The sequence below is a fragment of the Somniosus microcephalus genome, chromosome 23, assembly GCF_052327205.1.
Source record: "Somniosus microcephalus isolate GS21.2 chromosome 23, FLI_Smic_1.0, whole genome shotgun sequence".
Lineage (NCBI taxonomy): Eukaryota > Metazoa > Chordata > Chondrichthyes > Squaliformes > Somniosidae > Somniosus > Somniosus microcephalus.
Genome location: NC_141009.1, coordinates 3,670,454 through 3,791,156, shown reverse-complemented (window position 1 = coordinate 3,791,156; position 120,703 = coordinate 3,670,454). Strand labels below are relative to the sequence as shown.

At 52.5% G+C, this 120,703-nt stretch overlaps 2 protein-coding genes across 4 annotated transcripts; one reads left to right on the top strand and one right to left on the bottom strand.

Moving 5' to 3' along the window:
- Positions 1-19,251: 19,251 nt before the first annotated feature.
- Positions 19,252-61,382, top strand: LOC147101563 (serine/threonine kinase-like domain-containing protein STKLD1). The gene is made up of 15 exons (XM_085965224.1): positions 19,252-19,352; positions 25,922-25,992; positions 28,295-28,410; positions 34,649-34,761; positions 39,073-39,233; positions 41,380-41,507; positions 45,302-45,385; positions 47,294-47,410; positions 48,098-48,238; positions 52,139-52,267; positions 56,101-56,229; positions 56,760-56,888; positions 57,826-57,966; positions 59,752-59,831; positions 61,249-61,382. Exons 1-15 carry the CDS (start codon positions 19,257-19,259, stop codon positions 61,345-61,347), a joined length of 1,734 nt encoding a protein of 577 aa, XP_085821350.1. The 5' UTR covers positions 19,252-19,256; the 3' UTR covers positions 61,348-61,382.
- A 3,082-nt stretch (positions 61,383-64,464) lies between these two features.
- rexo4 (RNA exonuclease 4) lies at positions 64,465-88,798 on the bottom strand. 3 transcript variants are annotated; one of them, XM_085965221.1, is made up of 9 exons: positions 88,610-88,798; positions 87,048-87,284; positions 84,176-84,885; positions 83,485-83,652; positions 82,005-82,198; positions 78,447-78,535; positions 75,961-76,035; positions 71,370-71,444; positions 64,465-64,961 (listed from the first exon to the last, which is right to left on the bottom strand). In XM_085965221.1, exons 1-9 carry the CDS (start codon positions 88,715-88,717, stop codon positions 64,830-64,832), a joined length of 1,788 nt encoding a protein of 595 aa, XP_085821347.1. In that variant the 5' UTR covers positions 88,718-88,798; the 3' UTR covers positions 64,465-64,829. The 3 variants fall into 3 exon arrangements, with proteins under 3 accessions (XP_085821347.1, XP_085821348.1, XP_085821349.1); XM_085965222.1 differs by having other exon boundaries at positions 83,485-83,649; positions 88,610-88,794; XM_085965223.1 differs by having other exon boundaries at positions 87,048-87,302; positions 88,610-88,676.
- Positions 88,799-120,703: the final 31,905 nt, after the last annotated feature.

Genomic DNA, 120,703 nt, shown 5'->3' with positions numbered 1-120,703 from the left:
ATGGAACCAAGGCAGGTAAATGGAGTTAAGATACAGATCAGCCCTGATCAAATTGAATGGCAGAATAGGCTCGAGGGGCTGAATGGCCTCCTCTTGCTCCTATATACACAAACACAGACACACACAGCACCCTGATATACACAGCACTATATATCTACATATCTATATACACAACCACAGATATACATATAGGTATATGCATTAACAAACATTTTCAGACTCAGACACATGCTGTAAGTTCCATCCATATCTGTTACTGGTTCCATAATGGGTTTTTTTAATTGACCTGTCAATCAAACACAGCTAGAGTTCCGATCTGGGCTAATAATCTAAAGAACGTGAATTCAAATCCCACGATGGCAGTTTGAGAATTTGAATTCAGTTTTAAAAATGTGGAAATAAAAGCTGGTGTTAGTAAATTCAGTAAGTGAAATCAGGAAGCACTTCTTCACACGAAGGGTAGTTTTAATCTGGAACTCTGTTTCCCAAAAGGCTGTGAATGCTGGGGGTCGATTGAAATTTTCAAGACTGAGATTTTTGTTGGGTAAGAGCATTAAGGGATATGGAACCAAGGCAGGTAAATGGAGTCGAGGTACAGATCAGCCATGAGCTAATTGAATGGCGGAACAGGCTGGAGGGGCTGAATGGATTACTCCTGTTCCTATGTTGTTATAAGACTTTGTATTCTTAAAGGGGCAGGTCATGTTACACACGGCTCCCAATAGCAGCAGTGCATACTGTGCATCATCATGTGGTATAATGCCCCTGTCCTTACAAAGCAGCAGGTCCTCTACCTTAACTTGAACAATGCCTTGAGAGATCTGCCAGTTTTCAAATGACTTTTAAAAGCAATATGGATGATGCAACTCTCCTTAGTTACAGGAAGACATTAATAAACTTACAGAATGGGCATATAATTGGCAAATAAGGTTCAACACAGATAAATGTGATGTATTACATTTTGGTAGGAAGAATAGGGAGGTCACTTATTACTTGGAGGGTGTGAGTCTAGGTGGGGTAGAGGAACAAAGGGATCTCGGAGTACAAATACACAAATCACTAAAAGTTGTGACGCAGGTTAGCAAGGCCATAAAAAAAGCAAACCAAGCACTAGGGTTTATTTCTAGAGGGATAGAATTGAAGAGTAGGGAAGTTATGCTAAACCTGTATCGAACCTTGGTTAGGCCACACTTGGAGCACTGCGTACAGCTCAGGTCGCCATGTTATAAAAAGGATATAGAGGCACTGGAGAGGGTGCAGAGAAGATTTACAAGGATGATACCAGAAATGCGAGGGTGTACATATCAGGAAAGGATGAACAGGCTGGGTCTCTTTTCCCTTGAAAAAAGACTGAGGGGTGACCTAATAGAGGTCTTTAAAATTATGAAAAATTTTGATAGAGTGGATAGAGAGAGAGTGTTTCCACTTGTGGGGAAGAGCATAACTAGAGACCATCAATATAAGATAGTCGCCAAGAAATCAAATAGGGAATTCAGAAGAAACTTCTTTACCCAGAGAGTGGTGAGAATGTGGAACTCGCTGCCACAGGGAGTGGTTGAGGCGAATAGTATAGATGTATTTAAGTGGGGGCTAGACAAGCATATGAGGGAGAAGGGAATAGAGGGTTATGCTGATAGATTTAGATGAGGAAAGACAGGAGGAGGCTCGAGTGGAACATAAACACCGGCATGGACTGGTTGGGCCGAATGGCCTGTTTCTGTGCCGTATATCCTGTGTAATCCTATTGAATCCTATGTAGATAATATGCAAAATAAAACACTGCATTAAATTGCGAAATCTGCAGAGAACAACAACACTTGAGAAGCTCGACACCATCCAGGACAAAGCAGCCCGCTTGATTGGAACACCATCCACCACCTTAAGGCGCCAAACACCTCGAGTCTCTTCGCCGGGAGCAAGCAGAAGCCAAGCGCAAACAGCGGAATGAGCGCACGTCAACCCAAGCACCCCACCCACCCGTCCCTTCAACCACTGTCTGCCCCACCTGTGACAGAGACTGCAGGTCCCGCATTGGACTCATCAGTCACCTGAGAACTCATTTTTTTAATGTGGAAGGAAGTCATCCTCAGTTCCGAGGGACTGCCTAAGAAGCATTCACTCCCTCCACCACCGGTGCACCGTGGCTGCAGTGTGTACCATCTACAAGATGCGCTGCAGCAACTCACCAAGGCTTCTTTGACAGCACCTCCCAAACCCGCGACCTCTTCCGCCTCCTCCAAGTTCCCCTCCAAGTCACACACCATCCTGACTTGGAAATATATCGCCATTCCTTCATTGTTTCTTGAGTAAAATCGCAGAATTCCCTCCCTAACAGCACTGTGGGCCCCTGTGCTCGCTGACCTACATTGGCTCCCGGTCCAGCAACACCTCGATTTTAAAATTCTCATCCTTGTTTTCAAATCCCTCCATGGCCTCGCCCCTCCCTATCTCTGTAACCTCCTCCAGCCTCACAACCCTCCGAGATCTCTGCACTCCTCTGATTCTGGCCTCTTGCGCATCCCCCTGATTTCCATCGCTCCACCATTGGCGGCCGTGCCTTCAGCTGCCTGGGCCCCGAGCTCTGGAATTCCCTCCCTAAACCTCTCCACCTCGCCACCTCTCTCCCATCCTTTAAGACACTCCTTAAAACCTACTTCTTTGACCAAGCTTTTGATCACCTGCCCTAATATCTCCTTATGTGGCTCGGTGTCAAATTTTGTCTGATTTACTCTTCTGTGAAGCGCCTTGGAACGTTTTACTACATTTAATGCAGAAAAGTGCGAAGTGATACATTTTGGTAGAAAGAATGAGGAGAGACAATATAAACTAAAGGGTACAATTCTAAAGGAGGTGCATGAACAGAGAGACCTGGGGGTATATGTGCACAAATTGTTGAAGGTGGCAGGGCAGGTTGAGAAAGCGGCTAAAAAAGCATACGGGATCCTGGGCTTCATAAATAGAGGTATAGAGTACAAAAGCAAGGAAGTTATGATGAACCTTTATAAAACACTGGTTCAGCCTCAACTGGAGTATTGTGTCCAATTCTGGGCACCGCACTTTAGGAAGGATGTGAAGGCCTTAGAGAGGGTGCAGAGGAGATTTACAAGAATGAGTCCAGGGATGAGGGACTTCAGTTACGCAGATAGACTGGAGAAGCTGGGGTTGTTCTCCTTGGAGCAGAGAAGGTTGAGAGGAGATTTGATAGAGGTGTTCAAAATCATGAGGGGTCTGGACAGAGTAGATAGAGAGAAACTGTTCCCATTGGTGGAAGGGTCGAGAACCAGAGGACACAGATTTAAGGTGATTGGCAGAAGAACCAAAGGTGACATATGGAAAAAAAAAAGTACACAGCGAGTGGTTAGGATCTGGAGTGCACTGCCTGAAAGGGTGGTGGAGGCAGACTCAATCGTGGCTTTCAAAAGGGAGTTGGATAAGTACCTGAAAGAAAAAAAATTGCAGGGCTACGGGGAAAGGGCAGGGGAGTGGGACGAGCTGAAGTGCTCTTGCAGAGAGCCGGCACGGGCTCGACAGGCCAAATGGCCTCCTTCTGTGCTGTAACCATTCTATGATTCTATGTAAATGCAAGTAGTTGCTGTTGTGGTTGTGGGAGCACCTTGAGCCCGCAGAGTACAGCACTCGCTGTGGGGACGACCAACAGGATCCGGGCCTTGGCCCCCCAGCAGCCTCGGTGGGGAGGGCCAGCAGCAGCCAGGCCTGGGCCCACAAGCAGCCTCTGTGGGGACGGCCAGCAGGAGCCGGGCCTGTGCCTACCAGCAGCCTCTGTGGGGACGGCCAGCAGCCTCTGTGGGGAGGGTCAGCAGGAGCCGGGCCTGGGCCCACCAGCAGCCTCTGTGGGGATGGCCAGCAGCCCTGTGGGGAGGACCAGCAGGAGCCGGGCCTGGGTCCACCAGCAGCCTCTGTGGGGATGGCCAGCAGGAGCCGGGCCTGGGCCCACCAGCAGCCTCTGTGGGAATGGCCAGCAGCCCTGTGGGGAGGACCAGCAGGAGCCGGGCCTGGGTCCACCAGCAGCCTCTGTGGGGATGGCCAGCAGGAGCTGGGCCTGGGCCCACCAGCAGCCTCTGTGGGGATGGCCAGCAGCCCTGTGGGGAGGACCAGCAGGAGCTGGGCCTGGGCCCACCAGCAGCCTCTGTGGAGATGGCCAGCAGCCCTGTGGGGAGGACCAGCAGGAGCCGGGCCTGGGCCCACCAGCAGCCTCTGTGGGGATGGCCAGCAGGAGCCAGGCCTGGGCCTACCAGCAGCCTCTGTGGGGATGGCCAGCAGGAGCCAGGCCTGGGCCCACCAGCAGCCTCTGTGGGGATGGCCAGCAGGAGCTGGGCCTACTAGCAGCCTCTGTGGGGATGGCCAGCAGGAGCCAGGCCTGGGCCCACCAGCAGCCTCTGTGGGGATGGCCAGCAGGAGCCAGGCCTGGGCCTACCAGTAGCCTCTGTGGGGTTGGCCAGCAGGAGCCAGGCCTGGGCCCACCAGCAGCCTCTGTGGGGAGGGCCAGCAGGAGCCGGGCCTGGGCCCACCAGTAGCCTCTGTTGGGATGGCCAGCAGGAGCCAGGCCTGGGCCTACCAGCAGCCTCTGTGGGGATGGCCAGCAGGAGCCAGGCCTGGGCCCACCAGCAGCCTCTGTGGGGATGGCCAGCAGGAGCTGGGCCTACTAGCAGCCTCTGTGGGGATGGCCAGCAGGAGCCAGGCCTGGGCCCACCAGCAGCCTCTGTGGGGAGGGCCAGCAGGAGCCGGGCCTGGGCCCACCAGCAGCCTCTGTGGGGATGGCCAGCAGGAGCCGGGCCTGGGCCCACCAGCAGCCTCTGTGGGGAGGGCCAGCAGGAGCCGGGCCTGGGCCCACCAGCAGCCTCTGTGGGGAGGACCAGCAGGAGCCGGGCCTGGGCCCACCAGCAGCCTCTGTGGGGAGGGCCAGCAGGAGCCGGGCCTGGGCCCACCAGCAGCCTCTGTGGGGAGGGCCAGCAGGAGCTGGGATTGGGCCCACCAGCAGCCTCTGTGGGGAGGGCCAGCAGGAGCTGGGATTGGGCCAGCAGGAGCCGGGCCTGGGCCCACCAGCAGCCTCTGTGGGGAGGGCCAGCAGGAGCCGGGCCTGGGTCCACCAGCAGCCTCGGTGGGGACAGCCAGCAGGAGCTGGGATTGGACCACGTGCCCACCAGAGACACGTGACAGCCTCCCTCCCTGCGCGTGCGCACCACCTTCCTGGCGCCCAATGACGTTAGAGCCCTTAAAAAATATTAATTTTTTTTTAAAAAGCAATGGCAGCGGCGGGACTGATTTAATTGACAATAATCTGCAATGCCGGGCGGGGCGGGGCGGGGATGCGGTGTGACTGGGGCCGGGCTCGGGGGGTGACCGGTTGCTATGGCGACGGGCAGATTGTCGGCCCGGCCCCGCCATGGAGAAGTACCAGGTAAAAGCTGCTGTCAATGTGCGATCAAATGTCAGCTTTCAATAAATGGAGTTCATTCACCAATAAATCTCTCAGAGCTCTTGGCCGTGGCTCAGTGAGTCGCCGCACTCAGAGTCAGAGGGTCGTGGGTTTAAATCCCCACTGGGGCCTTGAGCTCAAAAATCCAGGCCCTGCTGAGGGAGCGCCGCACTGTCGGAGGGGCAGTACTGAGGGAGCGCCGCACTGTCGGAGGGGCAGTACTGAGGGAGCGCCGCACTGTCGGAGGGGCAGTACTGAGGGAGCGCCGCACTGTCGGAGGGGCAGTACTGAGGGAGCGCCGCACTGTCGGAGGGGCAGTACTGAGGGAGCGCCGCACTGTCGGAGGGGCAGTACTGAGGGAGCGCCGCACTGTCAGAGGGGCGGCACCGAGGGAGCGCCGCACTGTCGGAGGGGGCAGTACTGAGGGAGCGCAGCACTGTCGGAGGGGCAGTACTGAGGGAGCGCAGCACTGTCGGAGGGGCAGTACTGTCGGAGGGGCCGTATTTCGGAGGAGACGTCAAACCGAGGCCCCGTCTGCTTTCTCAGGTGGACGTTAAAGATCCCACGACACTATTTTGAAGAAGAGCAGGGGAGTTCTCCCCGGTGTCCTGGGGCCAATATTTATCTCTCAATCAACATCACTAAAACAGGTGATCTGGTCATTATCACAGTGCTGTTTGTGGGAGCTTGCTGTGTGCAAAATTGTTGCCACGTTTCCCACATTACAACAGTAACTACATTTCAAAAGTACTTAATTGGCTGTGAAGCGCTTTGGGACGTGATTGTGAAAGGGGCTATAGAAATGCAAGTCTTTTAATTGCGCCCATCCATTCTGTCCCCGCCAGGTCCTGTCAACAGCGCCCAGAGGCTTCTTTGGGATTCTCCACACCGTCAGCTACTTGAGAGACAGCAAGACTTACGCCATGAAGATGGTAGGCCTGGTGTCCATGGGGATGGGGGGAGGCCCGGTTCCCGTGGGGATGGGGGGAGGCCCGGTGTCTGTGGCGATGTGGGGATGGGGGGAGGCCCGGTGTCTGTGGCGATGTGGGAGACCCGGTGTCCGTGGCGATTGGGGGGGGAGGCCCGGTGTCCATGGGGATGGGGGCGGAGGCCCGGTGTCCATGGGGATGGGGGGGGAGGCCCGGTGTCCATGGGGATGGGGGGGGAGGCCCGGTGTCCATGGGGATGGGGGGGGAGGCCCGGTGTCCATGGGGATGGGGGGGGAGGCCCGGTGTCCATGGGGATGGGGGGGGAGGCCCGGTGTCCATGGGGATGGGGGGGGAGGCCCGGTGTCCATGGGGATGGGGGGGGAGGCCCGGTGTCCATGGGGATGGGGGGGGAGGCCCGGTGTCCATGGGGATGGGGGGGGAGGCCCGGTGTCCATGGGGATGGGGGGAGGCCCGGTTCCCGGGGGGATGGGGGGAGGCCCGGTTCCCGGGGGGATGGGGGGGCGGCCCGGTGTCCGTGGCGATGGGGGAGGCCCGGTTCCCGTGGCGATTGGGGGAGGCCCGGTTTCTACTTACTGCTTAAAGCGAAAGTGATGACGCACCAATCTGGAGATTGCATGCACCCCCTTAAAGGGGCACGATCAATAAAATTGTCACTGAAATAAAATTATCAAATTTAATCAAAATTTGGTTCCCGGCGGTGATGAAACACTCCAGTCCCTCCGGTGCCCATGGGCTGCGGAAAGCCTAGACTGTGCCGGCAGACACCGTGTGCTCCATCTCCAGGGACACCCGGGCGTGGAAGAGAGGCAGGGAGCCGGAGCAAACAACCCCCACCGGCCGCACCCAGCCTGGACCGGAGGATGGCCACCTTGGCCGGGCCCAGGAGTACTTGTTTCCGTGCTAATAGTACGCCCAGTTACAATGGGAGTGGCTGGGTTGCTATGGTAAATGACACCGGAAGTAACGCGGTGGTGGAACTTGTCCTGTTTTCCCCCTCCCCGCGACAGGAGATGTGACTGGGAGCAGCCTCACCCTCCGCCTTCCGACCTGTAGCCGGGAGCCTGGCCTGCATCCTTGCCTTCGCACAGCAGCCCCTCCGTTTGACTGGACTCGGCCCACCCTCCACATCCTTCTCATTTGCTGACTGGCGACTCGACAAGGTGCTCAGTGCCGGTGGCATTGCACAGCGTGGGGTGGCCCCCTCAGTAATGACAGTGGGCACTGGGCAGGGGTGGGGGTGGGATCTCCTGCTTATCAGCTGGAGCTGCCCCTCAAGCCAGAAAGGCTGCTTAAAGACTGGCATGGGACCCATTTAACAAACAGTGAGCTACACGAGGGAGCAAGGAATAGAAGGATATGCTGATAGGCATAGGCAAATGGTATGTTGGCCTTCGTAGCGAGAGGGTTCGAGTACAGGAGCAAGGATGTCTTGCTGCAGTTGTACAGGGCCTTGGTGAGACCACACCTTGAGTGTTGTGTGCAGTTTTGGTCACCTTATCTGAGGAAGGATGTTCTTGCCATGGAGAGAGTGCAGCGAAGATTCACCAGACTGATACCTGGGATGACAGGAATGACGTATGAGGAGAGATTGGGCTTATACTCGCTGGAGTTTAGAAGAATGAGAGGGGATCTCATTAAAACTTATAAAATTCTAACAGGACTAGACAGACTAGATGCAGGAAGGATGTTCCTGATGGTCGGGGAGTCCAGAACCAGGGGTCACAGTCGAAGGATAAGGGGTAAGCCAATTAGGACAGAGATGAGGAATTTCTTCACCCAGAGAGTGGTGAACCTGTGGAATTCTCTACCACAGAAGGCAGTTGAGGCCAATTCATTAAATATATTCAAGAAGGAGTTAGATATATTTCTTAAGGCTAAAGGGATATGGGGAGAAGGCAGGGACAGGGTACTGAATTTGGATGATCAGCCATGATCTCATTGAATGGCGGAGCAGGCTTGAGGGGCTGAATGGCCTACTCCTGCTCCTATCTTCTATGTTTCTGTAGGGTGAGATGAAGAGGGGCGGGAGGAGGCTGGTGTGGAGCAGAAACACCGGCACAGACCAGTTGGGCCGAAGAGCTTGTTTCTGTGCTGGACATTGTGTGTAATATTTTGCTGTGATGGGGAGTTGGTGTTCTGAACAGATGAGATCAAAGGGGCTGAAGGACTTTCTACATCCAGCCTAATGATGTCCCCTCCTCTGCGAACGGTACCAATTGTTGTCGGTAGGGTTGCCGACTCTGGTTGGATGTATTCCTGGAGCTTTTATCGCCCGATCGTCCCGCCCACCCAGTCAAGCTGCCTTTTTTTCTGTCCCCAATAGTTCCCTAATTAATAAAACAAAAATGTTCAAAGAAAATGAATAATTTTTTAATACCCTTATGATTTTTCTCCCGGGTGTTGCTCGCAACAGTGTCCTAGAGATTGATCGTCAATCCCTGGAGGGTTGGCGACTTTACCTGCACTATGACCCTTGACCCTTCACCTGGTGCCCTGCAGTGTGACCTTTGGCCTTTCCCCTGGTGCCTTCTGGGATTGGGCCCTTCCCCTCACTTTCTCAACACCAATGTTGACTTCTCTGCATGAGTTTGACCATTCCAACCCACTCCTGGCCCGCCTCCCACGTTCCACCCTCTGTAAACTTCAGCTCATCCAAACCTCACTGCCCCGTGTCCTAACTCGCACCCAGTCCCGTTCACCCATCACCCCGTGCTCACTGCCCCGTGTCCTAACTCACACCCAGTCCCGTTCACCCATCACCCCCTGTGCTCACTGCCCCGTGTCCTAACTCACACCCAGTCCCGTTCACCCATCACCCCCTGTGCTCACTGCCCCGTGTCCTAACTCACACCCAGTCCCGTTCACCCATCACCCCGTGCTCACTGCCCCGTGTCCTAACTCACACCAAGTCCCGTTCACCCATCACCCCCTGTGCTCACTGCCCCGTGTCCTAACTCACACCCAGTCCCGTTCACCCATCACCCCCTGTGCTCACTGCCCCGTGTCCTAACTCGCACCCAGTCCCGTTCACCCATCACCCCCTGTGCTCACTGCCCCGTGTCCTAACTCGCACCCAGTCCCGTTCACCCATCACCCCCTGTGCTCACTGCCCCGTGTCCTAACTCACACCCAGTCCCGTTCACCCATCACCCCTTGTGCTCACTGCCCCGTGTCCTAACTCACACCCAGTCCCGTTCACCCATCACCCCCTGTGCTCACTGCCCCGTGTCCTAACTCACACCCAGTCCCGTTCACCCATCACCCCGTGCTCACTGCCCCGTGTCCTAACTCACACCCAGTCCCGTTCACCCATCACCCCCTGTGCTCACTGCCCCATGTCCTAACTCACACCCAGTCCCGTTCACCCATCACCCCCTGTGCTCACTGCCCTGTGTCCTAACTCACACCCAGTCCCGTTCACCCATCACCCCGTGCTCACTGCCCCGTGTCCTAACTCACACCCAGTCCCGTTCACCCATCACCCCCTGTGCTCACTGCCCCGTGTCCTAACTCGCACCCAGTCCCGTTCACCCATCACCCCCTGTGCTCACTGCCCCGTGTCCTAACTCGCACCCAGTCCCGTTCACCCATCACCCCCTGTGCTCACTGCCTCGTGTCCTAACTCACACCCAGTCCCGTTCACCCATCACCCCCTGTGCTCACTGCCTCGTGTCCTAACTCGCACCCTGTCCCGTTCACCCATCACCCCCTGTGCTCACTGCCCCGTGTCCTAACTCGCACCCAGTCCCGTTCACCCATCACCCCCTGTGCTCACTGCCCCGTGTCCTAACTCACACCCAGTCCCGTTCACCCATCACCCCCTGTGCTCACTGCCCCGTGTCCTAACTCGCACCCAGTCCCGTTCACCCATCACCCACCGTGCTCACTGCCCCGTGTCCAAACTCACACCCAGTCCCGTTCACCCATCACCCCCTGTGCTCACTGCCCCGTGTCCTAACTCACACCCAGTCCCGTTCACCCATCACCCCCTGTGCTCACTGCCCCGTGTCCTAACTCACACCGAGTCCCGTTCACCCATCACCCCCTGTGCTCACTGCCCCGTGTCCTAACTCACACTCAGTCCCGTTCACCCATCACCCCCTGTGCTCACTGCCCCGCGTCCGAACTCACACCCAGTCCCGTTCACCCATCACCCCCTGTGCTCACTGCCCCGTGTCCTAACTCACACCCAGTCCCGTTCACCCATCACCCCCTGTGCTCACTGCCCCGTGTCCCAACTCACACGCAGTCCCGTTCACCCATCACCCCCTGTGCTCACTGCCCCGTGTCCTAACTCACACCCAGTCCCGTTCACCCATCACCCCCTGTGCTCACTGCCCCGTGTCCTAACTCACACCCAGTCCCGTTCACCCATCACCCCCTGTGCTCACTGCCCCGTCTCCTAACTCGCACCGAGTCCCATTCACCCATTACCCCCTGTGCTCACTGCCCCGTGTCCGAACTCGCACCCAGTCCCGTTCACCCATCACCCCCTGTGCTCACTGCCCCGTGTCCTAACTCACACCCAGTCCCGTTCACCCATCACCCCCTGTGCTCGCTGCCCCGTGTCCTAACTCACACCCAGTCCCGTTCACCCATCACCCCCTGTGCTCGCTGCCCCGTGTCCTCACACCCAGTCCCGTTCACCCATCACCCCCTGTGCTCGCTGCCCTGTGTCCTAACTCGCACCCAGTCCCGTTCACCCATCACCCCCTGTGCTCACCGCCCCGTGTCCTAACTCACACCCAGTCCCGTTGACCCATCACCCCCTGTGCTCACCGCCCCGTGTCCTAACTCCCACCCAGTCCCGTTCACCCATCACCCCCTGTGCTCACTGCCCCGTGTCCTAACTCACACCCAGTCCCGTTCACCCATCACCCCCTGTGCTCACTGCCCCGTGTCCTAACTCGCACCCAGTCCCGTTCACCCATCACCCCCTGTGCTCACTGCCCCGTGTCCTAACTCGCACCCAGTCCCGTTCACCCATCACCCCCTGTGCTCACTGCCCCGTGTCCTAACTCGCACCCAGTCCCGTTCACCCATCACCCCCTGTGCTCACTGCCCCATGTCCTAAATCACACCCAGTCCTGTTCACCCATCACCCCCTGTGCTCACTGCGCCGTGTCCTAAATCACACCCAGTCCCGTTCACCCATCACCCCCTGTGCTCACTGCACCGTGTCCTAACTCGCACCAAGTCCCGTTCACCCATCACCCCCTGTGCTCACTGCCCCGTGTCCTAACTCGCACCAAGTCCCGTTCTCCCATCACCCCCTGTGCTCACTGCCCCGTGTCCTAACTCGCACCGAGCCCCGTTCACCCATCACCCCCTGTGCTCACTGCCCCGTGTCCTAACTCACACCCAGTCCCGTTCACCCATCACCCCCTGTGCTCACTGACCTACACTGGCTCCTGCTCCGGCAACGCCTCGATTTTAAAGTTCTCATCCTTGTTTTCAAATCCCTCCATGGCCTCGCCCCTCCCTATCTCTCTAATCTCCTCCAGCCCCACAACCCCCCGAGATCCCGGGGATGAGGGGATGGACATATGAGGAGAGGTTGAGTAGATTGGAACTCTACTCATTGGCGTTCAGAAGAATGAGAGGCGATCTTATTGAAACATATAAGATTGTGAAGGGGTTGGATCGGGTGGATGTGGAGAAGATGTTCCCGATGATGGGTGAAACTAGAACTAGGGGGCATAGTCTTAGAATAAGGGGCTGCTCTTTCAAAACTGAGATGAGGAGGAACTACTTCACTCAGAGGGTGGTAGGTCCATGGAATATGCTGCCCCAGAAAGCTGTAGAAGCTACATCATTACATAAATTTAAAACAGAAATAGACAGTTTCCTAGAAGTAAAGGGAATTAAGGGTTACGGGGAGTGGGCAGGAATTTGGACATGAGTGTAGGTTCGGATCGGACATGGCCCTGTGGGTAGCGGAGCGGGCCCAGGGGCCGTGTAGCCTGATCCTGCTCTTATTTCGTGTGTCTAATTCTGTTAGATTCAGGAGATGGTTCTGTGATAGTGGATTGGCAGTTAGGATCAGATCAGCCATGATCTTATTGAATGGCGGAGCAGGCTTGAGGGGCCGATTGGCCTACTCCTGCTCCTATTTCTTATGTTAGATCTCTGCGCTCCTCCAATTCTGGCCTCTTGAGCATCCCTGATTTTAATCGCTCCACCATTGGCGGCCGTGCCTTCAGCTGCCTGGGCCCCGAGCTCTGGAATTCCCTCCCTAAACCTCTCCGCCTCTCTCTCCTCCTTTAAGACGCTCCTTAAAACTGACCTCTTTGACCAAGCTTTTGATCACCTGTCCTAATATCTCCTTATATGGTTCGGTGTTAAATTTTGTTTGATAATCGCTCCTGTGAAGCTCCTTGGGACGTTTTACTATGTTAAAGGTGCTGTTGTTGTTGTTGTTGACTCCGGTCTTGACTGATTTTGAAGTTGGGCATCCCACCAGCGTGAGAGTACTGCGGGTTACTGATAGACGCCCCATTATCTTAAGTGCTTTTACTGCTGACTGCAGTCCCTCACGTTCTCCGCTCTGACCATCTACCGTTCCTCCCCCACCACCTGAAAACAGATTGAATGCATGGACGAGGCAACAGCCAACCAAGCTGTGAGAGAAGTGAGTATGGAGCAATCAGTTTACGGTGCACCGTGTAGAGGGAGCTTTACTCTGTATCTAACCCATGCTGTACCTGCCCTGGGAGTGTTTGATGGGATAGTGTAGAGGGAGCTTTACTCTGTATCTAACCCGTGCTGTACCTGCCCTGGGAGTGTTTGATGGGTCAGTGTAGAGGGAGCTTTACTCTGTATCTAACCCGTGCTGTACCTGCCCTGGGAGTGTTTGATGGGACAGTGTAGAGGGAGCTTTACTCTGTATCTAACCCGTGCTGTACCTGCCCTGGGAGTGTTTGATGGGACGGTATAGAGGGAGCTTTACTCTGTATCTAACCCGTACTGTACCTGCCCTGGGAGTGTTTGATGGGACAGTGTAGAGGGGGCTTTACTCTCTATCTAACCCGTGCTGTACCTGCCCTGGGAGTGTTTGATGGGACAGTGTAGAGGGAGCTTTACTCTGTATCTAACCCATGCTGTACCTGCCCTGGGAGTGTTTGATGGGACAGTGTAGAGGGAGTATTCTGCCCTCTCAACGCGATCCTATGCAGAGCTAGACAGATAGCGAACAACTTGATATCTTCCCGTAAAATCACAAGGCTTGACTTTTCTTGTAACGCTTTATTGAAAGTTTCTTATTATTGTAAAACTGAAACACAACACAGAAATGGAAGCACACATTAGTATACAAGCACATAACTGATACGTATACACAGATTTAGGTACGCCTGAGCAACACAGTACATTTAGCATGTAAATTACCAAACGTGTGGAAACACAGCTTACTGTAAATATACATTTAGCAAACTAGGAGGCATTCTCTTTAAATTAGCCCTGTACATAGTGTATCAAAATACAGCTACTAGTTAACCAGCTAGACAGAGAAAAGTTACAACTAAACATTTTCTACAACATGCAGTGCACACTAATCATCTATAGCATTCTAAAATACTTACAGACAAATAATTTCCAAGACTCAAGCATGGGGACAATACAACTGAGGAGCCTGTGCTGCTGTAGGAGCACCGTGGTGTAGGTCCTGTTCCAGCGGGGACTCCACGAGGACTGGGTACGCAGTCCTGTGGGGAGCGTGATGACCTCATCATGCTCGGTCGCGTTTGCCCGCGCTTGGGGCGTCCCGTGACTGCGTAGTTGCGTCGCTGGCTGTGTTTCTGGCCGTTGAGGCCGAAGTCGGGAGCGGGAACTGGAGGCCAGGCTGAGCCGGTGCTTGCCGCGGGAGCGGAAGATCGCGTCGCTCCCGGAGGCTGGTCGATGCGGCCGAAGACGCTAGGCCGGGCGGTGCCGGCGGCCTTCCTGGAAGGCCGAGTCGGGCCGGCAGCCGCCTCACGCACGTCACGTCGTACGTGACGTGACGTCAGCATGCTAAGGCGCGTCTTAAAGGGGCAATGGCCTCAACAGGTAGGTTATACATATATAAGTAAGTTAAATACATACAGTGAGGTTAAGTTGGAGGGAGAGGCAGCACAGGGAGCTTTACTCTGGGCTGGGTTGGGTGTGATGTCTCTCCTATATTTGAGGGGAGAAGAACGCTCCTGTGGTCACTTGTTCAGCCGTGACGGGGTCCGTGTGTGTGTCAAAGACAAGTCCTCGGTGCGAAGCTGCTCTGTGCTGTAACCTTGGTGCAGCTTCCTGGCTTCACGTTGATGATGTGGTTGTCTGATGGTTTGTCGCCTTCTCTCCCCACAGGCCATGGTCCTGTTAGATCTGCATCATTCGACTGTTTGTAAATACAAGGAGATCTTCGTTGCCTGGGATCAGGAGGTACAGCTGCCTGAAAATGCTCCGATTGTAACCGCTTCTTCTCCACCTCTCTGGTGGGTCAGCAGGGAAAGACGCTCCCCAGTGTGCTACTTGGCGTACAGACCGGGAGTCATCAGGTTCCCCGGTGTGTGCTGACCAGGCTGGTCTCAGCCCGAGCTTTGATTCATCTGCTGCTGAAACCCTCATCTGTGGCTTTGTTACCTGCAGACTCGACTATTCCAACGCTCCCCTGGCCAGCCTCCCACCTTCCACCATTCAGCTCATCCTAAACCCTGCTGCCCCGTGTCCTAAATCGCACCGAGTCCCGTTCACCCATCACCCCCTGTGCTCACTGCCCCGTGTCCTAACTCACACCCAGTCCCGTTCACCCATCACCCCCTGTGCTCACTGCCCCGTGTCCTAACTCACACCCAGTCCCGTTCACCCATCACCCCCTGTGCTCACTGCCCCAGTCCTAACTCACACCCAGTCCCGTTCACCCATCACCCCCTGTGCTCACTGCCCCATGTCCTAACTCGCACCAAGTCCCGTTCACCCATCACCCCCTGTGCTCACTGCCCCGTGTCCTAACTCACACCCAGTCCCGTTCACCCATCACCCCCTGTGCTCACTGCCCCGTGTCCTAACTCACACCGAGTCCCGTTCACCCATCACCCCCTGTGCTCACTGCCCCGTGTCCTAACTCGCACCGAGTCCCGTTCACCCATCACCCCCTGTGCTCGCTGCCCCGTGTCCTAACTCGCACCCAGTCCCGTTCACCCATCACCCTGTGCTCACTGCCCCGTGTCCTAACTCACACCCAGTCCCGTTCACCCATCACCCCCTGTGCTCACTGCCCCGTGTCCTAACTCGCACCCAGTCCCGTTCACCCATCACCCCCTGTGCTCACTGCCCCGTGTCCTAACTCGCACCGAGTCCCGTTCACCCATCACCCCGTGCGCTCACTGCCCCGTGTCCTAACTCACACCAAGTCCCGTTCACCCCTCACCCCCTGTGCTCACTGCCCCGTGTCCTAACTCACACCCAGTCCCGTTCACCCATCACCCCCTGTGCTCACTGCCCCGTGTCCTAACTCACACCCAGTCCCGTTCACCTATCACCCTCTGTGCTCACTGCCCCGTGTCCTAACTCACACCCAGTCCCGTTCACCCCTCACCCCGTGCTCACTGACCTACATTGGCTCCCGGTCCAGCAACAGGAGGTTGTGGGTTTGAGCCCCACTTCAGAGACTTGAGCCCATAATCCAAGCTGACACTTGGTGCAGCGCTCCCTCAGTACTGCACTCATCAGAGGTGCCGTCTTTTGGATGAGACGTTAAACCGAGGCCCCGTCTGCCCTCTTGGGTGGATGTAAAAGATCCCACGGCCACTACTTTGAAGAAGAGCAGTGGCGTTCTCCCCGGTGTTCAGGCCAACATTTAACCCTCGACCAACATCACCAAAAATGGATGATTTGGTCATTATCACCATTGCTGTTTGTGGGAGCTTGCTGTGCACACATTGGCTGCTGCCTTTCCCTACATTACACTGGTGACTGCCTTTCCCTACATTACACCAGTGACTCGCAGGGCGGTCATTGTCCTGCAGCCTAAGAAGGGCGATCTCCGCCTTCTTAAGAACTGGCGCCCGGTCTCCCTCCTCAGCACGGACTATAAAATCTTTGCCAGGGCCATGTCTGCTCGCCTTGGCACCGTGCTGGCCCACATGATCCACCCCGACCAGTCCTACACGGTCCCGGGCCGGACCATTCACGATAACATCCATCTGGTCCGGGACCTGGTCCACCATTCCCAGAGGGCTGGTCTGTCGGTCGCCTTCCTTTCGCTGGATCAGGAGAAGGCGTTCGACAGGGTGGATCACGAGTATCTCTTCGGGACTCTGCGCGCATTCGGGTTCGGGACGCATTTTGTCACCCGGATCCGACTTCTGTACGCCGCCGCGGAGTGTCTGATTAAAGTTAACGGGTCCTTGACGGCGCCCCTTTGCTTCGGGAGGGGGGTGCGTCAGGGATGCCCCATGTCTGGTCAGTTATACGCCGTTTGCGTGGAGCCTTTCCTGCGCCTCTTGCGGAAGAGGTTGACGGGACTGGCTCTGCAACGGCCGGGCGTGGAGGTGGTCCTCTCGGCTTACGCCGATGGCGTGCTCCTCACGGTCACTGATCCCGCTGACTTGCGGAGGATGCGGGAATGCCAGCAGATTTACTCGGACGCATCCTCCGCCAAGATCAACTGGGAGAAATGTTCCGGACTCCTGGTGGGTCAGTGGCGGGTGGACTCCCTGCCGGAGGAGTTCAGGCCTTTCGCCTGGAGCACCACACACACCTCCTCTATTTGGGAGTCCACCTTAGCCCTGCCGAGGACGCCTGGCCGGCGAACTGGCAAGAGCTGGAGGCCAAAGTCACCGCTCGCCTAGGACGCTGGACAGGACTGCTCTGAGTGTTGTCCTACAGGGGTCGAGCACTGGTCATAAACCAGCTGGTGGCCGCCATGTTGTGGTACCGGTTGGTCACTTTGATCCCTCCCCCTGCGTTTGTCGCCAAGATGCAGAAGAAGCTCATCGACTTCTTCTGGGACAAAAGGAAGCACTGGGTCTCTGCCGCGGTTCTGTGTCTCCCGCTTAGGGAGGGCGGTCAGGCGCTGGTGTGCCTTCGCACCCAGGCTGCGACTTTCCGTCTTCAGACGCTGCAGAGATACCTGTACGTCGAGAATCCTCCGAGATGGTGTGCACTGGCGACGTATTTCTTCCGCCAGCTGCACGGCCTCAATTACGACACGCAGCTCCTGTTCGCGAAAGTGGGCGGCACGCGTGCCAGCCTGCGGGAGCTGCCTGTCTTCTACCAGGAACTGCTATGGGTTTGGAACTATGTCGCTTCCAGGCGGAGCTCTCCCCCGTCAGGAGCGGCAGCTGTCCTTTGGGAGCCGCTGCTCAGGAATCCGCACCTCCACGTCCTCGGGTTCGGGCGGCTGGCGGAGGGCAGGGCTGTGCCTGGCAAGGTGACCAGAGTCGGGGACCTGCTCGATGGCGGAGGAGCGGGCTGGATGGCGCTGGAGGAGCTGGCGCGGCGCCTGTCCTGGGCCAACGTCCGGCTCGCGGTCAAAGCCATCGAGTCGGTGAAAGTGCCACTGGGCCCCGGCTCCACTAGGTGTATCGAGGCGGCTCAAGCACGTGGGGCGATCCCGTCCAAGCTTACCCCAGTTCGGACGGAATTCCTCATCGGCGCCCGGCCCCGAAACTCCCCTCGGGAACCGGCGCCTCACAACTTGAGCTGTCTCGAGGAAATACCCTCCGTGCCTTTTCATTCCGCGCGGAGGGGTTTCCTGTACGGGCTGCTCCTGCACACTCTCCACTTTGCCATCTTCGTCTGCCGTCCGGACACGCCTTGGCGTGGCGTCTTGCCGACCGGTGGTGGCGGAGGTCCCCAATGGAGGGCTCTCTATGCGGGAGTCCTCCCTTGTTCCATCAGGGACTTGGCCTGGAGGGTGTTGCACGGAGCGGTCCCGTGCAATATGGTTTTAAATAGGTTCACGGACTCCCAGGCCGCCTGTATTTTCTGCGGCCTGGAGGAGTCCGTGTTCCACGTATATATGGAGTGTGAGAGGTTGCAGCCCCTCTTTCATTACTTGAAGGGGCTGCTCCTCGATTTTTGGTTGCACTTCAGTCCCACGCTCTTGATCTACGGTCACCCAGTGCAGAGGGGAGCGAGCAGGTTGGAGGACCTCCTTGTAGGCCTGCTCCTGGGCCTGGCTAAAAAAGCCATCAATTGGTCCAGGCAGCGGGCGGTCGAGGGGGTCGTCCAGCCGGATTGCCTGCCTCTCTTCTGCGGCCACGTTCGCGCCCGGGTGGCCCTGGAGATGGAGCACGCAGTGTCCGCTGGCACGCTTGAGTTTTTCCGCGACCGGTGGGCGCTGCGGGGACTGGAGTGCATCATCAACCCGGAAAACCAAATTTTAATTTGATTTGTTTAAGTTTTAGTTGAACTTTTGTTAATTTACAGTCAAATTTGTTTTTGGTCCAAACTAAAAGAGTACACCAGTGACTGCCTTTCCCCACATTACACCAGTGACTGCCTTTCCCCACATTACACCAGTGACTGCCTTTCCCCACATTTCACCAGTGACTGCCTTTCCCCACATTACACCAGTGACTGCCTTTCCCCACATTACACCAGTGACTGCCTTTCCCCACATTTCACCAGTGACTGCCTTTCCCCACATTACACCAGTGACTGCCTTTCCCCACATTACACCAGTGACTGCCTTTCCCCACATTACACCAGTGACTGCCTTTCCCCACATTACACCAGTGACTGCCCTTCAATTGGCTGTGAAGCACCTTGGGGCAGCCTGAGTGTGTGAGAAGCGCTGTAGAAATGGAAGTTTTTTTTTTAATGTGAGGTAGCAGGGATGAATCCCAGTGCTTTGACCTTCACTTTGTCCCTTGCTGTTTGCTGTACAGGAGTCGGCGATGTCCGTTTGTATGGTGATGGACTTCTCTGCTGTGGGAGACATGGCCATGCTCCTCCGGGACAACAGACGGAGGAAGCAGAAAGTGCGGGAGATGGTAAGGAGAGATGAAGAAAGCCCAGTGTCTCCATGTAGCTCATTCCTCCCAGCACTAGGGGGCAGCCTCATAGCTGGCTGCTGATCTTTGAGCTGGCTGAGAACATCATGGGGGTGAAATTCGCCCCGGGTAGGCAGCGCGCAACGAGCGCCAGCGAATCAGCCGCCCGATTTGGGCGGGGTGTAAAGCGGCCTGCTCTTTTTTTCTGTTCTTCTTTTATTGTGAATATTACAGAGAATGTCCAGCACAGAAACAGGCCATTCGGCCCCACTGCTCCGTGACGGTGTTTCTGCTCCACACGAGTCTCCTCCCACCTCTACTCCGTCTCACCCTGTCAGCATATCCTTCTATTCCTTTCTCCCTCATGTGTTTATCCAGCTTCCCCTTAAATGCATCTATACTATTAGTTAGGGGGATAGATAGAGTTCTTTGCAGCCGAGAGCGAGAGTCCCGAAGGCTGTGTTGCCTGCCCGGTGCCAGGGTTAAGGACATCTCCTCTGGACTGGAGAGAAACTTGGAGTGCGAGGGGGAGGATCCAGTTGTCGTGGTCCATGTTGGTACCAACGACATAGATAGGACAAGGAAGGAGGTTCTGCTGAGGGAGTTTGAGCAGCTAGGGGCCAAATTAAAAAGCAGAGCCACAAGGGTAATAATCTATTACCTGAGCCACGAGTGAATTTGGCTAGGACAAATAAAATTAGAGAGTTAAATGCGTGGCTCAAAGACTGGTGTGGGAGAAATGGGTTTTGCTTCCTGGGACACTGGCACCAGTACTGGGGCAGGAGGGAGCTGTTCCATTGGGACGGGCTTCACTTGGCCAGTGCTGGGACTAGAGTCCTGGCGGATCATATAACTAGGGCTGTAGAGAGGGCTTTAAACTAACTAGTGGGGGGGAGGTTCCTAGAGAGCAAATAATAAAAATGACAACAGAGAAGGTCATAGACTTAGGTAGCAGTGGGGAAATTAAAAACCAGAGCGTGTCAGGAAGGGGCAGAAGGTATGGAGTAAAAGGTAAAGTAATAAAAAGGGCAAAAGCAGGAACTAAGTGTCACAAAACATCTTTGAAAGTTCTCTATCTGAATGCACGTAGCATTCGTAACAAAATAGACGAGTTAATGGCACAAATAACTACATATGGGTATGATCTTGTGGCCATTACAGAAACAAGGCTGCAGGGTGACAATGCCTGGGAATTAAACATACCAGGTTATTTAACGATCAGGAAGGACAGGCAGGAAGGAAGGGGAGGTGGGGTGGCTATGTTAATAAAGGAAGGAATCACTGTAATACAGAGAAATGATATTGGGTCAAAAGATCAGGATAATGAAACAGTTTGGGTGGAGGTAAGGAATAATAAGGGGAAAAAAACACTAGTGGGCGTAGTCTATAGGCCTCCGAACAGTGGCAACTCTGTTGGACGGAGTGTCAATCAGGAAATAGTTGAGGCTTGTAATAAGGGAACATCTATAATTATGGGGGATTTTAACTATCATATTAATTGGACAAATCAAATTGGGCAGGGCTGCCTTGAGGATGAGTTCATTGAGTGTATTAGGGATGGGTTTCTTGAGCAGTATGTAACTGAACCGACCAGGGGGCAAGCAACCTTAGATCTGGTCCTGTGTAACGAGACAGGATTAATTAAAAATGTCCTAGTAAAGGATCCCCTTGGAATGAATGACCATAACATGGTTGAATTCCATATTCAATTAGAGGGTGAGAAGGTTGGATCTCAAACAAGCGTGCTAAGCTTGAATAAAGGAGACTATGAAGGTATGAGAGCGGAATTGAGTAGAGTGGATTGGGAAAATAGATTAAAGGGTAAGATGATACATGATCAGTGGTGTACATTTAAGGAGTTATTTTACAACTTCCAAAAAAAATATATTCCACTGAGAAGAAAAGGGTGTAAAAGAAAAGACAGCCATCCGTGGCTAAGTAAAGAAATTAAGGATAGTATTCGACTAAAAACAAGGGCATATAAGGTAGCCAAATCTAGTGGGAGGATAGAGGATTGGGAAAACTTTAAAAGACAGCAAAAAATAACAAAAAGATTGATTAAGAAAGGGAAGATAGATTATGAAAGTAAATTAGCAAAAAATATAAAAACAGATAGTAAGAGTTTTTATAGTTATATAAAAAGAAAAAGGGTGGCTAAAGTAAATGTTGGTCCCTTAGAGGATGAGACCGGGAAATTAATGGTGGGAAATATGGAGATGGCAAAAACACTGAATGAATATTTTATATCAGTCTTTACAGTAGAAGACACTAAGAATATCCCAACACTGGACAAACAGGGGGCTAAAGGGGGGGAGGAGCTAAACACGATCAAAATCACTAAGGAAGTGGTACTCGGTAAAATAATGGGACTCAAGGCGGATAAATCACCTGGACCTGATGGCTTACATCCTAGGGTCTTGAGGGAAGTGGCGGTAGGGATTGTGGATGCATTGGTAATAATTTTCCAAAACTCCCTGGACTCGGCAAAGGTCCCGGCAGACTGGAAAACTGCTAATGTAACACCCTTATTTAAAAAGGGCAGTAGACAGAAGGCTGGAAACTATAGACCGGTTAGCCTAACATCTGTGGTAGGTAAAATATTGGAGTCCATTATTAAGGAGACAGTAACAGGACATTTGGATAATCATAATTTAATAGGACAAAGTCAGCATGGTTTTATGAAGGGGAAGTCATGTTTGACAAATTTGCTGGAGTTCTTTGAGGAAGTAACATATAGGGTGGATAAAGGGGAACCAGTGGACGTAGTGTATTTAGACTTCCAAAAGGCATTTGACAAGGTGCCACACAAAAGATTATTGCTTAAGATAAAAAATCATGGGATTGGGGGTAATATTCTGGTATGGATAGAGGATTGGCTATCTAACAGAAGGCAGAGAGTTGGGATAAATGGTTCATTCTCAGACTGGCAATCAGTAACTAGTGGTGTTCTGCAGGGGTCAGTGCTGGGTCCCCAACTCTTTACAATCTATATTAACGATTTGGAGGAGGGGACCGAGTGTAACATATCCAAGTTTGCAGATGATACTAAGATGGGAGGGAAAGTAGTGAGTGAGGAGGACATAAAAAACCTGCAAGGGGACATCGACAGGCTAAGTAAGTGGGCAGAGATTTGGCAGATGGAATACAATACTGGAAAGTGTGAGGTTATGCACTTTGGCAGGAAAAATCGTAGAGCAAGTTATTATCTTAATGGCAAGAAACTGGAAAGTACTGAAGTACAAAGGGATCTGGGGGTCCTGGTGCATGAAACTCAGAAGGTTAGTATGCAGGTGCAGCAAGTGATTAAGAAGGCCAATGGAATGTTGGCTTTCATTGCTAGGGGGATAGAATATAAAAATAGGGAGGTATTGCTTCAGTTGTACAAGGTATTGGTGAGACCGCACCTGGAATACTGCATACAGTTTTGGTGTCCATACTTAAGAAAAGACATACTTGCTCTCGAGTCAGTACAAAGAAGGTTCACTCGGTTAATCCCGGGGATGAGGGGATGGACATATGAGGAGAGGTTGAGTAGATTGGGACTCTACTCATTGGAGTTCAGAAGAATGAGAGGCGATCTTATTGAAACATATAAGATTGTGAAGGGGTTGGATCGGGTGGATGCGGGGAAGATGTTCCCGATGATGGGTGAAACTAGAACTAGGGGGCATAGTCTTAGAATAAGGGGCTGCTCTTTCAAAACTGAGATGAGGAGGAACTACTTCACTCAGAGGGTGGTAGGTCCATGGAATATGCTGCCCCAAAAAGCTGTAGAAGCTACATCATTACATAAATTTAAAACAGAAATAGACAGTTTCCTAGAAGTAAATGGAATTAAGGGTTACGGGGAGCGGGCAGGAATTTGGACATGAGTCTAGGTTCGGAATGGTCATGGCCCTGTGGGTAGCGGAGCGGGCCCAGGGGCCGTGTAGCCTGATCCTGCTCCTATTTCGTGTGTCTAATTCTGTTAGATTCAGGAGATGGTTCTGTGATAGTGGATTGGCGGTTAGGATCAGATCAGCCATGATCTTATTGAATGGCGGAGCAGGCTCGAGGGGCCGATTGGCCGACTCCTGCTCCTATTTCTTATGTTCTTATTCGCCTCAACCACTCCCTGTGGTAGCGAGTTCCACATTCTCACCACTCTCTGGGTAAAGAAGTTTCTCCTGAATTCCCTATTGGATTTATTAGTGACTGTCTTATATTGATGGCCCCTAGTCCTGGTCTTTCCCACAAGTGGAAACATCTTCTCTGCGTCTACCCTATCGAACCCTTTCATAATTATTCAGGTCACCCCTCAGCCTTCTCTTTTCTAGAGAAAAGAGCCCCCGCCTGTTCAATCTTTCCTGATGGGTGGAACCTCCCAGTTCTGGTATCATCCTTGTGAATCTTTTTTGCACCTTCTCCAGTGCCTCGATATCCTTTTTGTGATATGGAGACCAGAACTGTGCACAGCGCTCCAAGTGTGGTCTAACCAAGGTTCTACACAAGTTTAACATAAATTCTCTGATTTTGAATTCTATCCCTGTAGAAATGAACCCCAGGTCTTGGTTTGCTTTTTAAATGACCTTATTAACCTGTGTCGCTATTTTTAGTGATTTGTGAATCTGTTTCCCCCCGATCCCTCTGCTCCTCTACCCCATTTAGATTCTTATTTTCCAAGGAGTGTGTGACCTCCTTATTTTTCCTACCAAAATGCAACACCTCGCACTTTCCTATATTGAAGTTAATTTACAATTTACATGCCCATTTTGCGAGATTATTAACGTCTTCCTGTGTTTTGTTGCACTCTTCCTCTGTATTAACTACACCCCCCGATTTGGTGTCATCGGCAAATTTTGTTACTGTATGCGACTGCCGCAAAAGGGCTTGCTCGCACCCCTGAGTAAGTGCACCACACATTGGATCCTGCAGCAACAATTTGTATTTATCGCAGAATCTTGCAGCACAGGAGGAGGCCATTCGGCCCATCGTGTCTGTGCCGGCTCTTTGAACGAGCTGTCCAATTAGTCCCACTCCCCCTTGCTCTTTCCCCAAACCCCTGTGAATTTCACCCCTTCAACTATTTATCCAATTCCCTTTTGAAAGTTACTATTGAATCTGCTCCCACCGCCCTTTCGGGCAGAACATTCCAGATCACAACAACTCGCTGCGTAAACAAAATTTCTCCTCATCTCCCCTCTTTTTTGCCAATGATCTTCAATCTGTGTCCTCTGGTTACCGACCCTCCTGCCACTGGAAACAGTTTCTCCTTATTTACTCCATCGAAACCCTTCATAATTTTGAACACCTCGATTAAATCTCCCCATAACCTTCTCTGCTCGAAAGAGAACGACCCCAGCTTCTCCAGCCTCTCCACATCACTGAAGTTCCTCATCCCTGGGACCATTCCAGTAAATCTCCTCTGCACCCTCTCCAAGGCCTCGACATCCTTCCTGATGTGCGGTGCCCAGAATTGGACACAATACTCCAGCTGGAGCCGAACCAGTGAGCTTTAAACAACGTCTTTAACACGGCAAATCATGCCAAGGCATTTTCTTGTGTTGGGGGAGGGACCGACAGTAACCCATGGTGTGCGGTGCGGGGAAGGTGAGTGCAAGATGAATTGTAAAGATGTGTTTTGAGAAGGTTTCTAAAGGTGGAGAGACTGGGGGCGCGGGTGTGGCGGGTTTGGGGCGACAGCGTTCCAGAAAGTGGGGCTGAGGCAGCCTATAAGCTGTGCCACCAGTGGGGACGGGGTGGGTGGAGGGGGAGGAGAGCACACAAGGCCAGAGTGGGAGTAGCGATGGTACAGGGGCAACCGTAGGGCTGGAGGAGTGTCGCATAAAAAGGGTGGGATGAGGCCACAGAGTGATTTGAAGAGGAGGAATGAGGAGTTTGAATTGAATGTGCCAGAAAGCTGGGAGATGGTCAGCGTTCAATTGACGGTCTGTGCCAAGTTAGATGATCGCGGCTCGTGCGTTGGCACTAATGGAGTGGGCTATGGTTGGGAGGAGGGGGGAGGGCGGAGGTTACAATGGGCCTTGAAGTCCCTGGGCTGGGGGAATGCAAAGGTTGGCCAGGGATCCCTCACACACTCGCTACCCTCGCTAGAAAATGCATGTGTGTGGACATTGGCGAGGGCTTCCACGGGCAAATAGCCGGAACGCCCTCGTACATGAACATTTGCAGGCTTCGGCAATCTCCAGTTTCCCCACACAAGTGGCTACTCCTCAGGTGTGAGCCCAGGCAGTCAGTGTTAGCAGGACATTGAACCATGGAGGACATCACAACGAAACCTGATCCTGTCCTCACCCGACGCTGGAGGCCGCTGGATGGTGATCAGTACTGGGAGCACTGCTGACTCCCCAACCCAGAGGTGCTCAGGCCAATCATCGCGCTCCCAGTGCCCCCCAGCTCAAATCAGCTATTTCAGCACAGGCCGAAGACCAAACCGCGACCTTCCTGGACTAAACGACCACATGGAGCAAGACATTTACTCACTGAGCCATCAGGAGTGTCTGGGAATTTTTCTTTCTGCAAGCCGTTCTGTTCTGCTCCATTTATACCATGTGCATTTGTTCCCTAAGGTGATCAAGAATTTCCTGGGACAGATGGTGGATGCCCTCGTCTATATCCAATCCAAACATCTGATTCACGGGTTAGTACCTGACGGCATGTTCTCTGTTCAATAAGCAGACGGCAGCTAATGCTGGGAAATGAAGTGTTCTTTCACTTTGCAACCACAGGACAAAATCAAACTTTCACAGGGCAGGCACAGCACGGGTTAGATACAGAGTAAAGCTCCCTCTACACTGTCCCATCAAACACTCCCAGGTACAGCACAGGTTATCACGGGTCAGAGTAAAGCTCTGATGATCATTAATATGAACGAGCCGGATTTTGTTGTCCGCAGTGGACGAATGGCGCCTGTCATGAGTTAGACTTGTCCTGTCCCACAGACTTTCTATGGGTTTTGCACGGCAAGTTGATGTCAGCCAGTTATCCAAACAGCGCAGCGCCCTCTACAGGGCATCTGGGACCTGTGTGAACAGGCAATTATCTGGGTTTCTCCTTAACCAATCAGATTGAACAATCGTTAATGAGCAGCGCAGAGCCAGAACCAGGAAATGTCGGTTAGAATATTTAATTCAATGCCAGATCGGGTACAGAAAGCGAAACCAAGAGAAGGAAAGAAAGATGGGATTAAGAGAGAGATGAGACAGAAAAAGTAAACAAAAAAGTATTAACATTTATTAAAAAATCTCCGTCAATAATTAAAATCTGAAGGAATGAGACTGCACACTTGTAAAAGTCAATTTTCAGTGCCAGCGAGGTTGTTTGGCAATATTTAAGACTTATCACGCCGTTAAAAGGGTACTTGGATTGGAGTGGACGAACCCTAACTTTTTCTGGTGAGTTTAGTGTGTATCTATGAGTTAAGTACAGCGACTTCACGCCGTTCCATGTATTTGAACGGTGAGCCTCTCTGCAAGATGGCGTTATCGTGCAGCTTCTGGAGGAGCAGGGCATCTCTGACAGCAACTTCCGGATTTCCACGTTTAACTGCGTGTGCGCTTGCCGGAAGTTGCTGTCCGATTTGCGCATAAATAACGGCGAGTGCTGTTAGCCTCACCACTATATTCACAACAAAACCCGCCCCATTCTGTATCGCTCCACCTTTGAGATTTTCCTCATTGCTTCACTCGAAGCTAGTTTGGTACATTGTGCTGGATGAGTCTGTTCATAGAAAACATCGAAAAATAGGAGCAGGAGTCAGCCATTCGAGCCTACTCCGCCATTCAGTGTGATCATGGCTGATCCTCTGTCTCAATACCATATTCCCGCTCTCTCCCCATACCCCTTGATGCCTTTCGGATGAGACATTAAACCGAGGCCCCGTCTGCCCTCTCGGGTGGATGTAAACGATCCAATGACACTACAGGAAACTCTCATTTAAACGGCACCTAAATATCCGGAATTCTCTATTAACCGGCAAAATTCTCACTCCGAAAACAACAGCTCAATAACCGGCAATGTTGCCGAGTCCGAGTCTCCCGCGGTGGCCGAGTTAGTCAGTGGGGGTAGTTCTCCAAACTGCCACTACTCGGCTTCTTGGCGCTGTCGGGAGTCGGAACACCTCAATACCCCTGTAACAGGCTTTTGTTTATTTACAGTCCAATTGGGTTTTTTTGGGGGTTCAAATAAAAGAGTACCTCAATAACAGGAGTCTGACTCTCCCGCGCTGCCGGTAGTCTCTTCCGATCCGCCATTTTACAGGGGTACTGTGTGTCTCCCACGCTGCTGGTCGTCATTGCATTGCATTACCCTCAACTGGCAGTACTGTACTTAATCAAGCATCTTCCACCATCCATTTAACACAACATTCTGTAGGTGAGTCCCCAATTACTGTATACTGCACATTTCTTGATTTTTTTAATTTTTCTTTGTTAAAAATAGCCTCGGTAGATAACCCTCTCCGTCATCCGGAATTTTTGATCAACCGGCAACACGTCGGTGCCGGATACCAAAGAGTTTCCTTGTATTTCGAAGAAGAGCAGGGGAGTTCTCCCCGGTGTCCTGGCCAATATTTATCCCTCAACCAACGTCACTAAAAAACAGATGATCTGATCATTATCACATTGCTGTTTGTGGGAGCTTGCTGTGCGCAAATTGGCTGCTGCGTTTCTTATACTTCACTTCAAAAAGTACTTCATTGGCTGTAAAGCGCTTTGGGACGTCCTGAGGTGGTGAAAAGTGCTGTAGAAATACAAGTCTCTCTTTTGGACTATAGGGAGTATCATGGGGCAGACAGTGTTCTGCACTCCCCCATTTAATGCCTTACTGACACTGTTTAGACTCACGTGTGGAGGAAGCAGAAAAAAATAGTGTGTGCGTAGCTCGGAAGAATAATATGCAAATTAAAATGTTGGTACAATTTATTGCATCAATTCCCTCCCTAGAAACTTGAAACCGACGAACATCGTAATGACGGACGATCTCTCATTCTTGATTTGTGATTTCATCGTTCCTACGTTTCTCAATGATGAGGTTAAGTTAAAGATCAGGATGAAGGAGGGTAAGAAACGCTGTTTAATTCACCCATTTTCCCGGGCAGAACCGTGGCAGCTGAGCTGCTTGAAGAGAGTGCAGAGATCTCCCCCGGGTGACAGCTGGGACTACATTGGCCACAGTGCCTCTGAGCTCCAGAGGGGGTGGGGGGGTGAAAACAATCTACCCCAGCCAATGAGGTGACCTTCGCTGGAAGACAGGTTAGGTCACGATCGGCTCACCTGTGGTGCCCCCACAGTCGAATAGCCCAGCTCACAGCCAGCCCCACCCTGTACATGAAGAACGGCTGCTGGGACAAGGTCCTGAAGGGTGCCCAGTGCCCGTGTAACCCCAACCCCAGTGAGATTCATTGCGGTCAGGAGAAGGGGTCAGAAAACCGGCTGCATTAAAACGTCAGGCTGGATTCCAGCACGGTCCGAGTGCGCCACCTGGTGTCTGATTAAAAAGCAGCACTGGAACAGCAGTTTCTGGACTGATGGGTCCTGGGATGAGGAATTAGTGGGAGGGAATTGGATGATAGACAAGGATTGGTTTATCGCCTGTAATAACATAGTGCTTTCACCTTAGCCTGCATGAAGACCAGTCTCTGAGAATGAGTCTGGCAGTGGCAGCAGTTTGAAGCCCAAGTACAACAGAAAACTACCCTTAATTTGGCAAAGATTTGCATTGAATTGCCTTCCTGCTTCTTTAGCACCACATAGGTGGGATAAGGTTTCCTGACCGGCTGTGTGAAAGGAGGGACACTGATGGACATTACTCATTTCAAAATCTCTACCATTCTTAATACTTACAGCAAGAATCTAACCAGTATTGTACCTGCTCTAGTGTATGCGCTTTAAGTCAGAACTACTTTTTACAGCTCCTGTATACTGTAATACCGGCAGTAACCACACCGGTATATAAGCTGTGCGCATGCCTCTGTACCCCAGTCTAGAGATACCCTCCTCCAGTAAAGACCTGTTATTTGTTTATGTACAGCATCCGTGTAATTATTTATCCACTGAATCACGGATCTAACAGTGGCGACGAGTGTTGATGCGAATCTACCTGCAACATTAAACAAACAAAAAAAAACAAAAATAGTCGAGTCCAGGAACACAGGCGTCGACCGCGAGCAACCGCCCAGCAGTCAGGCAGAGATCCAACTTCGCTGGGGAGGCTGTGGAGAGCCGGGCTTGGTTCCCCAGCCACAACGAACAGTAAGAGACCGACGACAGGTCCAGAGCAGACCCTTCCCGAGCAGCGGCGGCTGGAGCCGACCGACGGCAGAGAGAGAGAGAGCCGGGCAGCGTCGACGGGGTAAGAAAAAGGGTGAAGAGAGCAGGGCGCAGCCGGGGGTTGATCACCGAGCGGCGTCGAGGAAAAATACTGCAAACCGGAGAGAGAGAGGGTAAGAAACAGCCGGGTTCTAGACTGAGCGGCGTCGACAAATATCAAGAGAAGAACGCGCAGAGCACAGCCAGGGATCACGGGCTGATCAGGGTCCGCGGGGCGAAGCAAGGGGAGGCGCCATTGAGCCACGGAGAAGCAGGGAGAGCGCAGGAGATGCCATTGAGCCGCGGAGAAGCAGGGAGAGCGCGGGAGGCGCCATTGGTGATAGTTAACGCACAACCAAGGATGCCGAAGAGTGGCAGTATCTACGTTCGACAATGAAGTCGAAGATTGGGCGACATATGTGGAACGTATTGAGGTGTACTGCAGGGCGAATGAAGTGCCAGATGCTAATAAAGCACTGGTTCTGTTAAATTCCATGGGTGCAAAAACTTATGGGTTACTGCGAAATCTAATAACCCCAGAGAAGCCGGTAAACAAGAATTTTGAAAGCATAGTAGAAATCCTACAGGACCACTTAAACCCCACACCGCTGCTGATAGCAGAACGATTTAAGTTCCATAAAAGGAACCAACACAAAGACGAAAGCAATGCTGAGTACCTAACGGAACTGCGCAAGCTATCGAAATACTGCCAGTTTGGAGCGGGACTAGCAGACACGTTAAGGGACAAGTTTGTGTGTGGGCTACAAAGTGAAGGAACCCAGAAACGGCTTCTATCAGAAAAGGACCTTACGCTGGACAAAGCTTTCAATATGGCAGTATCACACGAAGCAGCCGCAAAGGGCGCTGCAGCGATACAACGGAGACCGCAAGAATACGGCACCAACGAAATGACCTATGGAACAGGGAAGTGCTATCGCTGCGGCAGAACAACACATGACCAGAAAGATTGTTGGTTCAAGGTCCAAGTGTGCAGACAGTGTGGGAAAGCAGGACACATAGCAAGAGTCTGCAGGTCTGGGAAGAAAACCAACAGTAAGAAATCTCCACAGGAGAAGTACAAAAAGGTACACCAGGTGATGGGCAGTGGTTCAGACGAACAGAAAAGTGACACAGACTCCGGAAGCAAGGAGCTGGGTTGTCTGAAACTACATAATGTAACCGAAATGGAGGATCACCAGACTATCTGGGTTACACTCAAGATAGACGGAGTCCAAGTGGAAATGGAATTCGACACAGGGTCAGCTCTAACAGTCATAAATCAAAGAGACTACAAGCAGCTATTTTCACACATACCCTTGAAAGCTACAGAGATTGTCTTGAAGACGTATACGGGGCAAAAAGTCTACCCCAAAGGAAAAATAAGGGTGAAAGTGACATATAAAGGTCAGGAAATACCTAAAATGGATATATATGTATTGCCAAATGGAGGACCACCACTGCTAGGACGTGAATGGATCCGGAAGATACATTTAGATTGGCATTCCATACAGGCACTGAAGGTGGAGGCCAAAAAGGATGACGACGTCACACCTGGACGACTGTCAAAAATGCTAACTGACGCAAAAGAAGTGTTCCAGGAGGGACTAGGAACACTAAAAGGAATAACAGCAACAATTAAAATAGAGGATAATGCAAGCCCAAAGTTTCTGAAGGCCAGACCAGTGCCTTATGTGATCAGACCAGCGGTTGAAGCAGAGCTGGAAGGGTTGGAACGTTCAGGAGTACTGTCCAAAGTGGACTGGAGCGAGTGGGCTACACCCATCGTTCCTGTAATGAAGAGGTCGTTGAGTAATACGCCTGGGGAACCAAAGAAGGTCTGCATCTGTGGGGATTTTAAGGTGACAGTGAACCCAGTCCTTCACACGGTGCAATATCCGCTTCCACGAATTGAGGATATTTTCGCCTCGCTATCTGGTGGTAAACGCTTCACCAAAATTGATCTAGCCCAGGCGTACTTGCAAATGGAGGTAGAAGAAGCTTCGAAACATTACCTTACGATCAACACCCATAAAGGTCTCTATCAATACAACCGGCTGGTGTTTGGAGTAGCCTCGGCTCCGGCTATCTGGCAAAGGGCGATGGATCAGGTCCTGCAAGGGATTTCAGGAACCCAGTGTTATTTGGACGACATCTTGGTCACGGGCGAAAATGACGGTGATCACCTCGCTAACTTGGAGAAGGTGCTCGCCAGATTAAAGGAATATGGGCTACGAGCTAATCGCCACAAGTGCGAGTTTTTCCAGAAACAGATCTCGTATTGCGGCCACGTCATCGATGAAGAGGGGTTACATAAGCCCCCTGAAAAGATTGAGGCAGTAGTCAAGGCTCCAGCACCGGAAAATGTGTCACAACTGAGGTCGTTCCTCGGGCTGGTAAACTATTACCACAAGTTCTTACCAAATTTGTCGACAGTATTACACCCGCTGAACACCCTACTGCAAACAGGGGTACCATGGAAGTGGGATGATGAACGTAGACGAGCTTTCCAGAAGTGTAAAGAATTGATTGCATCAAAAGAGGTGTTGGCCCATTTCAACCCAGCACTACCAATTCCTTTGGCATGTGATGCATCACCCTACGGCATTGGAGCGGTGCTGTCGCACAAATTCCCAGACGGGTTGGAGAGGCCAGTAGCCTTTGCGTCTCGGTCACTAACCTCAGCCGAGCGCAACTACGCCCAGATTGACAGGGAGGCCCTCAGCCTAGTATGGGGAGTAAAAAAATTCAACCACTATCTGCATGGGCAGAAGTTCACCTTGCTGCCTGACCACCAACCACTTGTCTCCATCTTTAATCCTAAGAAGGGCGTGCTAGTAATGACTGCACAGCGGTTACAAAGATGGTCCCTGTTTCTAGGGGCGAATCAATATGAAATAGAATATAAAGGCACGAAACAGCATGGGAACGCTGATGGGCTATCGCAGCTGCCACTGCCTACGTTGGAGGAAGCACCAGCAGTGGACCCTATCGAGATATTTTATTCGTCGATAATTGAACGATTGCCAGTAACAAACGCGGATATAGAGAAGGAGACCCGCAATGATCCGACGCTGTCACGGGTATATGAATTGACGGTGAGGGGATGGCCAACACATGGCGACTCACTGTTGCCAGCATTCTCATCCAGAAGAGAACAGCTGTCAGTATGCCAGGGGACAGTGATGTGTGGATCCAGAGTGGTGATTCCACCCAAGTTAAGGGAGAGAGTGCTAAATGAGCTACATGAAGGTCATCTGGGGGGAGTGAAAATGAAAAGCCTTGCTAGGGCTTCCGTGTGGTGGCCAGGAATCGATCAACAAATCGAAGACCTAACTAAGAGCTGCTCAGGATGCCAGAAGGTCCAAAATGCACCACCACATGCCCCTCTACACCCATGGGAGTGGTCCTCCTCTCCATGGCAACGGGTGCACATTGATTTCGCTGGTCCATTCATGGACTCAATGTTCTTAATAGCAGTGGATGCTCATTCAAAGTGGCCTGAGGTGATAAAGATGTCTTCAACCACTACAGAGAAAACGATTGCAGTCCTACGGACCATATTTGCCAGAAACGGTTTGCCAGAGCAGATCTGCTCTGATAGTGGACCACAGTTTGTGTCCGATGAGTTCCAAAAATTCATGAAAAGGAATGGGGTAACGCATTACACATCCGCCCCGTATCATCCAGCCACCAATGGATTGGCTGAGAGGTTCGTACAAACCTTTAAGAAGGCGATAAAGGCCATGTGCGACGAGGAAATTCCCCTACAGCATAAGATGGACAATTTCTTATTAGCCTACCGAAACGCGACACATGCAGTTACCAACCAGACCCCGGCCATGATGTTCTTTAACCGAAGGTTGAGGTCTCGTCTGGACTTGCTCAGACCAAATGTGCGAAGAAATGTTGAGGACAAACAATTCCAGCACATCAATGAGAAGCCGACAAGGAGCTTCAATGTAGGGCAACCAGTCTTGGCCCGTGACTATCGAACAGAGAAGTGGCAACCCGGAACGATATATACAAGGCAGGGGCCATTAATGTACACAGTGGATGTCGGGGAGAACATTGTGAGACGCCACGTCGATCAGATCTTAGCGTCACAGGAAGGCGTCAACCCCATGTCTCCAGTACCTGGGGATGAACCCGACATAACGGTAGCATCTACTTCAGACCCAGTAGCAGTGGAACCCGATGAACTACCTGATGAAAAGGGGTCAGAATCGCCTCTGCACCAAGAACAAGAACCTCCGGAAAGTCGCTATCCCGAAAGGGTCAGGAAGCCGCCCCAAAGACTGAATCTATAAATGGACTTTTGTTATTGAATGTACATGTAAAAATGTAATTGTTATTTGAATATTAAGGGGGTATTATTAATCTAAAAAGGGAGGAATTGTAGTGTATGTGCTTTAAGTCACAACTACTTTTTACAGCTCCTGTATACTGTAGTACCGGCAGTAACCACACCGGTATATAAGCTGTGCGCATGCCTCTGTACCCCAGTCTAGAGATACCCTCCTCCAGTAAAGACCTGTTATTTGCTTATGTACAGCATCCGTGTAATTATTTATCCACTGAACCACGGATCTAACACCTGCCCTGGGAGTGTTTGATGGGACAGTGTAGAGGGAGCTTTACTCTGTATCTAACCCGTGCTGTACCTGCCCTGGGAGTGTTTGATGGGCCAGTGTAGAGGGAGCTTTACTCTGTATCTAACCCGTGCTGTACCTGCCCTGGGAGTGTTTGATGGGACAGTGTAGAGGGAGCTTTACTCTGTATCTAACCCGTGCTGTACCTGCCCTGGGAGTACCCCATTTGGACACTGCATATGAAACCTGGGACCGTATTTCATTTGAAGGTGTTGACTGTGCAACACTCCCCTGAATCAGTAACAAATAATTGTCTCTGACATTGATCCTCGAGTTTCTGTCGTTGTGAAATATTATATACAAGTAATAACCAAGTGCTTTTTCTTTTCCTCTTTGGTAGTTTTAAAGACTTGGATGTCACCAGAGGTGCTGGAAGGCAAGGTCGGCATGAGAAGCGACATCTGGTCCACAGGCTGTGTAATCTTCGAGATGATGACATGCAACAAGCTGGATGTACAAAGGCCTTTTCTGCTTCTTTCCTCTCTGACCTCCTTGGGGTAGCATTTTTGAAAAAATTGTTGCACCTCCTCTGCTGCAGACACTGACTCTCACTGGGGTACAGGTTCCACAGACATTGACTCTCACTGGGGTACAGGTTCCACAGACACTGACTCTCACTGGGGTACGGGTTCCACAGACACTGACTCTCACTGGGGTACGGGTTCCACAGACACTGACTCTCACTGGGGTACGGGTTCCACAGACACTGACTCTCACTGGGGTACGGGTTCCACAGACACTGACTCTCACTGGGGTACGGGTTCCACAGACACTGACTCTCACTGGGGTACGGGTTCCACAGACACTGACTCTCACTGGGGTACGGGTTCCACAGACACTGACTCTCACTGGGGTACGGGTTCCACAGACACTGACTCTCACTGGGGTACGGGTTCCACAGACACTGACTCTCACTGGGGTACGGGTTCCACAGACACTGACTCTCACTGGGGTACGGGTTCCACAGACACTGACTCTCACTGGGGTACGGGTTCCACAGACACTGACTCTCACTGGGGTACGGGTTCCACAGACACTGACTCTCACTGGGGTACGGGTTCCACAGACACTGACTCTCACTGGGGTACGGGTTCCACAGACACTGACTCTCACTGGGGTACGGGTTCCACAGACACTGACTCTCACTGGGGTACGGGTTCCACAGACACTGACTCTCACTGGGGTACGGGTTCCACAGACACTGACTCTCACTGGGGTACGGGTTCCACAGACACTGACTCTCACTGGGGTACGGGTTCCACAGACACTGACTCTCACTGGGGTACGGGTTCCACAGACACTGACTCTCACTGGGGTACGGGTTCCACAGACACTGACTCTCACTGGGGTACGGGTTCCACAGACACTGACTCTCACTGGGGTACGGGTTCCACAGACACTGACTCTCACTGGGGTACGGGTTCCACAGACACTGACTCTCACTGGGGTACGGGTTCCACAGACACTGACTCTCACTGGGGTACGGGTTCCACAGACACTGACTCTCACTGGGGTACGGGTTCCACAGACACTGACTCTCACTGGAGTACGGGTTCCACAGACACTGACTCTCACTGTGGTACGGGTTCCACAGGCATTGAGTCCCCGGGGGTGTGTCAGTATTTACAGGGGGACCCCGGGAGTGTGTCAGTATTTATAGGGGGTCCCCGGGAGTGTGTCAGTATTTACAGGGGGTCCCCGGGAGTAGAAACATAGAAACATAGAAGATAGGAGCAGGAGTAGGCCATTCGGCCCCTCGAGCCTGCTCCGCCATTCAATCAGATCATGGCTGATCATCCAAATTCAGGACCCTGTCCCTGCCTTCTCCCCACATCCCTTGATCCCTTTAGCCTTATGAAATATATCTAACTCCTTCTTGTATATAAATTTAATGAATTGACCTCCACTGCCTTCTGTGGTAGAGAATTCCACAGGTTCACCACTCTCTGGATGAAGAAATTCCTCCTCATCTCTGTCCTAAATGGCTTACCTCTTATCCTTAGACTGTGACCCCTGGTTCTGGACTCCCCGGCCATCGGGAACATCCTTCCTGCATCTAGTCTGTCTAGTCCTGTTAGAATTTTATAAGTTTCAAGGAGATCCCCTCTCATTCTTCTAAACTGCAGCGAGTATAAGCCCATTCGACCCAATCTCTCCTCATAAGTCATTCCTGCCATCCCAGGTATCAGTCTGGTGAATCTTCGCTGCACTCCCTCCATGACAAGAACATCCTTCCTCAGATAAGGCAACCAAAACTGCACACAATACTCAAGATGTGGTTTCACCAAGGCCCTGTACAACTGCAGCAAGACATCCTTGTTCCTGTACTCGAACCCTCTCGCTACGAAGGCCAACATACCATTTGCCTTCTTAACCGCCTGCTGCACCTGCATGCTTACCTTCAGCGACTGGTGCACAAGGACACCCAGGTCTCATTGCACTTACCCTTCTCCCAATCTATTGTCGTTCAGATAGTCTGCCTTCCTGTTTTTGCCACCAAAGTGGATAACCTCGCATTTATCCACATTATACTGCATCTGCCATGCTTCTGCCCAATCACCCAACCTGTCCAAATCATACTGGAGTTTCTCGGCATCCTCCTCACAGCACACACGCCCACCCAGCTTTGTGTCGTCTGCAAACTTGGAGATATTACATCTAGTTCCCTCGTCTAGATCATTAATATATATATTGTGAATAGCTGGGGTCCCAGGACCGATCCCTGCGGTACCCCGCTAGTCACTGCCTGCCACTCGGAAAAAGAGCCGTTTATTCCAACTCTTTGCTTCCTGTCTGCCAACCAATTCTCTATCCAAGTCAGTACCTTGCCCCCAATCCCATGTGCCTTAACTTTACACGCTAATCGCTTATGCGGGACCTTATCGAAAGCCTTCTGAAAGTCCAAATACATCACATCCACTGGTTCTCCCTTATCTATTTTACCAGTTGCATCCTCAAAAAATTCCAGTAGATTAGTCAAGAACGATTTACCTTTTGTAAATCCATGTTGACTTTGTCCGATCCTGTCACTGTTTTCCAAGTGCTCTGCTATTACATCTTTTATAATGGACTCTAGCATTTTCCCCACTACCGATGTCAGGATTACCAGTCTGTAATTCCCTGTTTTCTCTCTACCACCTTTTTGGAACAGTGGGGTAACATTAGCTACCCTCCAATCCATGGGTACTGTTCCAGATTCCATCGAATGTTGGAAGATGATCAGCAATGCATCTACTATTTCTAGGGCCACTTCCTTAAGTACCCTAGGATGTAGATTATCAGGCCCTGGGGATTTATTGGCCTTCAATCCCATCAATTTCCCAAACACCATTTCCCTACAAATACTGATTTCTTTCAGTTCCTCCCTTTCATCAGACCCTATGTTCCCGACATCTCTGGGAGGTTATTTGTGTCCTCCTTTTGTGAAGACAGAACCAAAATATGTATTTAATTGGTCTGCCATTTCTTTGTTCCCCATTATAAATTCCCCTGATTCTGACTGCAAGGGACCTACGCTTGACTTCACCAATCTTTATCTCTTCACATATTTATAAAAGCTTTTACAGTTCGTTTTTATGTTCCGTGCAAGCTTACTCTCATATTCTATTTTCCCCTTCTTAATTAATCCCTTTGTCCTCACTACCGATGTCAGGGGGACCCCGGGAGCGTGTCAGTATTTACAGGGGGTCCCCGGGAGTGTGTCAGTATTTACAGGGGGTCCCCGGGAGTGTGTCAGTATTTACAGGGGGTCACCGGGAGTGTGTCAGTATTTACAGGGGGTCCCCAGGAGTGTGTCACTATTTACAGGGGGTCTCCGGGAGTGTGTCAGTATTTACAGGGTTCCCCGGGAGTGTGTCAGTATTTACAGGGGGGTACCCGGGAGTGTGTCAGTATTTACAGGGGGTCCCTGGGAGTGTGTCAGTATTTACAGGGGGTCCCCGGGAGTGTGTCAGTATTTACAGGGGGTCCCCGGGAGTGTGTCAATATTTACAGGGGATCCCCGGGGTGTGTCAGTATTTACAGGGGGGTCCCCGGGAGTGTGTCAGTATTTACAGGGGATCCCCGGGAGTGTGTCAGTATTTACAGGGGGTACCCGGCATTATGTCACTATTTACAGGGGGTCCCCGGGAGTGTGTCAGTATTTACAGGGGGTCCCCGGGAGTGTGTCAGTATTTACAGGGGTCCCCGGGAGTGTGTCAGTATTTACAGGGGGTCCCCGGGAGTGGTTCAGTATTTACAGGGGGTCCCCGGGAGTGGTTCAGTATTTCCAGGGGTTCCCCGGGAGTGTGTCAGTATTTACAGGGGCTCCCCGGGAGTGTGTCAGTATTTACAGGGGTCCCCGGGAGTGTGTCAGTATTTACAGGGGGTCCCCGGGAGTGTGTCAGTATTTACAGGGGGTCCCCGGGAGTGTGTCAGTAATTGTAAAGGGCGGACTGCCCAGCTAATGTTGGTGTTGCTAGAGTTATTGGCAATTGTCCCGCCTACAAGGGAACAAAAGCCCGCTGGCGGAGGCTGCGCCCCCCATCCCTGGCGGGTGGGGGGAAGTGGGGTGCAGCAGAGTTGTGCGGTGCGCAGGGTCCCGGTGTAACCACGGGATAGTGTCCCTGTGCACTTTCAGGTTCTGGTGGTCTGGGCGGAAGCCTGAAGCCGCTCCCCGCAGGAAGGGAGAGGGGAGGAGTAATCGTCGCTATTTACCTGTGCTGTTTCTTCTCCGAATTGCCTGCCAACTGGTGCAAATGTATTTTCCAACTGCTCTATCACAAGGGAAATGAGTTCGATCAGCTGGTAAAGAGCATCCGGAACAACTGGAAGAATATGGAGACAATCATGGAGAATCTCCACGCAGAGGAGAAGTACACCACCAGTCTGTGCAACGTGGTGCAGATCATGATGGAACCAAATCCACTGCAAAGAAAAACTGCAGAGTAAGCCACAGGGTAGGGGGGCGGGGGGCAGGGGTCACGGTATTACAGCAGCATGCCAGAAGGGTAACAGATACCCGGGAGTGAGTTACAGGCTGGAGTCCAATCGAGGGGTTCGGGGGGTTTATATATAGAATAACAGATACCCGGGAGTGAGTTACAGGCTGGAATCTAATCGAGGGGTTCGCGGGGTTTATATATAGAATAACAGGTACCCGGGAGTGAGTTACAGGCTGGAATCTAATCGAGGGGTTCGCGGGGTTTATATATAGAATAACAGATACCCGGGAGTGAGTTACAGGCTGGAATCTAATCGAGGGGTTCGCGGGGTTTATATATAGAATAACAGATACCCGGGAGTGAGTTACAGGCTGGAATCTAATCGAGGGGTTCGGGGGGTTTATATATAGAATAACATACCCAGGAGTGAGTTACAGGCTGGAATCTAATCGAGGGGTTCGGGGGGTTTATATATAGAATAACATACCCGGGAGTGAGTTACAGGCTGGAATCTAATCGAGGGGTTCGGGGGGTTTATATATAGAATAACATACCCGGGAGTGAGTTACAGGCTGGAATCTAATCGAGGGGTTCGGGGGGTTTATATATAGAATAACAGATACCCGGGAGTGAGTTACAGGCTGGAATCTAATCGAGGGGTTCGGGGGGTTTATATATAGAATAACAGATACCCGGGAGTGAGTTACAGGCTGGAATCTAATCGAGGGGTTCGGGGGGTTTATATATAGAATAACAGATACCCGGGAGTGAGTTACAGGCTGGAATCTAATCGAGGGGTTCGCGGGGTTTATATATAGAATAACAGATACCCGGGAGTGAGTTACAGGCTGGAATCTAATCGAGGGGTTCATATATAGAATAACAGATACCCGGGAGTGAGTTACAGGCTGGAATCTAATCGAGGGGTTCGGGGGGTTTATATATAGAATAACAGATACCCGGGAGTGAGTTACAGGCTGGAATCTAATCGAGGGGTTCGGGGGGTTTATATATAGAATAACAGAATCCTGTTACATCTTTATTATAATTTCTTTCTTACCTGTGGTATAAATCCGATATAGCACCAAATCAGGCCAGATACAGAGTAAAGCTCCCTCTACACTGTCCCATCAAACACTCCCAGGGCAGGTACAGCATGGGTTAGATACAGAGTAAAGCTCCCTCTACACTGTCCCATCAAACACTCCCAGGGCAGGTACAGCACGGGTTAGATACAGAGTAAAGCTCCCTCTACACTGTCCCATCAAACACTCCCAGGGCAGGTACAGCACGGGTTAGATACAGAGTAAAGCTCCCTCTACAATGTCCCATCAAACACTCCCAGGGCAGGTACAGCACAGGTTAGATACAGAGTAAATCTCCCTCTACACTGTCCCCATCAAACACTCCCAGGGCAGGTACAGCACGGGTTAGATACAGAGTAAAGCTCCCTCTACACTGTCCCATCAAACACTCCCAGGGCAGGTACAGCACAGGTTAGATACAAAGTAAATCTCCCTCTACACTGTCCCCATCAAACACTCCCAGGGCAGGTACAGCACGGGTTAGATACAGAGTAAAGCTCCCTCTACACTGTCCCATCAAACACTCCCAGGGCAGGTACAGCATGGGTTAGATACAGAGTAAAGCTCCCTCTACACTGTCCCATCAAACACTCCCAGGGCAGGTACAGCACGGGTTAGATACAGAGTAAAGCTCCCTCTACACTGTCCCATCAAACACTCCCAGGGCAGGTACAGCACGGGTTGGATACAGAGTAAAGCTCCCTCTACACTGTCCCATCAAACACTCCCAGGGCAGGTACAGCACGGGTTGGATACAGTGCATTCCATGTGCCTCTCAGTACGCTGTCCCCTCTACCACACCAATAACATCTCCCAAGGTCTCCAGAATGGTGTCACCTGTTCGTGCTGAACTAGTTTGGTGCTGTTGCCCATGAGAAACCTGGCTGAGGCAGCCCAGAATACAGCATACTGACCACCCTTGCAATCTGCAGGGAGGACAATTCAGCCTGGGCTGGGTTTGGAGCTGTGAACGCAGAGCTGAAAAGGCAGCCGCAGTCTCTGTCCCATGCCCGAGCCGGTGAAAGGTTTGGTTCTATGAGTGTTTGCCTTGTGTTTCCCTGTAGGGCGCTGGTGGAGCTGCACTACGTGAAGGAGTCGCTGGTCATCTGCGGCTCCCCTCTGTCCGGAAAGAAGATTTCGCCAGTGGGCATGTATAAGATACCTTACGGAGAAGGCGTTGAGAAGCTTCTGGGTAAGCAGCACCCGCGCCCGGGTGCAAATGGAATCAACCCCTCCAGTTGTTGGTCCCGTCATTTCTATCCGCAGTAAAGCATTCCAGGGAATTGCTCTGCTTAGAAGGGGTCTACTTTCCAATCGTTGCCATTCACACGCAACCATTTATAACACACTCACACTCCGTTCCCCTGTGCGCCTCCTTAGCACTGGAATTAACCCATTATGCTACCCGTTTTGCACAGCTGCAGTGCTGGACAGGCAATATTCCCAGCATGAAGGCAAGTCTTAAAACGGCGTTCACCAATTCTTACCCGATTACTGGCAGCTTGATGTCAGCCCACTTGAGAATTTCGTCCGAGAACCTTAACCAACTTGTTACAAATAACGTATTGTTTGTATTTTACCCCAGCACTGGTAACTGAGCATGCAGTGTGTGCAAGGGAACACAGGAACAGGAGGAGGCCATTCGGCCCCTCGAGCCTGCTCCGCCATTCAGGCGGATCATGGTTGATCTATGTCTCGACTCCATTTACCCACCTTTGCTCCGTATCCCTGATCCCCTGACCCAACAACAATCTGTCGATCAGACTTGAAAGCTCCAATTGTTCCCCCAGCCTGGACAGCTTTTTGGGGGAGAGAGTTCCAGATTCCCACCCCCCTTTGTGTGAAGAAGTGCTTCCTGACATCACCCCTGAACGGCCTGGCTCTAATTTTAAGGTTCTGCCCCCTTGTTCTGGACTCCCCCCACCAGAGGAAATAGTTTCTCTCGATCGACCTCATCAACTCCTTTAATCATCTTAAACACCTCGATTAGATCACCCCTTAATCTTCTAAACTCGAGGGAATACAAGCCCAGTCTGTGCAACCTGTCCTCGGAATTTAACCCTTTTAGCCCCGGTATCATAGGAACAGGAGGAGGCCATTCAGCCCCTCGAGCCTGTTCTGCCATTTAATGAGATCCTGGCTGATCTGTGACCTAACTCTGCCTTTGGCCCATATCTCTTGATACCTTTGGTTAACAAAAATCTATCAATCTCAGATTTAAAATTAACAATTGATCTAGCATCAATTGCCATTTGCAGAAGAGAGTTCCAAACGTCTACCAGTTTTTGTGTAGAAGTGTTTCCTAACTTCACTCCTGAAAAGCCTGGCTCTAATTTTTAGGCTATGCCCCCTAGTCTATGAGCCACTCTAGACACCTAGCGGTGGGAAGAGGATTATAGGCAGGTGTCTGGTCCCTGCGCAAATCTGGGATCCGACACTTGGGAAGATTGTATGGAGACGGGTTGACAGTGGGTTCGGGACCCGCTGTCAATCTTTGCTATTTTCCCAGCAGTCCCACCTCCAAACCCGCCCCTGAGCACCAGCAAAATTCCCCCCATGTGTCTGTCTTCACGGAAGAAGATGCGACAAACTTCCTGGAAATAGTGGACAACCAAGGATCTAGCGAGAATGAGGAACTGAAAGATATTAGTATTAGTAAAAAAGTAGTACTGGAGAAATTAATGGGACTGAAAGCCGATAAATCCCCTGGACCTGATGGCCTACATCCTAGGGTTTTGAAAGAGGTGGCTATAGAGATAGTGGATGCATCGGTTGTCATTTTCCAAAATTCCATAGATTCTGGAATGGTTCCCGCAGATTGAAAGGTAGCAAATGTAACCCCACTATTTAAGAAAGGAGGGAGAGAGAAAACGGGGAACTACAGACCAGTTAGCCTGACATCAGTAGTGGGGAAAATGCTAGAATCTATTATTAAGGACGTGGTAACAGGGCACTTAGAAAATAATAACAGGATTGGGCCGAGTCAACACGGATTTATGAAAGGGAAATCGTGTTTGGCAAATCTGTTAGAGTTTTTTGAGGTTGTAACTAGCAGAATAGATAAGGGGAACCAGTGGATGTGGTGTATTTGGATTTTCAGAAAGCATTCGATAAGGTGCCACACAAGATGTTATTAAACAAATTTAGGGCTCATGGGATTGGGGGTAATATACTAGCATGGATTGAGGATTGGTTAACGGACAGAAAACAGAGAGCAGGAATAAATGGGTCATTTTCGGGTTGGCAGGCTGTAACTAGTGGGGTACCGCAAGGACCAGTGCTTGGGCCTCAGCTATTCACAATCTACATCAATGATTTGGATGAGGGGACCAAATGTAATATATCCAAGTTTGCTGATGATACAAAGCTGGGTGGGAATGTAAGTTGTGAGGAGGATGCAAGGAGGCTTCAAGGGGATATAGACAGGCTAAGTGAGTGGGCAAGAACATGGCAAATGGAATATAATGTGGAGAAATGTGAAGTTATCCACTTTGGTAGGAAAAATAGAAAAGCAGAGTATTTTTTAAATGGTGAGAGATTGGGAAATATTGGTGTTCAGAGGGACCTGGGTGTCCTTGTACACGAATCACTGAAAGTTAACATGCAGGTACAGCAAGCAATTAGGAAAGCAAATGGTATGTTGGCCTTTATTACAAGAGGATTTGAGTATAAGAGTAAAGACGTCTTACTGCAATTATATAGGGCCCTGGTGAGACCACACCTGGAGTATTGTGTACAGTTTTGGTCTCCTTACCTAAGGAAGGATATACTTACCATAGAGGGAGTGCAACAAAGGTTCACCAGACTGGTTCCTGGGATGGGGGGATTGTCCTATGAGGAGAGATTGAGTAGACTAGGCCTATATTCTCTAGAGTTTAGAAGAATGAGAGGTGATCTCATTGAAACATACAAAATTCTTACAGGGCTTGACAGGGTAGATGCTGGGAGGATGTTTCCCCTGGCTGGAGAGTCTAGAACCAGGGGTCACAGTCTCAGAATAAGGGGTCGGCCATTTAGGACTGAGATGAGGAGGAATTTCTTCACTCAGAGGGTGGTGAATCTTTGGAATTCTTTTCCCCAGAGGCTGTGGAGGCTCAGTCGTTGAGTATATTCAAGACAGAGAGCGATAGATTTTTGAATATTAAGGGATATGGGGATAGTGCAGGAAAGTGGAGATGAGGTAGACGATCAGCCGTGATCTTATTGAGTGGCGGAGCAGGCTCGAGGGGCCGTGTGGCGGAGCAGGCTCGAGGGGCCGTGTGGCGGAGCAGGCTCGAGGGGCCGTGTGGCGGAGCAGGCTCGAGGGGCCGTGTGGCGGAGCAGGCTCGAGGGGCCGTGTGGCGGAGCATGCTCGAGTGGCCGTGTGGCGGAGCAGGCTCGAGTGGCCGTGTGGCGGAGCAGGCTCGAGGGGCCGTGTGGCGGAGCAGGCTCGAGTGGCCGTGTGGCGGAGCAGGCTCGAGTGGCCGTGTGGCGGAGCAGGCTCGAGGGGCCGTGTGGCGGAGCAGGCTCGAGTGGCGGAGCAGGCTCGAGGGGCCGTGTGGCCGACTCCTGCTCCTATTTCTTCTGTTCTCAGTCCGAGATTCCCCAACCAGTGGAAGTAGTTTCTCTCTCTCTGGCCCATCAGTTCTCCTGAATATCTTCAAAACTTCGATCAAACCACCCCTTAACCATCTAAATTCCAGGGAATACAACCCTAGTGTGTCATTCTGGTAAACCCACACTGCACTCCCTTCAAGGCTGATCTATCCTTGCTAAGGTACGGTGCCACTTACTCCAGATGTGTGTGCAGGAGGGGGCGTGCATGCTCGGACTGAAAGGGTGTGTGTGCGGAGCGGGAGTGTGTGTGTGTGTGTACAGAGTGGGAAGGCACGTATACAAGGGCGGAGTCGGTCATTGCTGTATGTCGGAGGTTTGTGGATGGGTGTCTAATTTCCCCGCAGCCCTCCCCAGTATAAAATCTAAGTGCTGCTGTCCGTGTTGTTGCAGAGTACATACAGATTCAGCTCGAGTCAGAAGAAGCTCAGAGGTCGGCCCTGAAATACATGATGTACTTGTTATATGAAACCGAGGGTAAGTGAATGTCATCTCCTTGAGTACAGCTCTCTGGGCAAAGTCCCGGAAAAGCGGATCTCTCAGCCTGCGGGTTGTGCCCACCGTGCTTGATAGTCTCCCTACTATCACTATTTGGGCACTCAAACAGAAAGAATGGCCACTTGGTTGTGGAACCCGTATCCCAGTGAGAGTCAGTGTGTGTGGAACCCGTACCCCAGTGAGAGTGAGAGTCTGTGGAACCCGTACCCCAGTGAGAGTCGGTGTCTGTGGAACCCGTACCCCAGTGAGAGTCGGTGTCTGTGGAACCCGTACCCCAGTGAGAGTCGGTGTCTGTGGAACCCGTACCCCAGTGAGAGTCGGTGTCTGTGGAACCCGTACCCCAGTGAGAGTCAGTGTCTGTGGAACCCGTACCCCAGTGAGAGTCAGTGTCTGTGGAACCCGTACCCCAGTGAGAGTCAGTGTCTGTGGAACCCGTACCCCAGTGAGAGTCAGTGTCTGTGGAACCCGTACCCCAGTGAGAGTTGGTGCCTGTGGAACCCGTACCCCAGTGAGAGTCGGTGTCTGTGGAACCCGTACCCCAGTGAGAGTCGGTGTCTGTGGAACCCGTACCCCAGTGAGAGTCGGTGTCTGTGGAACCCGTACCCCAGTGAGAGTCGGTGTCTGTGGAACCCGTACCCCAGTGAGAGTCGGTGTCTGTGGAACCCGTACCCCAGTGAGAGTCGGTGTCTGTGGAACCCGTACCCCAGTGAGAGTCGGTGTCTGTGGAACCCGTACCCCAGTGAGAGTCAGTGTGTGTGGAACCCGTACCCCAGTGAGGGTCGGTGTCTGTGGAACCCGTACCCCAGTGAGGGTCGGTGTCTGTGGAACCCGTACCCCAGTGAGGGGACTGAGAGATACCAATTAATGTACAGATATCTCCCTTACAGAGAGAGACTGAGAGACACCAGTGTACAGATAGCAGTTTTGTAACCTGTCTAATGTTCCTTGTGATTAAACATGCTGATGGCCATTCCGCATTACAGACGCTCATAGGAACAGGAGGCCATTCATCCCTTCGAGCCTTTTCTGTCATTCATTGAGATACCAGCTGATCTGTAACTCCATATACCTGCCTTTGCTCCGTATCCCTTCATAACTTTAGTAACAAGAATCTCTCAATCTCAGATTTAAAAAGAACAATTGATCTCGCATCAATTGCCGTTTGCGGAAGAGAATTCCAAACATCTACCAGCCTTTGTGTGTAGAAGTGTTTCCTAACTTCACTCCTGAAAGGTCTGGCTCTAATTGTTATCTGAGGAAGGATGTTCTTGCCATGGAGGGAGTGCAGCGAAGATTCACTAGGCTGATACCTGGGATGGCAGGCACGACGTACGAGGAGAGATTGGGTCGATTGGGCTTATACTCCCTGGAGTTTAGAAGAATGAGAGGGGATCTCATTGAAACTTATAAAATTCTAACAGGACTAGATGCAGGAAGGATGTTCCCGATGGCCGGGGAGTCCAGAACCAGGGGTCACAGTCTAAGGATAAGGGGTAAGCCATTTAGGACAGAGATGAGGAGGAATTTCTTCACCCAGAGAGTGGTGAACCTGTGGAATTCTCTACCACAGAAGGCAGTTGAGGCCAATTCATTAAATATATTCAAGAAGGAGTTAGATATATTTCTTAAGGCTAAAGGGATCAAGGGGTATGGGGAGAAGGCAGGGACAGGGTACTGAATTTGGATGATCAACCATGATCTCATTGAATGGCGGAGCAGGCTCGAGGGGCCGAATGGCCTACTCCTGCTCCTAGCGTCTATGTTTCTGTGTTAGGCTATGCCCCCCAGTCCTAGAATTCCAACCAGCGGCAATTGATCACTGAAGCGGCCCTGAATTGAGATGTTAATTCTGTTGGTTTAAATTGCTGCTCATTCCCCCCTCCGCAGTACTCTCGGCCAGTGCACGGATCATTCCGGTCCTGATCTCCGTTATGAAATGCCACCCCAGCTGCTTGGAGGTGCAGGCTCAAGTGTGCCGGGGACTTCTGAGGTTTGCCACTAAAGGTAGGACAACAAATTCAGCCCCTTGTACTTGGTTGCGTGCTCTCTGATCAGCACCTTCACCTTCTGGTGTCGTATTCGTGCCGGGGGCCAGATGCTTATATGAGCACGTAATCCAAACTGACTCTCCAATGCAGTACTGAGGGAGCGCCGCACTGTCGAAGGGGCAGTACTGAGGGAGTGCTGCACTGTCGGAGGGGCAGTATTGAGGGAGCGCCGCACTGTCGGAGGGGCAGTACTGAGGGAGCGCCGCACTGTCGGAGGGGCAGTACTGAGGGAGCGCCGCACTGTCGAAGGGGCAGTACTGAGGGAGTGCTGCACTGTCGGAGGGGCAGTATTGAGGGAGCACCGCACTGTCGGAGGGGCAGTACTGAGGGAGCGCCGCACTGTCGGAGGGGCAGTACTGAGGGAGCGCCGCACTGTCGGAGGGGCAGTGCTGAGGCTACACCGCACTGTTGGATTTTTAAATGAGACGTTAAACTGAGACCCCGGCTGCGCGCTCTCGGGTGGACGTTAAAAGATCCTACGGCACTATTGGAAGAGCAAGGGAGTTCATCCCGGTATCCTGACCCGTATTTATCCCTCAACCAACATTACTGAAACAGTGTGTGCATGTGTGGTGTAACAGCGAGTGCGCGTGAGCAACACAGGAGCACAGAGCGACCCTGACTGTCCTTTGATCCCCTGCAGCCACCGAGGACAGTGTGGAAGAAGGTATTCTCTTCAGTGACAGTGTGATCAACGTCATTCTTTCGGTAATGGAGTCACGGCGCAAGTGTCTGGAGCTCCAGATAATCATCTGCAACCTCCTCATGATGCTGTCGGGAAGCGGTAGGTTTGGGCACGGACAGTCGAGCGTTTCATGTTGTTAGGAGAACTGGACTTGGGAGTTCAGTTAATAATTCACTGTCTGCATCAATAACACTATTATCACAGCTACATTGCGCACTAATGGTCTAGGTAACAAGGGACAAACTCTGCAAATATTACCCTCTGACCCTACAAACACCTGCACAGGGGACAGTGTAGAGGGAGCTTTACTCTGTATCTAACCCGTGCTGTACCTGTCCTGGGAGTGTTTGATGGGACAGTGTAGAGGGAGCTTTACTCTGTATCTAACCCGTGCTGTACCTGCCCTGGGAGTGTTTGATGGGACAGTGTACATAAGAACATAAGAAGTAGGAGCAGGAGTAGGCCATACAGCCCCTCTGGCCTGCTCCGCCATTCAATAGGATCATGGCTGATCCGAACCTAGACTAACGTCTACTTCCCTGCCCTCTCCCCGTAACCCCTAATTCCCTTATCTGCTAGGAAACTGTCTATCTCCGTTTTAAATTTATTTAATGTTGCAGCTTCCACAGCTCTCTGGGGTAGCAAATTCCATAGATTTACTACCCTCTGAGTGAAGAAGTTTCTCCTCATCTCAGTTTTGAAAGGGCAGCCCCTTATTCTAAGATTATGCCCCCTAGTTCTAGTCTCACCCATCAGTGGAAACATCCTCACCGCATCCACCCGATCAATCCCCCTCACAATCTTATATGTTTCGATAAGATCGCCCCTCATTCTTCTGAACTCCAATGAGTAGAGGCCCAACCTACTCAACCTTTCCTCATAAGTCAACCCCCTCATCTCCGGAATCAACCGAGTGAACCTTCTCTGAACCGCCTCGAGAGCAAGTATATCTTTTCTTAAATATGGAAACCAAAACTGCACGCAGTATTCCAGGTGTGGCCTCACCAATACCCTGTATAACTGCAGCAAGACTTCCCTGTTTTTATACTCCATCCCCCTTGCATTAAAAGCCAAGATTCCATTGGCCTTCCTGATCACCTGCATACTAACTTTTTGCGTTTCATGCACCAGGACCCCCAGATCCCTTTGTACTGTAGCACTTTGCAGTTTCTCTCCATTTAGATAATAACTTGCTCTTTGATTTTTTCTGCCAAAGTGCATAACCTCACACTTTCCAATATTATATTCCATCCACCAAATCTCTGCCCACTCACTTAGCCTGTCTATGTCCTTTTGCAGGTTTTTTATGTCCTCCTCACTCACTGCTTTCCCTCCCATCTTTGTATCGTCGGCAAACTTGGATATGTTGCACTCGGTCCCTTCCTCCAAATCATTAATATAGATTGTAAAGAGTTGGGGTCCCAGCACTGACCCCTGCGGAACACCACTAGTTACTGATTGCCAGCCCGAGAACGAACCATTTATCCCAACTCTTTGTTTTCTGTTAGATAGCCAATCTTCCACTCATGCCAGTATATTACCCCCAATCCTGTGATTTTTTATCTTGATCAGTAATCTTTTGTGTGGCACCTTGTCAAATGCCTTTTGGAAGTCCAAATACACTACATCCACTGGTTCCCCCTTTATCCACCCTGTATGTTACATCTTCAAAGAATTTGAGCAAATTTGTCAAACATGACTTCCCCTTCGTAAAACCATGCTGACTCTGTCCTATTAAATTATGTTTATCCAAATGCTCTGTTACTGTTTCCTTAAGAATGGACTCCAACATTTTACCAACCACAGATGTTAGGCTAACTGGTCTATAGTTTCCAGCTTTTTGTCTACTTCCCTTCTTAAATAAGGGTGTTACATTAGCAGTTTTCCAATCTGCCGGGACCTTTCCTGAGTCCAGGGAGTTTTGGAAAATAATCACCAATGCATCCACAATCCCTACCGCTAGCTCTCTCAAGACCCTAGGATGTAGGCCATCAGGTTCGGGGGATTTATCCGCCTTAAGTCCCATTATTTTACCAAGTACCACCTCCTTAGTGATTTTAATCATGTTTAGCTCCTCCCCCCCCCCCATTGCCCCCTGTTGGGATATATTTAGTGTCCTCTACTGTAAAGACTGATATGAGATATTTGGTCAGCGTCTTTGCCATCTCCATGTTCCCCACCACTAGTTTCCCGGTCTCATCCTCTAAGGGACCAACGTTCACTTTAGCCACCCTTTTTCTTTTTATATAGCTGTAGAAACTCTTGCTATCTGTTTTTATATTTTTTGCTAGTTTACTTTCATAATCTATCTTCCCTTTCTTAATTAATCTTTTAGTTATTCTTTGCTGGCTTTTAAATGCTTCCCAATCTTCTATCCTCCCACTCAATTTGGCTACTTTATATGCCCTTGTTTTCAGTCGGATACTATCCTTTATTACTTTACTAAGCCACGGATGGCTGTCTTTTCTTTTACTCCCCTTTTTCCTCAGTGGAATATATTTATCTTGAAAGATGTGAAATATCTCCTTGAATGTAGACCACTGCTCTTGTACCATCTTACACTTTAATCTGTTTTCCCAGTCCACTTTAGTCAATTCTACTCTTGTACCTTCATAGTCTCCTTTATTTAAGCTCAGTATGCTGGTTTGAGATCCAACTCTCTCACCCTCAAACTGAATTTGGAATTCAACCATATTATGGTCACTCATTCCAAGGGGATCCTTTACTAGGACATTTTTTATTAATCCTGTCTCATTACACAGGACCAGATCTAAGATTGCCTGCCCCCTGGTTGGTTCAGTTACATAACGCTCAAGGAACCCGTCCCTAATACACTCTATGAACTCTTCCTCAAGGCTGCCATGCCCAATTTGATTAGTCCAGTCAATATGAAAGTTAAAATCCCCCATGATTATAGCTGTTCCCTTATTACAAGCCCCAACTATTTCTTGATTTATACTCCGACCAACAGAGTTGCAACTGTTAGGAGGCCTAGAGACTACGCCCACTAGTGACTTTTTCCCCTTATTATTCCTTATCTCCACCCAAACTGTTTCACTATCCTGATCCTTTGACCCAATATCATTTCTGACTATTGCAGTGATTCCATCCTTGATTAACATAGCAACCCCACCTCCCATTCCTTCCTGTCTGTCCTTCCTAATTGTCAAATACCCTTGTATGTTTAATTCCCAGTCATGATCATCTTGCAGCCATGTTTCCGTAATGGCCACCAGATCATACCCATGTGTAGTTATTTGTACCGTCAACTCGTCTATTTTGTCACGAATGCTGCGTGCATTCAGATAAAGAACTTTCAAATGTTTTCTGACAATTTATTCCTGCTTTTACCCCTTTTACTACTTTACCTTTATCATTATACATTCTGTCCCTTAAGGGAGCTTTACTCTGTATCTAACCTGTGCTGTACCTGCCCTGGGAGTGTTTGATGGGACAGTGTAGAGGGAGCTTTACTCTGTACCTAACCCGTGCTGTACCTGCCCTGGGAGTGTTTGATGGGACAGTGTAGAGGGAGCTTTACTCTGTACCTAACCCGTGCTGTACCTGCCCTGGGAGTGTTTGATGGGACAGTGTAGAGGGAGCTTTACTCTGTATCTAACCCGTGCTGTACCTGCCCTGGGAGTGTTTGATGGGACAGTGTAGAGGGAGCTTTACTCTGTACCTAACCCGTGCTGTACCTGCCCCGGGAGTGTTTGATGGGACAGTGTAGAGGGAGCTTTACTCTGTATCTAACCCGTGCTGTACCTGCCCTGGGAGTGTTTGATGGGACAGTGTAGAGGGAGCTTTACTCTGTATCTAACCCGTGTTGTACCTGCCCCTGTCTGTAAGGCTCAGTACCGCTTGTATACCCGGGATGCCACATTGCCGGTGATTGGATTGTTTTGACAGTGTGTTGGAGCAGCGACTGGGTGTCTGACCCGGAGCCCAGTTCAGTTGTTAATGTCTGAACCCAAGTGTTTATGTTTCCTTTTCCCACAGAAGCAGCAGCAAAGCTAATTGGAGAGGCCAAAGGGATTCAGGCAATCCTGATAACCCTGAGAATGTACATTGACAACAGCCACATCTGCATCTCCTGCTGTGGTGCTCTGTGGAGCCTCGTCGTCAACAGTGAGTCCCAATCTGTCCTCCCCACTGCTACCTGATGTTTGAAATAAGAAGGGGAAGCTGGATAAACACGAGGGAGAAATGCCACAGAGGGCAGTGTACGCCAGCTCATTAAATATATTTAAGAGGGAATTAGATATATTTCTACGGGCAAAAGGGGTTAAGGGTTACGGAGAGAAGGCGGGGACGGGATACTGAATTAAAGGATCAGCCATGATCTCATCGAATGGCGGAGCAGGCACGAAGGGCCGAATGGCCTACTCCTGCTCCTATCTTCTATGTATCTATGTATCTATGATATGCTGATAGGGTGAGAGGAAGAGGGTGGGAGGAGGCTCGAGTGGAGCAGAAACACCGTCACGGCGCAGTTGGGCGAATGGCCTGTTTCTGTGCTGTACATTCGATGTGATGTGTGGTGAGTGTTGCGTGCTTGGGAGGAACAGGAAACTTTGGACCTATGGTTCCCTGAGTTCTCCTTCGGAACAGGAGTAGGCCATTCAGCCCCTTGGGCGTCTTCCATCATTCAGTTAGATCATGGCTGATCTGTATCTTCACTCCCATCGACCCCCCTTGGTTCCGTAACCCTTAATACCTTCGCCCAACAAAAATCTATCGATCTCCGTTTTGAAATTTTCAATTGACCCCCGGCCTCAACAGCTTTCTGGGGGAGAGAGTTCCAGATTCCCAGCACCCTTTGTGTGAAGAAGTGCTTCCTGACGTCACCCCTGAACGGCCTGGCTCTAATTTTAAGGTTCTGCCCCCTTGTTCTGGACTCCCCCCACCAGAGGAAATAGTTTCTCTCTCTCGACCCGATCAACTCCTTTAATCATCTTCAACACCTCGAATAGATCACCCCTTAATCTTCTAAACTCGAGGGAATACAAGCCCAGTCTGTGCAACCTGTCCTCGGAATTTAACCCTTTTAGCCCCGGGTATCATTCTCGTGAATCTGCGCTGAACCCCCTCTGAGGCCAATATATCCTTCCTGAGGGGCGGGGCCCAGAACTGAACCCAGTTACTCCCGATGGGGTCTGACCAGAGCTCTGAACAACTGAAGCATCCCTTCCTCTGCTTTGTATTCCAGCCCCCCTCGCGATAACAGCCAACATTCCATTAGTCTTTTAATTTATTTCTTGTTCCTGGCCACTAGCTTTGTGATTTTGGTACTTGGACCCATAAATCTCTCTGCTCCTCCACAGTTCCTAGCTTCTTGCCTTTTAGAAAAGGATGACTTCACACTTCCCCACATTGAACTCCATCTGCCACAGATTTGCCCACTTTCTGTTCCCATCGACACGACTTACTGTACCACCTAACGTAGTGTTGTCAGCAAACTGACCACCCTGACTTGGAAATATATCGACCGTCCTTTTTCATCGCTGGGTCAAAATTCTGGAACTCCCTCCCTAATAGCACTGGGAAAGCACCTTCACCACACGGAGAAGGCGGCGGCGGCTCACCACCACCTTCTCGAGGGCGAATAGAAACATAGAAACATAGGAGCAGGAGTCGGCCCTTGGAGCCTGCTCCGCCATTCAACATGATCCATGGCTGATCCTCTATCTCAATACCATCTTCCCGCTCACTCCCCATACCCCTTGATGCCTTTTGTATCTAGATATCAATCTATCTCCTTCTTCTTAAATATATTCAGTGACTTGGCCACCACAGCCTTCTGTGGTAGAGAATTCCACAGGTTCACCACCCTCTGAGTGAAGAAATTTCTCCTCATCTCAGTCCTAAATGTCTTACCCCGTATCCTGAGACTGTGACCCCTCGTTCTAGACCCCCCAGCCAGGGGAAACATCCTCCCTGCATCCAGTCTGTCTAGCCCTGTCAGAATTTTATACGTTTCAATGAGATCCCCTCTCATTCTTCTAAACTCTAGAGAATACAGGCCTAGTTGACCCAATCTCTCCTCGTATGACAGTCCTGCCATCCCAGGAATCTGTTTGGTGAACCTTTGCTGCACTCCCTCTATGGCAAGTATATTCTTCCTTGGGTAAGGAGACCAAAAACTGCACACAGTTCTCACTGTAGTAAGACATCCTTGCTCCTGCACTCAAATCCTCTTGCAATGAAGGCCAACACACCATTAGGGATGGGCAATAAATGCCGGCCTTTGCAGTGACACCCACATGCCACGAAGGATAATTTTGTTTAAAAACTGGGATATCCAGCTCTCTATTCCCTGTTAAATGATTCCAGGGTTTTGCCTCCAATACCTTAGCAGTCCGTGCAGTTCCATGTGTGAAGAACTGATGTCAGTCCTGAATTTGATCCTTTGACTTTCTGTTACAGTTTAATTTGAAGTATCTTTCATATTTTAGGAATCCCCCCCCCCCCCCCACCGGCCCCTGTCTTTAGGACTGGAAACGTGGTGCAGGGTTTCCACTGCCGCTGCCCACCCGGTGCAGGGTTTCCACTGCCGCTGCCCACCCGGTGCAGGGTTTCCACTGCCGCTGCCCACCCGGTGCAGGGTTTCCACTGCCGCTGCCCACCCGGTGCAGGGTTTCCACTGCCGCTGCCCACCAGGTGCAGGGTTTCCACTGCCGCTGCCCACCCGGTGCAGGGTTTCCACTGCCGCTGCCCACCCGGTGCAGGGTTTCCACTGCCGCTGCCCACCCGGTGCAGGGTTTCCACTGCCGCTGCCCACCCGGTGAGGATTCTGGCTGGATGTCAGGTGAGGGCAAGACTGGGCTCGGCAGTGACGGCCACCATGATCAAACAGCCGGCCAGCACTCACTGTACAGCTTGACAGCCCCGGACCAGCTGCTTGGGTGGGGTACTAGACGGGGGAGGCCCCGGGGGAACCTCAGCGAGAGCGGGGCCTTCAAAAAAGAAAGACTTTCATTCCTATAGCGCCTTTCACCACCAAAGCGCTTTACAGCCAATGAAGTACTTTTTGAAATGCAGTCACTGCTGTAATGTAGGAAACGCGGCAGCCGATTTGCGCACAGCAAGCTCCCAGAAACAGCAATGTGATAATGACCAGATAATCTGTTTTAGTGATGTTGGTTGAGGGATAAATAGTGGCCGGGACACCGGGGAGAACTCCCCTGCTCTTCTTCGAAATAGTGGGGGTGGGGCCTCGTTTTAACATCTCATCGAAAGACGGCACTTCCGACAGTGCAGCTCTCCCTCAGTACTGCCCCTCCGACAGTGCCGCGCTCCCTCAGCACTGCCCCTCCGACAGTGCCGCGCTCCCTCAGCACTGCCCCTCCGACAGTGCCGCGCTCCCTCAGCACTGCCCCTCCGACAGTGCCGCGCTCCCTCAGCACTGCCCCTCCGACAGTGCCGCGCTCCCTCAGCACTGCCCCTCCGACAGTGCCGCGCTCCCTCAGCACTGCCCCTCCGACAGTGCCGCGCTCCCTCAGCACTGCCCCTCCGACAGTGCCGCGCTCCCTCAGCACTGCCCCTCCGACAGTGCCGCGCTCCCTCAGTACTGCCCCTCCGACAGTGCCACGCTCCCTCAGCACTGCCCCTCCGACAGTGCCGCGCTCCCTCAGCACTGCCCCTCCGACAGTGCCGCGCTCCCTCAGCACTGCCCCTCCGACAGTGCCGTGCTCCCTCAGCACTGCCCCTCCGACAGTGCGGCGCTCCCTCAGTACTGCTCTGGCGTGTCAGCCTGGAATTTTGTTCTCCAGTCTCTGGAGTGGGATGTGAACCCACGACCTTCTGACTCCGAGGTGAGAGTGCGACCCACTGAGCCACAGCCGACACCATGTCAGGAGAGGAGTGGGGCTCAGCTGTAGAACTCTCTCACCGCAGTCCAGGGACTGGTTGGAGAGGAGAACATCCGTGTAACCGTGTCCCTCTCACTACTCCTCCTGTAGAGCACAACGCGCAAATCGCAGCGGAGGAAGGTTCGCTGGGGACCGTTCGGCAGATCCTGAAAAAGCACCTTCAGAATGGTGACGTGGTGGAGTCGTCCTGCTCAGCACTGTGGGCCCTGTCCTTGGAGGGTGAGTCCGGGAACCCAGTTTCAACACAGCATGCGCACGTACGTAACTGACCTACACACGTACACAAGACACGGTACAGAGTCTCCCACACACAGGTCACGTGACTCAAATCTCTGCACACATACACGTTCAAAACACACGGTATACCGTCCTGTACAAACATGCACACACGCTGAACCATTACTGTTCGTGTGGGACAGTGTGTGCCGCAATCTGTGTGCAGTCCGTACATATGCAGACCATGCATGTGACGTACACTGTGCTGTCTCTGCGGCTCTTGGCCCCGTGCGCGCGCGCGGTCTGCGCGGCTCTCGGCCCCGTGCGCGCGCGCGGTCTGCGCGGCTCTCGGCCCCGTGCGCGCGCGCGGTCTGCGCGGCTCTCGGCCCCGTGCGCGGCCCTCGGCCCCGTGCGCGCGCGCGGCCTGCGCGGCCCTCGGCCCCGTGCGCGCGCGCAGTCTCTGCGTCCCGCCAGTCTGCATGACTCGATCCCGGTGTTCTCTGAGCACTGACACATTTCCTTTATGTCCGCAGAGACACTGGCTGATGACCAGTTTGAGGAGATCACTCTACTCCTAGTCGAGGCATTCAAGCTCCACCTGCGGAAAGAAATTATCGTAAAAAACCTCTGCTTGGCTCTGTCCAGCTTGATTCGAATGTCTGGTAAGGGCCAGAGGTCAGATCTTTACCCAGGGGAAAGGGTCAGAGGTCAGCTCCTTACCCAGAGGGTGTGGAGTGTAGTAATTTTATTAATTGAGAAACGCAGGTGAAAAGGTCAAGGCCCTCATTCCAGGACACCAAGCTTGGACAGAATAATCATCGATCAGGTACAGCCGACACCAAGCTCGGGATCTGAAAGTCTGAAGGTTGAGAGGAAGGAAGACTGAGGGTGGGGAGTGCTGGGGAGGAATGTGAGTCGGAGACAGTGCGCCGAGCCTTGATTCGGACCGTGAGATGAGGCTGGGGGGGTCAGAGGGAGATCCGGAGGGGGCGGCGGTTGAAGGGAGATCCGGAGGGGGGGGTGGTTGGAGGGAGAGCCGGGGGTCGGATGGAGAGCCGGAGGTGGGGGGGGGGTGTTGGAGAGAGATCCGGAGGGGGGGAGTGTCGGACAGAGAGCCGGAGGGGGTCGGAGGGAGAGCCGGGTGCGGGGGGGTCGGGGGGAGAGCCGGGTGCGGGGGGGTCGGGGGGAGGTCGGAGGAGAGCCGGGGGGGTCGGAGCGAGAGCCGGGTTGGGGGGGGGGGGGGGGGCGGGTCGGAGGAGAGCCGGGGAGGAGGGGGGTCGGAGCGAGAGCTGGGGTGGGGGGTGGGTCGGAGGAGGGGGGGAGGTTGGGGGGAGAGCCGGGGAGGGGGGCGGCGGTCGGAGGAGAGCCGGGGGTCGGAGCGAGAGCCGGGGAGGGGAGGGGGGAGGGGTCAGAGCGAGAGCCGGGGGGGGTCGGGGGGAGAGCCGGGAGGGGGTAGCGGAGGGTGGGATCGGAAGAGGTTTCAGGAGGAAGGGCGTGGCGCTGGGGATGGGTCGTTGGGGGGGGGGGGGGGTGTGCAGTGGTCTGAGGCTCCCAGCCCCTCTCCTCCAATCTGAATGGTTTACACTCTCTCCCTTCCAGAGCTGGTGGCGTTCAGGATCCTGGTGCCGGAATTCGATCAGAGCGGGCTAGTCCTGATCCTGGAGAGTTACAACCACCATCGCACTGACCCCGAGGTGGTGCAGAATATCTGCATGCTGTTTCTGGAGCTGGTGCAGTACGGTGCGTTCCAGTCTGCGGATCGTGGGGGAGGGGAGGTATTGGCCCACACCACTTCACTAAGGGCAGACTGGGATGAGCTGCACTGACAGCCCCCTCACAGGTATAATAACCTCCCCCCCCCGGCCCCTGCAGTTTGAGACTAGGCTATGGCCGACTGCCAGGGTTTGGCTACTCCGCCCCCCTGCAGCCAGAGCAAGCCTCCGGCAGTCACAGGGCCGAGGAGCTGAATTACTGACAAGAATTTAGTCTGGGTGTTGTGGAATGTTTCCTTTCCTCTGCGTCGCTAGGCGGGGCAGAGGGCGCGTCGCTGGGTTTTTGATCAAAGGACTGGAGAGTGACTGGCATTTGACCCCTTATTCAGGCCGAAATCCCCAGTGCAGCACTGAGGGAGCGCCGCACGGTCGGAGGGGCGGTACTGAGGGAGCGCCGCACTGTCGGAGGGGCGGTACTGAGGGAGCGCCGCACTGTCGGAGGGGCGGTGCTGAGGGAGCGCCGCACTGTCGGAGGGGCGGTGCGGAGGGAGCGCCGCACTGTCGGAGGGGCGGTGCGGAGGGAGCACCGCACTGTCGGAGGGGCGGTACTGAGGGAGCGCCGCACTGTCGGAGGAGCAGTACTGAGGGAGCGCCGCACTGTCGGAGGGGCAATACGGAGGGAGCGCCGCACTGTCGGAGGGGCAGTACCGAGGGAGAGCCGCACTGTGGGAGGGGCGGTACTGAGGGAGGGCCGCACTGTCGGAGGGGCAATACTGAGGGAGCGCCGCACGGTGGGAGGGGCAATACTGAGGGAGCGCCGCACTGTCGGAGGAGCAATACTGAGGGAGCGCCGCACTGTCGGAGGGGCAGTACTGAGGGAGCGCCGCACTGTCGGAGGGTCAGTACTGAGGGAGCGCTGCACTGTCGGAGGGGCAGTACTGAGGGAGCGCCGCACTGTCGGAGGGTCAGTACTGAGGGAGCGCTGCACTGTCGGAGGGGCAGTACTGAGGGAGTGCCGCACTGTCGGAGGGGCAATACTGAGGGAGCGCCGCACGGTGGGAGGGGCAATACTGAGGGAGCGCCGCACTGTCGGAGGAGCAATACTGAGGGAGCGCCGCACTGTCGGAGGGGCAGTACTGAGGGAGCGCCGCACTGTCGGAGGGTCAGTACTGAGGGAGCGCTGCACTGTCGGAGGGGCTGTACCGAGGGAGCGCCGCACTGTCGGAGGGTCAGTACTGAGGGAGCGCTGCACTGTCGGAGGGTCAGTACTGAGGGAGCGCTGCACTGTCGGAGGGGCAGTACTGAGGGAGCGCCGCACGGTGGGAGGGGCAGTACTGAGGGAGCGCCGCACTGTCGGAGGGGCAGTACTGAGGGAGCGCCGCACTGTCGGAGGGGCTGTACCGAGGGAGCGCCGCACTGTGGGAGGGGCAGTACTGAGGGAGTGCTGTACTGCCTGAGGTTCCATCTTTCGGATGAGACATTAAACTGAGGCCCCATCTGCCCTCTCAGGTGGACGTAAAAGATCCCATGGCACTATTTCGATGAAGTGCAGGGGACTTCGTCCTGGCTCAATATTTTTCCCTCAATCAACATCGCTAAAACCGATGATCTGGTCATTATCACATTGCTGTTTGTGGGAGCTTGCTGTGCGCAAATTGGCTGCCGCGTTTCCTCCATTACAACAGTGACGCTTCAAAAAGTACTTCATTGGCTGTGAACCAATTAAGGACGTCCTGAGGTCCTGAAAGGTGCTGGAGAAATACAAGTTCTTCTCTGTAATTAATAAAGCTGCCCCCTGTTGGTGATGTTTCAGAGGATGTGCTGCCTGAACTGATCTCCCAGAAAGTAGACGTGATACTGAATGAAATCAAAATCAAATTTGCTTCAAACGAGGTGAGTGGAATGCAGAGATTTGCCTTGTGCTCCCTCCTTCGATCCCGTAGTCGACCAGCCCTGTGTGACGCACAGACGAGAATCCGTCATGAGCTAACATGCAGGGAATGCAGTTAAATCTACCCGGAGCCTCCTTAGAGCGGGGAAGGTTATGGGGAGATTTAATCGAGGTGTTCAAAATGATAAAAGGTTTTGATCGAGTAAATAAGGAGAAACTGTTTCCAGTGGCAGGAGGGTCGGTAACCAGAGGACACAGATTTAAAATGATTGCCAAAAGATCCGGAGGGGGGATGAGGAGAGTTATTTTACGCAGTGAGTTGTTGTGATCTGGAATGCATAGAAGTGGTTACAGCACAGAAGGCGGCCATTCGGCCCGTTGAGCCTATGCCAGCTCTCTGCAAGAACACCTCAGCTAGTCCCACTCCTCCGCCCTCCGCTGCCTGAAAGGGCAGTGGAAGCAGATTCAATAGTAACTTTCAAAAAGAGAATTGGATACATTTACAGGGCTATGGGGAAAGATCAGGGGAGTGGGGTGGAATTAATTGGATCGCTCTTTCAAAGAGCCAGCTCGCTGGGCCGAATGGGCTCCTTTTGTGCCATGTGATTCTACCCTAGGGACTCATTCATGATTGGTGAGGTGGCTTACTAAACGGGGTAGAGGTTATGCTACAGTTGTATAAATCTCTGGTCAGACCCCACCTGGAGTAACTGTTCAGTTCTGGGCCCCGCCCCTCAGGAAGGATATATTGGCCTTGGAGGGGGGGCAGCGCAGATTCACCAGACGATACCGGGGCTGAAAGGGTTAAATTCCGAGGCCAGGTTGCACAGACTGGGCTTGTACTCCCTCGAGTTTAGAAGATTAAGGGGTGATCTAATCGAGGTGTTTAAGATGATTAAAGGAGTTGATGGGGTCGAGAGAGAGAAACTATTTCCTCTGGTGGGGGGAGTCCAGAACAAGGGGGCAGAACCTTAAAATTAGAGCCAGGCCGTTCAGGGGTGATGTCAGGAAGCACTTCTTCACACAAAGGGTGGTGGGAATCTGGAACTCTCTCCCCCAAAAAAGCTGTTGAGGCTGGGGGTCAATTGGAAATCTCCAAACTGAGATCGACAGATTTTTGTTGGGCGAGGGTATTAAGGATTACGGAACCAAGGGGGGGAGATGGGAGTTCAGATACAGATCAGCCATGATGTACTAGAATGACAAGCAGGCCCGAGGGGCTGAATGTCCTCCTCCGGTTCCTGATTATCCTGTCGACACTCACTCTAGGGAGGATGGGATCAGGGTTGATTATAGCGACCTCACCACTTTCAGGACCGGGGAGAAAGTTGAAGGAAAATCCGTGAGAGAAACAACACGGGAGTGGAGACACAGAAACAACAAAATGGTACTTTACTGACACTCTTGCTCTCACTTCAGGACATTTTCACTGTGGTGGATTCTACGCTTTCAAAGCTGCAGGCGACAGACGCAATACCTCAGAAACAAGCAGCCAGAGGCTCCATGGCCTCTCTTTAATTTAAAATCATGTTTTTATTAAACTGATGAATGGGTCCCTGGTATTGTTGGTGCTGATTACAAGACCCCCACCCAACACCCGACCTGCCCCCTGCCTGTGCTGTTCCGAGTCTGATCATCACCAAGCACGCACTGTAACTGACTCCTGCCTGTCCCAACCCAACCCAAGCCCTACACTAACTCTACCCTCTCCTGAAAGCTCGCAATGTTTGGGTGAAGGCCCCTTTTGGACTGGCCCCCGTATTCGTTTTGTAAACAAGCCACTTTTCAGCTTCAAACACAAGCAGTAAAACCCGAGTCAGAAGATCGTGAGTCAGAAACTTGAACCGACAAGCCAGGCCGACATTCCCAGTCTGAGGGAGCGCCGCACTGGCGGAGGGGCGGTACTGAGGGAGCACAGCACCGTCGGGAGGGGCAGTACTGAGGGAGTGCTGCACTGTCGGAGGGGCAATACTGAGGGAGCGCTGCACTGTCGGAGGGGCAGTACTGAGGGAGCGCAGCACCGTCGGGAGGGGCAGTACCGAGGGAGTGCCGCACTGTCGGAGGGGCAATACTGAGGGAGAGCCGCACCGTCGGAGGGGCGGTACTGAGGGAGCGCCGCACCGTCGGAGGGGCGGTACTGAGGGAGCGCCGCACCGTCGGAGGGGCGGTACTGAGGGAGTGCCGCACCGTCAGAGGGGCGGTGCTGAGGGAGCGCCGCACCGTCGGAGGGGCGGTGCTGAGGGAGCGCCGCACCGTCGGAGGGGCGGTATTGAGCGCCGCACTGTCGGAGGGGCGGTACTGAGGGAGCGCAGCACCGTCGGAAGGGCAGTACTGAGGGAGCGCCGCACTGGCAGAGGTGCCATCTTTCAGATGAGATGTTAAACCAAGGCCCCACTTGCTCTCTCAGGCGGATGTAAAAGATCCCACGGCATTATTCGAAGAAGAGCAGGTAAGCTCACACCCATGTCCTGGGGCCAATATTTATCCCTCAACCAACATCACTAATAAACATTATCTGGTCATTATCACATTGCTGTTTATGGGAGCTTGCTGTGCACAAATTGGCTGCCACGTTTCCTACATTACACCAGTGACTACACTTCAAAAAGTACTTCATTGGCTGCAAAGCGCTCAGGGACGTCCTGCGGGTGTGAAAGGCGCTGGAGAAATGCAAGTTCATTCTTTCTGTGTGAATGCTGCAGAGGAGTAGCTGATCGGCAGCAGAGGAAATGGTTCATTCTTTGACCGGCACGATCTGCTTCCAGGTGTCACAATTTTAGCTCTGTTTGCGAACTTCATTTCTAACTTCCTAAAACGAATGTGTCCGTCTGTGTCTTTGCGCGCTCCCTCTATCCCACGTTGACTGTGTGGCTGATAAGCCCAGTTACATTCTTTTTAAAGTAGGATGCAGTTGAGGGAGAATCGCCCTGAGCATCTCCAACTGTGCCGTCGCCTCCATACCTGCCCCCTCTAACCGCTCACCAACTCAGCCAGTCAGGGCCCAGGCTAAACACAACTGCCAGGGGCTTCCTCCGGTTACAAAACTGACCTTTCTCCTCCACGACACGCCTCGACTCCGGCCCCGACTGACTGACCAAAGGAAAGTCTCCTCACCCGGTTTGGGATCCCGAGTGAAGTGTGTTTGAGCCACTTTCAGTCCATTCCGGAGGAGTTGCAGTATTACAACGCCAATTCTCCCTTTGCTGCCTCACCAGGACGGCTGGTGTGGCAAATGGAAAGGTCACGATGCTACACAAAGGAGCACGCTGCTTAGGTTGGGTATGAAACCGTGAAGAGCAGGGGGAGGAGTTTGCGCGGTGTAGACTCAATCTGCGGCCACCTCCAGAGCTTGGGTAATTTGGCACTATTTGCCCTTCCATTTCTCATTGTCCAGTTTGAATTCTTTGGCTGTGGAGGTTTGGAAGGGGCTGTTTATAGCACTGCCACCACATTGGTGGATGAATCCTGAACCAGAACACCAGGATCTGTTCATATCAGCAACTGGAGACAGGAATTAATGGGAACAGAGTTAAACTTTGTATGTGGCTCCTAAATAGAGGGGGCGTGACGCTGTATCTAACCCGTGCTGTACCTGCCCTGGGAGTGTTTGATGGGACAGTGTAGAGGGAGCTTTACTCTGTATCTAACCCCGTGCTGTACCTGCCCTGGGAGTGTTTGATGGGACAGTGTAGAGGGAGCTTTACTCTGTATCTAACCCGTGCTGTACCTGCCCTGGGAGTGTTTGATGGGACAGTGTAGAGGGAGCTTTACTCTGTATCTAACCCGTGCTGTACCTGCCCTGGGAGTGTTTGATGGGACAGTGTAGAGGGAGCTTTACTCTGTATCTAACCCGTGCTGTACCTGCCCTGGGAGTGTTTGATGGGACATTGTAGAGAGAGCTTTACTCTGTATCTAACCCGTGCTGTACCTGCCCTGGGAGTGTTTGATGGGACAGTGTAGAGGGAGCTTTACTCTGTATCTAACCCGTGCTGTACCTGCCCTGGGAGTGTTTGATGGGACAGTGTAGAGGGAGCTTTACTCTGTATCTAACCCCGTGCTGTACCTGCCCTGGGAGTGTTTGATGGGACAGTGTAGAGGGAGCTTTACTCTGTATCTAACCCATGCTGTACCTGCCCTGGGAGTGTTTGATGGGACAGTGTAGAGGGAGCTTTACTCTGTATCTAACCCCGTGCTGTACCTGCCCTGGGAGTGTTTGATGGGACAGTGTAGAGGGAGCTTTACTCTGTATCTAACCCGTGCTGTACCTGCCCTGGGAGTGTTTGATGGGACAGTGTAGAGGGAGCTTTACTCTGTATCTAACCCGTGCTGTACCTGCCCTGGGAGTGTTTGATGGGACATTGTAGAGAGAGCTTTACTCTGTATCTAACCCGTGCTGTACCTGCCCTGGGAGTGTTTGATGGGACAGTGTAGAGGGAGCTTTACTCTGTATCTAACCCGTGCTGTACCTGCCCTGGGAGTGTTTGATGGGGACAGTGTAGAGGGAGCTTTACTCTGTATCTAACTCGTGCTGTACCTGGGAGTGAGTGATGCTGACACTGGTTATACAAACTGTTCTGTTCTCCCGGTCACTGACTTCCTTCACACTGAATGAAAAATCCAGACAGATGTTCAGAGTTGGATTATCAACAAAAATACAGATTTTATCAGTCTAAACCAGGCGTGAGGAGAAGTGACTCCAAGCTGATCCAGTCCGGGATCTGGTAGACGCTCCAGGAGAAGCACCGACTGTAAGGAGTTACTAGTGAACGGCCAGCCTGCTGAATGTCACCCAGCTACAGCGCGCTGTGCTCTTCACTGAAGTGACAGTAGCCATTTCAAAAATACAACTGCTCCCTCATACCAGCAGTATTCATCTGTCAGCCTATAAACTGCAGGGGAGAGGAGGCACAGACTGAGCTCTCTCACCACGCCAGGCTTTGGGGCGGTCACTGACTGCACCCCTCGCTTACAGTCTTGTCCCACTCACAGTCTTGTCCCACTCAGCTCGACGGTTTCGATTTCTTCTCTTTCGCGACTTCCTTCTTCTTAGTTTTGTGCTTTGCCTTTAGCTCGGCCTCCCACCGCTGCCTCGCCAGCGTGTAAAGTCTCATCGTCGCCTGCGCGTCCTGCACCTAAAGGGCAAGTAGGAGCAAAAAGGCAGGTTATGCACAGAGAGCACTGTTTCTTCAAGCCGAGACACGGGGCTTCTGCAAGTGTTATCTTCACACATCCCTCTGCCTCTCGCTGGGGTACAGGTTCCATGGGTGCTGACTCTCCACTGCCTCACCCAAGCAGCCATTCTTCACACGTCAACTCTCTGACAGTGTAGAGGGAGCTTTACTCTGTATCTAACCTGTGCTGTACCTGCCCTGAGAGTGTTTGATGGGACAGTGTAGAGGGGGCTTTACTCTGTATCTAACCTGTGCTGTACCTGCCCTGAGAGTGTTTGATGGGACAGTGTAGAGGGAGCTTTACTCTGTATCTAACCTGTGCTGTACCTGCCCTGAGAGTGTTTGATGGGACAGTGTAGAGGGGGCTTTACTCTGTATCTAACCTGTGCTGTACCTGCCCTGAGAGTGTTTGATGGGACAGTGTAGAGGGGGCTTTACTCTGTATCTAATCCGTGCTATACCTGCTCTGGGAGTGTTTGATGGGTCAGTGTAGAAGGAGCTTTGCTCTGTATCTAACCCGTGCTGTACCTGCCCTGGGAGTGTTTGATGGGACAGTGTAGAGGGAGCTTTACTCTGTATCTAACCCGTGCTGTACCTGCCCTGGGAGTGTTTGATGGGACAGTGTAGAGGGAGCTTTACTCTGTATCTAACCCGTGCTGTACCTGCCCTGGGAGTGTTTGATGGGACAGTGTAGAGGGAGCTTTACTCTGTATCTAACCCGTGCTGTACCTGCCCTGGGAGTGTTTCATGGGACAGTGTAGAGGGAGCTTTACTCTGTATCTAACCCGTGCTGTACCTGCCCTGGGAGTGTTTGATGGGACAGTGTAGAGGGAGCTTTACTCTGTATCTAACCCGTGCTGTACCTGCCCTGGGAGTGTTTGATGGGACAGTGTAGAGGGAGCTTTACTCTGTATCTAACCCGTGCTGTCCCTGCCCTGGGAGTGTTTCATGGGACAGTGTAGAGGGAGCTTTACTCTGTATCTAACCCGTGCTGTACCTGCCCTGGGAGTGTTTGATGGGACAGTGTAGAGGGAGCTTTACTCTGTATCTAACCCGTGCTGTACCTGCCCTGGGAGTGTTTCATGGGACAGTGTCGAGGGAGCTTTACTCTGTCTCTAACCCGTGCTGTACCTGCCCTGGGAGTGTTTGATGCGACAGTCAACCACTGAGGGCATCACAGACTGGCGTGATCGTGTCTTCACCCAAGTGATCCTGACAGGTTGTCCCCCGACCCAAGGCACCAGCCAGCGAGTCACCAAGACTTGCAGAGCGAGTGCTGTTTGATGCGCCCAGCAAGGGGTGCAATCGATCAGCCTCCTGACAAACGCTCCTCTTGCCTCTGCTGGTGGGAGTTTCAGCACGCTCTGTACAGCAGGAAACCCGAGATACCAACGCCCGAAGCGAGCGCCATACCCCAACAAGCACGAAGCAACGAGGAATCATTCCATCTTCACTCTTACTCCGAGCCACAGTGCATGTAAATGTCCCACTTGGTGCAGAGCCGAGACACATGGAGCAGAGGGACCCAGGCTCCAGCGCTGGCCTGTGCCGTTATTAACGCCTCGATTTAAAAATTCTCATCTTTGTTTTCAATTCCCTCCATGGCCTCATCCCTCCCTATCTCTGTAACCTCCAGCCCAAAAACACTCAGATATCTGCACTCCTCCAATTCTGGCCTCTTTCCAGCAATTCCTTTGTCCCACCATTGGCGGCCGTGCCTTCAGCTGCCTGGGCCCGAAGTTCTGGAATTCCCTCCCTAAACCTCTCCGCCTCTCTCTACTCCTTTAAGACGCTCTTTAAAACCGACCTCTTTGACCGAGCTTTTGGTCACCTGCCCTAATTTCTCCTTATGTGACTCGGTGTCAATTTTTTTGTCATCTAACACTCCTGTGAAGAGCCTTGGGATGTTTTACCACGTTAACAGCGCTATATAAATAAATGCAAGTACTTGTTGTTGAGTTAGCTGGTCTGGGTTGGGGTGGCTCTTTGCTCAGAGTGGCCCTCAGTACCCTGACCACGTTGCGTGGGCCGACGCAACACGCACGCAGCACCATCCAGCTTGGAGCCAGGGTTTTCTTCTGCGAGCCGGGGATTGCTGAGAGTCACAGCCCCTTTCCCCTCTAAACGCTCCGATTGTACACGAGCCACCTGGACTGAGGCACCGGGCCAGAGAAGAGAAACATCGGGGATAGTTTGGGTTCAATTCCCTGAGCAGATTGAATTTTACCAGATAACGTACCAGCCTCGGAGACTTGGTGCTAAACCTTCTGGTGTCCCGTCCATGGCTACAGCGACTAGAATCCGAAGCAGTTACCATCAGGAGCTGAGTCTGCTGGAAGACTTCCAGACATTTCCACAACGATTTTTGTTCTCAATACTTTCCAAAGGAGCCATAGACAGTTAATGGCGGGTTTGATCAACTTCGGTTGTGAGGGGCTCCCAAGATTGATTGCTGGGAGGAGAAAGTTTTCCTATGAGGAGAGATTGCGTAGATTGGGCCTAAATTTAGAAGAATGAGAGGCGATCTCATTGAAACACATAAGGTTCTGAGGGGGATTGACAGGGTAGATGCTGAGAGGTTGTTTCCCCCTGGCTGGAGAGTCTAGAACCAGGGGTCACAGTCCCAGGATAAGGGGTCGGCCATTTAGGACTGAGATGAGGAGGAATTTCTTCATTCACAGGGTTGTGAATCTATGAAATTCTCTACCCCAGAGGGCTGTGGATGCTGAGTCCATGAGTACACTTAAGACAGAGAGCGATAGATTTTTGGACTCATGGGGAATCTAGGGATTTGGGGATAGTGCAGGAAGGTGGAGCAGATGTCGAAGATCAGCCATCATCTTATTGAATGGCGGAGCAGACTCAAGAACATAAGAAATAGGAGCAGGAGTAGGCCAATCGGCCCCTCAAGCCTGCTCCGCCATTCAATAAGATCATGGCTGATCTGATCCTAACCGCCAATCCACTATCACATAACCATCTCCTGAATCTAACAGAATTAGACACACGAAATAGGAGCAGGATCAGGCTACCCGGCCCCTGGGCCCGCTCTGCTACCCACAGGGCCAGGACTGATCCGAACCTAGACTCATGTCCAAATTCCTGCCCGCTCCCCGTAACCCTTAATTCCCTTTACTTCTAGGAAACTGTCTATTTCTGTTTTAAATTTATGTAATGATGTAGCCTCTACAGCTTTTTGGGGCAGCATATTCCATGGACCTACCACCCTCTGAGTGAAGTAGTTCCTCCTCATCTCAGTTTTGAAAGAGCAGCCCCTTATTCTAAGACTATGCCCCCTAGTTCTAGTTTCACCCATCATCGGGAACATCCTCCCCGCATCCACCCGATCCAACCCCTTCACAATCTTATATGTTTCAATAAGATCGCCTCTCATTCTTCTGAACTCCAATGAGTAGAGTCCCAATCTACTCAACCTCTCCTCATATGTCCATCCCCTCATCCCCGGGATTACTGACTCGAGAGCAAGTATGTCTTTTCTTAAGTATGGACACCAAAACTGTATGCAGTATTCCAGGTGCGGTCTCACCAATACCTTGTACAACTGAAGCAATACCTCCCTATTTTTATATTCTATCCCCCTAGCAATGAAAGCCAACATTCCATTGGCCTTCTTAATCACTTGCTGCACCTGCATACTAACCTTCTGAGTTTCGTGCACCAGGACCCCCAGATCCCTTTGTACTTCAGTACTTTCCAGTTTCTTGCCATTAAGATAATAACTTGCTCTACGATTTTTCCTGCCAAAGTGCATAACCTCACACTTTCCAGTATTGTATTCCATCTGCCAAATCTCTGCCCACTTACTTAGCCTGTCTATGTCCCCTTGCAGGTTTTTTATGTCCTCCTCGCTCACTACTTTCCCTCCCATCTTAGTACCATCTGCAAACTTTGATATGTTACACTCGGTCCCCTCCTCCAAATCGTTAATATAGATTGTAAAGAGTTGGGGACCCAGCACTGACCCCTGCGGAACACCACTGGTTACTGATTGCCAGTCTGAGAATGAACCATTTATCCCAACTCTCTGCCTTCTGTTAGATAGCCAATCCTCTATCCATGCCAGAATATTACCCCCAATCCCGTGATTTTTTATCTTAAGCAATAATCTTTTGTGTGGCACCTTGTCAAATGCCTTTTGGAAGTCTAAATACACTACGTCCACTGGTTCCCCTTTATCCACCCTATATGTTACTTCCTCAAAGAACTCCAGCAAATTTGTCAAACATGACTTCCCCTTCATAAAACCATGCTGACTTTGTCGTATTAAATTATGATTATCCAAATGTCCTGTTACTGTCTCCTTAATAATGGACTCCAATATTTTACCTACCACAGATGTTAGGCTAACCGGTCTATAGTTTCCCGCCTTCTGTCTACTGCCCTTTTCAAATAAGGGCGTTACATTAGCAGTTTTCCAGTCTGCCGGGACCTTTGCTGAGTCCAGGGAGTTTTGGAAAATTATTACCAATGCATCCACAATCCCTACCGCCACTTCCCTCAAGACCCTAGGATGTAAGCCATCAGGTCCAGGTGATTTGTCCGCCTTGAGTCCCATTATTTTACCATATGGCCAACTCCTGCTCCTAATTTTTAGGTAAGATCATATGGCTAATCAGCATTCGCAGTCTAAGCTCACACTTGGTGTGATCACGGGAATAGGAGTCAGTGTCTATGGAACCCGTACCCCAGTGAGAGTCAGTGTCTGTGGAAACCGTACCCAAGTGAGAGTCAGTGTCAGTGGAACCCGTACCCAAGTGAGAGTCAGTGTCTGTGGAACCCGTACCCCAGTGAGAGTCAGTGTCTGTTGAACCCGTACCCCAGAGAGAGTCAGTGTCTGTGGAACCCGTACCCCAGTGAGAGTCAGTGCCTGTGGAACCCGTGCCCCAGTGAGAGTTTTATGTCAGTGGAACCCGTACCCCAGTGAGAGTCAGTGTCAGTGGAACCCGTACCCCAGTGAGAGTCAGTGTCTGTGGAACCCGTACCCCAGTGACAGTCAGTGTCTGTGGAACCCGTACCCCAGTGAGAGTTTGTCAGTGGAACCCATACCCCAGTGAGAGTCAGTGTCAGTGGAACCCGTACCCCAGTGACAGTCAGTGTCTGTGGAACCCGTACCCCAGTGAGAGTCAGTGTCTATGGAACCCGTACCCCAGTGAGAGTAAGTGTGTGTGGAACCCATACCCCAGTGAGTTTTATGTCAGTGGAACCCATACCCCAGTGAGAGTCAATGTCTGTGGAACCCGTACCCCAGTGAGAGTCAGTGTCTGTGGAACCCGTACCCCAGTGAGAGTCAGAGTCTGTGGAACCCATACCCCAGTGAGAGTCGGTGCCTGTGGAACCCGTACCCCAGTGAGAGTCAGTGCCTGTGGAACCCGTACCCCAGTGAGAGTCAGTGCCTGTGGCACCCGTACCCCAGTGAGAGTCAGTGACTGTGGAACCTTCACCCCAGCAAGAGTCAGTTTCTGTGGAACCCGTACCCCAGCAAGAGTCAGTTTCTGTGGAACCCGTACCCCAGTGAAAGTCAGTTTCTGTGGAACCCGTACCCCAGTGAGAGTCAGTGTCTGTGGAACCCGTACCTCAGTGAGAGTCAGTGTCTGTGGAACCCGTACCCTAGTGAGAGTCAGTGTCTGTGGAACCCGTACCCCAGTGAGAGTCAGTGTCTGTGGAACCCGTACCCCAGTGAGAGTCAGTGACTGTGGAACCCGTGCCCCAGTGAGAGGCAGTGTCTGTGGAACTCGTACCCCAGTGAGAGTCAGTGCCTGTGGAACCCGTACCCCAGTGAGAGGCAGTGTCTGTGGAACCCGTACCCCAGTGAGAGTCAGTGTCTGTGGAACCCGTACCCCAGTGAGAGTCAGTGTCTGTGGAACCCGTACCCCAGTGAGAGTCAGTGTCTGTGGAACCCGTGCCCCAGTGAGAGTCAGTGTCTGTGGAACCCGTACCCCAGTGAGAGTCAGTGTCTATGGAACCCGTACCCCAGTGAGAGTCAGTGTCTGTGGAACCCGTACCCCAGTGAGAGTCAGTGTCTGTGGAACCCGTACCCCAGTGAGAGTCAGTGTGTGTGGAACCCGTACCCCAGTGAGAGTCAGTGTCTGTGGAACCCGTACCCCAGTGAGAGTCAGTTTCTGTGGAACCCGTACCCCAGTGAGAGTCAATGCCTTCAGGAGGTGAGGGGGAGAAACTGGGCTGAGAGGGTAGAGAGACAATTGAGATGCTTTGGTGTTGCAGCTAGCACAGCCTGGCACGGGGTGCCCGATGCTCAGTGATTCTGATTACAGTCTGAACACGGGGAGTATAACTGCTCCACAGTATCGACGCACAGCGAATGACGAGGCCCTCAGTGAACACACTCACCGAAGAATGTTCAGACTCCTGAACTTTGACCTTTAGGATCTGCTGACACAAGTGTTTGAGGGAGGGTCTGCCACACTGCAGGGAAAAAATTAAGATAATTAATAGAAATAAAACATAAACGCTCAGCTTGTATACAAAAGAGAAAATCTTCAATCGGAAGCGTGCATGACGGCGGTGTTGGGACTGCGCACGCTCGAATTCCCAGGCTTGAGCCATGCTCTGCACCGAGCCTGCCTGTCTGTGCTAATGTGGGGTCACGGTCCCTACAACTGGCCTTCAGGCTTGGGAGAAACAGTCCTGGCTGATGGGGCTCAAGGCTCCCCATCACCCCGGTCAATCTCAGAATCCTCATCAGAGGCTGTAACTCACACGCCAGCTTTAGTAACACAAGCAGCATCAGGCAATACAGCACATTGCAAGAGTTCGCACAACTCACTCATTCTTCAAATAATAAACCTCCCCTCACAATCCTCGTAACACGGGAGCAGAGTTCAAGCCCTTTAACCACAGCTCTCCCCGAGCCTTTTTCCACCTATTTTTCCAGCCGGACATAAGAACATAAGAACATAAGAACATAAGAAATAGGAGCAGGAGTAGGCCAATCGGCCCCTCGAGCCTGCTCCGCCATTCAATAAGATCATGGCTGATCTGATCCTAACCTCAAATCTTCCATCACTCTGCATCCACCCGAACCCATGTGATCTCCCGGGAGAGGCGAAAAACCAGATAAAGACCCAATGGCCAATTTGGGAGAAAAAAATCTGGGAAATTCCTCTCCGACCCATCTAGGCGATCGAAATTCTTCCAGGAGATCACTCTGTCCCTATATTTTCTACAGTACTTACCTTCTGTAAAGGCGATCTCCACCCCAGCCAGGAACAGGAATAAAACCATCTCCTGAAATCTAACAGAATTAGAACACAGTAGGAGCAGAACAAGGCTACACGGCCCCTGGGCCCGCTCCACTACCCACAGGGCCATGACCATTCCGAACCCAGACTCATGTCCAATTTCCTGCCCGCTCCCCGTAACCCTTAATTCCCTTTACTTCTAGGAAACTATCTATTTCTGTTTTAAATTTATTTAATGATGTAGATTCCACAGCTTTCTGGGGCAGCAAATTCCACAAACCTACCACCCTCTGAGTGAAGAAGTTTCTCCTCATCTCAGTTTTGAATGAGCAGCCCCTTATTTTACGATTATGCCCCCTAGTTCTAGTTTCACCCATCATTGGGAACATCCTCACCGCATCCACCCGATCAAGCCCCTTCACAATCTTATATGTTTCAATAAGATCGCCTCTCATTCTTCTGAACTCCAATGAGTAGAGTCCCAATCTACTCAACCTCTCCTCATATGACCACCCCCTCATCCCCGGGATTAACCGAGTGAACCTTCTTTGTACTGACTCGAGAGCAAGTATGTCTTTTCTTAAGTATGGACACCAAAACTGTATGCAGTATTCCAGGTGCGGCCTCACCAATACCTTGTACAACTGCAGCAATACCTCCCTGTTTTTATATTCCATCCCCCTAGCAATAAAAGCCAACATTCCATTGGCCTTCTTAATCACTTGCTGCACCTGCATACTAACTTTTTGAGTTTCGTGCACCAGGACCCCCAGATCCCTTTGTACTACAGTACTTTCCAGTTTCTTGCCATTAAGATAATAACTTGCTCTATGGTTTTTCCTGCCAAAGTGCATAACCTCACACTTTCCAGTATTGTATTCCATCTGCCAAATCTCTGCCCACTTACTTAGCCTGTCTATGTCCCTTTGCAGGTTTTTTATGTCCTCCTCACTCACTACTTTCCGTCCCATCTTTGTATCATCTGCAAACTTTGATATGTTACACTCGGTCCCCTCCTCCAAATCGTTAATATAGATTGTAAAGAGTTGGGGACCCAGCACTGACCCCTGCGGAACACCACTAGTTACTGGTTGCCAATCTGAGAACGAACCATTTATCCCAACTCTCTGCTTTCTGTTAGAGAGCCAATCCTCCACCCACGCCAGAATATTACCCCCAATCCCGTGATTTTTTATCTTGAGCAATAATCTTTTGTGTGGCACCTTGTCAAATGCCTTTTGGAAGTCTAAATACACTACGTCCACTGGTTCCCCTTTATCCACCCTGTATGTTACTTCCTCAAAAAACTCAAGCAAATTTGTTAAACATGACTTCCCCTTCATGAAACCATGCTGAGTTTGCCCTATTAAATTATGTTTATCCAAATGTCCCGTTACTGTCTCCTTAATAATGGACTCTAACATTTTACCAACCACAGATGTTAGGCTAACAGGTCTATAGTTTCCAGCCTTCTGCCTACTACCCTTTTTAAATAAGGGTGTTACATTAGCAGTTTTCCAATCTGCCGGGACCTTTGCTGAGTCCAGTGAGTTTTGGAAAATTATTACCAATGCATCCACAATCCCTACCGCTACTTCCCTCAAGACCCTAGGATGCAAGCCATCAGGTCCAGGGGATTTATCCGCCTTGAGTCCCATTATTTTACCAAGTACCACTTCCTTAGTGATTTTAATTGTATTTAGTTCCTCCCCCACTAGAGCCCCCTGTTTGTCCAGTGTTGGGATATTCTTAGTGTCCTCTACTGTAAAGACTGATACAAAATAATTGTTCAGTGTTTTTGCCATCTCCATGTTTCCCACCATTAATTTCCCAGTCTCATCCTCTAAGGGACCAACATTTACTTTAGCCACCCTTTTTCTTTTTATATAACTATAGAAACTTTTACTGTCTATTTTTATATTTTTTGCTAATTTACTTTCATAATCTATCTTCCCTTTCTTAATCAATCTTTTTGTTATTTTTCGCTGTCTTTTAAAGACTTCCCAATCTTCCATCCTCCCACTAGATTTGGCTACCTTATATGCCCTTGTTTTTAGTCGGATACTATCCTTAATTACTTTACTTAGCCACGGATGGCTATCTTTTCTTTTACACCCTTTTTTCCTCAGTGGAATATATTTTTTTTGGAAGTTGTAAAATAACTCCTTAAATGTACACCACTGGTCCTGTACCGTCTTACCCTTTAATCTATTTTCCCAGTCCACTCTACTCAATTCCGCTCTCATACCTTCATAGTCTCCTTTATTCAAGCTCAGCACGCTTGTTTGAGATCCAACCTTCTCACCCTCTAATTGAATATGGAACTCAACCATGTTATGGTCACTCATTCCAAGGGGATCCTTTACTAGGACATTTTTAATTAATCCTGTCTCATTACACAGGACCAAATCTAAGGTTGCTTGCCCCCTGGTCGGTTCAGTTACATACTGCTCAAGAAACCCATCCCTAATACACTCAATGAACTCTTCCTCAAGGCTGCTCTGCCCAATTTGATTTGTCCAGTTAATATGATAATTAAAATCCCCCATAATTATAGCTGTTCCCTTATTACAAGCCTCAACTATTTCCTGATTAATACTCCGTCCAACAGAGTTGCAACTGTTCGGAGGCCTATAGACTACACCCACTCGTGTTTTTTTCCCCTTATTATTCCTTACCTCCACCCAAACTGTTTCACTATCCTGCTCCTTTGACCCAATATCATTTCTCTGTATTATAGTGATTCCTTCCTTTATTAACATAGCCACCCCACCTCCTCTCCCTTCCTGCCTGTCCTTCCTGATTGTTAAATAACCTGGTATGTTTAATTCCCAGTCATGGTCACCCTGCAGCCATGTTTCTGTAATGGCCACAAGATCATACCCATGTCATTATTTGTGCCGTTAACTCATTCATTTTGTTACGAATGCTACGTGCATTCAGATAAAGAACTCTCAAATATGTTTTGTAACACTTAGTTCCTGTTTTTTCCCTTTTTAGTACTTTACTTTTTACTCCATACCTTCTGTCCCTTCCTGACACATTCTGTTTTTTAATTCCCCCACTGCTACCTAAGTCTATGACCTTCTCCATTGTCATTTCTATTATTTGCTCTCTAGAAACCTCCCCCCCACTAATTAGTTTAAAGCCCTCTCTACAGCCCTAGTTATATGATTCGCCAGGACTCTAGTCCCAGCACTGGCCAAGTGGAGTCCGTCCCAACAGAACAGCTCCCTCCTGTCCCAGTACTGGTGCCAGTGTCCCAAGAAGCAAAACCCATTTCTCCCACACCAGTCTTTGAGCCACGCATTTAACTCTTTAATTTTATTTATCCTAGCCAAATTCGCTCGTGGCTCAGGTAATAACCCAGAGATTATTACCCTTGAGGTTCTGTTTTTTAATTTGACCCCTAGCTGCTCATACTCCTTTAACAGAACCGTCTTCCTTGTCCTATCTACGTCGTTTGTACCAACATGGACCACGACAACTGGATCCTCCCCCTCCCACTCCAAGTTTCTTTCCAGCCCAGAAGAGATGTCCTTAACCCTGGCACCGGGCAGGCAACACAGCCTTCGGGACTCCCGCTCTTGACTGCAGAGAACCCTATCTATCCCCCTAATGATACTATCCCCTACCACTACAACATTTCTTTTTACTCCCTCCACTTGAACGGACATTCTCTGCGCACGTTCGATGGGCAGCGGCGCTTGACGGACAAATCCGAACCTCGCTTTACTCACTCTGACCACTGTTCTGAAAGGTTTGTATTTCTGCGTGTCGCGAATTTTCTTCTTCGGATGGTCCAAGAACAGGATCTGTGGCAAATCAGACAGCGGGTATTAAAGTTACGGACTGGCGCACATGCCAACCATCGGCAGCTGTCTGTATGGATTACAAGTTTCACTGGTGTACACTCATCAATTTCTTAGTAAATTAAATATTTTTTGGTATTAAAAAAAACTTTTAAAAGCGTGCCTTTCTTCTCCCTGTGCGCCTCAGAAACCGAGCGTGATTTGAAGAGCTTTCCTGAACCAGCGCAATCTCAGTGTCGCCCTGGGGGTGTGGCCAGTTTTGTGGGCAGTCTGATCCGGCGAATCGAATCTTGGGCCAGCGGAAAACACAAGTGGATCCGGGCACAACTCACGTTTAAAGTTCCCCGATCTTTTGCACTGGTTCGGCCGATTCCGCCCGCGCTGATATAACTGGTGGAAACGCGACCCCATTGTGTTTAAGTTGGATACGTTCCTCCAGTGAGCTGGGAGTCAGCGAGTTACAGAACACTGACGAGAAACCTCCAGTTTTATTCAGAATCTAGTTCCACACACAATTTAATAGGGGTTCAAAATCATGAATGGTTTTGTGAAGAGTAAATAAGGAGAAGCTGTCTCTGGTGGCAGGAGGGACGGTAACCAGAGGTCACAGATTTAAGATAAAGAACCAGAGGCGAGAGGAGAATTTTTTTTAAACTCGCCACTGAATACGGAATACCAGCCAACATTGGCATGGGACTGGAGTCACCTGTAGGCCCAGAGCGGGTAAGGACGGCAGGTTTCCTTCCCTAGAGGGCATTAGTGAACCCGCTGGGTTTTTGCAATAATCCAGTCGTTTCATGGTCACTTTTGCTGATCCCAGCTTTTCATTTCCAGATTTTTAAAAACAAAACTGAATTCAAATTCTCAAACTGCCTTGGTGGGATTTGAATTCGCGTTCCCTGGATCATTAGTCCAGTAACAGAGCCGCCACACTGCACGCCGTCGTCCAGTAACAGAGCCGCCACACTGCACGCCGTCGTCCAGTAACAGAGCCGCCACACTGCACGCCGTCGTCCAGTAACAGAGCCGCCACACTGCACGCCGTCGTCCAGTAACAGAGCCGCCACACTGCACGCCGTAGTCCAGTAACAGAGCCGCCACACTGCACGCCGTAGTCCAGTAACAGAGCCGCCACACTGCACGCCGTCGTCCAGTAACAGAGCCGCCACACTGCACGCCGTCGTCCAGTAACAGAGCCGCCACACTGCACGCCGTAGTCCAGTAACAGAGCCGCCACACTGCACGCCGTCGTCCAGTAACAGAGCCGCCACACTGCACGCCGTCGTCCAGTAACAGAGCCGCCACACTGCACGCCGTCGTCCAGTAACAGAGCCGCCACACTGCACGCCGTCGTCCAGTAACAGAGCCGCCACACTGCACGCCGTAGTCCAGTAACAGAGCCGCCACACTGCACGCCGTCGTCCAGTAACAGAGCCGCCACACTGCACGCCGTCGTCCAGTAACAGAGCCGCCACACTGCACGCCGTAGTCCAGTAACAGAGCCGCCACACTGCACGCCGTCGTCCAGTAAGAGCCGCCACACTGCACGCCGTAGTCCAGTAACAGAGCCGCCACACTGCACGCCGTCGTCCAGTAACAGAGCCGCCACACTGCACGCCGTCGTCCAGTAACAGAGCCGCCACACTGCACGCCGTAGTCCAGTAACAGAGCCGCCACACTGCACGCCGTAGTCCAGTAACAGAGCCGCCACACTGCACGCCGTCGTCCAGTAACAGAGCCGCCACACTGCACGCCGTCGTCCAGTAACAGAGCCGCCACACTGCACTGCCGTAGTCTTCTGACACCCTACCATCACACACCTGGGTGAGGTTATCGGAGAATGGCCACCACCCGTGTACGGATCCCGTGCACCAGCGAGTCAGCACCTCCAGGAGAGGTGGGACACACCCAGGTGGGACGGGGAGGATACATTCGGTGCAAGCATTAACCATTCCCCCTCACACCCCTTTTCCTAAAATGAAGTGAAGTGGTGCCTTTCACTGAGGATCCTGCCCAAGGAGAGCGGCCTCTTACTCCCGAACAAAACACACGCTTACATCCCGGCAACAGCAGACATACATGGTTTTGATTCTGCGAATCTACTGGGGGAGGAGGGAGTCTGGATATTCAAAATAAAAGTTTAGGCTTTTTTATTTATTACAAATTTTACTCTGAACAGGATTTACCCCGTGCTGCCTAAACAATTGGCGGGGGTGGGGGGAGGGGGTTAGTGGGCGGTCGGACTGGGCGACCCCGGGTACCATACAACGTTCCCTTTAAGCTACGCGGCCGCCCACACTCTGGAGGTCCCGCGCAGCCGGTGAGCCGGCTTTTAAATAGAAAAATCGCACATGAGGAATTTTGAATGGCCCGCGCAGGCAAAAAAAAAAATCAGAGGGAAGATTGGTACCAACCTTGAGATCATTGTGGACAGCGTGACCCACTAAAGTCCTGCCTTGCAAGATGTCTGCCACCTCCCTCTGCACGACATTGTAGGCTTCACCTGAAAAATGGCCAAACGGGTCGATTAATTTCCAACTACACAAACACACACAGTCTCACACACTACAAGTTCAAACATTTAATCTTTACTGAAGTCCTGCAGTCCCCACACTGTCCCCCCCTGTAAGAAATAGCTGTTAGATTCAGAGATGGGTCTTAATTCTTAGAACAGAGGCTGACAGCATGCAGCCGGGAACAGATAGCGGAAATGCAGCAAGGTCGAATATCAAGCATCAAAAGACAAATAGAGGTGATAAGGGAATCGTAAAATGCAAAACAACACAGGGTGGTGGGATAATAGACAAAAATGGAGCCGAAAAGTCATAAAATGTCCTTAAAGAAACATAACAAAACATTCCTCAAAGATAAGAGGGAGGCCTCGTCAGTCATGCAGAAAGGGACGGCGAGGGATGCCTTCCCGCTTCACAATTGGACAATAGGATGGGGATCAAACGATTGACACCGGGTGATTACCAGCCCACCAAAATAACTATAAATATAGACGACCGAGAGAGGAAATCAGGCAGTTAGGGGCGAAGGCTTCTCCGAGGTGGCTACGGCCTAACACCTTGGTCAAGTTTAGCCTCTGAGGTGGCTGATGGCCTAACACCTCCAGCAGCTTGAGAGATGACCCAACGGAAGTGACCACTGCAGCAGACTGCAGGAATCCATCTAATCCGAGACCACCGTACTGCTGCCCTGTCCATCCGGTCGTGGCATTCCGATTCGGGAGTCGTAGATCGCTCCTACTGTCACGGGCTGTATGTCTATTATACTCGGCTTAAACCATATGTAATATCTGATTATGCTTTAAAACTGTAGCTCTTTAAAAAAAGCCTTGCAACTTCTAAAACCCTGTTGGGTAATCTGTGTGAGCCTGTGATCCTAAATCTTACACCCCCCCCACCCTCTCCACCGGGGGACACCCTAACCTGCTCCGACCCCCCAAGCCGGGTACATCACTGTTTATACCACCCCCCCTCCCACCCAGTCCAAAACAGCCATTAGCCACTGTTTTCTGTTCTTTACGTAACTTCCTATCCACGCTGCCACCAGCCTCCTATGTAGCACCTTATCAAATGCCTTCTGAAAATCCATAGACACAACACCCAACGCATTTCCTTTATCAATAAACTCCCATTATTTCCTCAAAAGAACACCACTAATTTTTTCAGACACCACTTACCTTTTCCCAATCCATGTTGGCTGTCCTTTCATGTATTCATTTTGTCCTGTATTCTGGTCTGATGAAGCTTACCCACGAATGATATTAGGCAGGCTGGTTGGTCTGCAGTTACCTGGTTTATCCCTTTCTGCAGAGGTGTTACACGGACACCCTCCAGTCCTCTGGAGACAACTTCTATACCCAACAATGTCCAAAAGATTCTGGACAATTTCCTCTAACTTCCCTTGTTATTCCAGGATGCCAGTCACAGCCAGGTTGCCCTTTCCACTTTGAGTTGCACCCATTTTATCAAGCACTTCTTCCTTATCTAGTTACCCTCTCTAACTGCTCCACCTCCTCCTCTCTTTCATTCTTTGCACCCTTTCATTTCCACTCCTGTCAAAACCGAGGCAGAGGCTCATTTAGTATCTGTCATTCCTTCCTTTTCATCCTTAATCAACCCTTTAACTTTATATATATTGTATAAAGTCATTTGCTATTTCCATTTCTGTTCCCTGCCAGGCTTCCTTCATATTCCCTCTTACCTTTCCTGATCTTTTTCTTCTGTTTCCCCTGAACACAGCCTTGTTTTGTGTCACGTTACAAGCCTCAGATCTGTCACCTGCTGCCAAGTCTCATTTTAATTTCAATTAATCTTCTCATCCAATGAGTTCCAGCGCTTGCTCCTCCCTTTACCTCACGTGGGAACATGTGTGTACCCTAATCACCCTGACAACAGCATCTTGCAATTATATAGCGCCTTTAACGTAGTAAAACGTCCCAAGGTGCTTCGCAGGAGTGTTATAAAACAACATTCGACACCGAACCACATCATGAGATATTAGGACAGGTAACTAAAAGCTTGGTCAAAGAGGGAGATTTTAAGGAGCATCTTAAAAGGAGGAGGAGAGGTAGCGAGGCGGAGAGGCCTTGCCAGTGACACCCACACCCAGAGAGAGAGGTAGCGAGGCGGAGAGGCCTTGCCAGTGACACCCACACCCAGAGAGAGAGGTAGCGAGGCGGAGAGGCCTTGCCAGTGACACCCACACCCAGAGAGTGAGGTAGCGAGGCGGAGAGGCCTTGCCAGTGACACCCACACCGAGAGAGAGAGGTAGCGAGGCGGAGAGGCCTTGCCAGTGACACCCACACCCAGAGAGAGAGGTAGCTAGGCGGAGAGGCCTTGCCAGTGACACCCACACCCAGAGAGAGAGGTAGCGAGGCGGAGAGGCCTTGCCAGTGACACCCACACCCAGAGAGAGAGGTAGCGAGGCGGAGAGGCCCTGCCAGTGACACCCACACCCAGAGAGAGAGGTAGCGAGGCGGAGAGGCCCTGCCAGTGACACCCACACCCAGAGAGAGAGGTAGCTAGGCGGAGAGGCCTTGCCAGTGACACCCACACCCAGAGAGAGAGGTAGCGAGGCGGAGAGGCCCTGCCAGTGACACCCACACCCAGAGAGAGAGGTAGCGAGGCGGAGAGGCCTTGCCAGTGACACCCACACCCAGAGAGAGAGGTAGCGAGGCGGAGAGGCCTTGCCAGTGACACCCACACCCAGAGAGAGAGGTAGCGAGGCGGAGGGGCCTTGCCAGTGACACCCACACCCAGAGAGAGGTAGCGAGGCGGAGAGGCCTTGCCAGTGACACCCACACCCAGAGAGAGAGGTAGCGAGGCGGAGAGGCCTTGCCAGTGACACCCACACCCAGAGAGAGAGGTAGCGAGGCGGAGAGGCCTTGCCAGTGACACCCACACCCAGAGAGAGAGGTAGCGAGGCGGAGAGGCCTTGCCAGTGACACCCACACCCAGAGAGAGAGGTAGCGAGGCGGAGAGGCCTTGCCAGTGACACCCACACCCAGAGAGAGAGGTAGCTAGGCGGAGAGGCCTTGCCAATGACACCCACACCCAGAGAGAGAGGTAGCGAGGCGGAGAGGCCTTGCCAGTGACACCCACACCCAGAGAATGAATTAAAAAATGAATGAATGAAGCAGAGACCAGGCAAACATTTAAGAACAGGTGAGGGAGGCAGTTGAAGGGAAAGGAGGATCGAGGGGTACGGAACTGGCGGGGGGGGGGGGGGGCACGTGGGCGAGGACACTGCTCGTGTGGAGCACAAACACCAACACGGACTGGATGGGCCGAATGGCCTGTTTCCGTGATTCAATTTCGCTGAAATTCTTTGCTGTTACTGATATTTTCTCAAATTTCTTGATTTATCTCTTCCTCTATCTCCATTTCAATGTCACAGTTAAAACTGTGTTTGAAAATCCTGCAGAAATATTTTAAACCCTTAGGCCGAGAAAGTCCCCTCACCGTTCTTCACATCGCCCGGTCGGACCCCGCTCACCCAGGTCCTGTAATCAGTCACTTTTTCTTTCGGTTTCACGTATTTGTCGTAGACACATTTGCCAAACTGGTTGACGATGGAAACCCGTGCGAGGATACTGTCCACCCCGTCTGCTCCCACACCGACCATCTCACAGTCCATAGCCACAGCTTTGGTCAGTCTGAGGAAACAACCAACAAACTTATCCAGACTCTCACTACCGTCTCGAACACTTTGCTTCTGTTCGAAAAACTTGTAAAGAGCAGGCCGCAACTCGTTAAAACTAAACACTGAATCTCTCATCGTTAGAAAACTTGGACTCATCCAGCACGGGTTAGATACAGAGTAAAGCTCCCTCTGCACTGTCCCATCAAACACCCCCAGGGCAGGTACAGCACGGGTTAGATACAGAGTAAAGCTCCCTCTACACTGTCCCATCAAACACTCCCAGGGCAGGTACAGCACGGGTTAGATACAGAGTAAAGCTCCCTCTACACTGTCCCATCAAACACTCCCAGGGCAGGTACAGCATGGGTTAGATACAGAGTAAAGCTCCCTCTACATTGTCCCATCAAACACTCCCAGGGCAGGTACAGCACGGGTTAGATACAGAGTAAAGCTCCCTCTACACTGTCCCATCAAACACTCCCAGGGCAGGTACAGCACGGATTAGATACAGAGTAAAGCTCCCTCTACACTGTCCCATCAAACACTCCCAGGGCAGGTACAGCACGGGTTAGATACAGAGTAAAGCTCCCTCTACACTGTCCCATCAAACACTCCCAGGGCAGGTACAGCATGGGTTAGATACAGAGTAAAGCTCCCTCTACACTGTCCCATCAAACACTCCCAGGGCAGGTACAGCACGGGTTAGATACAGAGTAAAGCTCCCTCTACACTGTCCCATCAAACACTCCCAGGGCAGGTACAGCACGGGTTAGATACAGAGTAAAGCTCCCTCTACACTGTCCCATCAAACACTCCCAGGGCAGGTACATCACGGGTTAGATACAGAGTAAAGCTCCCTCTACACTGTCCCATCAAACACTCCCAGGGCAGGTACAGCACGGGTTAGATACAGAGTAAAGCTCCCTCTACACTGTCCCATCAAACACTCCCAGGGCAGGTACAGCACGGGGTTAGATACAGAGTAAAGCTCCCTCTACACTGTCCCATCAAACACTCCCAGGGCAGGTACAGCATGGGTTAGATACAGAGTAAAGCTCCCTCTACACTGTCCCATCAAACACTCCCAGGACAGGTACAGCACGGGTTAGATACAGAGTAAAGCTCCCTCTACACTGTCCCATCAAACACTCCCAGGACAGGTACAGCACGGGTTAGATACAGAGTAAAGCTCCCTCTACACTGTCCCATCAAACACTCCCAGGGCAGGTACAGCACGGGTTAGGTACAGAGTAAAGCTCCCTCTACACTGTCCCATCAAACAGGCTGCTCAGTACCTACCCCTCGAAAGCTCCATCTTTAACCAGCATCTTTTCCACGGTCTGTCCTACAGGGCGTGGATTTCCCGTTGTCGCTCCCATCTGTTGCCGAGCAACGCCTGCAGCTTCCGGTCCCATCGCGGCTTCGATATCATCCGGGTCCACGCCATCAAACCAGATATCGGGTCTGCTGGCAAACAGGAAGAGTAAGGAACCGGGACTATTAAACATAGAAACCAGATCAATGGAACGAGTACTGGGTTCTGTTCCTGCTTGGAACTTCCCTACATCGACACCGCTACCACTTATACAAGTAGCGGTTACAGAGGGAGCAAAATTAGAACAAATTGCATTAAATAGCGCCTTTAATGTAGTAAGACGACCCAAAGAGCTTCACAGGAGCGATTATCAAACTAAATTTGACACCGAGCCACACAAGGAGGTATTAGGACAGGTGAAAGAGGGAGGTTTTAAGGAGCACCTTAAAGGAGGAAAGAGAGTTAGCGAGGCGGAGAGGTTTAGGGAGGGAATTCCAGAGCTCGGGGCCCAGGCAGCTGAAGGCACGGCCGCCAATGGTGGAGCGATGGAAATCGGGGATTGGCCAGAGGCCAGAATTGGAGGAGCGCAGAGATCGCGGGGGTTGTGGGGCTGGATGAGGTTACAGAGATAGGGAGGGGGGCGAGGCCATTTAAAACGATTTCACAAACACCTACCCAGTGTGTTTCTCAGGCTCTGGTTCAATCTTGGTTCTTTTTTTCGTCTGAGTTGAGCCATCTTCCTCTGGAGGCCCTCGGTCGTTCCTCGCCTTCTTTTTCTCACTGTGCCGATGTCCCTGGTTCACACTTTTATCCGATTTCAGTCCGTTTTCTTTCGCCGGCACACTTATTGTTTGAGAGTCCGTCGGGGTCTTGCTTTCTGCCCCTCTCTCCGGTTTAGGTTTATGTGTAACGTTCGGGTTCTGCTTTCGAGAGTCCGGCTGGGTCTTGCTTTCTGCCCCTCTCTCCGGTTTAAGTCCATGTGTAACGTTCGGGTTCTGCTTTCGAGAGTCCGGCTGGGTCTTGCTTTCTGCCCCTCTCTCCGGTTTAAGTCCATGTGTAACGTTCGGGTTCTGCTTTCGAGAGTCCGGCTGGATCTTGCTTTCTGCCCCTCTCTCCGGTTTAAGTTTATGTGTAACGTTCGGGTTCTGCTTTCGAGAGTCCGGCTGGGTCTTGCTATCTGCCCCTCTCTCCGGTTTAAGTTTATGTGTAACGTTCGGGTTCTGCTTTCGAGAGTCCGGCTGGGTCTTGCTTTCTGCCCCTTTCTCCTGTTTAACTCCCGGTGTTCCCCGGTCACCTTTCTTCTCCACAGCACACGTTTCCCCCTTTGTCCGAATCTTGGATTTGCTTTCCGGAACTTTCTTTGCGTCAGTCGTCTGATTCATTAGCTGATTGAGAATAAGAACCCGTCAGATGAATAAGTGGTCACAATTCACACAATGCAGCAGGAACAAGATCGATTGATTGTCATTCCCTGACCCTCGCTCCCAGCTTGTCCGCTCCAGAAACCTTCCCCAGAAATGTTACTTCAGAAAACAGTATTTTTGGACACAGTATCTGAGTAATGTGAGACCTGCCGTGTGGCGAGTGCAGCGAGCTCGGGAGGAACAGGTGACTCTGGACCTCTGGTTCCCAAAGCTCTCCACCACTAGGGGTTTCCTCACCTCGTGTCTGGGTCTGCTGTAGACTCACTGATAGAGATTGATCGCTGTGATTGGTCAACAACTCCATTATCGTTCGATCCTGCGACTACCAGGATGGGAGAAGGTGAACTGGACGGACCTGGTCTTTTATTTGTTTAACAATTCCGATGCAAGACTCAATCTCAGGATTTATCAGCAGCATCAGGAGTTTGGAGCGAGTAATGTATCCATTTCTCCTGCTTCCCTGTAGGACCTGCACACCCTCTACAAGCTGCGGGATTGTCTTGGTTGCGTCTATTTGCTCCACTCTGGTGGAATCAGCAAACTTCCATATCGACAGCAACAGGACATGGAAGGACAACACATACACAACTGGAATATCTGCAATGTGTAATTTGATCCAGCCATTGTCGGACAGGCTGCCGAGCCCGGGGAAGGCCCAGCGCCGACACTGCCGACCCCGGGGAACGCCCAGCACCGAGCCCGGGGAAGGCCCAGCGCCGAGCCCGGGGAAGGCCCAGCGCCGAGCCCGGGGAAGGCCCAGCGCCGAGCCCAGGGAAGGCCCAGCGCCGACACCGCCGAGCCCGGGGAAGGCCCAGCGCCGACACCGCCGAGCCCGGGGAAGGCCCAGCGCCGACACCGCCGAGCCCAGGGAACGCCCAGCGCCGACACCGCCGAGCCAGGGGAAGGCCCAGCGCCGAGCCCGGGGAAGGCCCAGCGCCGAGCCCGGGGAACGCCCAGCGCCGAGCCCGGGGAACGCCCAGCGCCGAGCCCGGGGAACGCCCAGCGCCGAGCCCGGGGAACGCCCAGCGCCGACACCGCCGAGCCCAGGGAAGGCCCAGCGCCAAGCCCGGGGAACGCCCAGCGCCGACACAGCCGAGCCCGGGAAACGATCAACCTTCTTCTCCAGACAGGCATCAAGCAGAGAGAAAACGTGCTTCAGGCCCCAGGCTCACCAGACGTGCCTGCGCGGAGGTACTCGTTCCCTGTCAGTATGTGTTAAGCTGTGACCAGCAACCCCAGTGTGGTGCATGTCCATGACTCACTAAACTGCCCCACCGTCTGTACACCTCAAACCTGCCGTCCTTACCCGGTCTGGTCTATATGTGACTCCAGTCCCACACCAACGTGGTTGACTCTTAGCTGCCCTGTGGAGTGGCCCAGTGAGTCTGTATCAAACCACTACCAGTGGTTCAAGGCGGCTGCTCACCATCTCAGGGATACATTCAGCAGGTCAGGCAGCATCAGTGGAGAAAGGTAGGGTTAGAAAAAACACTTACATTTCTATCGCGCCTTTCACGACCACCAGACGTCTCAAAGCGCTTTACAGCCAATGAAGCACTTTTTTGCAGTGTAGTCACTGTTGCAATGTGGGAAACGCGGTAGCCAATTTGCACACAGCAAGATCCCACAAACAGCACTGTGATGATGACCAGATAACCTGGTTTTGTTTGTTATGTTGACTGAAGGATAAATATTGGCCCCAGGACACCGGGGAGAACTCCCCTGCTCTTCTTTGAAATAGTGCCGTGGGATCTTTTACGTCCACCCGAGAGAGCAGACAGGGCCTCGATTTAACGTCTCATCCGAAAGACGGCACCTCCGACCGTGCGGCACTCCCTCAGCACTGCACTGGAGTGTCAGCCTAGATTTATGTGCTCAAGTCCCTGGAGTGGGACTTGAACCCACAACCTTCTGACTCAGAGGCAGCATGAAGAGTAGATGAACCCGGACATAACCATTAATCCGACCCTCCTCTCTCCAGAGGCTGCTGGACCTCCTCCGCGTTTTCCAGCATTCGCTGATTTTATTTCAGTGAAAGTTGAGGTTTGAGGTGATGTTTTTATTGCGGATTTCCGGCACCTGCAGTATTTGCCTTCTTAGCGTATTTTTTTTTAACTCCTTACCTGCTGTAATGCCTTCCAGTTGGTGGAATAATCCACAGCGACTCTCGGAGGCAGCATCGGCCCTGGCTTCTTTTTGGTGGCGGTGCTTTCCTTGGCCCAGAACCGCTTTCTCTTTGACTTCTTTTGGCTGCCCTGCCCAGATCCTGCTGGGACCGCGCCGTCCACCTGCAGGTCGGGTTTTACTTTGGCCATCGTCTGCTCGTCACCCACTCGCTCCGTGAGGCCAAACGATCGTCCCTACAAACACAGGACACGCTGCACAAAAGTCAAAGAATACTACAGCACAGGAGGCCATTTGGCCCATCGGGCCTGTGCCCGCTCATTGAAAGTCCGACTCCGCCCTGCTCTTTCCCCAGAGCCCTGCAAATGTTCTGCCTTCAAGTATTATTCCGATTCCCTTTTGAAAGTTACTATTGAATCTGCTTCCACCCCCTTTCAGGCAGCGCATTCCAGATCACAACAACTCGCTGTGTAAAAAAAATTCTCCTCATCTCCCCTCTGGTTTGTTGCCAATTCTGTGTCCTCTGGTTCCCGACCCTCCTGCCACTGGAAACAGTTTCTCCTTATTTACTCGATCAAAACCATTCAAAATTTTGAACATCTCTATCAAATCTCCCTGCAATATTCTCTGCTTCAAGGAGACCAATCCCAGCTTAACTGAAATCCCTCATCCCTGGCACCGTTCTGGTCAATCTTCCCAGTGCAGCGCTCCCTCAGTACTGCCCCTCCGACAGTGCAGCACTCCCTCAGTACTGCCCCTCCGACAGTGCGGCGCTCCCTCAGTACTGCCCCTCCGACAGTGCGGCGCTCCCTCAGTACTGCCCCTCCGACAGTGCATTGCTCCCTCAGTACTGCCCCTCCGACAGTGCAGCACTCCCTCAGTACTGCCCCTCCGACAGTGCGGCGCTCCCTCAGTACTGCCCCTCCGACAGTGCGGCGCTCCCTCAGTACTGCCCCTCCGACAGTGCATTGCTCCCTCAGTACTGCCCCTCCGACAGTGCAGCACTCCCTCAGTACTGCCCCTCCGACAGTGCGGCGCTCCCTCAGTACTGCCCCTCCGACAGTGCGGCGCTCCCTCAGTACTGCCCCTCCGACAGTGCGGCGCTCCCTCAGTACTGCCCCTCCGACAGTGCATCGCTCCCTCAGTACTGCCCCTCCGACAGTGCGGCACTCCCTCAGTACTGCCCCTCCGACAGTGCGGCGCTCCCTCAGTACTGCCCCTCCGACAGTGCGGCGCTCCCTCAGTACTGCCCCTCCGACAGTGCGGCGCTCCCTCAGTACTGCCCCTCCGACAGTGCGGCGCTCCCTCAGTACTGCCCCTCCGACAGTGCGGCGCTCCCTCAGTACTGCCCCTCCGACAGTGCGGCGCTCCCTCAGTACTGCCCCTCCGACAGTGCGGCACTCCCTCAGTACTGCCCCTCTGACAGTGCGGCGCTCCCTCAGTACTGCCCCTCCGAGATGCACTTTATTCAACTTGTTGAACAATTATAACAGTTTTTTCGCGATGTTTGTTTTTAAATTCAGTCAGGCTTTGAAAGTAATTTTGAATAAAACGGACTCACCTCGCTCCACGCCGGCTGCCGGAACCGGAACTGGGTCCGCCGCCAAATCCATCCGACCCGAGCCCGCACCCGGAACAAAGAGTCCGAGCCCGGTTCCCCGCGGACCATCAGCCGGTCAATGGCCCAGCTTCACCGCGAGGTACATCCCAGGACAACAGCGAAACACCACGAGCGGGGCAAATCGGTGATTATTGCCGGTTTATTCCACTGATGGGAGCAGCGGCTGAGGCGGGAAACCGGACACCGGCTCCGTCTCCGTCTCCCCGGGCAACGGGCCTAGGCGGCCTCCGAGCCTCAACTACCAGAGAGAGAGAGAGAGAGACCCCGCCTTACCCCACACTCCCCACCCCCAGAGAGAGAGACCCCGCCTCACCCCACACTCCCCACCCCCAGAGAGAGAGAGAGAGAGAGACCCCGCCTCACCCCACACTCCCCACCCCCAGAGAGAGAGACCCCGCCTCACCCCACACTCCCCACCCCCAGAGAGAGAGAGAGAGAGACCCCACACTCCCCACCCCCAGAGTGAGAGAGATACCCCGCCTCACCCCCGCACTCCCCAACCCCAGAGAGAGAGAGAGACCCCGCCTCACCCCACACTCCCCACCCCCAGAGAGAGAGAGACCCCGCCTCACCCCACACTCCCCACCCCCAGAGAGAGAGAGAGAGAGACCCCGCCTCACCCCACACTCCCCACCCCCAGAGAGAGACCCCGCCTCACCCCACACTCCCCACCCCTAGTGAGAGAGAGAGACCCCACACTCCCCACCCCCAGAGTGAGAGAGACCCCGCCTCACCCCCGCACTCCCCAACCCCAGAGAGAGAGACCCCGCCTCACCCCACACTCCCCACCCCCAGAGAGAGAGAGAGAGAGAGACCCCGCCTCACCCCACACTCCCCACCCCCAGAGAGAGAGACCCCGCCTCACCCCACACTCCCCACCCCCAGAGAGAGAGAGAGAGAGACCCCACACTCCCCACCCCCAGAGTGAGAGAGATACCCCGCCTCACCCCCGCACTCCCCAACCCCAGAGAGAGAGAGAGACCCCGCCTCACCCCACACTCCCCACCCCCAGAGAGAGAGAGACCCCGCCTCACCCCACACTCCCCACCCCCAGAGAGAGAGAGAGAGAGAGACCCCGCCTCACCCCACACTCCCCACCCCCAGAGAGAGACCCCGCCTCACCCCACACTCCCCACCCCTAGAGAGAGAGAGAGACCCCACACTCCCCACCCCCAGAGTGAGAGAGACCCCGCCTCACCCCCGCACTCCCCAGCCCCAGAGAGAGAGACCCCGCCTCACCCCACACTCCCCACCCCCAGAGAGAGAGAGAGAGAGACCCCGCCTCACCCCACACTCCCCACCCCCAGAGAGAGAGAGAGACCCCGCCTCACCCCACACTCCCCACCCCCAGAGAGAGAGAGACCCCGCCTCAGCCCACACTCCCCAACCCCAGAGAGAGAGAGAGAGAGACCCCGCCTCACCCCACACTCCCCACCCCCAGAGAGAGAGAGACCCCGCCTCACCCCACACTCCCCAACCCCAGAGAGAGAGAGAGACCCCGCCTCACCCCACACTCCCCACCCCCAGAGAGAGACCCCGCCTCACCCCACACTCCCCACCCCGAGAGAGAGAGAGACCCCACACTCCCCACCCCCAGAGTGAGAGAGATACCCCGCCTCACCCCCGCACTCCCCAACCCCAGAGAGAGAGAGAGACCCCGCCTCACCCCACACTCCCCACCCCCAGAGAGAGAGAGAGACCCCGCCTCACCCCACACTCCCCAACCCCAGAGAGAGAGAGAGAGACCCCGCCTCACCCCACACTCCCCACCCCCAGAGAGAGAGAGAGAGACCCCGCCTCACCCCACACTCCCCACCCCCAGAGAGAGAGACCCTGCCTCACCCACACTCCCCACCCCCAGAGAGCGAGAGAGAGACCCCGCCTCACCCCACACTCCCCACCCCCAGAGAGAAAGAGAGAGACCCCGCCTCACCCCACACTCCCCACCCCGAGAGAGAGAGAGAGACTCCGCTCACCCACACTCCCCACCCCCAGAGAGAGAGAGAGACCCCGCCTCACCCCGCACTCCCCACCCCCAGAGAGAGAGCGACCCCCTGCCTCACCCCTTGCACCTGGACCAGCCCCACCCACTCTTCCAACTACCACAGGAACCAGATGCACCACGCAGCCCCCAACCCAAACCCCACTCTTTCCCCCTGCCAACTCCCAACGAGTTAACACCCGACCCTGCACCCACAGCCCCCCACCCCAACCTCCCAAAGCATGTTGAGAGGTGGGGGTAGCTATTCTACGGTTTTGTACCACAGCCTCCGTGTTCTGTTCCCCACACCACAAGTTGCCAAACCCAGGGATCCCGTAAGTCACCCCAGACCCAAAATACAGCACCACCAATGAAGTGGAAGAGAGTAATAGAGTGTGTGGTGAGGTACTGGGAGGTGGGGAGGGGCGGGAGCAGACACTTGGGGAGTGCAGGCACTGGTTGGGGGAGCAGCCCACTTGATCGGCACCCTATCCGCCACCTTAAACATTCACTCCCTCCACCACCGGCGCACTGTGCCTGCAGTGTGTACCATCTACAAGATGCACTGCAGCAACTCGCCAAGGCTTCTTCGGCAGCACCTCCCTAACCCGCGACCTCTTCCACCTAGAAGGACAAGGGCAGCAGGCGCATGAGAACGCCACCACCTCCAAGTTCCCCTCCAAGTCACACACCATCCTGACTTGGAAATATATCACCGATCCTTCATCGTCACTGGGTTACAATCCTGGAACTCCCTCCCTAACAGCACTGTGGGAGTACCCTCATCACACGGACTGCAGCGGTTCAAGAAGGTGGCTCACCACCACCTTCTCAAGGGCAACTAGGGATGTGCAATAAATGCCCGCCTTGCCAGCGACACCCACATACCCAGAATGAATATTAAAAGAAAACACGGGCAGGGCGGGCTGGTGAGGGGCAGAAGGTAGTGTGATAATGACCAGATAATCTGTTTTTAATGATGTTGGTAGAGGGATAAATATTGGCCCAGGACACTGGGGAGAACTCCCCTGATTGTCTTCAAAATAGTGCCGTGGGATCTTTTACGTCCACCTGACGTAGGCAGACGGGGCCTCGGTTTAATATCTCATCTGAAAAACGGCCCCTGCAACAGTGCAGCACTCCTTCAGTACTGCACTGGGAGTGTCAGCGTGGATTAACGGTTCATATCTCTGGAGTGGGGTTTGAATCCACGACTAAAAAAATCTCATTTAATTTTGGATGCATTTTGAGGAGCGGCAGTACAAACTAAATGGTCCAATTTTACAGGAGGCACAGGAAGAGAGATCCTGCGGGTGTACGTACACCAGTCTTTGAAGGTGGCAGGACAAGTTGCGAAGGCTGTTAAAGTGTACGGGATCCTTGGGTTATATTTAGAGGAACAGAGTACAAGAGCAAGGAAGCTAAGAAGAACCTTTATTAAACACCGGTTCAGTCTCAGCTGGAGTATTGTGTCCAATTCTGGGCACCGCACTTTAGGAAGGATGTCGAGGCCTTGGAGAGGGTGCAGAGGAGATTGACCAGAATGGTCCCAGGGATGAGGGAATTCAGTGAGGTGCAGAGACTGGAGAAGCTGGGGTTGTTCTGCTTAGAGCAGCGAAGGTCAAAAGGAGATTTAATGGAGGTGTTCAAAATCATGAATGGTTTTGATCGAGTAAATAAAGAGAAACTGTTTCCAGTGGCAGGAGGGTCGGTAGCCAGAGGACACAGATTGAAGATAATCGGTAAAAGAACCAGAGGGGAGAGGAGGAGACATTTTTTTAAACAGCGAGTTGTATCGAGAATGCGCTGCCTGAAAGGGCGGTGGAAGCAGATTCAATAAATAACTCTCAAAAGGGAATTGGATAAATACTTGAGAAATTTACAGGGCTCTGGGGAAAGAGCGGGGGGAGTGGGACTAATTGGAGAGCTCTTTCAAAGAGCTGGCACAGGCACGATGGGCCGAATGGCCTCCTGTGCTGTATCAATATGTGATCATTTATAAATTGATGATTGAGTTTTCCCAAAACCCAGAATAAACAGTGTATTTTTTCTGTGACTCATTAATCAGGAAGCGGGGGAGGGACACAGTGCCTGTTGCTGTGACCATTTATTGATTTAGCCAGAGTGACGGGTCACATTGTCCGCATGCCCGATACGAGACTCCCAAAACAAGCGCTCTACTCGGAGCTCTGGCACGGCAAGAGAGCCCCAGGTGGGCAGAGGAAACACTTCAAGGACACCCTCAAAGCCTCCTTGAAAAAGTGTAACATCCCCACCGACACCTGGGAATCCCTGGCCCAAGACCGCACAAAGTGGAGGAGAAGCATCCGGGAAGGCGCCAAACACCTCGAGTCTCTTCGCCGGGAGCAAGCGGAAGCCAAGCGCAGGCAGCGCAAGGAGCGCACGTCAACCCAAGCACCCCATCCACCCGCCCCTTCAACCACCGTCTGCCCCACCTGTGACAGAGACTGTAGGTCCTGCATTGGACTCATCAGTCACCTGAGAACTCATTCTTAATGTGGAAGCAAGTCATCCTCGGTTCCGAGGGACTGCCTCATCCTCGGTTCCGAGGGACTGCCTCATCCTCGGTTCCGAGGGACTGCCTCATCCTCGGTTCCGAGGGACTGCCTCATCCTCGGTTCCGAGGGACTGCCTAAGAGAAGAGTCGGAGTAAATTCCATCACCACCAAAGAAGGAAAAAACAAGATCAGATTATGATATATTTTCTAAAAATGATCCTGATCTTTTTTGATATTGTTATGTGATTTGTTTTGTGGAATATCCCAAATGTAAGAATGAATTGAAGGGGGGGGGGGGGTTCGATTAATTTAAGAAAGCAAATGTGTACAGTTATCCTGATAAAGCAGGAAGTATACCTCCTGGGGCGGTACTGAGCCACACTGACCTGCAAGGTCCCAGGTTCCAGCTCTGGGTCAGCTCATCCCCTCAGGGGCTAATCTCCTGCGAGAACTACAATCAACCTCCGTGTCCCCTGGGTTACAGAGAGAATAAAACCGGCCAGGGTTCCCGCTCCAGATCAGTCTCCAGTGGCTCATGCTGTGTGTGTGTGAACATTGACCGAGATCGAGCTCAGCAGTGATATATCCCACCCACGGTTCAATAGCCTGCCGGATTTTAAAATTCTCATCTTCGTGTTCAAATCCCTCCATGGCCCTCCTCGCCCCTCCCTATCTCTGTAACCTCCTCCAGCCCTACAACCCCCTGAGATCTCTGCGCTCCTCCAATTCTGGCCTCTTGCGCATCCCTGATTTTAATCGCTCCACCATTGGTGGCCGTGCCTTCAGCTGCCTGGGCCCTAAGCGCTGGAATTCCCTCCCTAAACCGCTCCACCTCTCCCTCCTCCTTTAAGATGCTCCTTAAAACTGACCTCTTTGACCCAGCTTTTGCTCAACTGTCCTAATATCTCCCTGTGGTTCGGTGTCAAATCTGTTTGATAATCGCTCCTGTGAAGCACCTTGGGATGTTTTACTACGTTAAAGGCGCTATATAAATGCAGCAAGTTGTTGTTGCCGTCTGGACATACACATGAATGGCATTGTGGGTGAGGAGCCAGAGTTTGCCCAGCGCCTGTGGAACTGTATCCCAGTGAGAGCCATTCGGCCCAATTGGTCCGTGCCGGTGTTTCTGCTCCACACCAGCCTCCTCCCACCCCTCTTCATCTCACCCCATCAGCATATCCTTCTATTCCTTTCTCCCTCATGTTTTTATCGAGCTTCTCCGTAAATGCATCTCTGCTGTTCGCCTCAACCACTCCCTGTGGTAGCGAGTTCCACATTCTCACCACTCTCTGGGTAAAGAAGTTTCTCCTGAATTCCCTATTGGATTTATTAGTGACTATCTTATATTGATGGCCCCTAGTTTTGGATTCCCCACAAGTGGAGACATCTTCTCTACGTCTACCCGATCGAACACCTTCCTAATTTTAAAGACCTCTATCAGGTCACCCCTCGGCCTTCTCCTTTCAGAGAAAAGAACCCCAACCTGATCAATCTTTCCTGATAGTTGGAACCTCTCAGTTCTTGTATAATTCTTGTAAACATCAGTGGTAGGGAAATTATTGGAAAAAATTCTGAGGGACAGAATTAGTCTCCATTTGGAGAGGCAAGGATTAATCAAGGATAATCAGCATAGCTTTGTCAGGGGGTGATCATGTCTGACCAATTTGATTGAATTTTTCAAGGGGGTGACTCGGTGTGTAGATGAGGGTAGTGCAGTTGATGTAGTCTACATGGACTTCAGTAAGGCGTTTGACAAAGTTCCACATGGGAGACTGGTCAAGAAGGTAAGAGCCCATGGGATCCAGGGCAATTTGGCACATTGGATCCAAAATTGGCTTAGTGGCAAGAGGCAGAGGGTGATGGTCGAAGGTTGTTTTTGTGACTGGAAGCCTGTGTCCAGTGGTGTACCGCAGGGATCGGTGCTGGGTCCTTTGCTGTTTGTAGTGTACATTAATGATTTAGATATGAATGTAGGAGGTATGATCAGTAAGTTTGCAGATGACATGAAAATTGGTGGAGTGGTAAATAGCGAGGAGGGAAGCCTCAGACTACAGGACGATATAGACGGGTTGGTCAGATGGGCAGAACAGTGGCAAATGGAATTTAAACCTGAGAAGTGTGAGGTGATGCATTTTGGGAGGACTAACAAGGCAAGGGAATACACAATGAATGGTCGGACCCTAGGAAGGACAGAGGATCAGAGGGACCTTGGTGTGCATGTACATAGATCCAACTGCCTCCCTGGTGCAAGGGTCAAGGATGTCTCCGAGCGACTCCAGAACATCTTGGAAGGGGAGGGTGAACAGCCAGTTGTCGTGGTGCATATAGGCACCAACGATATAGGTAAAAAGCGGGATGAGGTCCTAAAAGTGGAGTATAGGGAGTTAGGAGATAAATTAAAAAACAGGACCTCAAAGGTAGTAATCTCAAGATTGCTACCAGTGCCATGTGCTAGTCAGAGTAGAAATAGAAGGATACTTCAGATGAATACGTGGCTAGAGGAATGGTGCCAGGGGGAGGGATTCAAGCTCCTGGGACATTGGAACCGGTTCTGGGGGAGGTGGGACCAGTTCAAACCGGACGGTTTGCACCTGGGCAGGGCTGGAACCAATGTCCTAGGGGGAGTGTTTGCTAGTGCTGTGGGGGAGGGTTTAAACTAAAATGGCAGGGGGTTGGGAACCTGAGCAGGGAGACAGAGGAAAGGGAAACAAGGATAAAAGCAAAAGATAGGAAGGAGAAAAACAAAAGTGGCAGTCAGAGAAATCAATGGTTTAAATCAAACATGGCCACAGTAAATAATAATTCTAATAGGTCTAAGAGCATTAAAAAAACAAGCCTGAAGGCTTTGTGTCTTAATGCGAGGAGCATTTGTAATAAGGTGGATGAATTGGCTGCGCAAATAGAAGTAAACAAATACGATTTGGTTGGGATTACGGAAATGTGGCTCAAGGAAGGCCAGGACTGGGAACTCAACATCCAGGGGTATTCAATATTTAGGAAAGATAGGCAAAAAAGAAAGGGAGGTGAGGTAGCATTACTGGTTAAAGAAGGGATTAACACAATTGTAATGAAGGATATTAGCTCTGATGAGGTGGAATCTGTATGGGTAGAATTGAGAAATACTAAGGGGAAAAAAACGTTAGTGGGAGTGGTTTATAGACCTCCAAACAGTAAGGCGGAGGTTGGGATGGCATTAAAAGAGAAATTAAAGAAGCGTGCAATAAGGGCACAGCAGTCATCATGGGTGACTTTAATCTACATATAGATTGGGCCAACCAAATGAGTAACAATACTGAGGAGGAGGAATTCCTGGAGTGTTTACGGGATGGTTTCCTGGACCAATATGTCGAGGAACCAACCAGAGATCAGGCCATCTTAGACTGGGTATTATGTAACGAGAAAGGATTAATTAGCAATCTTGTTGTAAGAGGCCCCTTGGGTCGGAGCGATCATAATATGATCGAATTCTTCATTAAGATGGAGAATGAAGTAGTTGACTCGGAGACTAGGGTCCTCAATTTAAATAAGGGAAACTATGATGGTCTGAGGAGCGAGTTGGGTAGGATTGATTGGGGAATGGCACTCAAAGGGTTGACGGTGGATAGGCAATGGCAAACATTCAAAGACCGATTGGATGAACTACAGAATTTGTTCATCCCAGTTTGGCATAAAAATAAAACAAAAAAGGTGACCCAACCGTGGCTAACAAGGGAAATTAGGGATAGCATAAGGTCCAAGGAGAGGGCATATAAATTGGCCAGAAAAAGCAATAATCCTGAGGATTGGGAGCAGTTTAGGATTCAACAAAGGAGGACAAAGGGATTAATTAAGAAAGGGAAAATAGAATATGAGAGTAAGCTTGCAGAGAACATAAAAACTGACTGTAAAAGCTTTTATAGATATGTGAAGAGAAAAAGATTGGTGAAGTCAAGCGTAGGTCCCTTGCAGTCAGAATCGGGGGAATTTATAATGGGGAATAAAGAAATGGCAGACCAACTAAATACATATTTTGGTTCTGTCTTCACAAAGGAGGACACAAATAACCTCCCAGAGATGCCGGGGAACATAGGGTCTGATGAAAGGGTGGAACTGAAAGAAATCAGTATTTGTAGGGAAATGGTGTTAGGAAAATTGATGGGACTGAAGGCCGATAAATCCCCAGGGCCTGATAATCTACATCCCAGGGTACTTAAGGAAGCGGCCCTAGAAATAGTAGATGCATTGCTGGTCATCTTCCAGAACTCGATAGACTCTGGAACGGTACCCATGGATTGGCGGGTAGCTAATGTTACCCCACTATTCAAAAAAGGTGGTAGAGAAAAGGCGGGGAATTATAGACCGGTAAGCCTGACATCGGTAGTGGGGAAAATGCTAGAGTCCATTATAAAAGATGTAATAGCAGAGCACTTGGAAAGCAGTGACTGGATCGGACAAAGTCAACATGGATTTACAAAAGGTAAATCATGCTTGACTAATCTACTGGAATTTTTTGAGGATGTAACTGGTAAAATAGATAAGGGAGAACCAGTGGATGTGGTGTATTTGGACTTTCAGAAGGCTTTCGATAAGGTCCCGCATAAGAGATTAGCGTGCAAACTTAAGGCACATGGGATTGGGGGCAAGGTATTGACTTGGATAGAGAACTGGTTGGCGGACAGAAAGCAAAGAGTTGGAATAAACGGGTCGTTTTCCGAGTGGCAGGCAGTGACTAGCGGGGTACCGCAAGGATCGGTCCTAGGACCCCAGCTGTTCACAATATATATTAATGATCTGGACGAGGGAATTGGATGTAATATCTCCAAATTTGCAGACGACACAAAGCTGGGTGGGAGGGTATGCTGTGAGGAGGATGTCGTGAAACTCCAGCACGATTTGGACAGGTTGGGTGATTGGGCAGAAACATGGCAAATGCACTATAATGTGGATAAATGTGAGGTTATCCACTTTGGTGGCAAAAACAGGAAGGCAGATTATTATTTGAATGGTAATAGATTGGGAGAAGGGGAAGTGCAAAGAGACCTGGCTGTTCTTGTACACCAGTCGCTGAAGGTAAGCATGCAGGTGCAGCAGGCGGTTAAGAAGGCAAATGGTATGTTGGCCTTCGTAGCAAGAGGGTTCGAGTACAAGAACAAGGATGTCTTGCTGCAGTTGTACAGGGCCTTGGTGAGACCACACCTTGAGTATTGTGTGCAGTTTTGGTCGCCTTACCTGAGGAAGGACGTTCTTGCCATGGAAGGAGTGCAGCGAAGATTCACCAGGCTGATACCTGGGATGGCAGGAATGACGTATGAGGAGAGATTGTGTCGATTGGGCTTATACTCACTGGAGTTTAGAAGATTGAGAGGGGATCTCATCGAAACCTATAAAATTCTGTCAGGCCTGGACAGACTAGATGCAGGAAGGATGTTTCTGATGGCCGGGGAGTCCAGAACCAGGGGTCATAGTCTAAGGATAAGGGGTAAGCCATTTAGGACTGAAATGAGGAGGAATTTCTTCACCCAGAGAGTGGTGAACCTGTGGAATTCTCTGCCACAGAGGGCGGTGGAGGCTAGTTCATTAAGTATATTCAAGAAAGAGTTGGATATATTTCTTAAGGCTAAAGGGATCAAGGGATATGGGGAGAAGGCAGGGACAGGGTACTGAATTTGGATGATCAACCATGATCTCATTGAATGGCGGAGCAGGCTCGAAGGGCCGAATGGCCTACTCCTGCTCCTATCTTCTATGTTTCTATGTTTCCCTGAAAGCAGCAGAACAGGTAGATAAGGTGGTTAAAAATGCATATGGGATACTTGCCTTTATTAGCCGAGGCATAGAATATAAGAGCAGGGAGGTTATGATGGAGCTGTACAAAATGCTAGTTAGGCCACAGCTGGAATACTGTGTGCAGTTCTGGTCGCCACACTAGGAAGGATGTGATTGCATTGGAGAGGGTGCAGAGGAGATTCACCAGGATGTTACCTGGACTGGAGCGCTTCAGCTATGAAGAGAGACTGGACAGGCTGGGTTTGTTTCCCTTAGAGCAGAGAAGGCTGAGGGGGGACATGATTGAGGTGTACAAAATTATGAGGGGCATAGATAGGGTAGATAGAAAGGAACTTTTCCCCTTAGTAGAGGGGTCAATAACCAGGGGGCATAGTTTCAAGGTAAGGGGCAAGAGGTTTAGAGGGGATTTGAGGAAAAACTTTTTCACCCAGAGGGTGGTTGGAATCTGGAACTCACTGCCTGAAAGGGTGGTAGAGGCAGGAACCCTCACAACATTCAAGAAGCATTTAGATGAGCACTTGAAACGCCATAGCATACTTGGCTACGGACCAAGTGCTGGAAAATGGGATTAGAATAGACGGGGCATGATGGCCGGCGCGGACACGATGGGCCGAAGGGCCTCTTTCTGTGCTGTATAACTCTATGACTCAAAATCTTTTTGGTACCTTCTCCAGTGCCTCTATATCCTTTTTTGTAATATGGAGACCAGAACTGTGCACAGCGCTCCAAGTGTGGTCTAACCAAGGATTTATATCATAGAATCATAGCATGATACAGCACAGAAGGAGGCCATTCGGCCCATCGTGCCTGTGCCCCGAGCTCTCCAATAAGTCCCACTCCCCCGCTCTTTCCCCACAGCCCTGCTACATGTTCCCCTTCAAGTATTTATCCAATTTCATTTTCACGGTTATTAAATAAGTTTTGATATTTAATATAATATTGTTTTTATCCCCTTTAAATGTTTTGATGGTTTTTTCCTGTGTGTGTGACAGTGGAAGTCCTGGTTTGTCAGAGGACAGTGACTGTGCTGCGTGAGTGATCACTATTTGCAGAGAGTTGTGTAATTATCAAAGCAGAACAAGCCAAAAAAGCAGTTGCGCAAACAGAGCCTTTGCTAAGTTGAGGCTTGGCGATTAACATGCTCCACAGAACAGCACAGCTCTCGGTTTCCTGGCAATGTCGCTGTCCCTCCGTCTAACCATCGCCACTGCCTGAGGTGGACGCGATGGCGAGTCTCTCTCTGCCCCTCACCGCTCTCAGCCTCCTCCCTCAACTCTGGTGCATCGGACTGTTCCTGAACCAGGTAAACCCCTCTCCCCATGAACAAAACGCAACCTCCACCAATCATTCTTGTTAAAAACAAAACTGAGTTGATGTTACAGTCAGTGGTGGAGGGGAGGGGAGGGGGGATCAATTTAATTTGAACACAAACTGTTTTTCACTGTCTGAGTTGAAGGTCTGCAGGAGGTTGTTTGTTTTATATGAAAGTCTAAAAGGTTTTACTTTTCTTGTCTAACCATTCTCACCCTTTCTCCCTTAGATATTTTTGGGTTCTGTCAAAGGCACTGACGATTTGTTTTATTTCGGTGACCCCTCGAGAATCGGAGGTACGTTTCCCCTCGCTCGCTCTCCCCCAGGGGAGCCCCACATGTTTACAAATGTTCCAACTGTTAACATTACACTAAAGTGGGATTGCTTCATTACTGTAAATAAGGACCTCAGCTGGTTTATTAAAGGGGCAGGAACTGCAGGGAAGGAAAGAAAGTAAGATAGAAGGAAGGAAGGAAAGATAAAAGGAAGATACCACAGAAGGCGGTGGAGGCCAATTCATTAAATATATTCAAGAAGGAGTTAGATATATTTCTTAAGGCTAAGGGGATCAAGGGATATAGGGAGAAGGCAGGGACCGGTTATTGAATTTGGATGATCAGCCATGATCTCATTGAATGGCGGAGCAGGCTCGAGGGGCCGAATGGCCTACTCCTGCTCCTATCTTCTATGTTTCTATGAATGAATGAAAGAAAGACCCAGCATTCTTCATGCGTGAGTCACGACAGTGAATGTTCGCCTGTGGCGGCAGCAGGGCTGAACCGAATGCCGTTCTCACTTGGCATTAGCACACGGGCCAGGGGACACTGGGTTGATTTCTTTCCCCTCCTGCCTAATCCCAGGACACTGACACCAACTGTGGCCTCTGGAAGAGATCAGCTCACTCGGCACCGACCTGGAGTGGAACCTGTGCCAAGGTGTTAGCCGTGGCTCAGTGGGCAGCACTCTCTCTCTCTCGCCTCTTGACTGTGGAGGTTGTGGCTTCAAGCCTCACTCCAGTGCAGTACTGAGCGAGTGCAGCATGGTCGGAGGTGCCGTCTCTCGGATGAGACGTCAAACCGAGGCCCCGTCTGCCCTCTCGGTGGACGTAAAAGATCCCACGGACATTATTTTGAAGAAGAGCAGGGGAATTCTCCCCGATGTCCTGGGCCAATATATATCCATCAACCGACACCTAAAACAGAGGCATTGGTCGGTTATCCCATTGCTGTCTGTGGGAGCTTGCTGTGCGCAAATTGGCTGCCACGTTTCCTACATTACAACAGTGACTACACTTCAAAAAGCACTTCATTGGCTGTAAAGTGCTTTTGGACATCATTTTACATTTAACAGTTTCACCCGCATTAGAATTCTGTCTAACTTGTGTTGATAAACCTGCACGAAGAATTGGTTGGGCCAGCATTAGAATATTGGCCAGTATATTGGGCCCCACACTTTAGGAAGGATGTAAAGGCAGTGGAGAGGGTGTAGAGGAGAGTTACTCCGTGGAGAGGGTGTAGAGGAGAGTTACTCCGTGGAGAGGGTGTAGAGGAGAGTTACTCCGTGGAGAGGGTGTAGAGGAGAGTTACTCTGGAGAGGGTGTAGAGGAGAGTTACTCCGTGGAGAGGGTGTAGAGGAGAGTTACTCCGTGGAGAGGGTGTAGAGGAGAGTTACTCCGTGGAGAGGGTGTAGAGGAGAGTTACTCCGTGGAGAGGGTGCAGAGGAGAGTTACTCCGTGGAGAGGGTGTAGAGGAGAGTTACTCCGTGTAGAGGGTGTAGAGGGGAGTTACTCCGTGGAGAGGGTGCAGAGGAGAGTTACTCCGTGGAGAGGGTGTAGAGGAGAGTTACTCTGGAGAGGGTGTAGAGGAGAGTTACTCCGTGGAGAGGGTGTAGAGGAGAGTTACTCCGTGGAGGGTGTAGAGGAGAGTTACTCGGTGGAGAGGGTGTAGAGGAGAGTTACTCCGTGGAGAGGGTGTAGAGGAGAGTTACTCCGTGGAGGGTGTAGAGGAGAGTTACTCCGTGGAGAGGGTGTAGAGGAGAGTTACTCCGTGGAGAGGGTGTAGAGGAGAGTTACTCTGTGGAGAGGGTGCAGAGGAGATTTACTCCGTGGAGAGGGTGTAGAGGAGAGTTACTCTGTGGAGAGGGTGTAGAGGAGAGTTACTCTGGAGAGGGTGTAGAGGAGAGTTACTCTGGAGAGGGTGTAGAGGAGAGTTACTCCGTGGAGAGGGTGTAGAGGAGAGTTACTCCGTGGAGAGGGTGTAGAGGAGAGTTACTCCGTGGAGAGGGTGTAGAGGAGAGTTACTCCGTGGAGAGGGTGCAGAGGAGAGTTACTCCGTGGAGAGGGTGTAGAGGAGAGTTACTCCATGGAGAGGGTGTAGAGGGAAGTTACTCCGTGGAGAGGGTGTAGAGGAGAGTTACTCCATGGAGAGGGTGTAGAGGAGAGTTACTCCGTGCAGAGGGTGTAGAGGAGAGTTACTCCATGGAGAGGGTGTAGAGGGAAGTTACTCCGTGGAGAGGGTGTAGAGGAGAGTTACTCCATGGAGAGGGTGTAGAGGGGAGTTACTCTGTGGAGAGGGTGTAGAGGAGAGTTACTCCGTGGAGAGGGTGTAGAGGGGAGTTACTCCGTGGAGAGGGTGTAGAGGAGAGTCACTCCGTGGAGAGGGTGTAGAGGAGAGTTACTCCGTGGAGAGGGTGTAGAGGGGAGTTACTCCGTGGAAAGGGTGTAGAGGAGAGTTACTCCGTGGAGAGGGTGCAAAGGAGAGTTACTCCGTGTAGAGGGTGTAGAGGAGAGTTACTCTGTGGAGAGGGTGCAGAGGAGAGTTACTCCGTGGATAGGGTGTAGAGGAGAGTTACTCTGTGGAGAGGGTGTAGAGGAGAGTTACTCCGTGGAGAGGGTGTAGAGGAGAGTTACTCCGTGGAGAGGGTGTAGAGGAGAGTTACTCCGTGGAGAGGGTGTAGAGGGGAGTTACTCCGTGGAGAGGGTGTAGAGGGGAGTTACTCTGTGGAGAGGGTGTAGAGGAGAGTTACTCCGTGGAGAGGGTGTAGAGGAGAGTCACTCCGTGGAGAGGGTGTAGAGGAGAGTTACTCTGTGGAGAGGGTGTAGAGGGGAGTTACTCCGTGGAGAGGGTGCAGAGGAGAGTTACTCCGTGGAGAGGGTGTAGAGGAGAGTTACTCTGTGGAGAGGGTGTAGAGGAGAGTTACTCCGTGGAAAGGGTGCAGAGGAGAGTTACTCCGTGGAGAGGGTGCAGAGGAGAGTTACTCTGTGGAGAGGGTGTAGAGGAGAGTTACTCCGTGGAGAGGGTGTAGAGGGGAGTTACTCCGTGGAGAGGGTGTAGAGGAGAGTTACTCCGTGCAGAGGGTGTAGAGGAGAGTTACTCCGTGGAGAGGGTGTAGAGGGGAGTTACTCCGTGGAGAGGGTGTAGAGGAGAGTTACTCCGTGCAGAGGGTGTAGAGGAGAGTTACTCCGTGGAGAGGGTGTAGAGGAGAGTTACTCCGTGGAGGGTGTAGAGGGGAGTTACTCTGGAGAGGGTGCAGAGGAGAGTTACTCCGTGGAGAGGGTGTAGAGGAGAGTTACTCCGTGGAGAGGGTGCAGAGGAGAGTTACTCCGTGGAGAGGGTGCAGAGGAGAGTTACTCCGTGGAGAGGGTGTAGAGGAGAGTTACTCCGTGGAGAGGGTGTAGAGGAGAGTTACTCCGTGGAGAGGGTGTAGAGGGGAGTTACTCCGTGGAGAGGGTGTAGAGGAGAGTTACTCCGTGGAGAGGGTGTAGAGGAGAGTTACTCCGTGGAGAGGGTGTAGAGGAGAGTTACTCCGTGGAGAGGGTGTAGAGGAGAGTTACTCCGTGGAGAGGGTGTAGAGGAGAGTTACTCCGTGGAGAGGGTGTAAAGGAGAGTTACTCCGTGGAGAGGGTGTAGAGGGGAGTTACTCTGGAGAGGGTGGAGAGGAGAGTTACTCAGTGGAGAGGGTGTAGAGGGGAGTTACTCGGTGGAGAGGGTGTAGAGGGGAGTTACTCGGTGGAGAGGGTGCAGAGGAGAGTTACTCCGTGGAGAGGGTGTAGAGGGGAGTTACTCGGTGGAGAGGGTGTAGAGGAGAGTTACTCCGTGGAGAGGGTGTAGAGGGGAGTTACTCGGTGGAGAGGGTGTAGAGGAGAGTTACTCCGTGGAGAGGGTGTAAAGGAGAGTTACTCCGTGGAGAGGGTGTAGAGGAGAGTTACTCCGTGGAGAGGGTGTAGAGGAGAGTTACTCCCTGGAGAGGGTGTAGAGGAGAGTTACTCGGTGGAGAGGGTGTAGAGGAGAATTACTCCGTGGAGAGGGTGTAGAGGAGAGTTACTCCGTGGAGAGGGTGTAGAGGAGTGTTACTCCGTGGAGAGGGTGTAGAGGGGAGTTACTCCGTGGAGAGGGTGTAGAGGAGAGTTACTCCGTGGAGAGGGTGTAGAGGAGAGTTACTCCGTGGAGAGGGTGTAGAGGAGAGTTACTCCCTGGAGAGGGTGTAGAGGAGAGTTACTCGGTGGAGAGGGTGTAGAGGAGAATTACTCCGTGGAGAGGGTGTAGAGGAGAGTTACTCCGTGGAGAGGGTGTAGAGGAGTGTTACTCCGTGGAGAGGGTGTAGAGGGGAGTTACTCCGTGGAGAGGGTGGAGAGGAGAGTTACTCCGGGGAGAGGGTGTAGAGGAGTGTTACTCCGTGGAGAGGGTGCAGAGGGCAGTTACTCTGTGGAGAGGGTGCAGAGGAGAGTTACTCCGTGGAGAGGGTGTAGAGGGGAGTTACTCCGTGGAGCGGGTGTAGAGCAGAGTTACTCCGTGGAGAGGGTGCAGAGGAGAGTTACTCTGTGGAGAGGGTGCAGAGGAGAGTTACTCTGTGGAGAGGGTGCAGAGGAGAGTTACTCGGTGGAGAGGGTGTAGAGGAGAGTTACTTGGTGGAGGGTGTAGAGGAGAGTTACTCCGTGGAGAGGGTGTAGAGGAGAGTTACTCCGTGGAGAGGGTGTAGAGGAGAGTTACTCCATGGAGAGGGTGCAGAGGGAAGTTACTCCGTGGAGAGGGTGTAGAGGGGAGTTACTCCGTGGAGCGGGTGTAGAGGAGAGTTACTCCGTGGAGAGGGTGTAGAGGGGAGTTACTCCGTGGAGCGGGTGTAGAGGAGAGTTACTCCGTGGAGAGGGTGTAGAGGGGAGTTACTCCGTGGAGAGGGTGTAGAGGAGAGTCACTCCGTGGAGAGGGTGTAGAGGAGAGTTACTCCGTGGAGAGGGTGTAGAGGTGAGTTACTCCGTGGAAAGGGTGTAGAGGAGAGTTACTCCGTGGAGAGGGTGTAGAGGAGAGTTACTCTGTGGAGAGGGTGTAGAGGAGAGTTACTCCGTGGAGAGGGTGTAGAGGAGAGTTTCTCCGTGGAGAGGGTGTAGAGGAGAGTTACTCCGTGGAGAGGGTGTAGAGGGGAGTTACTCCGTGGAGAGGGTGTAGAGGAGAGTTACTCCGTGGAGAGGGTGTAGAGGAGAGTTACTCCGTGGAGAGGGTGTAGAGGAGAGTTACTCCGTGGAGAGGGTGTAGAGGGGAGTTACTCTGGAGAGGGTGTAGAGGAGAGTTACTCCGTGGAGAGGGTGTAGAGGAGAGTTACTCCGTGGAGAGGGTGTAGAGGAGAGTTACTCCGTGGAGAGGGTGCAGAGGAGAGTTACTCCGTGGAGAGGGTGTAGAGGTGAGTTACTCCGTGGAGAGGGTGCAGAGGAGAGTTACTCCGTGGAGAGGGTGTAGAGGAGAGTTACTCCGTGGAGAGGGTGTAGAGGAGAGTTACTCCGTGGAGAGGGTGCAGAGGGGAGTTACTCGGTGGAGAGGGTGCAGAGGAGAGTTACTCCGTGGAGAGGGTGTAGAGGAGAGTTACTCCGTGGAGAGGGTGTAGAGGAGAGTTACTCCATGGAGAGGGTGTAGAGGAGAGTTACTCCATGGAGAGGGTGTAGAGGAGAGTTACTCCGTGGAGGGTGTAGAGGAGAGTTACTCCGTGGAGGGTGTAGAGGAGAGTTACTCCATGGAGAGGGTGTAGAGGAGTGTTACTCCGTGGAGCGGGTGTAGAGGAGAGTTACTCCGTGGAGATGGTGTAGAGGGGAGTTACTCCGTGGAGCGGGTGTAGAGGAGAGTTACTCCGTGGAGAGGGTGTAGAGGGGAGTTACTCCGTGGAGAGGGTGTAGAGGAGAGTCACTCCGTGGAGAGGGTGTAGAGGAGATTTACTCCGTGGAGAGGGTGTAGAGGAGAGTTACTCCGTGGAGAGGGTGTAAAGGAGAGTTACTCCGTGGAGAGGGTGTAGAGGGGAGTTACTCCCTGGAGAGGGTGTAGAGGAGAGTTACTCGGTGGAGAGGGTGTAGAGGAGAATTACTCCGTGGAGAGGGTGTAGAGGAGAGTTACTCCGTGGAGAGGGTGTAGAGGAGTGTTACTCCGTGGAGAGGGTGTAGAGGGGAGTTACTCCGTGGAGAGGGTGGAGAGGAGAGTTACTCCGGGGAGAGGGTGTAGAGGAGTGTTACTCCGTGGAGAGGGTGCAGAGGGCAGTTACTCTGTGGAGAGGGTGCAGAGGAGAGTTACTCCGTGGAGAGGGTGTAGAGGGGAGTTACTCCGTGGAGCGGGTGTAGAGCAGAGTTACTCCGTGGAGAGGGTGCAGAGGAGAGTTACTCTGTGGAGAGGGTGCAGAGGAGAGTTACTCTGTGGAGAGGGTGCAGAGGAGAGTTACTCGGTGGAGAGGGTGTAGAGGAGAGTTACTTGGTGGAGGGTGTAGAGGAGAGTTACTCCGTGGAGAGGGTGTAGAGGAGAGTTACTCCGTGGAGAGGGTGTAGAGGAGAGTTACTCCATGGAGAGGGTGCAGAGGGAAGTTACTCCGTGGAGAGGGTGTAGAGGGGAGTTACTCCGTGGAGCGGGTGTAGAGGAGAGTTACTCCGTGGAGAGGGTGTAGAGGGGAGTTACTCCGTGGAGCGGGTGTAGAGGAGAGTTACTCCGTGGAGAGGGTGTAGAGGGGAGTTACTCCGTGGAGAGGGTGTAGAGGAGAGTCACTCCGTGGAGAGGGTGTAGAGGAGAGTTACTCCGTGGAGAGGGTGTAGAGGTGAGTTACTCCGTGGAAAGGGTGTAGAGGAGAGTTACTCCGTGGAGAGGGTGTAGAGGAGAGTTACTCTGTGGAGAGGGTGTAGAGGAGAGTTACTCCGTGGAGAGGGTGTAGAGGAGAGTTTCTCCGTGGAGAGGGTGTAGAGGAGAGTTACTCCGTGGAGAGGGTGTAGAGGGGAGTTACTCCGTGGAGAGGGTGTAGAGGAGAGTTACTCCGTGGAGAGGGTGTAGAGGAGAGTTACTCCGTGGAGAGGGTGTAGAGGAGAGTTACTCCGTGGAGAGGGTGTAGAGGGGAGTTACTCTGGAGAGGGTGTAGAGGAGAGTTACTCCGTGGAGAGGGTGTAGAGGAGAGTTACTCCGTGGAGAGGGTGTAGAGGAGAGTTACTCCGTGGAGAGGGTGCAGAGGAGAGTTACTCCGTGGAGAGGGTGTAGAGGTGAGTTACTCCGTGGAGAGGGTGCAGAGGAGAGTTACTCCGTGGAGAGGGTGTAGAGGAGAGTTACTCCGTGGAGAGGGTGTAGAGGAGAGTTACTCCGTGGAGAGGGTGCAGAGGGGAGTTACTCGGTGGAGAGGGTGCAGAGGAGAGTTACTCCGTGGAGAGGGTGTAGAGGAGAGTTACTCCGTGGAGAGGGTGTAGAGGAGAGTTACTCCATGGAGAGGGTGTAGAGGAGAGTTACTCCATGGAGAGGGTGTAGAGGAGAGTTACTCCGTGGAGGGTGTAGAGGAGAGTTACTCCGTGGAGGGTGTAGAGGAGAGTTACTCCATGGAGAGGGTGTAGAGGAGTGTTACTCCGTGGAGCGGGTGTAGAGGAGAGTTACTCCGTGGAGATGGTGTAGAGGGGAGTTACTCCGTGGAGCGGGTGTAGAGGAGAGTTACTCCGTGGAGAGGGTGTAGAGGGGAGTTACTCCGTGGAGAGGGTGTAGAGGAGAGTCACTCCGTGGAGAGGGTGTAGAGGAGATTTACTCCGTGGAGAGGGTGTAGAGGAGAGTTACTCCGTGGAGAGGGTGTAAAGGAGAGTTACTCCGTGGAGAGGGTGTAGAGGGGAGTTACTCTGGAGAGGGTGGAGAGGAGAGTTACTCAGTGGAGAGGGTGTAGAGGGGAGTTACTCGGTGGAGAGGGTGTAGAGGGGAGTTACTCGGTGGAGAGGGTGCAGAGGAGAGTTACTCCGTGGAGAGGGTGCAGAGGAGAGTTACTCCGTGGAGAGGGTGCAGAGGAGAGTTACTCCGTGGAGAGGGTGTAGAGGGGAGCTACTCGGTGGAGAGTGTGTAGAGGAGAGTTACTCCGTGGAGAGGGTGTAGAGGAGAGTTACTCCGTGGAGAGGGTGCAGAGGAGAGTTACTCCGTGGAGAGGGTGTAGATCAGAGTTACTCCGTGGAGAGGGTGTAGATGAGAGTTACTCGGTGGAGAGGGTGTAGAGGGGAGTTACTCCGTGGAGAGGGTGTAGAGGAGTGTTACTCCGTGGAGAGGGTGTAGAGGGGAGTTACTCTGTGGAGAGGGTGTAAAGGAGAGTTACTCCGTGGAGAGGGTGTAGAGGAGAGTTACTCCGTGGAGAGGGTGTAGAGGAGTGTTACTCCGTGGAGAGGGTGTAGAGGGGAGTTACTCCGTGGAGAGGGTGGAGAGGAGAGTTACTCCGGGGAGAGGGTGTAGAGGAGTGTTACTCCGTGGAGAGGGTGTAGAGGGGAGTTACTCTGTGGAGAGGGTGTAGAGGAGAGTTACTCCGTGGAGAGGGTGTAGAGGGGAGTTACTCCGTGGAGAGGGTGTAGAGGGGAGTTACTCTGTGGAGAGGGTGTAGAGGAGCGTTACTCCGTGGAGAGGGTGCAGAGGAGAGTTACTCGGTGGAGAGGGTGTAGAGGAGAGTTACTTGGTGGAGGGTGTAGAGGAGAGTTACTCGGTGGAGAGGGTGTAGAGGAGAGTTACTCCGTTGAGAGGGTGTAGAGGGGAGTTACTCTGGAGAGGGTGTAGAGGAGAGTTACTCGGTGGAGAGGGTGTAGAGGAGAGTTACTCGGTGGAGGGTGTAGAGGAGAGTTACTCCGTGGAGAGGGTGTAGATGAGAGTGATGCGCCATCAATTACTCAAAAGACTGAGGTTAAGCGAGTAACAACCATGCTTTTATTAACTAAAGAATGAAGGTCTAGTCTCGAGTGGTCGACCCGTCCAGAATACTAAGGGACTGGGAGGTAGTCACTTATATACCTGGAATAGTGGGAGGAGTCAGCCGAGGCATGTCCAGACCTGTACCTAGTGGAATACACATACAGACACAAACAGGTATAACAGTGGTTTACCACATTCACCCCTTGTTTAAAAATGAGTCCGGCGGGGTGAAGTGTATTTAAAAGTTCGTGTATTGGAGTCTCTCCAGAGGTCTTGTCTGCCGCTGTGATCGACGTGGCGACGGCAGGGGTGGTGAAGCTTCCGGCGTCGCGTCCCGTGTAGGCTGGGGCCCTGGAGTGTAGTCCTCGTGGGTGACGGTCCAAGGCGAGCCGGCTGCTGGGGTTGGATATCAGGTCGTGGGGGGGGCGGTGGTAATGGGTTACAGCGGTCCCCGAGGGTGCGAGGTCTCGTATGGAGACTGTGTCCTCCCGCCCTACAGCGGTCCCCGAGGGTGCAAGGTCTCGTATGGAGACTGTGTCCTCCCGCCCGTCCGGGTGCGCAATGTAAGCGTACTGGGGGTTGGCGTGGAGGAGGTCGACCCTCTCGACCAGGGGGTCCGTTTTATTGGCCCTCACGTGTCTTCTCAGCAGTACCGGCCCTGGGGACGTCAGCCATGGCGGTAACGATGTCCCCGATGTGGACTTCCTTGGGAAGACAAACATTTTCTCGTGAGGGGTGGCATTGGTGGCAGTGCAGAGCAGTGACCGAATCGAGTGGAGCGCATCGGGGAGCACCTCCTGCCAGCGGGAGGTCGGAAGGCCCCTAGACTTTAAGGCTAGTAGGGCGGCCTTCCAAACTGTTGCATTCTCTCTTTCCACCTGTCCGTTCCCCCGGGGGTTGTAACTGGTGGTCCTGCTTGTGGCTATACCCCTAGCGAGCAGGTACTGGCGGAGTTCGTCGCTCATAAACGATGAGCCCCGGTCGCTATGGATATAGCTGGGGAAACCGAACAGGGTGAAGAGGCTGTTCAGAGATTTAATGACCGTGGCACTGGTCATGTCCGAGCAGGGGATAGCGAACGGGAAACGGGAGTACTCGTCAATGATGTTGAGGAAGTACACATTGCGGTCGGAGGAGGGGAGAGGCCCTTTAAAATCGACGCTCAGGCGTTCGAAAGGGCGAGTGGCTTTTATCAGGTGGGCTCTGTCTGGTCTATAAAAGTGCGGTTTGCACTCAGCGCAGACTTGGCAGTTCTTGGTCATGGTCCTGACCTCCTCGATGGAGTAAGGCAGGTTGCGGGCCTTGATGAAGTGGAAGAACCTGGTGACCCCCGGGTGGCAGAGGTCATTGTGGAGGGCCCTCAGCCTATCGATCTGCGCGCTGGCGCAGGTGCCACGCGATAGGGCATCTGGGGGTTCATTGAGCTTCCCAGGCCGGTACAAGATCTCGTAGTTGTAGGTGGAAAGTTCGATTCTCCACCTCAAGATCTTGTCATTTTTGATTTTGCCCCTCTGCTTGTTGTTGAACATAAAAGCAACTGAACGCTGGTCAGTGAGCAGGGTAAATCGTTTTCCGGCCAGGTAGTGCCTCCAATGACGCACCGCCTCCACAATAGCCTGGGCCTCCTTCTCGACCGCGGAGTGTCTGGTCTCCGGGCCCTGGAGGGTTCGTGAGAAGAATGCCACAGGTCTCCCCGCCTGATTAAGGGTGGCGGCCAGAGCGAAGTCGGACGCATCGCTTTCCACCTGGATGGGGATGGATTCGTCCACTGCGTGCATGGTGGCTTTGGCAATGTCCTCCTTGATACGGTGGAAGGCCGAGCGGGCCTCTGCCATCAGGGGAAAAGAGGTGGATTTGATCAGTGGACGGGCTTTGTCTGCATAGTAGGGGACCCACTGAGCGTAGTAGGAAAAAAACCCGAGGCACCTCTTCAGGGCTTTTAGGCAGTGGGGCAGTGGGAGTTCCATAAGGGGACGCATCCGGTCCGGGTCGGGACCGATGACCCCGTGTTCCACAACACAGCCAAGGATGGCGAGGCGGTCTGTGCAGAATATGCACTTCTCCTTGTTATATGTCAGGTTCAGGAGTTGGGCGGTGCGGAGGAATTTCTCGAGGTTTGCGTCATGGTCCTGCAAGTCATGGCCGCAGATGGTCACATTGTCTAGGTAAGGGAAAGTGGCCTGCAGCGCGTTTTGATCGACCATCCGGTCCATCTCCCTTTGGGAGACGGAGACCCCGTTGGTAACGCCGAAGGGAACCCTAAGGAAGTGATAGAGGCGGCCGTTTGCCTCAAAAGCAGTATATTGGCGGTCTTCAGGGCGGATGGGGAGCTGGTGGTACGCTGATTTCAGGTCAATGGTCGAAAAGACGCGGTACTGCGTGATCTGGTTGACCATGTCAGCTATGTGGGGGAGTGGGTAGGCGTCCAGCAGGGTGTAGCGGTTTGTTGTTTGGCTGTAGTCGATGACCAGGCGTTGTTTCTCGCCGGTCTTAGCGACCACAACCTGGGCTCGCCAGGGGCTGGAGCTGCCCTCAATAATCCCCTCCTTCAGGAGCCGCTCCACTTCGGTTTTGATGAAAACCCTGTCCCCGGCACTGTATCGCCTGCTCTTTGTGGCGATGGGCTTACAGTCGGGGGTGAGGTTAGCAAACAGTGGGGGGGGTGGGACTCTGAGTGTGGAGAGGTTGCATCTGGTGCGCGGCGGGCAATTTGGAGGCTGCTGGCTGCGGACTGTGAGTGGGGGGAGGGGGCCACCGTACGCCATCGTAACGCTTTGAGGTGGCACTGGAAATCCAACCCCAGTAGGACGGCAGCGCAGAGGTCGGGCAGGACCAGGAGTTTAAAATTATTGAACACAGTCCCGTCTACTACTAGTATCACCACGCAGTAGCCGCCAATGTCCGCTGACTGGGACTCGGAGGCCATAGAAATCCGCTGGTGCGCAGGCAGGACTGGGAGAGAGCAACGCCGCACCGTGTCGGGGTGGATGAAGCTCTCTGTGCTCCCGGAGTCAAAAAGGCAGTTTATTGCATGGCTGTTTACCTTGACGTCCATTTTGGACCGAGCTAGTTGGTGCGGTCTCGTTTGGTCCAGCGTAACAGAGGCCAGCGTAGGGGTCGGTGTGTCGCTGCGGGTATCAGATGGGGGGGGGTTGGCGGTCTGCTGCGTCCCGGCTGGTGTCCAAGATGGCGGCGTCCATGATTCCCATGTGGCTGGAGTCGTCCAAGATGGCTGCTGCTGCGGTGGTTCGCACATGGCTGGGGAGGCCCAAGATGGCGGCCCGCACGGCCCACACGCGGCGCTGTTGGGGGCCCAAGATGGCGGCTCGCCCGGCCCACACGCGGCGCTGCTGGCGTTCGGGGTGGCTTTGGCCTTGCAGACGCTGGCGTATTGTCCCTTTTTCCCGCAGCCCGAGCAGGTCGCATTCTTCGCCAGGCAGCGCGCTCTGGGGTGTTTGGCCTGGCCACAGAAGTAGCATTTCTGGCCTTGGGATACTGCTGTCTGGCTTTGGGACACTGCTGCGGTAGTTGGGCCGTTGTTGGGCTGTGGCTGTGGCTGGGGTGGCACGGTACTATGGGGCTGTCCTACCGTGTCCCAGGTTGTCATTCCCCGCGGCGTCCACGGTGTAGAGGAGTAGGCATCCATGCCCCGGTAGGCTGCGTCCAGCGTTAGTGCGATTTCGGAGGCTTTGTCGAGGGTGAGGTCACTCTGCTCCAGCAGTCGCTGTCGGGTGTAGTTGGACCTGTGGCCCGCTACGAAGGCATCCCAGATCAGTTCCTCCGTGTACTTAGCGGGCATTACCGCCTTACACCCACAGGCCCGGCCAAGCACGGACAGTGCTTGGAGGTATTCCTCAGTCGATTCCCCAGGTTGTTGCTTGCGACTCCCCAGAAGGTGCCTGGCGTATACTTCATTCACAGGGCGCGTGTACTGGGTCTTGAGGAGCTGGAGGGCGGCTGTGTACGAGGTCGCGTCCCGGATGACTGAGTACGCTCGGTGGTTCACCTTGGAGATCAGGACAGACAGTTTGTCCGCATCCGTTACGACCGCAGTGGAGGCAGTCAGGAATGTCTCGAAGCACATGAGCCAGTGAGCAAACTTGGTGGAAGCGTCCGCTTCCCAACTGTCCAGGTCCAGGCATGCTGGTGTGAGGATCTTCTCCATTATAAAAAATTTAGTTAATAATATTGATGCGCCATCAATTACTCAAAAGACTGAGGTTAAGCGATTAACAACCAGGCTTTTATTAACTAAAGAATGAAGGTCTTGTCTCGAGTGGTCGACCCTTCCAGAATACTAAGGGACTGGGAGGTAGTCACTTATATACCTGGAATAGTGGGAGGAGTCAGCCGAGGCATGTCCAGACCTGTACCTAGTGGAATACACATACACATACAGACAGGTATAACAGTGGTTTACCACAGAGAGTTACTCCGTGGAGAGGATGGAGAGGAGAGTTACTCCGTGGAGAGGGTGTAGAGGAGTGTTACTCCGTGGAGAGGGTGTAGAGGAGAGTTACTCCGTGGAGAGGGTGTAGAGGAGTGTTACTCCGTGGAGAGGGTGTAGAGGAGAGTTACTCCGTGGAGAGGGTGGAGAGGAGAGTTACTCCGTGGAGAGGGTGTAGAGGAGTGTTACTCCGTGGAGAGGGTGTAGAGGAGAGTTACTCCGTGGAGAGGGTGTAGAGGAGTGTTACTCCGTGGAGAGGGTGTAGAGGAGAGTTACTCCGTGGAGAGGGTGGAGAGGAGAGTTACTCCGTGTAGAGGGTGTAGAGGAGAGTTACTCCGTGGATAGGGTGGAGAGGAGAGTTACTCCGTGGAGAGGGTGTAGAGGAGAGTTACTCCGTGGAGAGGGTGTAGAGGAGAGTTACTCTGTGGAGAGGGTGCAGAGGAGAGTTACTCTGTGGAGAGGGTGCAGAGGAGAGTTACTCGGTGGAGAGGGTGTAGAGGAGAGTTACTTGGTGGAGGGTGTAGATGAGAGTTACTCCCTGGAGAGGGTGTAGAGGAGAGTTACTCCGTGGAGGGTGTAGAGGAGAGTTACTCCGTGGAGAGGGTGTAGAGGAGAGTTACTCTGTGGAGAGGGTGTAGAGGAGAGTTACTCCGTGGAGGGTGTAGAGGAGAGTTACTCCGTGGAGAGGGTGTAAAGGAGAGTTACTCTGTGGAGAGGGTGTAGAGGAGAGTTACTCCGTGGAGAGGGTGTAGAGGAGAGTTACTCCGTGGAGAGGGTGTAGAGGAGAGTTTCTCCATGGAGAGGGTGTCGAGGGAAGTTACTCCGTGGAGAGGGTGCAGAGGAGAGTTACTCCATGGAGAGGGTGTAGAGGGGAGTTACTCCGTGGAGCGGGTGTAGAGGAGAGTTACTCCGTGGAGAGGGTGTAGAGGGGAGTTACTCCGTGGAGAGGGTGTAGAGGAGAGTCACTCCGTGGAGAGGGTGTAGAGGAGTGTTACTCCGTGGAGAGGGTGTAAAGGAGAGTTACTCCGTGGAGAGGGTGTAGAGGAGAGTTACTCCGTGGAGAGGGTGCAGAGGAGTGTTACTCCGTGGAGAGGGTGTAGAGGGGAGTTACTCCGTGGAGAGGGTGGAGAGGAGAGTTACTCGGGGGAGAGGGTGTAGAGGAGAGTTACTCCGTGGAGGGTGTAGAGGGGAGTTACTCTGGAGAGGGTGTAGAGGAGAGTTACTCCGTGGAGAGGGTGTAGAGGAGAGTTACTCCGTGGAGAGGGTGTAGAGGAGAGTTACTCCGTGGAGAGGGTGCAGAGGAGAGTTACTCCGTGGAGAGGGTGCAGAGGAGAGTTACTCCGTGGAGAGGGTGTAGAGGAGAGTTACTCCGTGGAGAGGGTGTAGAGGAGAGTTACTCCGTGGAGAGGGTGTAGAGGAGAGTTACTCCGTGGAGAGGGTGTAGAGGAGAGTTACTCCATGGAGAGGGTGTAGAGGAGAGTTACTCCGTGGAGAGGGTGTAGAGGAGAGTTACTCCGTGGAGAGGGTGTAAAGGAGAGTTACTCCGTGGAGGGTGTAGAGGAGAGTTACTCCATGGAGAGGGTGTAGAGGAGTGTTACTCCGTGGAGCGGGTGTAGAGGAGAGTTACTCCGTGGAGATGGTGTGGAGGGGAGTTACTCCGTGGAGCGGGTGTAGAGGAGAGTTACTCCGTGGAGAGGGTGTAGAGGAGAGTTACTCCGTGGAGAGGGTGTAGAGGGGAGTTACTCTGGAGAGGGTGGAGAGGAGAGTTACTCGGTGGAGAGGGTGTAGAGGGGAGTTACTCGGTGGAGAGGGTGCAGAGGAGAGTTACTCCGTGGAGAGGGTGCAGAGGAGAGTTACTCCGTGGAGAGGGTGCAGAGGAGAGTTACTCCGTGGAGAGGGTGTAGAGGGGAGCTACTCGGTGGAGAGTGTGTAGAGGAGAGTTACTCCGTGGAGAGGGTGTAGAGGAGAGTTACTCCGTGGAGAGGGTGTAGAGGAGAGTTACTCCGTGGAGAGGGTGTAGAGGAGAGTTACTCCGTGGAGAGGGTGTAGAGGAGAGTTACTCCGTGGAGAGGGTGCAGAGGGGAGTTACTCGGTGGAGAGGGTGTAGAGGAGAGTTACTCCGTGGAGAGGGTGTAGAGGGGAGTTACTCGGTGGAGAGGGTGTAGAGGAGAGTTACTCCGTGGAGAGGGTGTAGATGAGAGTTACTCCGTGGAGAGGGTGTAGAGGAGAGTTACTCCGTGGAGAGGGTGTAGAGGAGAGTTACTCGGTGGAGAGGGTGTAGAGGGGAGTTACTCTGTGGAGAGGGTGTAAAGGAGAGTTACTCCGTGGAGAGGGTGTAGAGGAGAGTTACTCCGTGGAGAGGGTGTAGAGGAGTGTTACTCCGTGGAGAGGGTGTAGAGGGGAGTTACTCCGTGGAGAGGGTGGAGAGGAGAGTTACTCCGGGGAGAGGGTGTAGAGGAGTGTTACTCCGTGGAGAGGGTGTAGAGGGGAGTTACTCTGTGGAGAGGGTGTAGAGGAGAGTTACTCCGTGGAGAGGGTGTAGAGGGGAGTTACTCCGTGGAGAGGGTGTAGAGGGGAGTTACTCTGTGGAGAGGGTGTAGAGGAGCGTTACTCCGTGGAGAGGGTGCAGAGGAGAGTTACTCGGTGGAGAGGGTGTAGAGGAGAGTTACTTGGTGGAGGGTGTAGAGGAGAGTTACTCGGTGGAGAGGGTGTAGAGGAGAGTTACTCCGTGGAGAGGGTGTAGAGGGGAGTTACTCTGGAGAGGGTGTAGAGGAGAGTTATTCGGTGGAGAGGGTGGAGAGGAGAGTTACTCGGTGGAGGGTGTAGAGGAGAGTTACTCCGTGGAGAGGGTGTAGATGAGAGTGATGCGCCATCAATTACTCAAAAGACTGAGGTTAAGCGAGTAACAACCATGCTTTTATTAACTAAAGAATGAAGGTCTAGTCTCGAGTGGTCGACCCGTCCAGAATACTAAGGGACTGGGAGGTAGTCACTTATATACCTGGAATAGTGGGAGGAGTCAGCCGAGGCATGTCCAGACCTGTACCTCGTGGAATACACATACAGACACAGACAGGTATAACAGTGGTTTACCACATTCACCCCTTGTTTAAAAATGAGTCCGGCGGGGTGAAGTGTATTTAAAAGTTCGTGTATTGGAGTCTCTCCAGAGGTCTTGTCTGCCGCTGTGATCGACGTGTCGACGGCAGGGGTGGTGAAGCTTCCGGCGTCGCGTCCCGTGTAGGCTGGGGCCCTGGAGTGTAGTCCTCGTGGGTGACGGTCCAAGGCGAGCCGGCTGCTGGGGTTGGATATCAGGTCGTGGGGGGGGCGGTGGTAATGGGTTGCAGCGGTCCCCGAGGGTGCGAGGTCTCGTATGGAGACTGTGTCCTCCCGCCCTACAGCAGTCCCCGAGGGTGCAAGGTCTCGTATGGAGACTGTGTCCTCCCGCCCGTCCGGGTGCGCAATGTAAGCGTACTGGGGGTTGGCGTGGAGGAGGTCGACCCTCTCGACCAGGGGGTCCGTTTTATTGGCCCTCACGTGTCTTCTCAGCAGTACCGGCCCTGGGGACGTCAGCCATGGCGGTAACGATGTCCCCGATGTGGACTTCCTTGGGAAGACAAACATTTTCTCGTGAGGGGTGGCATTGGTGGCAGTGCAGAGCAGTGACCGAATCGAGTGGAGCGCATCGGGGAGCACCTCCTGCCAGCGGGAGGTCGGAAGGCCCCTAGACTTTAAGGCTAGTAGGGCGGCCTTCCAAACTGTTGCATTCTCTCTTTCCACCTGTCCGTTCCCCCGGGGGTTGTAACTGGTGGTCCTGCTTGTGGCTATACCCCTAGCGAGCAGGTACTGGCGGAGTTCGTCGCTCATAAACGATGAGCCCCGGTCGCTATGGATATAGCTGGGGAAACCGAACAGGGTGAAGAGGCTGTTCAGAGATTTAATGACCGTGGCACTGGTCATGTCCGAGCAGGGGATAGCGAACGGGAAACGGGAGTACTCGTCAATGATGTTGAGGAAGTACACATTGCGGTCGGAGGAGGGGAGAGGCCCTTTAAAATCGACGCTCAGGCGTTCGAAAGGGCGAGTGGCTTTTATCAGGTGGGCTCTGTCTGGTCTATAAAAGTGCGGTTTGCACTCAGCGCAGACTTGGCAGTTCTTGGTCATGGTCCTGACCTCCTCGATGGAGTAAGGCAGGTTGCGGGCCTTGATGAAGTGGAAGAACCTGGTGACCCCCGGGTGGCAGAGGTCATTGTGGAGGGCCCTCAGCCTATCGATCTGCGCGCTGGCGCAGGTGCCACGCGATAGGGCATCTGGGGGTTCATTGAGCTTCCCAGGCCGGTACAAGATCTCGTAGTTGTAGGTGGAAAGTTCGATTCTCCACCTCAAGATCTTGTCATTTTTGATTTTGCCCCTCTGCTTGTTGTTGAACATAAAAGCAACTGAACGCTGGTCAGTGAGCAGGGTAAATCATTTTCCGGCCAGGTAGTGCCTCCAATGACGCACCGCCTCCACAATAGCCTGGGCCTCCTTCTCGACCGTGGAGTGTCTGGTCTCCGGGCCCTGGAGGGTTCGTGAGAAGAATGCCACAGGTCTCCCCGCCTGATTAAGGGTGGCGGCCAGAGCGAAGTCGGACGCATCGCTTTCCACCTGGAAGGGGATGGATTCGTCCATTGCGTGCATGGTGGCTTTGGCAATGTCCTCCTTGATACGGTGGAAGGCCGAGCGGGCCTCTGCCATCAGGGGAAAAGAGGTGGATTTGATCAGTGGACGGGCTTTGTCTGCATAGTAGGGGACCCACTGAGCGTAGTAGGAAAAAAACCCGAGGCACCTCTTCAGGGCTTTTAGGCAGTGGGGCAGTGGGAGTTCCATAAGGGGACGCATCCGGTCCGGGTCGGGACCGATGACCCCGTGTTCCACAACACAGCCAAGGATGGCGAGGCGGTCTGTGCAGAATATGCACTTCTCCTTGTTATATGTCAGGTTCAGGAGTTGGGCGGTGCGGAGGAATTTCTCGAGGTTTGCGTCATGGTCCTGCAAGTCATGGCCGCAGATGGTCACATTGTCTAGGTAAGGGAAAGTGGCCTGCAGCGCGTTTTGATCGACCATCCGGTCCATCTCCCTTTGGGAGACGGAGACCCCGTTGGTAATGCCGAAGGGAACCCTAAGGAAGTGATAGAGGCGGCCGTTTGCCTCAAAAGCAGTATACTGGCGGTCTTCAGGGCGGATGGGGAGCTGGTGGTACGCTGATTTCAGGTCAATGGTCGAAAAGACGCGGTACTGCGTGATCTGGTTGACCATGTCAGCTATGTGGGGGAGTGGGTAGGCGTCCAGCAGGGTGTAGCGGTTTGTTGTTTGGCTGTAGTCGATGACCAGGCGTTGTTTCTCGCCGGTCTTAACGACCACAACCTGGGCTCGCCAGGGGCTGGAGCTGCCCTCAATAATCCCCTCCTTCAGGAGCCGCTCCACTTCGGTTTTGATGAAAACCCTGTCCCCGGCACTGTATCGCCTGCTCTTTGTGGCGATGGGCTTACAGTCGGGGGTGAGGTTAGCAAACAGTGGGGGGGGTGGGACTCTGAGTGTGGAGAGGTTGCATCTGGTGCGCGGCGGGCAATTTGGAGGCTGCTGGCTGCGGACTGTGAGTGGGGGGAGGGGGCCACCGTACGCCATCGTAACGCTTTGAGGTGGCACTGGAAATCCAACCCCAGTAGGACGGCAGCGCAGAGGTCGGGCAGGACCAGGAGTTTAAAATTATTGAACACAGTCCCGTCTACTACTAGTATCACCACGCAGTAGCCGCCAATGTCCGCTGACTGGGACTCGGAGGCCATAGAAATCCGCTGGTGCGCAGGCAGGACTGGGAGAGAGCAACGCCGCACCGTGTCGGGGTGGATGAAGCTCTCTGTGCTCCCGGAGTCAAAAAGGCAGTTTATTGCATGGCTGTTTACCTTGACGTCCATTTTGGACCGAGCTAGTTGGTGCGGTCTCGTTTGGTCCAGCGTAACAGAGGCCAGCGTAGGGGTCGGTGTGTCGCTGCGGGTATCAGATGGGGGGGGGTTGGCGGTCTGCTGCGTCCCGGCTGGTGTCCAAGATGGCGGCGTCCATGATTCCCATGTGGCTGGAGTCGTCCAAGATGGCTGCTGCTGCAGTGGTTCGCACATGGCTGGGGAGGCCCAAGATGGCGGCCCGCACGGCCCACACGCGGCGCTGTTGGGGGCCCAAGATGGCGGCTCGCCCGGCCCACACGCGGCGCTGCTGGCGTTCGGGGTGGCTTTGGCCTTGCAGACGCTGGCGTATTGTCCCTTTTTCCCGCAGCCCGAGCAGGTCGCATTCTTCGCCGGGCAGCGCGCTCTGGGGTGTTTGGCCTGGCCACAGAAGTAGCATTTCTGGCCTTGGGATACTGCTGTCTGGCTTTGGGACACTGCTGCGGTAGTTGGGCCGTTGTTGGGCTGTGGCTGGGGTGGCACGGTACTATGGGGCTGTCCTACCGTGTCCCAGGTTGTCATTCCCCGCGGCGTCCACGGTGTAGAGGAGTAGGCATCCATGCCCCGGTAGGCTGCGTCCAGCGTTAGTGCGATTTCGGAGGCTTTGTCGAGGGTGAGGTCACTCTGCTCCAGCAGTCGCTGTCGGGTGTAGTTGGACCTGTGGCCCGCTACGAAGGCATCCCAGATCAGTTCCTCCGTGTACTTAGCGGGCATTACCGCCTTACACCCACAGGCCCGGCCAAGCACGGACAGTGCTTGGAGGTATTCCTCAGTCGATTCCCCAGGTTGTTGCTTGCGACGCCCCAGAAGGTGCCTGGCGTATACTTCGTTCACAGGGCGCATGTACTGGGTCTTGAGGAGCTGGAGGGCGGCTGTGTAC

Excerpts from the sequence above, each read along its gene's own strand:
- LOC147101563 (XM_085965224.1), top strand. The coding sequence starts at position 19,257 with ATGTCCGTTTGTATGGTGATGGACTTCTCTGCTGTGGGAGACATGGCC. Across the intron at positions 41,508-45,301 it reads AGGCGTTGAGAAGCTTCTGG|AGTACATACAGATTCAGCTC; the intron begins GTAAGCAGCACC and ends GTGTTGTTGCAG. Across the intron at positions 56,230-56,759 it reads GTGGGCCCTGTCCTTGGAGG|AGACACTGGCTGATGACCAG; the intron begins GTGAGTCCGGGA and ends TTATGTCCGCAG.
- rexo4 (XM_085965221.1), bottom strand. The coding sequence starts at position 88,717 with ATGGTCCGCGGGGAACCGGGCTCGGACTCTTTGTTCCGGGTGCGGGCT. Across the intron at positions 78,536-82,004 it reads ACCGGGCGATGTGAAGAACG|GTGAAGCCTACAATGTCGTG; the intron begins GTGAGGGGACTT and ends GCCATTTTTCAG. Across the intron at positions 64,962-71,369 it reads AGGAGTCTGAACATTCTTCG|GTGCAGGACGCGCAGGCGAC; the intron begins GTGAGTGTGTTC and ends CTTGCCCTTTAG.